The sequence below is a fragment of the Trachurus trachurus genome (assembly GCF_905171665.1).
Source record: "Trachurus trachurus genome assembly, chromosome: 8".
NCBI lineage: Eukaryota > Metazoa > Chordata > Actinopteri > Carangiformes > Carangidae > Trachurus > Trachurus trachurus.
The window spans coordinates 31,127,605-31,244,976 of record NC_139905.1 but is presented as its reverse complement, the minus strand read 5'-3'; the positions used below and the strand labels follow the sequence as shown (position 1 = coordinate 31,244,976).

General features: G+C 41.8%; 1 protein-coding gene across 2 annotated transcripts; it reads left to right on the top strand.

The window, feature by feature from the left end:
• Nucleotides 1–12,903: 12,903 nt before the first annotated feature.
• Nucleotides 12,904–82,705, top strand: igf2bp1 (insulin-like growth factor 2 mRNA binding protein 1; the record flags this gene model as incomplete). 2 transcript variants are annotated; one of them, XM_083978080.1, is made up of 15 exons in its annotated part: nucleotides 12,904–13,078; nucleotides 14,310–14,370; nucleotides 57,142–57,190; nucleotides 64,757–64,808; nucleotides 66,998–67,061; nucleotides 68,418–68,705; nucleotides 71,742–71,876; nucleotides 71,969–72,091; nucleotides 74,589–74,724; nucleotides 74,819–74,941; nucleotides 78,139–78,255; nucleotides 79,594–79,668; nucleotides 79,801–79,932; nucleotides 80,028–80,141; nucleotides 82,477–82,705. In XM_083978080.1, the coding sequence occupies 15 exons, from the start codon at nucleotides 12,904–12,906 to the stop codon at nucleotides 82,630–82,632; spliced, it is 1,800 nt and encodes a 599-aa protein (XP_083834206.1). In that variant the 3' UTR covers nucleotides 82,633–82,705. The 2 variants fall into 2 exon arrangements, with proteins under 2 accessions (XP_083834206.1, XP_083834207.1); XM_083978081.1 differs by lacking the exons at nucleotides 68,418–68,705; nucleotides 71,742–71,876.
• Between the last annotated feature and the right edge of the window lie 34,667 nt (nucleotides 82,706–117,372).

The window sequence follows — 117,372 nt, the reverse complement described above, 5'->3', positions numbered from 1 at the left end:
ATGTAGTTTTCATCATTTAATGTTAGATTGGACCAATGGTTGCAATGCATTTTCCTAAATATATTTGATTACCTGTTCATGCAAACAACATGAATTATAGGCAGCCTAATAACATTACAGCATCGGGTGTTCCTGGTGGTGGTGTGTGTATGTGCGTGTACAGTAGGTAGGCCTACATGTGTGTAGAGTTATGTCCGCTGTCCACAGTGACGGGACAGGTCCAGAGGTGACCTGTGGGGCTCAGCAGTGTCCGCCTCTCTGGCCTTTAACAGGTTAAACCAGAAGGAGGATTCCTCCACACTCAGGCTCATGACGTGTTCTTCATACCACACTTAAGTTTGTGGGACTTCCTGTGGACACGCGCGCACACACACAAGTCCTGAGTGTGTGGGGGCCCCACGAGGAAATAGAAAGTCAGGCTGCTGTTATTGTGTTGTAGATGTTGTGTTTATTGAGAGCTTTGAAGAAGCAGAGACACACACTGGTCCACAGCTGCTGCTGCTGCTTCTTCCTTATTAATATTGAGGAGAAATTGTTGCGTTCCCCGCGTGTGTCCCGGAAGTCACCACTTGTCCTCAACTACATCCCTCAATTCTTACCTGTAGCCATATCTCAATGCACTGTGCGCGTGAGGCGAGAGCGCGCATTAAAAATCAAACTCCCCGAAGAAATTGAATGAACCGGCGCGCGCACTTTTGTCGGACCGATTGAACACTTTGAAGTAAACGGCCGCGCGACCAAACGGTGCGGGTCACGGTGAATTAAAATCCTCTAGGCGGTGGTCCGGTCGTCTGTTCGGTACCGACGCCGGTTATCGCTGAAAAATCATTTGTGTTTTCGATGCCTCGGCGCCGGTGTGGGAGCGCGTGAGGGCCTCGGTGGAGCAGGCTCCGGTGTCAGAGCGCCTCGAGACCGGCTGCACGCGCAGACCCGCGGCAAAGATCAAAAATGATTTGTGACGCAACTGACGTGAGCGAGGAGCAGGTTAATTTGCAGCAGCTGTGTCAGTGGAGCTGTCAACCGGAAACGTTATATTTGGGCAAATAAAGAAAAGCCTGCGCGTCGCTTCTCGGTAACACTAACGAATTACACTGAACGGTTTAATATTGAAACGAATTATTAGTTATTTTTCACGTCATTAGTTTTGATAAAATAACTTTATAATTTAAGAAATTAAAGCTTAATGGTTATCGTTTAATTTTCAACTATTTCTGTCATAAGAAGTCAACAAAAAGTCTAAATCTGGGTTAATTTATAAGATATTTCCTTGAAAAAATTGTTGCTGCTTTGTCAACAAGTGAATATTATGTTTCTCCGGCCGGGTGTGACAGACTGTCTCGCCTCAGCAGGCCGCCTGGACGAAGGCCCCGGTCCCCTCCTGCAGGCCCGGGTGTAGTCCCGGGTCTCGGCCGCTGGGTGGCGGTAGTGGCTCAGACTAGAGCAGAGGAGGAGCGCTCCGTTTAATTAAGCGAAGCCCAGCCACAAGAAACTCCTGTGACATTGTAGCCACTCTAACAGTTAAACTGCGTTTAAAAAGTAACATTTCAACCCTTAATGACCTTGTGAAAAAATGTACCAGTAGAAAGCGGCTGAAGTGGATGCTGAACGTTGTTAAATAACCGCAGGATATTTGTCTAAATGTCCCAGACTAATTGCAGAGTAGGTTAGCCTATATGGTGGGCTGTTCGTTCATCGCTTCTTATAGATAAACAGTAGTTTTTAAAGGTTTCGTTCCTCTCCTCTTTTCTTGTAGGCTAACCTACGTTCTCACTTTGTTTTCTTTCTCACGCGTTGAAACTAGCTACTACGTCGCAGTTCATCCATCCTGTGAAACCTTAACATAGCTAATGTAGGCTAAACTCAAGAAGCATTAAAACTAACATCTCTGGGGTTTGCAAATGTTAAACCTTGAGCTTTTTGTTTGGATAGTTGTGAACTAGTTTTCTCGGTTAACCCGGTGATTTTTCCCAGCGCGTGTCTCTGACAGATATGAATGCTCACTCTGAGCAACACCATTTGTGCACATTTTTCCTCTTGTGCTCATGGAGTTTGTTTTTGTGTGTTTCTCTCCTGTTAGAGGAAACCTCCTCCCCCGCCCCGCGCTCCATTTTGTGAGCTGCGCGAGCCCAGCACCAGGTCCTGTCGGTCGCCACATGAAGGGGCTTCAGAGGACACATGAAGGCTTCAGTCTGGATTGAGCGGTGAGTCCGATTCTCAAATGGTTAAACTCTCTCAAATCGTGTGTGTGTGTGTGTGTTTTTTTTAATTCGTTCATCCAATCGAAAGCAGCGGTGAGGGGAATCGGGCCGGGTTTTTTTTTTAATGTGCAGGATGCAGCGGAGGCTCCGGATCCTCGCTGCAGGAGATGGATTCAAAATGTGGAGAGCAACAGTAGAAACGGAGCCTGAACGTGCAGCAGCAGCTCACCACTCCTGCTCCAGGCCTATTTACATTTACTCTATAGAAGCACACATTACAGCTTTATAGAAAACTTATTTAGGCTACTGTAAAACAAAAACAAAAATCACATTTATGTCATTTCAAAAAGCTCATGTGAGTTTTTCAAAAAGAAAAAAACAAACAGATCTAATGGTAATAATTTACCTGTAGGCCAGGTGTTATCATTAATTATCACTGGAGCATCACAAAGCTTTTTATGTTGCGTCTAAACTATTTTTTAAGGCCAAACATTGTTGTTTTTGTCCTGTAGTGAAACACAATAACATCCTGAAGGGAAACTTCAGATTTAATTTGACTCTTCAGGTAATTGAGGTCTTGTTTGGTCACAAATTATTTAGATTTTTGTTTGTTTGTTTCCTGTCTGAGTTAAATGTCCTCTTCTTCAGTGTGAGAGCTTTCCAGAGCAGAGGAAGCCTCCTCAGTAGAACCAACTGTCCTCTTCTATGACATGAGCCACTTGTTGTTCACATGACTCCTTTATCTGTGGAGTGACGGCACATCCTGTTTCTGTGATGTCAGCACAGGAAGTGAGACCAGGTGTTTATTTCTACCTGGATTAAGACCTTCTCAGGATTAAACCTAAATTCTAAATTTCTAAAAGCAGATCCTGCATTTAGACTCTTTTATTCCGTTTTCTTCCTGTTTTATTCAATGAAATCAGTTTTCATCAGATAGAAATGTTTGCTTCTCTTCATCCCTGGCATCTTTGGAGCTGGAAATTAAACCAAAATGAAAGCCATCGAATGCTGCATCCTTTTTTACAAATAAAGAGCTGTCTTTCTTCCTCTGATGTAAACCTGCAGAGGAAATGGTGAACGTCACAGCTGCAGAGGTGCAGAGGCCTGAGGAGGAAAAAACCTATAGGGAAAGAAAGAGTACAGAAGTATAGAAAAAGTTTACAGTTTCCTCTGAGCCAGTTTCAGCTCACGTTCACTGCAGCTTCAAACAGTGGAGGTGGGGAATAGATTTCAAGTCTGGCAATGAAACTGAAAATAGAAATGAATTTTCAAACCTGAATAAGAATGTTTTTTTGTACAATCTTAAGAATAAAAGTTAATTTTTTTTAGATTTTCTTTTTGGACAAAACTATCCTAACTCAATATTCTCTTACTAGATTTTCCAGGAACAAGTAATAGAGAAGCTCAGTGTGATTTTGTTGAAGCTTTCAGTCACTTCATCGGATTGAAATTAAATGTGTACAAGCAAAGTTCACACTATTCACATGTTTTTGTACATTAATGTGCACAGAGGTTGGTACAGATGAAATGTAAAACATCTGAACACAGGCTGTTTTAACATTTACTGATCTTTGTAAATCTCTGCTGTGCATGTTTATGGACTAAATGATTTTGTGACTTCACAAGTGTGGTAGCCAACTGCATCACAGGACACAAATGACAGTTTGTTAGAGAAGTTAAAATTAAGAATTTAAAAGAAGAGAATTTAACTTGAGTTGTAAAAATATATCTCAAACCAAGTATGTTTTTAATCCTTAAAATACAGGTGTGAGTGACAGGCCTGTTTATTCAGATGAATGACCTGATGAAGAGGACATTTACTGTTTTTCGTTTCAAAATAAACTTTGTGAAAATGTTTTTTGCTGTAGACTGAGGCTCCTGAAAGAGAATTGGTTTTTTTTTCAGCTAAAGTAAACACTTTAAAAATAAAGATAAAATTCTTAAATACAAAGAAGAAGAAAAACAATCACTTTTTGCACAAAATATGACACAGTCAAACAACCACATCAGCTAATCCCTAAACTTATAGTATCTCCACTCTGAACAGATCATTATGGCTGTCTTCCTGCTCCATCCAGGTTTTATTTCTTAATCAGATGATTTTTTTCATTCTGGTTTGAGTTTGGTTATGATGATGAAAAATAGATGATGTAGTCATGTGGAGTTTTTACTTTATAGCACAGTAGAATGACACTGAATGAAGCATGTGGCTTCTTTTGGACTCACTTCTCTTTTATCATCTGAGCTGTTGTTGCACTGACACTGGTCTGCAGTCTGTGGTTGTTCCACTCACAGATTCTTGCTGTCTAAAATCATTCATGCAGATAGATTTGTATTTTTCTGGTGGTGAGGGTGGAAAGATGTACTTAGCCCTTTTTGTAACCTAATGAAAATGTGAAACCTAAAAAAACAAATAGTTTTATTTTCTAGATGTGTTTTTATTATAGTTTTCAGGTTGAACAAGTCAGTATAGACTGATGACCCACTGAAATTACAGTATCCCACTTAAATATGTTTTTCCAGTTTTTATTTTCACATTTTGTGAATTAACTAGCCACACGTAAAATAGTGAAACTGAGGAACATGTTAGTTAATTAGTTTGTCATAATAATGTCATATTCCTATTATTCCTGCCCTGTGTAGATCGATCTGCACATTACTCAGCTTTTTCGTGAGCTCTTGAACACATCACATGGTGCTGAGCTCCATGTGTTTGAAAGTGAACAGAAACAAGTCGCTGGTTCAAATGAATTAATTCTTGATTTGCAAATATGAAACAGTCTCACCTCAAAGTCCGCTTAGTAGCTGCTCCGGAGTTTTTTTTAAAAAAAAATTTAAATTGTTTTTATCATATCTCATATTCCTTCTCAGCAGACACACAGTTGTCATTAAAATGTGAATGTTCAGATCTCCAGTGTTTCTTTCAGCTACTTCTCGTTGCCTCCGCTCCAGACTGGTGAAGACTGTGTCATGTGATCAAAAGCTCCAGAACAGCAGCGTAAAAGAGCCTGAAGTATGATTGATGATGAGCTCAAATGTAGTTCTGTTTTTAAATGAAACAGATTTGTCTACATATTTATTTCCAGTAATGATTTATTGACAGTCATGTGCGTAATCAAATTCTCACTTCCTCTTCCAAGAAGAAATCTGTCCCTAGTGTTTCTTGGTGTTTCTAATGTGCACCAGACACTATTATGTGCTACACTTGAAAACTATTACCGTATCAAACCCTGTCTGTCCACAAACATCTCTACATCTCCATTCTTCAGATTGTGGGTTGACCAGCAGGTCAAACCACTTAATGTCCCAGACTGGAAACAGCACCAGCAGCCAGCATCACCCAGCCAGAGGTGAAAGCAGCTGCTCAGGCTGAAGTCATGTTAGAGAGCAGAGCCAGGGGGAGAAATAATGGGGAGACGAGGTTAAAAAAGAAAAAAAAAAGGACAGGAAAGACATCCAGACACTAACAATCTGTGTGCACAGTGGTGGTGGATCTCATTAGTCCAGAAACAGACATCCTGTCCCTGTTGTCGTTGCAGTAAATATGCATGAAGAGCATTTGAATACACGCAGTCGACACGAGCGAACTACTGACAGGAAGACGCTCGACGCGTGACCAACTGACATGCAACTGACTGCTCTGTGAACATCTGACAGCGTGAAAAAGAGGATCTAAGAAGGAGAGACAGCAGAACCAAGAAGTGTGTGTGTGTGCTGAGTGTAATCAGCTGGATTCACATTAGAGAAATGATCAGAAGACAGAGTTGTGGATGAATACAGGTGTGTGAAAACACATCTGTCCACTAAACATCACAGAGCCCAGTGTAAAAGCAGATCTCTCTCTCACACAGCAGTAAACTTATTTCCTTTAAGTCCTGAACGTACAGCGGACAGATCTCATTATTTGTTTTTTGAACGAGGGCTTTTTCTTTTTCTTTTTCTTTTCTTCCTTCAGGCTGAGCCTCATCATTACAGTACGGGCCGCTTTAATGAGGACTCTTCCTCTCCGTCTTGTTTTTGTTTCCGCAGGAAGGCGGCGGCGTCGTTACCTGCAGCTCCTGGAGGAGGAAAACGCTGAGGGAGAAAATCACAGTTTGGTCAAGGTGGTTGAAGCAACAAGAGAGAGAGTGTGTGTGGATGTAAAGGCCCTTTGACGCTCTGAGAAGGTCACTGTGCACTTTGATGACAGACGCCTCTCCTCCTGCTTCTGTCTCCCTGTGAGTCAAAGAAGACTGCAGTCATTCCTGAGGGAGAGGGAGAGGGAGAGGGAGAGACAGAGAGCTGCTGTCAGTCATGTTCCTGACCAGCTGATTCTCCAGGTATTTTCACCTGGGAATTCTCTGACCAGTGTCATCTCTTTCTGTTGTGTATGTATCCCTGCTTTTCTTCCCCCCTGCTGTCCATTCACCTGACTCCACCTTATTGATATCTATTTGTTGACAAGCTGTTGTGACTTTCTGTATCTTCCCTTTTTTTCACTCTTTTCTGGGATGTGGAAATGAAATTGAATTGTGTTATTAAGTGTTTTTAATCGACAATAAATCCTACAGAAAAACCAAAAACACTAGTTAGTGTTACTGCTCAGTGTCTGTGGCCGTCGACTCCTACTGATGATAAATCTTTGGAAATCTTAATACGGAGCTGAATAAATTAATTCCCCCTAAAACAGCTGGGCATTGTAGTTTTTTATCAAACATACAGAAGCAGAGAGTACGTCTGCCAGGGACTATTTTCTGCAGCGGATTAATCCACATTTGATGCTCTAGTGGGTATTTGGGGCAGCAGGACATTGTGTGCGTGTATGGTAAAGACTAAAAAATAAACTACTATCTGCGTGTTGACGGTGAAGAAGAAACATGTCGCCGGGGGCAACAGCCTGGCTATGTCTTTTTTAAAATAGTTTTGGATAATAATTGCCCTCTATATGGTAATAAGATGGATAGGATGTATTCATCAGTGGTTTGGGCCTTTTCATGGGATTTGTTGACCGTTAGAAAAACAGAGAACATTCCCAGACTTCTATGTTACAGCCAGTATGAAGGAAACTGGTGAGAATGAGAGTTCATGTTCAACTCGGACGTCACAGAGAGATGAGATCGGCCTTTGAGTTTTCTTAAAAACTGATTCTTCTAATCTTTCACTTATAAGCTGCACATAACTGGAATGCTTCGCATGTCTTCTGAGCTTACACTACATTTCCCTGAGGGCTCAGCTCTCTGGGTGAAATGAACATGTGACTTGAATATGCTGCTGAACAGCCACTCTGGAGAGTAACGGCCATCAGTGAACATACAGTGTCCATGAGTGTGGCAGGTAAACAGACACAGAGACGCTGCTTCTCTCTGTCACAAGTTTTAGAACAAGAGATGGAAAAATAATAGAACATAAATGACTTGTAGCTGAATATGTCACTGTTGACAGCTCTGTGTTGTTAACCTTTATCCCCGCAGCTCACCCCACACTTCATCCACATGTAGCCTACTTTTTATTTTTTATTTATTTTTTTACTATTAAACAATGTCTAGAGTCATGCGGGAAACATCTGTCTTTTGAAGAAATGCCCCGAGACCTCTTTATATTCAAGAGACAAAGTCGTCCTCGTCGCCATAGTGATTATGATGAGAGCGAAGCAGGAAGTCAGGTGGAGCTGTTGGGCTGTGCAGAGGGAGGAGGTCAGGATGGACACACTGCTCTGGACCATTCTATAACTTTAACCCAGTTTGTTAGCGTAACCATGACGACAAAGCTCCTCCTCCCTCACCAAAAAGTAGTTATTCTAGTTTTTTACCATGAACCTAGCCAACATGTTTCTCTGGCTAAACTGTCATGTTATGGAAGGCTACTTTTGACTCACTTGTTTTATTATAGACTAGAAATAAAAAAGCTACAGAACAATATAGAGAATATTTTTATTAAGGCCACGCGCTGCAACATTGAAGATATTAATGCATAAACATACATCAGTCTACACAGACAGTACTTTAACTTTATATTGACATTGATACTTTTGTGGTTTCACTTTAGTAAAATTCAGAGAGTAGGAGTTTTAGCTGTAAAGGGTAATTCTCACATTTATGCGAGTAGGCCTAACTTCTCCACTGCTGGACTGAGAGACAGCTCCATTTCTCCAGCAGTGGCAAAGACTCTGTGTTACCTCCTGACACAACAGCAGAAGGAAACATGACAGTTGACGAAGCCAACATGACCAGATGAGGAGCGCACAAACAAAACAAGACCCGGCAGAAGAAACGCTCCACATCAGCCTCCTTCTGCATCAGTTTGTCTCCTCCTTCTGCATTCCCACCCAATTCACCCTGTTTCTCCACAGCCTTTGACCTCCGCCTACCCACCCCTCCCCCAACACACACACACACACACACACATACACACACACACACACAAGGGAAGACTGTTGACAGGGTCTTGTGATGCCATTGATGGCAGTGTTTAGGAAGCGCATGAGTAGGAAAAAAAAACTAATTTCCTGACTTTTCTTCCTCCTAGGTATGTAAAGGAGGAATTTGTGTCATTTACTCAAGTTATACGTCAGGCTGAATTCCAAGGTTCCAGTTTGTAGCCTACTTCATTTGAAAATGTGTATTTTGGGTTATTTTATAATCACATTTACATCACATCTCTTTATAATCTTTCTATAACTTGAGATTATCTAGTCAAGATTAAATATTATCTCAAAGACTGATACAGTATTATAGATTGAACCAGCTAACATCATAAAACATTAAATACACTGTGTGTGTAATATACATGGAATCTCTGGGTTCTGACAGTTAGCTGTACGAAACGTCAGACATCTGACAACAATAACTTTGGCTCCGTGAAATAGTGATAGAATTAACAAAATAAATGATTTTTTGATTAAAAAAAAAAAAAATTCCATTCAAATCAGCTCTCAACCTCCCTACAGCGTCCCCACTCAGCCAGTACACATTTATGAATAAAATCAAAACACAACATTTATTAATTGTGATTATTTTAGCTACATGACACTTTTAGGGCTGATGCACCTGTTGCAGTTTGGATTTTCTGACCGTTTACTGTCAAACCCACGCCACCTGAGACAGACAGACAGAGGTTTCACATTAAAAGGACGCTGACAGGTTTTACCCGGAAGTGGCTGCAGGTGTTGTTCATGAAAGATTCAGCGAGAAACTCCTGAAATCAACAGAGGAGCAGGATGCCTAACATTTTTCAGATTTCAAGATTTCAAGAAACCTGTTTCACAATTTTGATGTATGACCTGTTATTTATAAGATTCTCTCTAATCCTACTAGCCTTGATAAATACATTCACACAGGTGGAGGAGCAATGAGAACTGTGTTTATTAAAGGTAACCGGTGCAGTGGTGGTGGTGCTGAGGGGACGCAAGCAAATATTCATATTATTTATCACTTTGACTTGTTTGTGAAATCTTGAAATGTATAAAATAAATAATATTCATCTGGTTATTGTTCATAATGTATGTCCACAACAAACAGAGATCATTTCCCACTACTTTTTTTAAAAAACTTAATGCTCTTTTTTAATGTCACTTATGCACTATGCAAGTATGAGAGCAGTTGTCTCGATGTACACACACACACACACACACACACACACACACACACACACACACTTGGCCAATAAAGCTGATTCAAATAATTCAACACTGTGTGACTAAGGGTTTCCTTGTGATATCAAAACACTGTGAACTGTTTGTATTATTGTTTTAAGTTTTAACAAAATGCAACAGACATAATCTTTCATCTTTGCTCGCCGTTCAATGGAAAGCCTTAAAAATATGTTGCATCATTATGTGGTTATTTGACCCCTGGAAGCCTCGGCCTGTGACCCCTGCTGCTCCCTGCAACCAGCACTGTGTGTGTTTCACAGGGGGGAAGAGAGGGGGTTTGAGGTGGGGGGGTAAGAGAAGTTCAAGCCATCTCAGGACAAAGAAAAAAAAAGAGGGGTGGGGGGCGGGGTCACTTGTATGTTCTCAGAGCAGTGGGGCAGAAGAGACAGGAAGAAAGGGTGGAGAGGGTGAAGTGAATGTGGAGCAGCTTCAGAGACATGAACGGTCTGAAGGTGACTGTTTATCTGCTCCACCATTAAACCACCATGATACATGAACTGATCTGGAGGCTGTGATTGCTGCACAGTTGCACTTTGTGTTGTCATTTTTTGCTTCATACAGTACAACACACTGCTTAATCCATTAACACTTGTGTTTTGGATATGATAATTAGATTTATTAAAATAAAAATTAACATGTTGTAGGCTATGGTTGACCCCCCCCCCCCCTGCTATATCCTAAACAGGCCATACCAGGATGTTTTTAACAGACAAAAACAGATATATTCTCATAGATGGAAATTATCACAAATAAACAAATCTACTTAAATAGGCACTGGGACATAAAAATTCAGAAAATTTAATCTAATGCCTTCGCAGGCTGGTAACGGCCACAGTCGCGGATTTCTTCCTGTACGCCGTGTATTCATAATACATGCTGTAGCTCGTGAGCGTCAACCATGTTGAGGTAACAGCTCCAGTTCAACCACATCGAGGGGTTTGGATCCATTTTGTGCACAGGAGCCATTTTCTAACAAAGCGAGCGCACACGCTTCCCCCCCGGGCCCTGAAGGCAACAGTAGCACGGCCACAAAGTCTCCAACAGCCGCTCACATGGAGGGACGAGGTCTTTAAAAAAACTCAAATCCAGACTTGCGAAATGTAAAACAGGAGAGTGTGAGATATGCACACACTGGACGCATTGAGCGCCAACGTGAACCACAGCCAAACTCTGTGAATGTGTGTGTGTGTGTGTGTGTGTGTGTTGGGGGGTGGGGGGGGGGGGGGAAGGCAGGCCCTGTGCACCAGTCACTGCCTCCATTTTGAGAAGTCTTCTTCCACGCAGAGGGGCGCGCGCCTGTGTGTGTGTGTGTGTGTGTGTGTGTGTGTGTGTGTGTGTGTGTGTGCTGCTGTAGCCCAGCGACTGCGCCACACTGTTATTTCCTCTGCGCCTCTCACACAGAAATATGATAAAATGGACGAGGCGCAGGCAGCTAACGCGCCTGCTGCCTGTGCTCAGTGTTGTGAAGTTGGGAGGATATTCTACCTCTGACACCGCCTGTTGGAAGCCGTGACCTTTGCTGAGCAGCTACTACCTCCGTGGTTGTTTAAAAGTGTGTTAAAAGCAGAGGGGCGGTGCAGTTTTAACGTCAAGTATCAACTACAGACATCCCCGCCCGCCTAGCTTGTTGTAGCAGCCCAGCTGAGAGCTGTAGTTACACTGTAGCGCCGCCATATCTGATACCTTGTTGCTCATAATGGGGCTCTGGGCGTGGGCAACATTGTATCAAAGTTAGTGACGGCTTCCAGGTCGCAGTGGTTCCTTTGCGGCCCCTGGTGCAGAGAAAAAGGGCTCTGGAGCTGTTGCTCTGCCGCCTCACACAGCCAGAGGTTCACCATAGGTCATTTATGTAACACTCATGACAACTAACTTCTTCCCCCCACTTATCATATTCATCCAGAGGGCGGGAACAGTTGAGAGGTGCGGGTGCTAGGCCACAGAATTAGCAGGCGGTGCCTTGTTATTTAAATGGGAAGCATTTCTGGCCGCCCAGGCCTCAGGCTATTCAACACAGTACTAAGTGAGTAAAGGCAATAAAGACAAGTGTACGCCGGGAGATTGTCCGCTTTTAGCTTTTTTTTTTTTGCCTCCATTAGCTAGCCTATGTGTAGTGAAGGAAGCCCTAGTCTCTGTATATAGCCTAATCTCCGCCCGCACGAGCAGAAACGTATTAAGCGTGTGGTATACGTCATGTTGCATAAAAGCCCCAGCACGGCGCACAAACTACGCCGTGCACGAGTACAGTACAAGGAGAGGCGCGAGCGCAGAGTTAGGGGGTTTCATCTCAGTGTGCCTACGCACGCGCGCACATTTACACACATACACACACACGCACGCGCGCTCATCTGGTGAATACCCTAGGATAAGATGGGGACCCCCCTCCCCTTCCTCCTGTCTCTAACCTACTCCAAATAGACCACGTGGTTTCCTCTTTGCAAACAAAAAAAAAAAAAAAAAAAAACGTGAATTGGAGTCGGTGAAGGGGCGGCGTCACCCCTCCGCCGGCAGCAGGCGGATCGCTGAAAGAGGGAAGGATAGAAAACTAGAGAGAGAGAGAGAGGCGGAGAGAGAGGAAAACATTTCTCCCGACTTGATCCCGCCATAGTTTTTCCCACTCTTCCACCATAGACCCATCATCAAATCCACCCAGTACAACCCACCTCCTCCACAGTGCGGTAGAAAGGCTATAGGCTGCTGCTTTTATTCGTCTGTTGGGGCCGGCTGCAAGTCAAGGGATTTCATTTCTTCTCCTGCTCCACTTATTCAACTGGATTTACAGCTAAATTCAACACCATCTGTTTTTACACTTTTGAAATCTCATTTTCTTTTTTAGTTTGCGGCGAGACTAAAATATTTTTCGCGTTTTCTACTCTTTTTTCTTTTCTTTTCTTTATTTTTTACATAGTTTTGCGACATAGCGTGATTTCCACTTTCAGTTAGTGTAGCAAGTGTGACAATATCTTGTTGCGCTATTAGCAAAATCAGGAGAGAAACTTTTTTTTTTGCTGGTTTAATTTTTCAGTTACTCCAGTGTTTGTCTTTTTCGGATTTGGACTTGGAAAAACAATTTCCACCATGCACAAGCTGTACATTGGGAATCTAGGCGACAGCGTGACTGCCGAGGACTTAGGAAAAACCTTTGACGACCACAAGATCCCATACTCCGGACAGTTTCTAATGAAAACCGGCTATGCGTTTGTGGATTGTCCGGATGATCAGTGGGCCATGAAGGCAATCGAGACGTTTTCTGGTGAGTTAACCCGGACCACTGACCGCCAAAGACCCCCCCCTTCCACCTTTAGTGTCATTCATTCTACACAGCGGTAGACCCCGGCTACAGCCCCGGCTTGCATGCACACCTTCAGCGGCGTGCCCCAGTTTCACTCCCCGTCCACCTCCGACGATTGTCGGCTGCATAGATGAACATGTCGGTTCACAATAAATTCACATAATATATCCTACATATTTTTTACTGAGGCTATCTCAGTGAGTCGTGGTGTGTGGAGAGCTTACACACCCATGGGAGCCATTCAACTTTTGCAAGGGGGAGGGACACACGTAGTGTAAACGTAAAGCTATACAGTAAGTCCGTGGAGAGGGTGAAGCACTACTCCACGATATTGCCATTTAACGAATTGGCTTTTATTTAATTTATTGACATCCCAATCCGGGCTCCTGTGCTCTCCCTGTAGCCGTGCATGTGAGTGGCATTTAGATGTGTTGCACGCCTTACCCTGGGCTGACTTACTCTGCTGTGATATAGAATGAAGCCTCGCTGGCTCTCCTGGCTCTCCTCCCCCTTTAAGCCGACTATCCACTATGACAAAGATAGAAAAATATCTTACCCGGTGCACTCATCAAAACAGGCCTCGCGCCGCCACGAATCTAGATTTGTAACCGACGAGCAGCACCAGTGTTGTTCCAGCCCTGGTCCGCCCTGTGCCTTTGTAGTTTATTTCTTATGGTTTCCTACATATGTAACGTGAGGAGGCAAGGTCGCCATGCCAGTCAGCTCCCCTCTGCTTCTTCTACATGAAACCTCACGAACATGAGCACCCAACCCCCTTCCTCCTCCTCCCCACGGCACATGGATTTAAAATATGGGTTAAAAAAAAATCACACAGCAGAAGCCATAGGGTGAATTTAATCTTCGTAAAGTTGCAGTGTTGTATCTGTGTGGGGGTGAGCAGCCCCATTGTGTGACACAAAGTGACGAGCTGAGACAATTCACTTGTTCCATGACTCTGAAGTCAAGGCTCGGGCCCTTTGAGCCTGTGTGTGTATCCTGTCTCTGGGCCACGCTGTGGGGCTTTGTGCTTTAACAAGCTGCAGGTCTACCAAAGTTAGCAGTAAAGGGGGGGTCCTCCACTTTAGCCACATACACCAGAAACACAGCCCCATGCCCTCCTCACAGGCCCACAGCGGCTAGTAAACAGTTAGCATGTAGCCACAGTGTGTTCTCAACCCGCTTTCTCTTCCAGGTAAAGTGGAGCTTCATGGGAAATGCATTGAGGTCGAGCACTCCGTCCCCAAGAAGCAAAGGTACTAAACAGTGCTCAGCACTATCTCACCCCTCCCCCTCCTCTCCTCTCCTCTCCCACCCCCCTCTCTCATGTGTTGCATCACCTTGTCCAGGCCTTTTTTTTTTTTAATGGAGCCCCACTGAACAACCACCATTTCACTCATTCATCTGTTATAAGGGGTTCACGGTGAAACCGTGCCCCCATGTTGTGTCCCCCCTCCGCTCTCCTCGCTGGGAGCCCATGAAGGCCGTGCTGCTCGGCGCTGTGGCGGCCGCTTGTGCTCGTGTTTGTGTTTGGTGTGACTGTTGGAGCCTCAACTTTTGTCGGCCATTGCTGTGGAAGTGAACTGTGACAGCTTTTTAGCTTAGCTGCCCGCCGTGCCGTGCAGCCCGGTGTTAGTTGAGGCTTGTCTTCATCTTCAGACGCTGGTTCTGGTTGAGTTGGTTGCAGGCTGCTGGAGCTCCTGCTACTACATGATATATTCCCCTGCTAACTCATCACATGTGAGGCTACAGCCTCGTACTACTGAAGCCTGAAGCCTGAAGCCTGTGCATGGCTGTAGGTCCACCATGTCAACTACAGCTACACGACAGCGTTTTTAGAAACACTGTGGCAAATTCACACTTGACTCATTCTCTCTGTTCTGTTTCTGTTTCATTGTTGCATTTGGTGAAAAAAAAAATCACTTTGGATGCTTTATGTAGGCTACGTAGCCTACGTAGCTGTTCCATAGGCTACGTTGGTGTTTATGTTTACACTTCAATAATGTGTGGCTACTTATGTAGCTTTTTTTAAAATAATAATTTGTTAGGACGGGTTGACGTTAAATTCAGGCTCATAACGTGATCTTTTTTGTCTTAATTAAAATATCCCCGCTGTTGTATAAACGTTGAAGTCCACGTGATTTGATTGAGCCTTAATTATTAAAAATTGCTGGATACTTTTTGCAACAATCACCATTAAATCTGGGTGAATTCTTGACAAAACTCAGTAGTGTATTTTGTATTTTCACAGGAATTAATTGTATTATTTCCACTTTTAGTATTTGACTTTTTTCTAAGCAGCTGTGGAATTAAAATGGAATAAATATTTGTCTAGTCAGACAGCATCATTGTTAGGCATTTTAATGGAAATAATATACCTGTAGCTCAGATTGTTTTTTTTTAAGAAATTCCCTCGGTGCAGGGGATAAACTGAGCTCCATTGTAAATCAGCTGCTCTGTGTTAATAGCCAGACTTGACCTGCTTTTAACAGTATCATGGAATTCGCCTATAGACCATCTTTCATGGCTGTAACCTTTGGCACAGATACGAGGTGAGCAGTGAGCACAGCTCTCCATGTTCTGCTGTTTGGCCACATGTGTGCTTATATATGTGTGTGTGTGTGTGTGTGTGTGTAGGCTATTGTCAAAATGGCCAGTGGACAAAGATTCAATCCTGTTGGTTCACTGTTTGCTTTAAATAAATTCTAACATTATGTGTAACCAGCATGCATGTGTTATTGTAAGTGAATGGGGGTAAATGTGTGAATTAGAGCTGGTTTGGACCACCTGCTCTACGGCAGATATGTTGCAACATAGCTGTGGTGCAAAAAAAAAAAAAAAAACACACCAGTGTGGTCTTTCTGGAGCTGTATGGCGTTTGGCAATGGAGGCTGGATCTCACAATTATTGTCAAACTGCAGAAGCAGGTCACTGGTCATGCTTAAAGGAACCAACATGGCAGCAGGCTGTAATTTCTCATAATCTCTCAGCAGGTCAGTACATGATTCTGATGGTGCTGTGTGTTGTGTGTTCACCACTAGTGTCCCAGACTCTTTTTATCCCCCCACCCACCCACCCAGCCACCCCTGTGATAACCTTGAAGAGCCGTAATGATAAAGGTGATTTGTGAGATGGGGGGGCCACCATGGGCGAGTCAAGGCCTTCAGTGGCTCCACCACACGTGGTGCCTTCCACGCAAAAAGAGGAGTCACTCCACGTCAGGCAGTGAGGGTAAAATGGCTGAAGCTCTGAATGAAGCAGGAACACTGCACAGGCAGCTGTTTTTTTTTTTTTTTTTTCTCTCTTCTGACTGGGTCTCCTCTGCGCCCAGCTCAGCCCTGTTAGCAGCACAGCTAGCACACTTCAAATGCTGTTAATGTTCAAAAAGTCTCCCAGTTTAAACCCCATAGTGCAGCAGCATGCCGCAGCATGCTGTGGAAAAACAATTTTTGTAAGCCTCATTTTTATTTTAAAATGGCCGCTCATACATCCAGCCTAACGATTAGCCAAATTATGTCCCAAAAATTATTGTTTAAATATTTATATTAAACATCTGCTCAACTACTGTACCCATACGTGACTGTGTGATGCCTGAGTGAACACAAACTCACTGCATTGCTTGGTAAATGTTTCAAATCCCCCAGCTGGGACACAAGAGCAGCGCTGTGTTTGTTGATGAACACTAATTTGAGCAAACTGGCTACTTTTTTTTTTTTTTTTTGCTTTTACACTAATAAACTAAATGGGTGAAATAATTCTTCTAAAAGCTCCTGTTTCATTTCTTTTCTTATTTTTTACATCTGGCCCCATGCAGCCTCATCAGCTCCTGAGTCTATATGTTCAAGTTAGCATGTGTGTTTCCCGTTAGTGCTGCTGGGCGTTTGGTTGGCTAGTGTGTGTGTGTGTGTGTGTGTGTGTGTGCAGTTGATTCTGACATGGGAGGAGGTGTGTATTTGTGAGGGAGGGGCCGGTGTTCAGAGGCAACTGAACCCTTTATTTAAGGGACGGGTTTGGGGGGTGGTGGGGGGGGGGGTAAAGGGGCAGTTCTAAGGTTCCACTCCTTCTTTCTGTCCTATAAGCGGTTGGTGTTTGATGCCTTCTAGGCTGCAGGGGGCGCTGTCCATAGCTACCCCCTGACCCACCCCACACCCACACCATGCTACGGCGGTATATGCTATGTGTGTGTGTAAAAAAAAAAAAAAGAAAAGAAAAATGGCTGCTGTAATATGGAGATGGAAGGGTTTAAGATTTCACAGACAGTCATAATATTCTCCATTAGGCTGAGGGAAATGTGTGTCAGGCTGCAGGGGCTTGTGGGAGGTCAGCAGGAGAGGGGGAAGAGCTTGGGGGGGGGGGGGGGGGTCTGAATGGTGTGAGTGGTGGGGGAATGCTTACACAGAGAGCAAGCCAAAACGTACAGAATTCCCATAGTGAGGGATCGTCAAGTGTGAAACCAACCAAAACACATTTTTAGGATTAAAAAAAAAAAGGAGCAAAAAAAATTCTTTAAATGTGACAGTCGTGTGGATCCAGTCTTCAAAAAACAGAGTTGGTTGCTGCAGTCAGGCACGTTGAATTTATTTCCATTTGCTCAGAGGTTTGTTAGCAGCTGTATCCACCAGGATGGTATATAGGCTAATCTTTAATTTTAATGTAACAAAACAAACATTAACAGAAAGTTAGAAAAATTGTATATTTAACAGAGTGTTTACGTCATAATCAGTGTATTTAAATTAATTAAAAAAAAAAAGATGGACCTTGCCTTTAAAGTAAAATAAAAGTGAGCCAGTTGTTTCCATTATTTTTACACTGACTGTGACTCTGAGATAAATCATCAGCGTGTGACTTCAGGGCTCCACACATTTTGCCCCTCAAAATTAGAGACGGTGCAAGTGAATTTTTCATCTACCGGCGCATGTGCAAGCAGTACATTGGTTTTTGTTTTGTGTTTTTTAACACTACTGAAACATAGAATGGAAGAGACCGGAAGAATCTGGACCCTGTCATTACAGGTGTCAGGTCAATGTGTGTGAGGATCATGAATGAAAAGGAAATCTGAATATTTGGGATTTATACAGTGTGCACCCTGAAAATTTTCTGTTTGAGCTCCTAAAAAATCAGTTAGTGGGGCCACTGTGCTCCTAAAAAAAAGAAAAAAAAAAGGAAAGTTAGTCTGGAGCCCTGGACTTTAGTTGGGACAGATCCCGAGTCCATGAGGATCCATGGAAGCTGCTGCTGCTGTCATAGAATAGACAAACTTTATTGTCTGTTTCTCACAGAGCATCAAGATAGACACTCTTGATGTTAAACTGAGGTAGAAAACACAGCAGACTGCATGTTAATGAAGACTGTGAGGGAAGCTCCAGTCACATGATCTCTCCGTCACGGCCGTGTGTACCTGAGCACCAGCCAACCTCCAGGTGTGTTACCCCCCCTTCCCTCCGGCTGCGCTCCAATAAAACACTGATCTCTCTGTATCTCATTGATTGGCTCGTAAACACAGCAGTCTCAGCTGCACACACACACACACACACACACACACACACACACACACACACACACACACACACACACACACACACACACACACACACACACACACACACACACACACCCTCTCCACACACACCCCTCTTGATTTATTAGCTGGAAGTTTGGCTGCAGCCAGAGTTGGTGTTGTCTTTATTTTGGGTGTCATCGTCTGGGTTAGTTCCTGGATTCTAACTCAACACCTTTTTTTTTTTTTTTTGACGTGAGTGGACAGATGTGAGGTGTTGGAACCTCTGGATGGAAATTGCAATGATTCAAATGGATTGATCTAAAAACACACACATTTTCTTCCAGATTGAAACAAAAAACAAACATGCATTTGATTTGTCGAGGCAGTTTTTGCTCACCTTCAAAATCGGGGAAAAAATTGCATTGGTGTCTAAAATTGTTGGTCTGGCCTCAGACAAAAACTTGTGTTGTTGGACTAAGCAAACACAAAGTAAATGGAAGGTGTTTGAGCTGAATACCACCACTCTCACTCTGTGTGTGTGTGTGTGTGTGTGTGTGTGTGTGTGTTTGTGTGTGAGAGAGAATTCAAAACCCCAAAAACCACAATCACTTCTGGTCCTTCTCATCCCATTCCACTCCCCTATATATTTCCTGGAAGTTCCCAGTGTTTTCCTTTACACAGGAAGTATGGGGTGTGTGTGATGTGTGGATTAAAGGCTGCTGGGTTTCCTGTTCTCCCAGCATTCGCCCATCAATCAAAGATCAATTGTCATCCTCTCGGTCCTCCCTCCATCATTCCCGGTCACAAAGTTTCCAAATAATATCAGTTGTGAAATGAAGTTGAAATATATTATTATTATTATTGCTTCGTCCTTCGTGTCCAGTGAAGTTTGATCAAAGTTTACTGACAGACTGGGAAATAAGTTAAAACGGAGCGGTTCAGATCTACATTAAATGACTTCAGAATCCAATATATATTTATTTTTAGTATCAGCCACAGCACATTGAGGGTGAAACATTCAAACGTCACAACAAACAGCTGATTCTTCAAATTCAGGGTACGTTTGATTTTTTTCCCACGTATGGACTTGGATCCATTTGGATTTGACAGAAACTGAGATCTTAAAATAAAAAAATAAAAAGGAGAAAGCTAGTTAGTGAAGCTGACCGAACTAAAAAGCGTGTTTCAGTGGAGTGGGTCATAGCTCAGATAGAAAGCCTTGTTTTCAACTGGAAAAGCCGCTCATATGACAAATAAACAAGAGCAGTTAAATTCATTATGAAGACTCCAGTGGTTTTCAGTGGGTTTACGAGCTCAGAGCACAGTGTGGATATGAACCATAATCAGGTCATTAGGGGAAGAAGAGAGAAGGAGAGAAAACAACAAATGAAAGAAAGAAAGAAAAGTCACAGAAGAAAAAGAAATGAATGAATGAAAGATATAGATTCCATTTGAGACACTTGAAACCAGTCATTACACATCACATAACATGATAGTATATATCGGTATATAGTAATAATAATCTGAACAGCTGGAAGGTGCAGCAGCAGACGTGTAAACCAGGCGAGCTGTTGCTCACAATGGTCCAAAGTGATTGTGGAGAATGTCCCTTTACACCAGGGGTTAATATCTCTGTCCTCTCTCTGTGGAGACACGTTGCCAACAGATAGAAATATTTCTCTGTTATATTAATAGATTTACTTTTACCTGTATAACTCCATTTGTGTGGTGACTGTTGTTGGTGCAGCCAGTTTGAACAGTTCACACCCATCTCATCTCACTTTATTTATTATAACATTTTCAAACCAACTTGATTTGGATTCTGTGCTGCAGTATTGGATATTATATATTATACTGAGCCTGTTCTCACCACAAACCTGTCAATCAGCTTTTATCTGGTTCACACGTTTCCTTCTGCTCTTTCAAGGCAGAGTTGGAATACAAACCAATTTGATTGATTATTAGATTTAAAATGTTCTATCTTTAAAATTTCATTGGCATCAGTTTTTATACATGAGTTGATTGAGCCATCGGGAAAATGTGAAACATTTAATTAACCGCAATGAAACAGCTTTTTTTTTTTTTTGTTTAAGAATGTCCAGGAGTTCTGAACTGAATATAGCCTGGCTAATTGTTTGATAAATGAATATTAGCATCACATACTTAATACATAGATGTACATTTTGTATTAACTGTTCCCTTACAATCTCCATATGAGCGAGGACAGGGCAGGACGGGACAGGAGAGGAATATTTTTTCTCTGTGTAATGCAGCCATTTCAGACACACACACACTCACACACACGCATGCATGGTATCTCCGTTACACTTGATATAGCCTAGTGTCACTAACCTGCTTAGTTAAGTAAAACAGCCACGGACTCTATTGTCAGTTATTCAGCCATGTAAAGATGTGTTTGCTCAGACTGTGTAATGTGGTTTATTTAGAGATGATGACTGTGTGTAAAAGCAACAGGTAAACACACTGTTAATGCACAGTCAGTCGGCCATGTTGGCTCATGTTTAGTCCTTCATATTCACCCCGAGCTGCTCCAGACTAATGCTGCGTTCGGAACAACTCGGAAGTCGGGGAAAAAAACGAGCTCCGAGTTGTAAAAAAATGAATTGAACGGCAACGTGGAACTCGGAAATTACAGGTCGGAAACTCGGGTATCATTTCAGAGCTCCGACTTTCCGACTTGACGTCACGACAGCATCAAAACATGGCAGCCCTCGTCTTAAACAGTTAGAATTTAAACATTTTAACTTATTTGTTGAGGTTTTATTGCATATTTTTTTGTGTATTATTGCAGTATATTAAGCTGTGATTGTTGTATTGTGGTCCTCGTATGTAATGGAAAAAATGTTATCAAGGATATGACGTTATATGTGCACCCATCTGCACCGTCTCCTCTGCTCTTCATTTGCCTCCAAAACAAACATCATTTACTGCTGCATATATTTTTCGTATTCAGCTATGAGCCACAATATGCCAAACTTCCTTCGGGTGTCCATGTTTTTTCTCTTCCGAGTTCCTGCAGTGAACGCGATGATGTCGGAAGTGGGAATTCCAAACCTCTGAGTTGTTTTGAACGCAGCATAAAGCCGGTGTGGGCTCAGTACGTTGCTCAGGGGAACTCCGGCAGAGCGGCGGCTCCAATCAGCCGCACCCCCACACTAATGAAAGTGAAGATGTTATAACAACAACAAAAAACAAGAAAAGAAGTGGTGGGAGCCTCCGTCTGCGTGGTCTGATGACATCAGCGTGTCTGAGCTCCAGTTTCACTGCTCACACTGTGTCTGTCGCTGCTCTTCCGGCACAGGAAGTGTCCGACTTTCAGAAAGAGAATTCCAGTCCTTTTCTTCCACTGTAATGTGCAAAGTCAGCAAGTTCAGACATATATAAGTGTCCTTTCATTTAATGGAACTGGTCAGAAGACATGTTGTAAGAATTCACCTTTTTTTCCCTTCTTTTTTTTTTGATGATTTCAATGTGGAATTCCTCTTTTCAGTTTCACTCCACATTACATCACACAGCTCAGAGCTCACATTTTGTCTTCTTCATTCCCACACGGTTCAGTTTGTAGTTTGAAGATTTGACGGATTTTGCAACAATGACCTCTATTCTATTCTTTTCTATTCTATTCTATTCTATTCTATTCTATTCTATTCTATTCTATTCTACTCTACTCTACTCTGTTCTATTCTATTCTATTCTATTCTATTCTATTCTACTCTGTTCTGTTCTGTTCTACTCTACTCTACTCTGTTCTATTCTATTCTATTCTACTCTACTCTACTCTACTCTACTCTACTCTACTCTACTCTACTCTACTCTACTCTACTCTACTCTACTCTTCTCTACTCTTTTCTTTTCTTTTCTATTCTATTCTACTCTACTCTATCCTATTCTATTCTCAAGCTGGAGCAGTGTCCCTCATTCCTTTTGCATAATGTAAAATGTTGCAACTTTAAATGCACTTAAAATACATCATGCATCTGAGGAACTCTGTGTGTGTGTGTGTGTCGTTGGGGCTTTCACACAGCAGCACACAGAGAGAGAGAGAGAGGCATGGAAAGGAGAGGCACACCACGGCTCGTCTTCCCCTCCTCTCATGGCCAGAGAGGAGGAGGAGGAGGAGGAAGAGGAGGAGGGGACGGTGGGCGGAGGGAGCAAGGGGGGTGCGACCAATCGTCTGGCAGCAGCACCTGCAAGCTGCAAGGAAAAAAAAAAAAGTCAATAGGTCCTCCCTCCATCCCTCCCTCCCTCCCTCCCTCCCCACTTCCCTCGCCCACACGCATGCTCTGACTTTATCCTCCCCTCTCCCTCTCTCTCTCTCTCTCTCTCTGTTCATGCCTTCACTGTCTTTTTTTTTTCTCTCCCTGTCTCTGGTACAGTATGTTCATTTCTCTCTCTCTTTCTCTTTCTCTCTCTCTCTCCCTCTCCGTTGTTTTCTCTTTCTCTCTCTGTCTCTCTCTGTTGGCGCGTTGCCATTTTCTCTGCACCGTTCCAGCCTCTTTGAGAGAGAGAAAGAGAGAGAGCGAGTGTGAGCAGCAGCAGCAGCAGAATTAAAGGCAGACAGACACATGAAGAGATCCAGCGAGAGAGGGACACAGAGAGAGAGAGAGAGATAGAAGATGCATGTGTTTTAAATTTGACTTAAGCTGAGCTGCATTTCTCAGGCGTCTCGGACAGAAAAAGATTTTGGACATAGCTGAGCTGTAATTTGATTAGACGGCCTGCTGAGCTGTAATCGGGAACGTTTATTACATTCTGCTTTCTTAGGAATCACAAAGAGGAGAGTCGGAGAGTTGACGGGGGGGTCGTCGTGGAGATGGCACACCTCTCCGTCTGTCTGACCCCTCACCTTTTCTATCAGACGTCAGAGGTTTCACACTTGAGGTGTAATAAACACATAAAAAGTTAGGTATAATATGAAGAGTTCATTTGCAAAAGCAGATAACTCTGCTTTTTAGATAAAATTCTAGAATCTTCATTTTTTATTTTTTATTTCCATAAGGTGATCAGTCAAACCAAAGTTGAGTGACTTTGAGATGTAACAAAACAGACATATCTCAAAAAAATAAAGTTTTATTGAAAACAACACTATGCAAAGAATAATTACAAAGCCTCAGCTCATTTTTTTCAAAATGGCACTTCATATACATTGTCACTGTTTGATCATAATCAGATGGTCAATAATAGGAGCAGATCTGTTATGAAATATTTATATTTTTTCTATTTGAAGTTATTATCAAGTTATTTAAGTGTAGCCATGTATAAATGGATTCCTCCATAGACAATAAATCTACACTTTGCAATACAACAATAACTTATTGTAGGTTATTTATATATATTTTATTGCTCTTGTTTTTAGGTATTTCTTCTGACTGGGGTTTTATTAATGAATGGAACACACCGCCTTGAAGCATGTGTGTGAATTTTTCTTTCATATGTGTCTGACTGTTGTCCATTTTTATCACTGTGTGTGTGTGTGTGTGTGTGTGTTTCCCCTCCGGAGACGTTATCTCATGTAAAATAGTGTCTTTGTGCTTATTGTTCTGCTTCACACCCACCAGACCGATATGAAACGTTGTGCAGTTGAGTCATTAGTGTGTTCAGTCTCACATGAGTTTCCTGATAAGCTGCAGTATCTGTCTCTCAATCGGTGTGAGTGAGATGTGTGTGTGTGTTCTGAGGGAAAGAACCCTGGCGGTGCCGTCGTCACGGTGATCTGGACTCGGGGTTTAGATAAAAAAAAAAACACAGTTTTTAACACAACTCCTTTGGCGGTCATGAAGTTTGAGAGAAGTGGGCGTTTGCCAGGGAGGGAGAGCCAACTGAAAAGATGCTATCATGTTGCATCATGGGCAATGAAGGATTCAGTGGTTTTTTTTGGAGCCTCTATCCACACGAAAATGTTTTTTTTTTCTACACAGAGTTTTTATATTCCCGTCCACGCAAGTTTAAAATATTTATGTCCACGCACGAATACGCATAAACGCTGTCGTAGAACGTGTTATAAACCCGCTGACCAATCAGACAGCTGGAAAATACCATCTTCTACATTGACCATTTCTTCCACAACTGTTTGTAAACAAAGTGGTAACAAAGTGGCGAGAGAGAGGAAATAGTAAACTGGTTACTATAGTAACCTAACACATAGCTGCGGTGCGGCGTGGCAAATCTAGAACCTCCCTGGTATCATAATATCTGTTTATCTTGTCCACACGTCAAAATAAATACGACGTTTTAAAAAATATTCACTGTGGCTTTTTTAAGTTTTTAAAAATCTCTGTTTTAAGCCGTTTTCAATACATTTGCGTGTACGGAGTGGACCAGCCCAAAAAGCTGCGTTTATCAAAAAAACTTTTTTTCGTGTGGATAGGGCCTTTAAGTCTAGACACGAAGGCCCAGTCCCGCTGTCCACCCTCATATCCACCAGGTCTCTCTAAGACGCAGGGTCCTTTACTGCTAACTCTGCCTGAGGACATTACCCACAGTCCATAGAGTTGTGACATGAAACAACAACCACCATAAAACACTACAAGCTGAATGTGAGTGTAGGCATAGAGTCATGTGTCCTAATGATGAAGATAAACTCCAGACAGACATGATAAAGCCAGTGAGGTGATAGGTCAGTGTTCCAGCAGGTGGTCTGCTCTCTGAGGCTCCTGCGTGGTGAGATGCTACTGAGGCACTTTGGGATTTTGGCCTAAAGCCTCTTTCCCATACATGGTGCCAGCTTGACTCCACTCTACTGTCTTTGTTTGGTTTTCCATCAGACGAAGGTTGTGGATGATACCTGCTCCTTTTTTCTCCGTATCTCCTCTGTAGCTGAGCTGAGCTGACGTAAAAACACTCAGAAAATCGTCAGAATCCTGCGCATGAGCAGTGGAACAAGTCAACAGGTCGCCAGACTAAAACTTTCTGACCTGTTTTTGGGTAACACTTTATAATAAGTACACACTATTAAGCATTAGTTAAAGGGACAACCCAGCGTTTCTTTACTTTCGGTTTCGTGGCGAGTCATGAGAATAACGCCGCCGAATCACCGTTTATGGTGGGAACTACGACGGTATGTGATCGTCTTCCAACCTCTGACTTTAACTCTTGATGAATGAAAACATGAGTCTGTCTTGCGCCGGTCAAAGAATTTCACGGTGCGCGGAGGCTCATAAATGTAGTGTGAAAACACTTCGCTTTTCCAAAACTCCTCGTTGTCCCTACAGTGGTATGCAAAAGTTTGGGAACCCCTGGTCAAAATGTCTGTTTATGTGAACAGTTCATCAAGTGGAGGATGAAATGATCTCCAAAAGACATAAAGTCAAACAGAAAACCACTCCTTTTCAATATTTTAATCAATATCAGTGTATTATTTTAGTTTTCTAGTTTTAGAGTGTAAAAGGGAAACAAAGCCGCAGCCTGCAGAAGAATGGGAACCCAGGAGACTTGATCTCTTAATTGTCCAAGGTATCAGATAAGATATTTACTATTTACACACTGTGGTACTGACTATGCAGCGGGCCCAGACCTTTGCTGCCCGACCTCCTCCTTTTGTGTCATTTTGAAAATGACGAACATGAAAACAAACATCCCCAAAAAAAATGCAAATAATGTTTTTAAAATGTAAATCTGTAACTTTCTGCCTTTTGGAAATCATTGCTGAACTGTTCACACTAACAGACATTTTGGACCAGGGGCGCTTTAACATTTTACATTTTCATGCCACTGTATGTGTTGGGATGCAGAAGGCTTCACGTTACCTACCGTCTGTAGAAGAACCGCGTTGTAGAACAAACCCTCTGCTGCTCAGATCTTCACTCTTCTCTTTCACCGCTCTCTTGTGAGTTCACCAACTTTACTGAGGTGCAAAACTAAAATCAAAGTCTTAAAGCAGGGAAGGACAGCTGGCCCATGGCAGTGGAAATGCAGATATTTAATACAATATTTTTTTTTCTTTTTTAGTTTAATTTAGTTGTTTTTTTTTTCTTTTGGAATAAAATGTAAATAAAGAAGATGAGAGGATGTTGGTATAAGCAGCAAAGAAAAGTGCATAAAAGCCATCAGACTGATAGAAGAACATGATGACTCAGATATCCTATAGAGGAGATACATGGAGCCTTATGTAGGTGAAGGGGTAAATGAGTCCTGTCTCTTTAAGAAGGACCCCCCCCCCCATCCCCCCTCCCCCCTCTCTCTCTCTCCTCCGCCCCATCTTTCTGATTGTTTCTTCTCTGTGGTTCAAACCATCTGTCCCCCCTCTCTCTCTCTCCCTCTCTCTCTCTCCATCTCTAACTCTCCCTCTGTGTCTCTTGCTCTTTTTTTTCTCCCTCCCTCCCTCTCCCTCTCTCTGTCCGTCTTGTGTGCTTTCTCTCACTAAAAATAAATTGGGCACGTACACACACACACACACACATACACATGCACACATATAAGTGCATGCACGTCGCCACAGCAGCACATACGTGAGACACGATGACCAGTGAGGATAGATCAAGAAATAAAAATAGAAAGAAAGGAGCGAGGGAGGGAGGGGGGGGGGTCGCTGGTGGGAGGGGGGTTGGGGCCCAGGGGTCGGGTATGCTGGGGCCTCTTATGCATATGTGTGTGTGTGTGTGTGTTGTAGAGAGATTGTCTGCATGTACATGAGAGAGAATGTCAACCAGTGTGAGTGTTTCATACCTGTGAAATGAATCCTCCCTCTCAAGCTTCTTGTTTCGGTTTTTTTTTTTTTTTTTTTCCTACCTCGCTCAAGTCGAGACCAAAAACGTTGTCCCAGTTTGAAACACTCTGCACTTGTGCGGGAGCAGGAGTCATATGATTCAGGAGCTGATTCCTCAGGAGTTTGTGTTGTTGTTGCAGATCAAACAGCAGATACACACACACACACACACACACACACACACACACACACACACACACACACACACACACACACACACACACACACACACACACACACACACACACACACACACACACACACACACACACACACACACACACACACACACACATCACTCACTGGAGCTTTCACAATAAAACCTCCACACACAGATAGCAACACTTACTATACTATAACGTGGCAGAAATGACAGCAAGTCGCCTTTTTCCAGATAGAAATTGAACAGTTACTTCCGGGTCTTGTAAAGATTTTTCATGGAAAATTGAAATCACTTTAAAAATCCGGTGTATTATTACAGGAGATTTGAAGTAAAAGTAAAACAACTGTAGCGTTTCTATAGCAGCATGAGGTTGATTTTAATTACACTACACTAAATACACCATTTTCTGTTTTCCCCCCAATCAACAATCATTTTAAAAGAGACAAAAACAACTTCATTTTTCTTTAATATTATTATTTACATGTCATTTCTTTGTACCAGTTCCATTAAAACTGTTATTTGAGTCCATGTTGTTTTTAACATGAGCCTGTAATTGTAAATATATTGTGCTAATCAGTTCAGAATAATTATTTGCTCTAACAATTTCTCAACCTCAAGTACTGAATCTTCTTGTTTAATAATTCCACCTAATTGTTTAGAACAGTGGCCTAAGTGGGTTTGAACCTGAAAGCTTCACATTACATGAAACAAAACCACAACCACATTAAATCATAATAATTTGATCTAATAAAGAAAAGAAAAAAAGAGAGAAAAAGAAAAATCCTATTTGATACATGGACTTTGGTGCCGGGGCTGGTTTCATATATTATTTACAAAACTGAGCTTTTAATGGAATAACCGGCTGAGTAAGTTGGTTTGGAAAACTCTTCATATTAAAACACTTTTAGATAAATAAAACCATTTTATAAAAGAAGAAACTAAATTAAATACTTGGGTTTCCAAGCTGTTTGCACAAAACCTCAGGTTAAGGACAGAAATACAGACTGACTGGTTGTTGTTGCTGTGTTATTGAATGTTCAGTCTCAAACTGCCCATTCTGCTTCAGCTCTAAATGAATACACAACAATAGCATCAATTTCTCAGGGTTGTGAACACAATTTCTATCTGAAGAGGTTCAGCTTAAAGCTCTGTATCTTGTGCACACCGGAGCCTTTTCTATTATGGTGCCGTCTCCATTTGACTCTTCATTACACAACACATTCAAAAGTGGCTTTTACAGTGTTAAAAAAATCCTAAAAACATAACATGTCAATGTGATTAGTAATAAATCCAGTTTTCTCTTCGTGGTTGTATGAAGTCGCTGAGCAGCAGTAACATATGAACATTCAGTGTCGTACACCTGCACATTTCAATGCAAACTAATATGATCCTGCCACCAGTAGTTGTTGTACTCAACTGTATCATACTGAACTGGTGGGACAAAGTCCAGCAGGCCTACACACTTCACACACTTCTACCTTTCCCCTCTGCAATATTGAATTTTAACACAAACTGAAACTTTCCTGCCATTCAATTTTCTAAACTTTTATGGTAGAGTTGTTTTATCACGTTGTATTGGATTGCACAGGTGGACCAATCAAACGTTCTGTTGTGGTTGGGTCACTAAGTAAATAACAACCAAACAAGTTGGGAGTTTTAGCATATAGAAAATTGTAATGAAAGTCAATGAAATTCTGGCTTCCCACAGATGAACCTTTAGAAAATCTGATTTTTTTGTGATCTAAGTTTTTGCTCTACAGCCTTTCAGTAAATGTAAATTGTTTTTGCATAATTACTGCATGCACAAGATGACAAAGACACAATCCCTCACTGGCTTCCCACCCGTTCACATGGTGGTAAATGTTTAGAAATTGTAATGAAAGTCTATAACCAAGGATCAGCTATAAAAACAGACCATACTTCAGTGTTTGATGTTTATTTAGTATAATGCAATAAGGAGATTCAATAGAATACAATAGTTAGTGTGCATAAGGCCACAACAGGAGCAAAGAGGGAAATGAGCAGGGACGCATCAGGCCAGAGTATAAACCAATAGTGTATCAGTTAGAGAGATGAAGCCGTTTGGTTGGTCGGTTGGTTGGGTGGAGGGGCGGGACTGTTAGAAAACCTGATGCTCTCATTGGCTGGTGAAAACATTTCAAAACGTGCTCCCAGCCTCTTTGCAGGAAGCTGAAGGAAATGCTCATTTTAAACAGAGTTCTGTAGCAGCGTCAGTAACAGCACGGGAGGAAAATGTAGGTGTAGATGTAGCTGTCAGACTGCAGCCACGGCTCGCCTCTCTGTTGGAACAAGTTTCAGCTGAAGATTTTCCTTTTTTTTTCGTTCACTGGAATCTGTTGAAACGGAAGAAAAAACAGAACTGAACAATTCAGATCATTTTAGAGCAGGATATAATTACTTCTGTTAAAAAAACGTGTATTTGTGCTACTGCAATGAAATGTGCGCTACTGCACAAATAAAAGCAGTATTTTTTCCCCCAATGGTGTGAATGTGAAGAGACCCTGGCCCCGTCAACACAGCAGCAGCTATCAGGGCCGTTGCTATGAATTCTGGGCCCCCTGCAAGAATACTAAAGTGGGCCCCTGCCCCCTGACTTTTCCACTTTTTTTCTTAGACTACCTATGTATTATCATTTTTTATTTATCCTACTTTGTTTTGATGCTAATGCAGCATTATTATGAGTATTAGTCAGGGTCTTATGCAGAATAATTCAGTCATACAAAGATTAGACTACTGGGGTTTTTTGTGGGCCCTACTGGGCGCTGGGCCCCTAGAATTATCATCACCTTTCTCCCCTATACTACGGCCCTGGCAGCTATTGAAGTTAAAGTTAAGATATGGACAAACAGTGATGTGAAGAAACCTAAGAGAGAAGCTGAAAAATGAGTTTTAATTATGACAAACGGATCCATTCCAAGCTTCAAAACGAATAAAATATTAAAAAGTGGAACTAAGGTTAACTTTTATAACATTCACAGAACAACAGTGGATTTTTAGAGAATCTTACGTCTAATTAGAAAGGACAGACATTAGGAGTGTGTTTCCTTTTTGTTGGTGGGAACATGGATGTAGGTGTGTTGTGTTGTGTTGTGTTGTGCTTTAAAGTGGAATCAGAGTTGGAGGCGTTTCTTCTTTATTTACAGCTCACAGCCACAGTTTGATTATTTACTGCTGCAAATCAAAGAGTTGCTGTGTTGATGGAAGTCAGACCAACCTGGAATGGTCACAGACGTCCCCTCTCTTCCTCCTCCTCCTCCTCCTCTTCTTCCTCCTCCTCTTCTCTTAACAGCTGGACGTTTCATTGTTTGTTTTCCTCGCAGCCCTCTCCATCCCCTGCTTTTTTGTCTTTCATTCTCTTTAAAGACCATTCCCTCTTCCTCCATCAGACCCCCACAACTCCTCTTCTGTGGGCCTATGAGGCCTCGATGTGTGTGTGTGTGTGTGTGTGTGTGTGTGTTGGGGGGGCTAAATTCTTGACATTTTTTCAACAGTAATGAGAAAGAAACTGGAGATTAAGGAGCCTATAGTGCATCCAGCTTGTGATTGACCGGGAGGCATCCCACTCTGGGCTCTGATTGGCTGAGAGGAAATTTCTATACTTGCTCTTTCACATATAGAACTTCCTGTGCCGCCCTCTTCCTGGTTCCTTCTCCGTGTGTATTTATATGTGTGTGTCTGTGTGAGTGTGTGTGTGTGTGTGCGTCTAAGCCGCGAACCAGTGTGTATCTGTTTGACCCAGTTTGTCTCGGTTTATTTTTCCACCTCTGTCTCCATCTCTCTGGTTTCCTGAAGACGTTTAAGTTTCGTCTCTCCGCCGCCCGATCAACAAGAAACGCTCGGCGCTGGTTTACACACAAACAAAACAAAAACAAGATGAAAACAAAGTCTTGAAGAGAAAGAGAGAGATTCTTCCACTGCGGTGAAACAATGTCAAGCAGAAGCTGTGGAAGTGGAATTTAATTCTCAAGTCTCAAAAACAATGAACGGACCTTTAGTTTGCTCTGTCACGTTTTATTCCAACACTGTAGGATCAAACAACACTTCCCATGACTAAAGGTGGATTCATGTCTTCTCATTTCCCTCCATGTTGTTTCAATCTGCTCAAGCTGCTAAAGTTGATTCTTATTTTTCTAACAATGTAGCAAAAAATCCTTTATCCTGTCACTTTTCAACATTTCTTTACCTTCACTTATAATGTACATTCTCACCGCACTAGACACAGTAATAATCTTACTCTATATTTACCCTTCACCCGCACATCACACCATCAGTTTAATATGACTTAATATATACATACATATCCCACATCCTCACTTTGTCTCTTCATTAGTTTAATTAATGAATTTTTTGTACCTTATCTCTATTGTTTCTATTTGTTACCGAATCACTTTGCACTTTATCTCTTTATTTTTTTCTCATTTCTGTTCATTTTGCTCATATAACATTGATTATGTATGCACTTTATCTCTTTTTTTTTCTATGTTTATTTGTTAGCCATAGAAACTTGTCTTTCTGTAATTTGTTATAGGGGTGGAACTTATGTACAAGCCAACCGGCTTCGTTCCCTCCTTGCACTATTTAAATTTGTAGTACTAAATAAATAAACTTCAAACTTCAAACTTTAATATTAGCAGGAGAGAAGGACAATGAATTGTGGATATTAATCAGTCACAATAAAAGCAAAACTAATTGTATTGTAAAAAAGACACACATAAAAGAGCCAATTATGATAAAGCATTCAAATTCGCTTTCCAGACTTAAATATAGTTTAAAGCATCAAAAATGCTGTTGATGGTCCATTGCAGCATTAGAATGATAAACAGCCTCTCACCTGTATCTAACAGATGAAGAGAGGAACGATCCAACAGTCACAACCAGGCATCCTGACTTCCAGACTCACATCCAGGAATGTCGAATGTCGAATGTCGCTCCAACAGCAGAAATCTCTCTAGTCCTTTTCTCATTAATGATCCGAGTCGCTAATGTACCTTTCTTCAGACCTTCAGTGCTTATTAAACACATGCATTTTAATCACAGGCTTTTCTGTTGTGGCAACATCTGCAGACAGTTTTTTTTGCCACTGGACAGAACGCTCCCCTCTGAGCCACACGGGGAAACCTACAGCTTCTTCACAGGATTAGTAATACTCGTACTGACAAGTGAACTACAGTGTAAAATCAGTGGAGTGTGCCTTTATTATATTATCCTTAGTATTTTTCTTTTTCTCTACGAGCGCAGAGGAACTGACCAGTTGTTTCACTTTAACCTTTCAGGTAAAATCCAGGACAAGAGTCCAACAGTCAGGCAGGATTACTGCAGTACTGTATGTACTGCTGCCGTGGAATATACCTAGTACTGCTGTGGTGTAGTATACGTACTGTTGTGGTGGGGTACTACGAAGTACGATGTAGTACTGCTGTGGTGTAGTACATGTACTGCTGTGGTGTAGTACGTGTACTGCTTACATGTACTGCTGTGGTGTAGTACTTCTCTTTCTATTTATTTATTGTATAATTAACTGTTTCCTTATTTAACTGTGTTTGTAATGAAATACACTGTAAAAACTCTACATCTTTCCAGGAATATTTGTCTTATTTCTAGTCAAAACTAAACTCTTTCCACTTAGAATACGACTCATCACCTAAAAATCAACTTGTTTTTAGATCATTTTCACTTGTTTCAAACTAATTTTCACTTGAAATAAGTAGAAAAATCTGCCAGTGAAAGCAAGTTTTTTGTGCTTGTAATAAGAAAGAAAAACTTGCTCCACTATCAGATTTTTCTACTTATTTCAAGTGAAAATCTGCTTGAAAGAAGTAGAAAGTGTCTAAAAACAAGCTACTTTTTATGTGATGAGTCTTATTTTAAGTATAATGATATTTGTTTTGACTAGAAATACGACAAATATTCTTGGTAAGACTTTGAGTTTTTGCAGTGTATGTATCTCTTTCATGGTGAGCTGAAGACAATTTTCCACGATGGTGGACAATAAAGTTGTATTGTATTGTATTGTATGTGCTGCTGTGGTGTAGAGTGGTTGGTGAAACAGTTTGTCCTCCTGTCAGTAGCAGTGAGGTGATGATGAGCCAAACAAACTCTTCTCATCAAGAAATCAAGTGTCAGTAGCAGAACACTGACCCACGGTGACCAGGCCTCTGTCCACTCTGTTTTGTTACTTTTGAAGCCTGAAAAAAAAATCCCTTTTGAAGGATGAGTGTGACTACAGAGCTCCTGCAGGACATAAAGACCTCTATTCATTTTATTTTATTAAAGATATGCAGCTTCTTCCATTTTTTTCCTCCTTTGTCACATGTTGTGGTCTTGTCTTCCCTCACTGCAACACTGCAAATGAGACACACACTGCAGGATTACATGTGTTTTTAAAAATACATTTAATGATTTTTTCTACATATTCTAATACCTCCTTCTGTTGAGAATATTATCTACAAATAAACAGCCACCAAAATGATTTGCTTTTATTGCCTCAGTTGTCAAAACTACAGTCAAAATAGCAGACAGTCCTATCATATAAAGGAGCAGTGTGGCTGTTTCCACCTGGGTTCTGATGCCTTCCAGTTCTGCTAGAAACTCTTCCTACCATGTGGTTGACATTATGAATGGGTGTATTTTAATCCCAACCAACATCATTTCCTAAACCCTCGTGTTGCCTAAACAACCAAACCGAGACCATTAAGCCTTCAAAGGAGTCGAACCCCCGATCCTCTGCTTACTATCTCATCTCATGTCAGAAACCTTTATGTGACAGTTGTGTTTAATGAGTGTCTGACGGCGGCAGACGCACAGACCAGGTCCCAAATGCTGTTTATTTATTTCTGCTGTTGTGTTGATTGGATCTTTTTGGAAATAGATTATTTAACCATTTCAGTTTTTTTTTTAAATCATAATAAAATATGTTTTTTAATCAGCCCCTAAAATGTCCACAAAGCCCATTGTCTCCTGAAGCTGGGAGCTTTTTGTCCTTTAATAGTGTGTTTGTGGTTGGATCCACATGTTAAAGTGCTCTTGAACTCCACATCGCTCTCAGTGTGTGTGTGTGTGTGTTGTACATGTGGGTCTCTTCTGACTGAGGCGTCTGCAGGATGAATGCTTTGACAGACTGGTTTTGCTCTATATTTAGACGCAGAATGAGGCGTTTTTAACCCAAAATGGAGTAATGGCGAGGCCCGCTCGGTCTCCAGCGTGGAGGATAGTGCTTTTAGATGAGTCAGTGAGTCTGTCTGTCTGTCTGTGCCAACATGTCTGTCTGTCTGTCTGTCTGTCCGCCCCGTGCCTCATCTCTAGCATGTTTCCACTGCTCCGTCAGCATTAGCACAAGGTTTATCAGCTTAAGATTTACATGAAGGAAGAAGGGGGGGCCAAACCTGAGAGACCGCATGCATTTATTTGATTTAGAATGAAGAGGAATTCTGCCGCAAGGTGGAACGGTAAACTCTAAGAAAACATCGTTTACACCTGTAGGTTTGTTCCAGGTTATCTATCTAGAATTTAGAATTTTACCCAGGGGGGAAAGCAAAAAAAAAAAAAGACACGGAGCGTTGTAAAAGGTTTGAGACCAGAAATGATATGTAGGAACTTCAAGGATTAAAACCTGGGTAGACAACCCGGTCAACTAGCTGCTGGAAAGCTACAGAAGCCAAAACCCCTTTCTTGGGTCATTTTGCTGGCGAAATGATGTAAATGCAAATATTTAGGTACTACAATGGCATAAATAGTCATACAACTATAGAATTTGGCAGAGAGTATCTTGACACATAGGGGGAGGCATGAAAAAAAGATTCTGGGGTTTGTCGCAACTTGATTTTAAGATATCACCCTCAACATCCCAAAAAAGACCAAAAAAAGTACTGTTCACCTGACAAATTCTCATGAAAACTATTATTTTTCAGCACTTTATGGTGAATATCTATGCTTAACATGTATATAGAAAACTTCCTTAATTCATAAGCTTCCATTTGAGTCCAAGATAGCCTTTCTACTAGCTACTGGAAAGCTACAGGCTGTCTCCAAACAATGCAACACCTATTGTGAAAAACTACATGTTAACTGACATGATCAGAAACCATTCTATTTCTGGTCTCCCCAAAGTCCGTTGGCCACAGCAAGTGGGGCTTTGGAGATATAAAGGCTATCTTGGACTCAAATGGAAGCTTATGAATTAAGGAAGTTTTCTATATTCCAGCAGCTAGTTGACCGGGTTGTCCACCCAGGTTTTAATCCTTGAAGTTCCTACATATCATTTCTGGTGTCAAACCTTTTACAACGCTCCATGTCTGTTTTCCAAAAAAACTGTGATTTTGCCCCCTGGGTATTTAAAGATCCCGGTGGAAGATGGTGAAGGGAACTTATAATGATGGCGCTCCGTACTTTCTGGAGCCAGCGTTTAGAAATAAAAGACGGGAAGAAGAGAAGCAGGAAGAGGAATGAACTGGACGGATCAATTCACCACAGGTGCAGGAAGTGGATCAGATCACAGGGCGACGATCGGCCCACAGATATTTAAACGACGCGGATGTATGAACATGATATGATGCATGGATCCCCACCATCTCTAAAAATGCAAACAATATAACGACACGTCTTCTTCCTCCTTCGGTTTGCCAAATAATACGTCTATGCTCCACAGCTGCTCTCTGATCAGCTTAAGCTCTGTTTAAACACAGTCAGATTCTCTATTTAGTTCATCTCATTTACATATTCATCATTTCTCCGAGATGTTGCGAGAGAAAATCTACATAAACACACTTTAGTGCTGGTATACTCTCATTAAATTGTGCCACACACATTTATATATATATATAAAAAAACAAAGTAATAATCAAACCCACAGTAGCCACGGTAACTTGACTTTATGATGTCAAACCTCGATGACATCATCATCCAGTTGTTGTGTAGCAGGTGTGATTGTTTGGGACACACATGAACGTCCACAGTTAATTTGCAGCTGAGTCTTCCCTTTTTTTTAAGATTTGAAAGATCTGGCGCCATGACAACCATATGCAAGCTCTTTGATGCCGATTGGCTTAATAATTAGTTATTACGCTTCTTCTACAGCAGCTGAACCCTCACTCTGACCTGTGTGCGGATGGTGCACATCGCTGTTGCACACATATATTAAAGGGATATTTCAACATTTTGGCAAACTGGCCCATTGCCATAATCCCAATAGTCTTAGCAGTAGGTTCGTTACCTTTAATTTTCGGTGCAAGCTATTTTTCGATAGGTGGGGCAGAGATACGAGCTGCTCAACTAACGCTATGAGGCTAATGGTATTTCCGACTTTCCCTCATCAAACTCATCAAATACACAATCCAACAACTCCAAAACGTCTATGAGACTCTGTATGAGAGTCATAGACAAGTTGTAACCTGCACATTCGCCACGCTGTGAAATAATAACGTATAATTATGTAACATTATGACACAGGAAGCAAATACTCGGAACTACTTGCGCTTTTGAAATCATTCCGCCCAGCAGTCGTGTCTGGGATCGTGTTCTGGTTACACATTAGCCTTGAACACAACTCTGTCTTGTAGGCCTAATGTTCTGTTATTATCCCATAGCGTGTTTTTCATTTTTTTTTTGAACATGTTTTCACTCGAGGGACAGCACAGTCTGGGGGGTGTAGTCAGGATTTCATTTCACTGCTTGTTGTAAGTGTACACTTTAACTATGCATGTGACAAATAAAGAATCTTGATCTTGAATCTTGAATGTACAGGTCACAACTTGTCCATCAGAGCGTTTTGGAGTTGTTGGATTGTGTATTTGATGAGTTTGATGAGGGAAACCAAGAAATCCCATAATGAGCCTCTGTAGCATTAGCTGAGCAGCTCGCGTCTCTGCCCCGCCGATCAAAAAACAGCTTGCACTGAAAATGAAAGGTAACGGACCTACTGCTATGACTATAGGGATTATGGCAAATTTGCCAAAATGTTGAAATATCCCTTTAACACAGTGGTATTTATTTCCATGCATGGTTGTTGGGGGACAGTGTGAGGAGAGGGAGCAGCGGCTGCCACATGTAGCATGTTGCAGATGGAGACAGGAGGCCTCAAGCTGCTTCTTGAAAACGCTAGACGTGCACGGCCATGTTTTTTTTTTTTTTTTTTCTTCTTTTTCCACAGTGTAAACGGCCGGTGTCATGGTGAAGCTCGTATCGGTGTTAGCCACTTTTACTCTTTAGCTTATTGTTTGCTCTGTCAACTTTCCCCCCTCCACTCTCTCTCTCTCTCTCTCTGCTCTCGCTCTCCTCCTACAACTGGGATTCTCAAAGAGTTAAAATGGAGGCTCTGCCTGCTGGTCACATGTCTGACACACTGGCATGTGCTACGACACACACACACACACACACACACACACACACGCTCGCACACTTGCGCATACATGCAGGCATGCATGAGCTGCAGAGGAAGGAAGCAAGAGGGATAGGGAGCGGAGGAGGAGGAGGAGGAGGAGGAGAAGAAGAAGAAGTAGGGGGGAGAGACGGAGAGAAAGAAAGGAGTCCCCTCCCCCCAAGCGCAGCAGCAGTGTGTTCTATCCCCCACCCCCACCCGGAGTGGGTGTGTGCAAGCAGTGGGTGTGCCGTATCACAGCCACTGCACTGGCTCACGTGGTGTGGACCAGCCAGTGTGTGTGTGTGTGTGTGTGTGTGTGTGTGTGTGTGTGTGTGTGTGTGTGTGTGTGTGGAGCTGTACATTGTGATGTTGGGTGGGAGCCGTGGAGAAAAGGCTGAAGTGAAGCTCTGCAGCGGCTTCTGACCGCTGGAGGAAAACAAACACACAAGAGCATCCACACAGTCTGACTGACACAGATACACTGGGTTTAATAGTGTTGAATAATAATAATAATAATAATAATAAAGCTAAAGGAAAAAAGAAACTGATCAAATCAGATTAGATCCTAACAAAGACGCAAAATGCACATTTTAAATGACTGTGATAATTTAAAGAAAGAAGTAGGCTTGGAACTCGTGTTTATTTTCTATTCAGTTCGATATATAACAGTAAAACGATCCACTGTGTTTGCTGGACTCTATTGTTCCTTTACTCACTGTTTTATTCCTGCTGAAATGAATAAATAAAATCAGTTTCATGCACATTTGGACTTTTTACGGCTGAAACCCAGGCAGAAAGTCCATCTGTTAAGCCTGGTTTTACATTAAATGCCACAAACACAATTTTAAATTCAGTATGAACATTATATAAACTCATTATATAAATGTCTTTTACTAACTGTTCCTGTATTTAGACGTTTGAGTGACAGTTTGTGTTCAGTCAGAGGGAGAGGGAGTCTTGAAGAGGGAAGTTGGACACATGGACGTAGCAGAGGCCAGAAGTGATTTAATATACAACTGAACTGCCTCTGCAAATAGTTAGTTAGTTCATGTATTTTGCAACTTGCTGACATGTTCAACTATACAACATGTTTGTTGTGACAAAATGTCTGATCTCACAGAACAAAAAAATGTACTTGTGATTCAAATATTATTTAAGATGTGGACATGAAGTGACTTCAGACATGATTAAAAAATAAATTATTCTACATTTGACTAAACAAATGTAATTTTTCTAACCTTTAGTGTTTTTGTTGTCTAAACTTAGAGCCGTGGACTTGTCTCTCCTACTAGTGCTCTTATTTTTGAAATATTCAAAATCAGCATATTCTATAATCTGTAATCTTTGGCTCATCAGGTGAGCTGGTTTGATTTCAGTAACTTTTAGATCTTTGTGTTTTTTTCCCCCACAAATTCTGGTATTCAAAAGTATGTTGATGTATGAAACGCATGAAAGGGTTACATACTGTATATTTGACTTTTATTCTTTTACAAAAAGGGAACTGCAAATTGGTAATCGGTGCACTAAAGAAAAGACGAAGGAGGTAAAAAGAGTTGAAGCTGATTTGTTGGTTCTTCTCTGCAACAACTGTTGTGTGATCATATAAACCATGGCATAGTGTATTTGTTGGGGCAACTGGTTGTACTTGGGGCCACAGAGATGCTCCATGGTGTGGCTTAAACAATGAGAGGAGAAATGTAGTTAGTTGTAGTTAAAGTGTTATTATGTTGTTGCGTGCTGCTATACATGATCATGTTATTGCCATGATTATTCTCCTCCGTACAGCTACTTATAGCAGTAGTAGTGTAGCAGGATTTATGTCAGTGTGTTGCAGCGTTCCATCCCAGTGTCCACAGGGTTAATGAACTATAGAAGACGTCCCTTCAAATTAAAACGTCCAGTTGTTTATTGATCCTTCCTGTGGATGAGTTTGTCCAGGAGCTGCTGTGTGGAGCCAGAGGAGCAGAGCCACACTGACTCAGTCGGCCCTCTGCTGTTCAAAGCTGCAAACAAGGAAATGAAATCCAAGGAGGCTATAGTGTGTGTGTGTGTGTGTGTGCGTGCGTGTGCAGTGTGTAGAGACGCTCCTTTCCTTACTGCTTCTCCTATAGGCTGCCGCTGGTCCCGCCCTGCTCTGTGCTGATTCAAAACAAAGTGAAGGCTGACATCACTTATACGCACACACACATACACAGCACACGCGCGCGCACACACACACACACACACACACTTGCGTCATTTAGACGGAGCAGGAACTCCCTCCATCCCTCCTATCTTCCTCCTCTCTCCCCCATTTTGTTTTTGAAAAGGGGAGCACAGAGCCCGGGCCCCTGTTCACTTTACATTCACTCAGTCCAAGAGGTAAAGCTCCACAATGTGTATCACAGAGAGGAGAGCCACCAGCAGCTTTTACTGCTTTATTATTGAAAAATGATGTGTTTCCATTACAAAGTGAAGAACCTGTTCTGTCTTCAAACTTCTGAATAATCCCTCATTTACATTTAATTTATACTTTTCATCTCTTTTACAATAAAGCATGCACACATGCTGAAAAAAAAGCACAAGAGTATTATTTTTCAACCATCAAGAAACATAAATAACCTTCAAAGAAATAAATAAGTTAGATCATTGCAAATCGGTTAATTAATTAAGATTGTTTTATATTTGTACATTTTTTTCCTAAGCAGAATGTCAGGTCTAATAACTGGACAGTTGAGTTTGAGGGAGTATTGAAATGTTGGTTTTCTGATTAATCTTATTTTAATTGGCTTGATCACAGTAACATGGTGACAGTTTTATTTCTCTTGAAACCAGCAGTTAACAGTGCATGTGAAGGTTTAAATGACTGGGCCTGAGTCGAACCTGTGTTGATGAGCATTTAAAAAAATATAACTGCAGAATAGTGTCTGATTTTAAATGCATCATAGACATAAATCCGCTTACCCCCCACATTTCTCCTTTGTTTTCAGTACCAACATGTGGAATAAAGTAAAAAAAAAAAAAAAGAGATGCTTATTTTATGGATTAAAATTTAAGATATTTATCTTTTAGAAATAGTGGCATAAAGTACAGCCAGAGCCAGTTACTTTCAGTAAAAAGGTCATGTTATTGTTTCTTCTTAACACCTAAAAAAAATCATATTGAATGAAAGTTTTGTTTTTCTTAGCAATTTTCATTCAAGAAAAAAACACTCATCAGAATTTCATTTTGATAAGTTTCATGCTCCTCGGCCAAAAATTCCTGTAATGTATCATGTAAGGGCACGTGAGTTATGTTAAAATAAAAATATCTAACAAACAAAATCATTCTTACACCTCAGCAGTTTAATTTCCTCGGCCATTTAAACCTGTCACCATTTGTGTAACTTTTCATTAAAACAATTTTATCTTACTATTTTCTATGGCAACCATCACAAGTCGGTACAAATGTTTTCTCAGTGATGACGTCTTAATCAGTAGTTTGTGTGCTGACAGTAGTGAAGGGCACTGTCATCAAACTGTTTCATCCTGTCATTTCAGTCTATGGCCTTAACTTGGTTTTTATACAATCTTCAAGTTCTCACTTTGTTTAAAAAAAAAAAATGTTTCTACTGCAGGAGAAATGTTCATTCTTTTCCCCATATCAATTAACACGAGGCCAATATCTTGTAAATATACCACAAGAACGGAAATGTGCTGCATCTTCATTTGCAAAATGTTGCCTATTCAGTGAAATATGAATGAAAATCTCTCAGGCCTCTAATATCCTTCAGGAATAAAGCAATTTATTTCCCCCCTGAACGTGTTAATCACTTGGTAAATATGTGGTGTAGGGAAAATAATCTTGATTTTTCATGTAGATGTAAACATTGTCCTTGATGATCCTGTAGTTTCTTCCAGCAGGGAGTGGCCTGCTGCATTAATGTTTGACCTCACTGTCTAAGTTGTTTTAATTAAAAGAAGTAAAGGGTTGAGACTTATTTCAAGGACAAACGATTGAAAAGGTTAGAAACAAGCTGCACAATAATACTGCTATTAAGCCTAAGTTATAAATATGGAACATAAACGACTGTTGTCTCTCCGGTAAAAGCCTCAGCCGCCATACGGCACTACCCCTGGTGCTTCTTCACTCGACTTTATATAGGTCTGTAGACCATATAGCCTATATATTATTACTTCAAGTCTATAAGATATAAAGACGGATAATTAGCCTTTAAATCTGACTTCAGGTTATGACGTGAAGTTGTATTTGTCTCTCATTCCCCCTCAGCCAACTGGTTTCAGTTTTCTGCCACATCAAATTAGAGACAAGAGCAGTCTGTTCCTACAGAGCAGCCTCGGGTTCACTTCGGGGGCTCGTTGTTTCCATGTTTTTGTTCATATCTGAACCTTTTTCTTCTTATTTATTTATTTTTTTACTCCGCAACCTTTACCTGCCGAATGCGGGAAGTGGCGCGGGGATTTAACCGGTGCTCCCGTCGCTTACAGCAAACGGAGAGTCCGAGAGCCGAAAGCACGGAGAGACAGAAAATCTTGTTTCTTCCCTCCTCGCTGCCCATACTACAAAACCCAAACCCCCATGATGTATTTCAGGCGTGAGCACTCATGGCATACATTCTATAGTATCCCCTCCTCCCCTCTTTCTGCCGCTCTCTCTCCTTCCCTCCCTCCTCCCTCCTCCCTCCCTGGCTGCGCGGTCAGCCCCTCCCTTCCCTCGCGCCGCTGTAGTAACTCCCGAGTAGTTTTTACGCACTTCATGAATGGAAGGGCGCGCGCGTGCTCCTCTGCTCTCCTCCTCCTCCACGCGGGCAGCGCGCGGGGAGAGAGGAAGGCAGAAGGCGCGCGCCCGCCCGCTGCAAAGATAAACGGAGATATATACTTTTTTTCTCTCTTTCAAAGTTGCAATGCAGGCGATGTGAGCCTCCATGTTTCACATAGAGATGCAGTTGAAAGCATTTCTAGTTGTCTTGTAGTACATTGCTGATTTGGAAGTAACGCGCGTGCCTGTGCACGCTCACGAAGGGAGGTGTGTCCCCGCGTGCATGTTAGCTACACTTTTTCTCTGGAGTTGATACAGTAGCAAAACCATTGTAGCCACTTCACCCAATTGTATCCTGCAGCCATTAACAACAATTCTCTACATCCGCCGAGTTATCTACGTGTGTGTCGGTCCAGTCCAGGCGGGCATAGGTGGATGAAGCCGACCCCCTGCTGAACACGTATGGTGGCAGCTGTGAGCTAAAACAGATGGTTCAGATGAAGGCATTATTGTGTTGTTGCACTATAGGCTCTGAGTGAGGCGGCCGGAGCCCAACACGCCGCCTGCATGATCCTATGTTCATGTAATGGCGCATGTGGACCTCCTCCTATGTGCTACGTTCTGGTGAATTCTCTGCTGTCATGTGACTGCATATTCATTGTAGTAAATGGGCGTTGCCTGGTCAAGATGGCCGCGTACTGGCTCACACATGTATCTACGTAGCCTATTTGTGTGTGTGTGTGTGTGTGTGTGTGTGTGTGTGTGTGTGTGTGTGTGTGTGTGTGTGTGTGTGGAAGCGGAGTGAAGGAGGGGGAGAAAAGTGGTGTTTTACTGAACCAGGAGATTTGGCTTTGTCCCTACATGTGGTTCATGCGTGGATCAGTATGGAAACAGCACATATGGAAATATAGGCTAGCCTATAGGAAATAATGAGATGTGTCGTTAACACTGTCTTCTCCTCCGCCTCTCGATCAGTCACACTACAGACAATACGAGTCGAGATAAATTACAGACCAATTCAGACAAAAAGGAGCTCGTAAAGTAACCGACGGCCTCCGCTCCTAACCTGTACCCTTCTTATTTATACTTCCATCATGTTCTGGTCCAGTTTCTTATCATTTCATAACGCTGTTGCTTTGTTTTGAAGGTAATTATTTGTTGAAAGTGCCGAGAACGAGGTCCGTCCATCGTTGTGGACTCGTCTGTCAATATATCAACTACTTAAGCCTGCAGGAGCTGTTCGGTTACACAACACGGACTTTACGCAAGTTCCGTCTATAAATGAGAACCATGGCTTCATTACAGCGCCTTCCTGTAGGCTCCCAGCCCCCCTCCCCCTCCCCGCCCTGCAGTGTGTCCATAACATGAAGTGGTGGCTATAGGCATCACAAAATGGCGAACAAAGAGGGAGGGGGAGGCTGAGGGAAGAGCATGTAAAGGTGTTGAGCATCTCACCAACAAGCCCCTATCCGGTTATAGGCTTACGAGGAATTAGTCTGACGGTATTAAACAAAACGTAATTTAATTCGTCTTTTATTTTACGCGTGGTGATATTAAGAAGTCCTGTGAGCACACAGGCCTCCGCTGCCATGGTCTTCTCTACTTTACACCGCTCCGCTGCGTCTCTCGTGATAATAACGTAGGAGAATGAATTAATCACGAGGTGAATGCGTGAAAAGGCTTTACAGTATTTAAAAAAAAATGAAGAAAAAAAACAACCTCGTTGTAATTATGTAATTACATAAGCGTCGGTTGAGTCAGTTGCACCTTCTCAAAATGGAGACCCTCGCCTCTCCAAAATGGAGGACCGACCGTCGCACCAGCTGCAGGCGGGGTCAGAGTGTTGAACACAGGCTGAACTTTGACCCATACCGCTGCACCCCCTCCTCCTTTTCCCTAAATGAATTCCAGAACTGAGGCCTCCCTCTCTCTGCAACATGTCGCCCACTCCTATGTTAAATTGTAACTCCACTCATTCCGCCGTCTCCTTTGTACAGCAGCGGGTTACGTTATTATTATTATTTTTAAAAAATAAGTCCGATTTTTTCTTTTCTTTTCACTGCGTATAAAGCCTGTGTGTGTCGGCTTCCTGTACAGTTTTATTTTACGTTACGCAAGCGTATGCAAACACAGGCAGTAGGCCTATTCATCCGTGTTATATCATGTAATCAACAATATTTCTCCCAAGCCGCCACGGCTCGTTAGGCAGCCTGTTCTCCCGACGTGACAGTGGGAGCTCCAGTCCTGAGGATCATTATTAGGAAATATAGCATAAAATAACAGGCTATACTGGAAATCATCATAGACAGTTAAACATGATATGGTTTTCCTTAAAATGATTTTTTTTATTTTCTGCTTTTGAAGCCAAAGAGGATAAAGAAATTAATTGAAAATGTATTTAAATGTGTATTTGTATAGTCTACCTATTTATAGTATATGCATATAAAATAAAGAACTGTTAAGGGAAGGTTAAGCAGGAATAAGCGCGGGCACACACACACACACACACACACACACACACACACACACACACACACACACACACACACACACACACACACACACACACACACACACACACACAGACAGAGACAGGCCTACAAGTATTTTATACAGCAGTGCCTTAGTGTGCACTATGATGCTCAGAAATACTTTGCAATATTAAAAGGGACAGGCCTAATAAGAAAGGCTGACATTGTTTTGACAAAAGAAAGTTATTACTGTTGGTGAATAGGCTACATAAAAATATGATTCCATGTAGGCTATATCAGAACTTCTCGGGCCCCTCCCACCTCTGACAGGCTCTTTTGGTTTAGTCCACTGCTGATAGTCAGGTAGTTCCTCTCTTGGAGTAAACTTTAAAGCTTATGTCAAATGTATAAGTTGGCCTCAGAAGAGACACAGTTCTTGTAAACAAAAAGCTAAGCAGTGTGTCTGGCTGGCTGACATGAACATTTAACTAATTTAATATTAGATAATATAGGCTACAGGCTAAATGATTTTTTTGTTTTTCTGCACTACCATAAAGTTGTCTGTGGTATACTACAACACATTCTAAATGATTATCACCATAACAGTCTTTTGAAACACACTTAAACGACAATTTAATGTGAATCTCCATATTAAGTTTGAAGACTTTCTCCATAAGCTGTCTGTATGGATTGTGTCTTTTAGGTTTTTAATGTCTTTATTTTGCAGCGTATTATATCTCTGACGGCAAATATAACGTTTAAAAATGATGAAACTCAAAGAGCAATCCTCTCTGGGTGTAAAGGGCAGCAGAGCAGAGCAGAGCAGAGCAGGGTCACTTTCTACCTGTGTTTAAGATTTTCTATTCCCAAAACTCCCAGTCAAAGTGCCACACTGTCACAGACACAGTGGAGAGAGCAAGAGCAGGCTGTGGTTTTTAGGATTGCAAAAGCTTTCTTGTTCAAAACACATTAGTGATTACCTTGATAATCGCTACCGATGCATGGGCTTCCACTGGTTTATGAGCTATTTGTACAGGCGTGGCAGTGGATTATTAAACAGGCACTGAGACAGCACCTGCCTCTGCTGAGACCACAGGGCCACGGACCTGATTCTGTGGACCGGCGGGTCAGTGTGGAGTTATTGGGATGATCTTTTCCCATGTAAATGTGGGTCAATCAGCGAGCAGTAGCTGTGATAGGGCAGCTCTCCCTGTCTGAGAAAAGACATCCCAAATGGCAGGAAATGGTGCCACCCATACGGGTTGCAAGGAGGTGTGAAATGAGCACTCCTCCTCATTTACCCTGTAAAAACACACTCGCTCTCTCTCTCACTCTTATGCATTTACACATATTTACAGCTGACTGCTGCCACACACACTCCCCTCCAATGACTGATGTACAAGTAGCTCCTCTCAGCTTACCCACAATTCAGTCTTTCCTGCAGCACCATTAACTCCTCCTTCCTTCCTTACTCCTCTCTCTCTTCCTGTCTTCTTTCTTACCCCCAGTTCCACCACCTCTCTCTCTCTCTCTCTCTCTCCTGCCTCCTTTTGTCTGTGCTGCTGTGTATTTAAAACTGTCGTGTAATGAGATCATCTTTGATTTGTGGTGCTCACAAACAGACAGCTTCATAGTTGGTTAAATTAAGGGGTCACTGATGAAGATATAATAGCTCATGTAATGATGAAGTTAACTACGTTTATAAATGAGCCTTTGATAGACATGATATTATTGTGTTGTTTAAAAATATATATATATATATACAGTGGGGAAAATAAGTATTTGATCCCCTGCTGATTTTGGAGGTTTGCTCCCCCACAAAGAATTGGATGGTCTATAGTTTGTATGGAAAGTTTATTTTAACAAAGACAGAATATCAACAAAAACAATCCATAAATAATATTATCATATAAAGGTTATGAATTAATTTACATTTGATCGAGTGAAATAAATCAGCAGGGGATCAAATACTTATTTCCACCACTGTATATATGACAAAACACCTGAGCAATACGGTACTACAAGCTTTGATTCACATTCTGTCTTCTCCTGATCACGTGCTCTGCAGGTGGTTGTAAGAAACTGTGCATCTCGCCTCAAGAATACAGAAGGTGCAGAGCCTCCCACTGCACACTTCTCCTAGATACCATTTTATGTGCAGAAAATGGCGCTTGCGTGGTTTTTGTGCGTTCGCATCATTTATGCATCTGCTGACAGGAAAGGGACGGGAGGGAAGAGGAGCAAGGGAGCAGGAGAGGTGGAAGGAAGACAAGAGAATAAGAAGAGGCAACAAAGAGAGAGTAGAAGTTACAAAGTGCCGTCTCCCTATGAAGAAAATTAGATTTTTGGTAATTCCCAAAATTATTTGCACTGGTCTTTTAGAATTTAAGATGGACCCTTTCAAACTGTGTGTCAATATAAATGTTGGCCTTGTTGAGGCAAAAGAAATTTCAGATTAAATACTGTTACTACTCAGGAGGGGGTGCAGCATGGTTTCTGTTTCCTTTGTACTTTCAAATAAACAGGTGGATCAATAAGAATAAACCAGTCTGCCTTTCTGGTGATTCAATAATCAATTGATTATTGAGTTAATAATCATAGCAATTATTATCTCAAGGAACTTTACAGAGTGAAATCAACAGAGTGAAATCAACAAAGAGAAATCCAACAGTTTCCACAATGAGTAGTCACAGGGAGAAATGTATTGTGGAAGGTATAGTGGAGAACCACTGTGTACAGGAAGTGTTTTACACATTATTGTATTCAGGCTCTTTCAATAGATGCTGATAGTAGTGGATTTTGTAATTGTGTGATATAGATAATTAGAGGGAGCAATAAGAGGAAAGGACAACAAATGCATCTTGGGAGTTCTCCAGCAGCCTTGGCCTACGGCTGCATAACTAGGACATGGTTAGGGACTGACCTTAGCTAGCCCTATAGGTTTTACCAAAGAGGACAGTGGTAAGCCTCATGTTAAATGTAGAGAGGGTGACTGTCTTGCGATAACAGACTGAAAGGTAACAAACGTGTGAATGAGTTTTTCCAGCATCCCTTTGAGACATGCTGTTTCTAATTTTCACAAGATTTGATGGCAGAGTAGGCCTTGGTTTATATGTGAGGCAAAGAACAGTACAACATGAGGCCAATGTAATGGATAAATCCAGAGTAACTATATCATTAGATGTTTTTCAGAGGTGTTTTAGGCCAAGTACCATAAATTCAGTTTTGTCTGATTGAACAAATTGAAAAACACTAGACAACCAAGCTTTATAATGGCATAGATTTTGACCACATAGCTAGACTCATCTGGCTTCATAGGTGCGTACAGTATCGGCCCCAGCGCAAAACCCAGTGGAACTCCATGACTAACTTTTGTGTGCATTGGGGAGTTATTGTTGACATGAACTAACAGGAGAATATCCAGTAAACCCAATTTAATCCCATTACCATGTTCCAGTATTTGTAATATGATCTTGTGATCATATCAATTGCAGCACTAAAATCTAGCACGATAAATGAGAGGAGTCCATTGTCTGAGGCAACGACAGCATTGTTGGTAACTTAAAGGGATAGTTCACCCAAAATTCAAATTTCACTCATTATCTACTCACCCTCATGTCAACTAAGAGCTGTGAGAATTTTCAGAGTCCTCCGTCCCTTCTCTGAGTTACGGGGGGGTCCGCGCAGCAGTATTTGTCCATATAATGGTTGTCAATGGATACCAACTTTCTTGGTCCAAAAAGACACACCAAAAAACATCCAAATACCTCCATGCTGCTCGTCTGTAATGTCCCTCTTGTATTGAAGCCCCGACATGAGAAATTGTTCCGAAAAAAATTAAATAAGTCTATATTTTAAGCTTGTTTGTAGCGGAAGCTCCCAGTGTCTCAGCTCACTGCTTCGGAACAATTTCTGACATTACAAGAAGGACATTACAGACGAGCAGCATGGAGGTATTGGATGTTTTTTGGTGTGTCTTTTTGGACGAAGAAAGTTGGTATCCATTGACAACCATTATATGGACAAATACTGCTGTGCGGAGCCCCCCGTAACTCAGAGAAGGTACGGAGGACTCTGAAAATTCTCACAGCTCTTAGTCGACATGAGGGTGAGTAGATAATGCGTGAAATTTGAATTTTGGGTGAACTATCCCTTTAAACCAGAGCTGTTAGCTTGGTTGGCTTAGCAGAGTTATTAGATATTTGGACAAGGTGAAATTCCACTAGACTGGCACAAGACCACTTACGTCCAGCTTTCATGACGTCTGCTTTAAAACATATATTTCTGATTTGTACCGTGGCTCCAGGGGCAACAGTGTTGAGTGTTGAGGTGAGGATCATCAACTTGTATAGGTGTACAGTTGAGATGGCTGTCCTCCATTGTAACATTACAATGGAATTTGTTAGCATAGATAGACTGTGATCTACTGTGATGGATTTTTTTTCTTGCCAAACTGCTCGTTTGGCCTGTCTCAGAAGCTTCCGCTTACACTTTTCTCTACTTGACCCCGTCTTTGCCCCATTATTCATTCATGCAGTATCTAATTTACCTGCTGCAATGGCTGTCGTGTAGCGGCCCAGAAGTGGCTAGGATGATGGTTATTGAAACGGTCAAAGGGTGGCATGATAAAGGTAATTAGTTGATCCAAAGACATGGGATTAGATGATAGGATTTGGGCTGGTAAGGAGGTTAATATGCATCCTCAATGATGGTGTTTGGCTGGTCCTCACCATTAGAAATAAAAAATTCATCTGAGTTTTCATGCTGTCCAGATAGCTCTTATAAAATATTAAGCCCCTGCACTTCCATGCTCCCTCAGCTTGCAGCCAGTGTTTGCCTCGTACTTGGGGACATTTGAGAGCACTGAGTGTGTAGTAAAGTTTTTGTAATGGTAGCAGGTAATGGATATATAGTGGACACCACTGACTCTAAATGTATTTCATAATGAGCAGTAGTTACAGATGGGACCAGCGCACTAAATAGCCCGGTCATGAGATGAGAGAGCTTCTTTGTATTGAATCGTTTGATAATTTAGATCATCTCAAAGATCAAGTTTTTGGTGTCTACACGAAAACGCAGATGTGGTTTTGAGATTTTTCCACTCTGGGACCCGTTTCCAAAAAAATACCGTTTTCACCCCTTCAAATGCTGTTTCTGTCTGGATGAAATGCCGAAGCGATAAGGATTCACTGAAACCCGTATCCGTGTGGACGGGCTCTGAGCTGGGCTAACTCTGTAATTCATGATGAAATAGCTTTACATGCCAAGAAAAATGTTGTTTTTCATTCAAATTAAACATAAAAGCAGTCTTTTTTGCTAACCATGGCACTAATGCTTTAGTATGACTCAGAACAAGAAAGTGAGTTAAAGGGATAGTAGCATTTCTTTTAAAGTGGGGTTGTATGATCTACAAATAGCCCCTAAGTACTTTCATTGCAGTAGAAGACTCTCTACACTCCTCCCGTTAGCAACGCCAGCCCATAGCCCTGCCCAGAGATTTACAACATACATTGTTGTGAATGGACCCAAAGAAACAGCCTATTTTCGTGGCCTAAAAGAGGTTTTACCTGTATGTTGTAAATCTCTGGGCAGGGCTATGGGCTGGTGTTGCTAACGGGAGGAGTGCAGAGAGTCTTCTACTGCAATTAAAATACTTAGGGGCTATTTGTAGATCATACAACCCCACTTAAAAAAAATGCTACTATCCCTTTAACTGAAGTGGCCTAATTCAGAAGTGATGGCTGGGAAGGGGCTAGCTGGTTAGCATGCTAACGAAAAGAGGCAATAGAAAGCATAAAGATAGAAAGCATCTGGGGAAAGAAGTTTGATGAAGAATTCACAATGTTTCTTCTAAACTGGTGAGTCGATAACACTTAATGCCAACGCTGGCGACATAGCAATTAGCAGTTTCCCCTTTATCTCTGAGAAATAGTCACTGCTACAAATCAAAACAGCTCTGTTGTGTGTTTGCGCTCGTTCATTTCGGAGAACAGGACTGCGGTTTCCATTTCTAATCCTCACAACAGATCTCTAAACATTGTCAGTGTTGTTTAGCAAGGCTCTTGTGATACCCGCCAGAGTTGTATTACATTACTCATGTGGTCGCTTGCGCCACTCACCACCTTCAAATGTGGCCTAAATGATCAGATTTTGTGTTGGAAGGTATTGACACAAACATTTTTCTATTTATCCGTCCTTACTGATTATGTCATAAACACGCCTCCACTTGAACTGAGAGAGATCTATGATCATTCACAGAGGACCAGGCCTTAAAGCGTGCTGCGTTCTTTCACCTTGTTTATTGAGTCTGTTATGCTCATTCGTTAAGTGCGGTGCAAAAAACACTGTGGGTTCCCACTTTACTTGTTGGTGAAGTCACTTGGGAGCCCTGGTGCGAACGCTGCAGTGAAACTGTGGATGAAAGGCTTGACGATATATTGATGAGTGCTTGTGTAGCAGTCAGCTGGAACCATATGTGCTTCCTTTTCCTGGGAGAGTTTGTCCAGTGTAAGAAAATCAGGTCCAGTCACATTCAGTACGTTTACATGACACTTGAAAAAAACGAAATATTGCCTTAATCCGACTATAACTGGACAACTGAAGTGCATGTAAACACCTTAGTCCGACTGAAGTTGTAGTTCTCCAACTCCGGTTAAGACACCCAGATAATGCGATTGGAATTCGATTTTCTCCGTCATGTATACACCTTAGTAGGGGTGCACCGATTATTCGGTAACCGAATATATTCGGCCGAATATTGCAAAAAAAGCAACATTCGGCCTTCGGTGGAATGAGCGCAAAGCAAGGCCGAATATAAAAAAAAAAAAAAAAGTCTGATAAATACGCGATTGCGCGACGATGGAAACGGCAGCTTAAACCCCATGGAGCTTTATTAGTAGGTGACTCCTACTGCTGGAAAAACAACAGCAACAAGAGCAGTGGGGGGAAGCTGCACAGCGACCGCGCGCACTGTTGCACGTCGCTCCAAGAGCCCGGTGCCGGTGCGTCCTGTCTGCAGCGGAGACACGGCCACTGAGAGGACTGAGTGAGGGGACCGTTCCTGTAGGAACGCGCCGTTTAATTAATCATTTAAAAACCAAACAACAACATGCTGAGTAGGCTACGAAAGGGAGAGACGGCTGCAGCAGTTAAAACCAAAGTTCCTCGTCCCAGCAGCATGTCGCCCACTCTGTCCGTGGCCGATGTCTTTTAAAACAGAGTTTTGCAACCTTGGGGTCGGGACCCCATGTGGGGTCGCCTGAAATTCAAATGAGGTCGCCTGAAATGTCTAGCAGCCTAATTGATGAATTAAAAAAAATCTGACCAAGAAAGGTTAGGAACCACTGTTTTAAAAGACACTTGGGTTTTTTTGATGAGCAACGGCAACTGGAATATTCAAAAACTGTCAGAATAGTCAATAAACATTTACTTTCTTTGAAAATTAAGTTAAAAAATATATTTTATTTAAAAACTTTATAACCACTTTCAGTATTCGGTATTATTCGGTTATTCGGCCAAGCGTTTTGATTTTATTCGGTATTCGGCTTCGGCCAAAAAAATGCCATTCGGTGCACCCCTACACCTTAGTCGGACTGAAGCTGGACAATGCATGTGCGCATGCTCCACAACAGTAGAGACGGCACAAAGAGGAGCAGAGAAGCCGCCCGAACCCGGCAGAGTAAAGAAAAAAACCCAACGTCACTGCCGATTCAATGCATTTCACACAGCGCGACCAGCAAGAGTGTTTTATTTTTTTTTAAAAAGGAGGGAGAGGGAGTGGTAAAAAGAAAGTCTGTATCATATTCTCAGCGCGAATCCGGCCCAGACTGACGCGTCTGGTCGGGAACTGCAGTTGAGAATTTATTATTAAGCTTATAAGTTGTTTATATTCAGTTTTTTATGAGGTGACAGAAAAGTCAACAGGACAGGGGGCGTATTAACCTGCTGAAACGACAGGTGACGCCGCATGAGGGGGCGGACCCCGTCAGTTATTAGATTTTCTCAGTTGCATGTATATTGAGACAAGGACAGAAGTCCGACTTGACGCCAAAATCAAATTTTGAGCATAGCTCGATTAAGCTCTGCGTGTAAACGCGTGTAAGTAACTCAATAAACTTGTGCTCCACCACATGTCGTCACATCAATATAAACTCATATTTACCTGTTAACATGTGAAAATAGAGGTGATGACCTGTGTTTTCACATGGGCCATCTGGGTTGTAAATACTGGTCTTAAGAAGTTGTCAGTCAAACCCTTTAAACATAACTTCTTTTTGGCACTGAGGATTTCCATTGGGAGCCATAAGGCACTTCCAACTCACAAGATAGTCAAACACATTATCCTGGATTTCATAGTCATAACTCAGCAAAGACTTAAAATGACTGTATGTGTGTGAGTGGCATCATGCCCATGTTACTGTGTAGATTATTGTGTGAATGTCTGACTCTCAGCACTGCAGCTATAACCATACCGTAACACACATGCACAATTCCCCAGAAACTTCCCTGCATAACACCGAGTGGATGAATGTAGATGTTTATAGGACGGGCGGTAAATCACAGCTAGCAGTTTCCACTGCTTTACTGTGCATTCATGGTGAGCAACATGATCAATAAAGTCACTAGAGGTCCTGAGTGCTGAGTGAATAGAAAAACTCAGTGTTTTATTGTCATTAGTTTTCACCACTCCAGGTTTAACTGGCATCTTTAGCCATGTTGATTCAAGCTTGTGTTGAATCCTCAGTTTTTACATTGGGGTTGATACAATAAAAGGCAACAGTGGAACCCAACAGTCAAATATATAAAAAGCGTTTTTTTTTGTGTTTAAGTTGAAGTTGACACTATTATGCATACATGGTTTTGTAGGACTTTGTTGATTTGTTTCAGATTTAATACCTTACTTTGAACAAATGAACAATTTTTTTGCAAGTTGTTGGCCGACCAAGCCCAACCCAAAATTGGTCGTAGGCTACTTTCTGTGATTTGAACACAACACTCACTTTTGAAAAGTTACAAAAGTTGTTGAATGAAGTCACCGCAGTTGAAAAGATGACTGATACTGAATATTTCTGAAGGCTGTGGCTTCTTTTCCGATAGAAGTTCAGATTGAGGCTCATCATTTGTGTTTACATGGTCCAGCTCTGTGTTGAATGAACACCGACTCATGGGTGGGGACAAGGTATTTTTTTTAAGGGGACGGTTCTTGTATGCAGCCGTCGGGAAAGTATTCGTGAAGCTCTTTGTAGACCACCAGGAAGGAGAAGAGTGGAGCCAGAACCATCTAATGTGGCTTCACTACAACGTACAAGGAATGGATAAGAAAATGATGCTGATAGAGTTTTACTCTTTTAAGATCATACTGATGGAGTGTGAATGGGTTTGTCCTCCTGTTATTGAGCTTGATGAAAGGGTAGTAGCAGGCTGCACCACCCTCAGACCCACAGACACACCACATTGTGCTTCTGGGGCCACCTCCGTCTGGTCTGAAGACCTCCGACCCTTGGCCTCTGACCTCCTCTAGAAGCAAAACCTTTCCCTCCCTTTTGCTCCTCTTCTCCACCTCCTCCTCCTCCTTGAGGACCACACTCCTTTTTCATTCTCTTGGCTTCTTTTCTTTCTCTTTCGTCCTTTTTCTCTGGCCCCCTTTGTCCTGCTGGAGGCCGGAGCCTGAGCGTGGATTTAACGCCTTCACAGCTGAGGGAACCTCAACAGCTCCACTTTTTTAAACGTTCTATCTCGACTTCAGACGTTTTCAAGCTTCATTGACGACATGTTTCCATCTTTGCATATCAACAAGCAGTCATGGATGAGGTGTTTTGTCGTTCCGGTGGCGCAAATTAATTTAGAATTAAACATATCAATAAATGTTATGCACTGCCAATGCTATTCAGTTATGCTGTTTTATGGTAGACGCCTGACGCTGAAGGCATTGTGTTGAGTGCGGAGTGATCTCTTGGAAACAAAAGATGTAGAATCATCATTTTAAAGGGTTTATATGAGGTTCGGTGCTAACGACGCAGACCACCCGCATGAAGGTAGAAGTCAGGAGATATTCACAATAAAACCGAGGAACAGATGAGTGAACGGGCGTATAAGTAAATGTGAAGCGTGTTGTTTTGTTGTCCGTCCTCCCGCCCCATCAGCCGTATTTCCCCACCCATTCCTAACCTGTTGCCATGGTTTCAGCCAATGGGGGTAGTCTGTGGGGTTGGCTGGCGGCGACGACAAGGGTCAAACAAGTTCGCTGATGGCTGGATGGGGGTTGGGATGCGTGTTGTGTGGTGTGGGGGTGACGTTGGAGAGGATAATGGGGACTTGATGTGTTGATAAGGTAGAACTCTGTGCACTGGGGTCATGGAGGGGTTTTTTTTTTGGTGGGAGGTGTGGGGAAGGGGGGCGTTTTTATGTGTGTTTGTCAGGTTGGGGGGGTGGAGTTAGCGATATAGCTCAGCATTGATTGAGGATCAAAGGGCTTTTCCATTTTTTTTTGGATTGGGGGGGTGGGTGGTGGGTCAGGTATTCTGGATACACAAAAGACTATTCATCTGAGCTGGAGCCTCCTGGGGGTTTTGGGTGGGGTTTAGTTGGCGAGGTGGAGATGGGGGGTTGGTGGTTGCTGGTTAGGGTTTTGGGGCCATTGATCCTGGTTTGGGTGGGTCGGATAAGGAGCGGTAGAGATGGTAAAGGCTGGTAAAGATGGGACACTCTACTGTTTCACATGAACCACATTGGGATTTTCTGGAATGCTGTTCACCATATAAACAGCTTCAGTAAGGAAACCAAAGGTTGAGCACCAATTCAACATGGCACAAAAACAGTCCTATACTGGATTGGGTTTCCTTTGGTTGCAACTTTTGGTCATGACGGAAGCAATATGATAGGATATGCGCCGTTTTCATAAGACTACTCAGAAAATAACCAATCAAAAGCACCAACATGCAGTAAATGTGTGTATATATTCAACTTAATTCATCAAAAGAACCATTTCCAGTCAGTTTCTTCAGCCTTTACTTTGTCAGAGTCAATGAAGTGTGGGAGCTCTGGAGCGATCACAAGAAGAGGCTTCTTTGTGTTCCTTGTAGTATTATTGGATGCTGGAGGGTAAGGAGGCTCCTCACTCTGGTTGTTTATCTGCAACAGTGAAGCAGCTGAGGTTAAAGGGATAGTTCACCCAAAATTGAAATTTCACTCATTATCTACTCACCCTCATGTGGACTAAGGGTTAGGGTTATTTCAAGCTTGTTTGTAGCGGAAGCTCGTCAAATTTGGACGAACCAGGGTCTGTCCTCTTCCCAGTTTGTCCAAATTTGACAAACTGGGAAGAGGAGCTTCGAAAAGCTTCCGCTACAAAACAAGCTTGAAATATAGACTTTTTTTGGGGGGGGGGGGGGGGGACAATTTCGCATTGCGGGGCTTCAATACAAGACGGACATTGCATACGAGCAGCATGGAGGTATTTGGATGTTTTTTGGTGTGTCTTTTATCAGATGATGAGTGAAATTTCAATTTTGGGTGAACTATCTATCCATTTAAGACTCGACTGGCCAAACATCCATGTTATAATAACAACGGCAAGAATATACAACACACACACACACACACACACACACACACACACACACACACACACACACACACACACACACACACACACACACACACACACACACACACACACTTGTAGAGTGTGTTTACTGGTAAACAACCACTCCAGACTGTGTCTGTGCGGTTGAACAAAACAACGTCTCACCACCAGATTTACCAACCCTATAAAGACCAGATACGCTCGTCCATGACCTGGCTCTTTAATTCTATCCACACACAGTTGACCACATTTGCCACTCAACTGTTTTTAGGAAAAATCTAGCAGTGTAGCTGAGGACTGATTGGGGACTGTGTTGTGTGATGGATGAAGTGGTGGATCAGTTCAGTTTGATGCTCTTTCCTTTTCCTTTCACTCTCTCCTCCCCAAACCCCTTCACTTTGCATGTTTCTTCTTCGTTGTTATAAGAACTTTCATTCTTTTTAACGTCTCGTCTCTTGTTCTCTCTCCTCAGGACCAGGAAACTGCAGATCAGAAACATCCCACCTCACCTACAGTGGGAGGTAGGTTCATCATCCTTTTCTCTTGCTTGGTTAATTCACGCAGTCTGTTACTGTGACTTCACACTGCTCCAATTACCACCACCCACCACCTCTTCTCTTCTTGTTCTGTGAAATCTGAATAGTTTCACATCCTGGGCGCTCACTCCGGAGCTCTAGTATTGTCATGTTGGTGTCGGGCCGCCCAATCAGGAGAGATCTCTTCTAATTGGCTGATCCACATCTTTTTATTGTTTTATTTATTTTTTATAATAATAATAATAATACATTTTATTTCTAACGCACTTTATATTTAACAAAAAATCTCAAAGTGCTACAACAGCAACCAAAAAAAGAGAAATAGGTTAAAACAAGATTTAAAAGCAGTTATCATGAGAAAAACTCAGTTTATTATACTCAGTGAAACCAGATCCTGAAAGTTTGGAGGCGTGTCCAGGTGGGCGGGGCTTGGGTCATGGCTGAGTCTGTGACATCATAAAGTTAGGGAAGTTGTGATGGCTCATTTTAAAGCCGTTTTCCCACTAAAATTAGCGGGTCGACGCGGGTTTTTTAAACGCGGGTCGACCCGCTAACAATCGGCATTTGGCCCCTTTCCCATTGACCAAAATGAGCCGAGTCTGACCCCCCGCTGAGGGATCAAACAGAGCATAAACCAGTCGCCCCGCTCTCATCCGCGGTGCAAGAGACACACACAGTCCTGCCACAGCCGCCCGCCGCGGAGTGTCCGTCCGCCGAGGCAGACTCTCTGGCTGGCTGACCTGGAGCACCAGGACCGCGGAGGACAGAGAGTCTGCTGCGGCCGGATGACGGACGTCCGCGGCACAACACGTCAGTTAAACAGACTGTCGCTTCTTTTCTTTTCTTTTTTTCTATCGTTTTTGGTCAGTGTTCTCTGATGTTTTGATCCCAGTCTCGGATGAGAGCAGAGCGGAGCAGAGCTTTGTTTTGGTGCGTGATATGAGACGCGTAAATTAGCGGGTTGACGCGGGTCTGGCGTTCCCACTGCAAGCTGTTCGGAGCCGAGCCGATTAAAGACGATTTTAACCCGCGTCGACGCGGGTCGACTCGGCTCAGTGCGCCTTTCCCACTGCCACCAAAAGCCGATTGTTAGCGGGTTTAAACGGGTTTTTTGGCCAGTGGGAAAGGGGTATGAGGCTCAGTTTCTGACTGCATCATTTCTCTGTGGACTGAGGCTGTGACACGTTCACTGTCGATTGCAAATCTGATCTATAATCAATAAATACATGGACCTCTACCTTTAGACTGTTTGGGACCTTGCTGGAAAGGAAATTAGAGTGTGGAAATGTTTTTTTTTTTTTTCCTGTTGCTGCAGTTGTGAACAGTGTAGACAGTGAACAGATCTGAGATCAGCCAGTTGAGTTGAAATACAGAGCCAAATGAGTGATGGGCAACAACAGAACAGCTTTGTGGAACCAATGAGCTCAGACATCAGACGTCTAAGTCATGATCAAGTCTTTGCGCTGAAATGTTTCTGCCAGAGTTCAGCAGCAGCAGCAGCAGCAGCAGCAGCAGCAGCAGCGCTATCAGAGCAACAGTCAAAAATCTGAATTGTGCAAAGAAGTGATAACCACGGCCCGGCATCAGTAGACAGTATTTCTTTAGTTGTAGATGAAGAGGCAATATGCTCAACATCATCTTGATGCTCTGGATAGATTTAAGAGCTGCTTCCTCCTGCTTCCAGACCAGCACAGGCTGCTGAGTGGAAAGAGAGGAAGATGAAGAAGAAGAACCCTTTATTATCCAAGTGTGATTTTACACACACACACACACACACACACAGTAAATAGACATCGGTGTTTAATCCATCTGTCAGTGGAGCAGTGAGCACACACACACCTGGTGCAGCGTGCAGCTATAAGGCACAGTAAGGGGGCCAGCTGCCTTGCCAAAGGGTTCTACAGCCGTGCATAGTTGAGGGAGGGGCACGGTAAATACAGAATGCAGCATTTAAAGTGTAAGGAGAAGAGTGGTAAAGGTTTTCATCGGTCTACACCAGGCATGGGCATATGCGGCCCGGTGGGCTTTTTAATCCAGCCCGGTCAATACTGGTACAAAGTTTTTCCAACTATAGCAAAGACCACAAACTTTAATGCAGTGACCTACAACACTGCTCCCACTGAAACTGAATGTAAGTTTTCTTGGACTCTTAGGTCATGGCTTTTACATATGAGTTCACACAAACACTATCCATCCATCTGGTACTGGCCCAGTCTGGCAATTCATTTTTTTAATTTAAATTTTAAAATAAATTTTTTTTTTAAGTATATATTTTTTGTCCATTTTGCCTTTAAAGGGACAACGAGGAGTTTGTATTTGGTTATAAAAGAGTCTCATATTAATGTGGATGAATCTACGTTACCCACACTGGTTAATGGCTCCATTTTCAATTAATATATCGTTTTGTCTCTATCGTTATTTTGTCATTATTATTTAGTGGTCGACTCTCCCAGCATTTCCTACTTTCAGTTTCCCGGACGCTGCCCGGCGGGTCATGGGAATAACACCGCCAAATCTCCGTTTATGGTCGGAACTACGACGGTATCTGATCGTCTTCCAACCTCCGACTTTCATTCTTGATCAATGAAAACATTCTTGGCAAATGTTTTCCCTTTTGTCCGTCTTGCGCCATCCAAGAATTTCACCGTGCGTGCGGAGGCTCATGGGAAATGTAGTGTGAAAACACTTTGCTTTCCAAAACTCCTCATTGTCCCTTTAAAGGGGGGAAACTACAGGTGAAAAGGGTCAAAGTTTGAACTAACAGATATCACCATGAAACCTCCCAAGTTTATCACTTACATTAAGATAAATATTTTTTGTATTTACAGGTTTTGTCAAATTGTATGTTTAAATATGTAAATGAGGCAATAATGACACAAGCGCTAATTTGCATACATTTCTAGAACCAAAATCTGAACAATGGATAAAGAAAGCCCCTTTCAAAATTCTTGTTTTATTTAGTTTGACATATTAGAGTCAGAAGTTTTAACTTTATCTGGTCCCTATACCATCTAAAGTCCCTGACTCATGCAGCAGTGACCTCTCTCTTACCCCCCAGCACCGTTACAGGAAGGAAACTGTTTCTCCACCTAGAAAACACACTTTGAATCCTGCTGCAGCAGTTGTGTCTCACATTGTTCTACCTGCAGCTCTTTCCCTCCTCACATCCCCATGCATCAGAGGAACTAGAGAAGCAACAAACTAAGATGCTCCTCTGATAACTTCATTTGAATGCAGTGAATATGAGACAAAACACAATATAACAGAGCCATCATATCCTATCATAACATTAAAACAGATTTGATTTCAAAAAAGGGTTTTATTGTTTTGAATGTGTGTGTATTTTTCTTTTCTTTTTTTGCCATGAAGCTGTGGCGGGAAATTTTTTAATTTTAATTTTAATTAATTTATTTAAAAAAGACAATGTACATTAATAACATCAGTTGTTTTCTCTTTTTAAGGAAGAGAAAAGAGGAAGCCCAACGTAAATGTACCGGGATTAGCAAGTAGCTAATTTTCACCTGCAGTCTTCTGGCAGTTTACATAAGGAAAATTTCATAACAATTAGACAGACACATGTATAACAGGACAGACATAAAATCAGACACAATATTGACAGGTGAAATAAGAAAGACAGTACAATAAGAACTCGACAGAGCAAAACACAGAGATCAGAGGTACAAAGAAGTTCTAACAAACATTCAAGACAGGCAACAAGAACAAGAACCTGACATACAAGACAGAGCACAGACACAGAGAGGTAGAATAAAGTGCTATAGTGGCCAGGCTTTACACTGTAAAGTACATTAAGTGCAGTAGAACAATTAAAATTAGAAGTGAGTGCAATTTTGACTGCTTTTCAGACAGTTTTTTAAATGTGTTTTGAATGTGGTGTATGTATGACATTCCTCGAATTGTTAGTGGTAAGCTGTTCCAAATATGACTGCCTTTGACTGACAGTAGCCTACTGACTGACTAAAAGAATCATTCCATTTCAAATCATCCACATTAATGTGAGACTTTTTTATTGTCGCAGAATTTTTCGTTCTGCCGCTGGAGAAACTCCTCGTTGTCCCTTTAACATTATACAATGATGAACAAAAAAGGACATTTACGTACACACATACAAGTAAAAATTTCAAGTAAAATTAAAACATTGAGAAATTAAAAACATTGAGGATACACCTATACATACATGATGAGGAGCGTTCACCACCATGTCCATTAGATGCGTCTTTTTACACCAACTAATATTATCTGTCAAAATTATAAAAACTATAAACTCTATAAAAACTAATTCATTGAGAAGTTTAACTCCCACTCCCTGGCTAAATAAGATTTGAAGGTAAATAAAAATGAGAAAAGGTGACATCCATGTCCTCTGGTGGACTGTCCCCACCAGCCTGAGACACGTGACTGTCCTGTAGGCCCAACAAGCTCCACATCCACACATGGAGCTGTTCACTCATCACCCACTCTTTTACAAGTTTGTAGTGTGTTGTATGACGATCCTGACGAAGGCCTCGGGCTGAATGTGTTGGTCTGCTTCACTTGTTCTTCTGTAATAATAATAATTATGTTTTATTTTATTGTAAGCTACTTTTAGGAGTGTAGGACACAGATCTTTTAACACTGCTTCAAACCGAGCAGCTTCTGGGTTTTAATGTAATTGCCCTTTAAAATTAAATTGAAGTTAATTAGGAGCAGACCTTTGTGGGTGTGTTTTTTTTGGCAGCCACAAGTTAATATGTAAAAACTTAATTGAAAGAACATTTTAAAAATGATTCTGGACTAATTGTTTCTCAGCAGGACTGCAGGAGCAAACAGGTTCCTGGAAAAACACACAAAGTATTTTAAAAAATACTTTTATTTTCTATTTTTCTATTTAACTTCAGAAGGAAAAACAGAGCAGAAAGTTGCAGCTGGTGTCAGATCTGTCCTCTGTTAACTGACCTTCCTCTCAGCCAAGTTCACTTCATTGTATTCTGTTTATTCATCAAACATCATTGAATGTAGTGAAGGCTTGTGGGTCAGTAGGCCCTGTGTGTGTGTGTAGCGTTATTGTTTTTGTGAGGGTGTGGCACAAGGCCTGGCTTCTCTGGCAGCAATTGCCAGGGGAGTGTGACTGTGACTGTGCATGTGTGCGTGTGTGTGTGTGCCTGTGTGCCTGTGTGTGTGTGTGTGTGTGTGTGTGTGTGTGTGTGTGTGTGTGTGTGTGTGTGTGTGTGTGTGTGTGTGCGCCATTTCAATATCTGGTGGATCGTCCCTTTTAGTTTGATGTGTGCGCTGCTGTGACGCTACAGAGCGAGTCCACACGAGGGCAGCATCTCTCCACAGGCCGACTCACACAGACCAGTTATTAAATCATTACTAATAATAATAATGATGATAAGAATAATAGAACAAAATGACAGAGTGAGACCAGTTACTGCATTTTTTCCCCATTACATCTTCTTCTAATATGTTTCATTTACAACAGTTAAATGTCATTTCTCAGCTGTTTTACCTAACTAGTCTTGTTTCCTGCATGTTTTTGTTCTTGCTGATTATTTTTTGGCATATTTTATTATTTCTAATTCTATCTAATTCTGTTGCTTGCTTGCATCTGAACTAGGGCTAGTAATACACAAAAACAAAAAGAAAAAACACATTTTATTGTGGTTATTTTTGTAGTTGTTAGGATAGAGCCAATACTTTCACATGCAGTGGTTATTTATATTTAATCTTCAACAGAAAAAAAGGATGATGTCATTTTTGTTGGGAAGGGGCCTGTCTGTGGTAGGCCTCTGCAGTGTAACACGCATCTCTGTTACACTGACACATATTATATGTGATATTGTGATTTCTACTACTGAGCGGAAATCAAATGCAAATGTTGATGTTCATTTCATAAGTAGACTACACAGCATTTGGCAGCAGGAGCTTTTACCATTTATTGTGTTTCAATTCAATTCACTTCAGTTTAATTCAATTCAATTCAATTCAACTTTATTTATCCCAGAGGATAATTCAGTTCGGTTCATAAACACATTGGTTCCAGCATGTACAGGAGGTTTCAGTCTCACAACTCGTAGATACGTACTGCACCAAGTTAAAAGTCCAGTCCCACAACAGAACAGCACAGATGATAGAAACACTACTTAGAACGACTAAATAATAAATAACTAAAATTAGGGGAAGAGTCAGGAGAATCAAGATAAGTATTGTCATGTTTATACATTTCAGAAAACAGCCTGTTAACCTGGGCCTGTGTTCAAACGCTATGCTGAAGTTTGAATTGTTAGTTTCAGAATTAGAAATATTAATTATATCACGAGAAAAATGAACTTAATTTTGCACAATAACATCACTGAATAAAATAAGCTATAGATCATCTCTGATTGGCTGCTCTTATCATGTGATCGACTCCCTCACAGTTCACTTGATCAACTCAGAGTCTCAGAGCTGAAGGTGATCCTGCAGCTTCAACACTTTCACACAACTTCCTGCAGTTGGACACAAACTATTTGGATCCGGAGTCAGTGGACTGAACCATGTGCCACTTCCACAGGGGGGGAGGGAGGAGGCCTGAGATGCTTCACAACAGTTTTTAAAAATTCTTTGAATTTTTGTTTGTTCAATAACAATACTTAAAACGTAAATGTAATTAAATTGAATTTAAGTTCAATTTAATTTAATTAAAATGTAATTAAAACTATATGAAACTAAAAGGTTTCTTGCCTCTGATAAGTTAAGTTCCACTAAACCTCTGTCACTGCCATCCAATCATCTAAAAGTCATTTTAAAGGTGTTCAGAAATGTCCGTTCGTCCTATTTGTCGCGCCGAGTTTCCACGAGTTGCTGCACGAGTTTACCCGAGTAAGGAAAACAAATTTGATTGGTCGTTATCAAGCGGGCAGGATATTCAATGTTTGGGGTGAGACCGAGCTCAGTGTGTGTGTGTGTGTGTGTCTCAGACATTTGATTGACGGATCCAATATCAGTGGCTGATGAATCGTTTACAGGCTGACGTATAATCCGTGCGCCTGCATTATCCAATACGGAAAAAAACTACCACACTTTCATCCTGGATTTAATCAAAAATAGAATTTTGCACAAAGTTTGGCCTACATCGTCTGATAGATGAGTTATTACACTAATGTTAAGACCCACAGTGGGCTCAAATTCAATTTTCTTTTCTGTACAGCTTTAAAGCTTTTAAAATCTTCTTTCCTTCTGGCTGCTCAATTCTTCTGAGCAGACTCATTTGTCTCAGGAGTTTTCAGCCAATGTTTCACTGAAGTCTGTCAGATTATTGGATTGAACATGCATATTTGTTTTTACACTGTTGTATAGGCCTATTCTGCATTTAATTTCTTTTTACAGGATTAAACTCATATCATTTTGTATGAATTCACTGACATTATAAAATGGGGACAGAAAAATGTGAACTAAACTGTGGAAAGTGTGCACATTCTCGTTCGCTCATGAATCATCCTAGTATATTCTACATGTAAGTTTTCCTATGTCACTTGAACTAACCATGTCTGTTGTTCCCTGTGTGTGTTCCAGGTGCTGGATGGTCTGTTGGCTCAGTGTGGGACTGTAGAGAACTGTGAACAAGGTAAGACCTGTCTCATCTCTCCTCTAGACACACACCACTCTCTAGCAAACTGAACAGATAGATGACACACATCAACCTCCCTTAGAGCTGTTGTATATGTGACTAGAGGCACTTTGCTGCCCCCTAGTGGCTGGAGCCTGTAACTGCTACACACTCGCAGATAATTGTTAAAGGGATAGTAGTATTTTTTTTTAAAAGTGGGGTTGTATGATCTACAAATAGCCCCTAAGTACTTTAATTGCAGTAGAAGACTCTCTGCACTCCTCCCGTTAGCAACGCCAGCCCATAGCCCTGCCCAGAGATTTACAACATACAGTGTTGTGAACAGACCCAAAGAAACGGCCTATTTTCACGGTCTAAAAGAGGTTTTACCTGAAAAAAAAATACACAGTTCCATTGTTCGCTATAATATAATTTTTTCCAGCCCTTCAAAGTGCAGGAAAAACACAGTTTTTATTTGGACCTAACCAACTGCTGATCAGCGGGCACTAACCCTGGGCGGAGGGATACGTGAGTTGGTTAGGTCCAAATAAAAACTGCGTTTTTCTCAGGTAAAACCTCTTTTAGGCCGCGAAAATAGGCCGTTTCTTTGGGTCTGTTCACAACACTGTATGTTGTAAATCTCTGGGCAGGGCTATGGGCTGGCGTTGCTAACGGGAGGAGTGCAGAGAGTCTTCTACTGCAATTAAAGTACTTAGGGGCTATTTGTAGATCATACAACCCCACTTTTAAAAAATGCTACTATCCCTTTAATTTCCTCACTTTTTAACAAGTCAGTTGTGCAGCGTTTCCATTAGACCAGCAGTCTGTCCATCTAAACTACACTATAGTGTAGTAATATAGTGTAGTAGAAACAATTAACAGCAGTTTGATTAGACAGTGACAGGACTGCTGAGCAGATGACATCACATACAGATGGATTTCCTCCTCAGAATGTGACCATGTGACTCATTAAAACACCAACCAATTAAGATTTGTCCTCCAAATGCATGTTGTCCATCCAGCGCTCCACTCTGTTTATCAGCATGAGAGAAGCAAAGAGAAGCAGCAAACCATGCAACACATCAGTGAGAAGCTGAAACCATAAGAAATGGTTTTTAATGATTTTACAAAATGAGTTAAATAAATGATTTCAGATCCAAAAGTATTTAGATGATTTGTTAATAATGTGGATTACACAGCCAAATAGATTCCAACAAAAAGAGCTGAGCATCCTGTGGCCTGATCAATCACTGTCTGTACTCTAATCTATTATTCAAGAAGATTGCTGTACCATACGACTATTAGTTATTATCATTAATGTTCTGTTATTATTGGATTTTAAATTAATTTTATTAATTGATGTATGTATTTATTATTCATTCATTTTCTAACTCAATCAGATTAATCAGATAAACCCGTTGTTTTAAGTAAGAATAGATTACAGGAATATTTATATACAGTTTATATGTGATAATATTCACTTTAATGTTATTATTATTATTTAATCTCCAATAGTGTCACATTTTGTTCGACTACTTCCTTTTCTAAGCAACAAATAACTGATCACAGTAAATAAAAATATATTTGTTGATTTTACTATTTGTTGAGTCAGATATTGTGGATCAGCATTCACACACACTGATTTTGTAATCCAACAACTATTTTCTGACATTACAATGTGACATATTCTCCTTAATTGTAAGGAACAAATTAAATCTTTTTTAATTGAAATTAAATTCTAAGATGCAGATCCTCCTGGTATGTAAAGATAAAGTGGAGGTCTGGGCCTTGATACCTGTGTGTGGGTAACGCAATACAATTAACTAAAATGTGAAATGGTTCAAACCATATAACATTTCTTAACGACAAAGGCTCTGACTCACAGTCGTATAGTTACACACTGATATCTGGATTTTACATGTTGCTTCCATTGCAGCAAACTGAATAACGGAGTGTGTGAATGTTTGACTAATTGATTTCTGCCAGTGACACAACAACAACATGTGTATCCAGCCAGTGTGTGGTTAACTTCATGACTTAGTAAACAAATCATTTCATTACTGCTGTTACTGCAGCTGTGGTCACCAGGTAAAACCAGGTTAGTCATAGTCTGTACTGACTCATTATTAACATCACATGTGTCTATATGTGTGTGTGTGTGTGTGTGTGTGTGTGTGTGTTTTACACATGTTCCTTGTGTCTCTCAGTGAACACCGACAGTGAGACTGCAGTGGTTAACGTCACATACGCATCGCGGGAGCACGCCAGGCAGTAAGTCCCTCCACTCTCACTCAAACAGTGTGTAAAGAGCTGGATTTGTAGATCAATGCTTTTTACAGTGTATATGGTGCCATGTTTTTTTTTTTAATTTTTAAAAAAATGTTTTTGTTTTATTTAACTGTTTAGATACTCATGAATATTTAAAGTTTCAACACAGGAGAGAGTGTGTGATCTGTACTCCGCTTGTGACACCTAGTGGCCAGTTAATGGAACTACAGTGTGAGAATGAGCCTGTCCAGTGACGTCCGTGCCGCACTATTAAAAATCAACCTCTTGTAAACGTTCTGCATTCAGATTTTACTCATTTTCTGAAGTATAAAAATGTTTTTTACATGATAAAAGTTATACATCAGGCAACATATCTTTCAGTCTTTGGATTACATACAGCTAATAACAACTATACACTGTTGGGTAATTTAAATAATGCATCTTAATGCATATTTCATCAACTGATTGTGTGATGTAAAATCCATTTGTCCTTCAAATGTAGTCCAGCAGGAACAGAACAAGTGGCTCAGAGTTGTCCTGTGGTGTAGTTATAATAAGGTATTATCCAGATGTGTGTCTCTAGTAAAGTATAAGTGTGTAAGCCGGTGCATATTCTCATTTGTCCAGGTCTTTGAAATATAAGTGTGTAAGTGCAGTCACAGAAAAAAGGACTAATCACATGAGAAAGCTGTCAAATAATAGTAATATTAAAACATGGGGTGCTTGGTGGTGGAGTGGTTAGAGAGCAGGTCCCATGTCAGCATATGTTTTAAGCGCTGATCACCAATTCGACTCCCGAACGAGACAATCTAGCGCATCTACACTGTAAAAAAAAAAAAAAAAAAAAAAACGCCCCAAAAATAACAACAAAAGAAAGAGAAGAAAAATATTTTAAAACATAACAAAACAATCATATACAAGTAGATTTGGTCTCTATTTAAAGGGACAACGAGGAGTTTTGGAAAAGCGAAGCGTTTTCACGCTACATTTATGAGCCTCCGCGCGCACCGTACATTTCTTTGACCGGCGCAAGACAGACTCATGTTTTCATTCATCAAAAATTAAAGTCAGAGGTTCAAAGAGGTTCACATACCATCGTAGTTCCCACCATAAACGGCGATTCTGCGGCGTTATTCTCATAACTCGCCACGAAGGAAACGCTGGTCGGCTCGACCAGCATTTCCGCCACCACTAATAATAACAAAATAACGATAGAGACAGAACGATATATTTAGCGAAAATGGGCCCATTAACAAGTGTGGGTAGCGGAGATTCATCCACATTAACGTGAGACTTTTTTATAACCGAATAGAAACTCCTCGTTGTCCCTTTAATGTGTGTGTAATGTCTCCCTGTCAGAGCCATCCAGAAGCTGAATGGATACCAGTTTGAGAACAACGCCCTGCGCGTCTCCTACATCCCAGACGAGCTCTCGGAGCAGGAGGGAGGTCAGCGGGGGCCCGACAACGGGCGTCGCCCCGGCTACGGGCCCCGCGGCCCCCGGGGAGGCTCCCCCAGCGGGATGCCCAACAAACCTCCGCATGCCGACATCCCTCTGAGGCTGCTGGTGCCCACGCAGTACGTCGGAGCCATCATCGGCAAGGAGGGGGCCACCATCCGGAACATCACCAAGCAGACGCAGAGCAAGTGAGTGTGCAGTTTATCTGTGTGTGTGTGTGTGTGTGTGTGTGTGTGTGTGTGTGTGTGTGTGTGTGTGAGAGAGAGAGAGTCCAGTGTACCTAGTTTGGGGCTGTTTAGTGGCAGTTTTGGTAAGCACCCAGAACCAGGGCCAGAGAGGATGCACCTTTCCATCAAAATAAAAGCACCAAGCTTATAAAAATGCGGTGAAGCTTCTGTAGCGGCTTTAAAGAGGTTATATTTATGTACCCGACAATTTACTTGAAGAACCTCTTCTAAAACAGACTTTTGTACGTCTATGCTTAAAGGGATAGTTCAACATTTTGGCAAATTGGCCCATTGCCATAATCCCTATAGTCATAGCAGTAGGTTCGTTACCTTTAATTGTCGGTGCAAGCTATTTTTAGAACGGCGGAGCAGAGCCGTGAGCTGCTCAGAGCTACGCTACGGAGGCTAATGGAATTTCTTGGTTTCCCTCATCAAACTCATCAAATACACAATCCAACAACTCCAAAACGCTCTGGTGGACAAGTTGTGACCTGCACATTCACCACGCTATGAGATAATAACACAACGTTACAAGACGGAGTTGTTTTAGAGGTAAATACAGAGACTGCTGCTGAAAAACTGCCCCCGACGGGAACGTGCATCAGCGGTTTTGCATGAATTTACCTAGAAAACAACTCCGGAACGAACCTACTCCTAAGACTAAAGGGATTATGGGGCCAATTTGCCAAAATGTTGAACTACCCCTTTAAATAAATAAAATGTTTCAAAAACCGGTGATGGAAATTGATGGTGTGCCAGAATTTAAAGTTTTATTTTGGTGAACACTTTGGTGAATTTGGTGAATTCCGGATCCGCTCTCTAGACTGGAACCAGAATCCAGACAAAACTCAGAGTGAACAGAAACCAGGCTGGTATGAAGAGCCATCACAATGAGCAGAGTAGAGCCAATGTGTTGCAGAGTGTGTCTCTGCCGCCATTATGTATGAACTACAACTTCCAATTTAGCGCAATAATCTCAGCATCATCGTTCTCAGCCACTGTTTGCTGATAGGGAGATGAAAATTGAGCGGAAGTGACTTTTTCTTTTCCTAAATGAATGGCTTGGGCTTTTATTGTTCTGCTATTTTATTATACTTTTATCATTTCTGCAACTTTGCACATGTATTGCCTGCCACATCTCTGTTTTTTTTATTTATTTTACTAAAACTCAAGTGTCTTTAGAAAACACCTGTCTTTTCACTGAGAGTCTGTTTCATGCATGTGCTCAGTAATCACAAAGAATCTCCCTGGAACAGTAAAAAACCAGCAGCGGTCCAGTTGGATTTCTCCTCCGGACCTCTGCACACATGAAGCTCTCATTTTTAAAAATGTGATGTACAGCACACACACAACAGATCTGAGCATGAGCGTGTTACCGAACGTGAGCGCGAGTGGTAACAGAAGGAGCGGCCGCGTCCCGGAAAGATGATGTCATTTGTTACCGAAACAGTGTCAGACTGAAAAACAGAAGCATTAGCGCTCGTGAGCTGGAACCAGAAGAGATTCTTATCTGGACAAGCTGCTGCTGCTGCTGCTTCAGTGACATGAGGTCAACCTCCACAGCTGGGCCACAGAGCACTTCACTGATGGATTATTTAACACAACTTGATCAGGCCTAAAATGATCACAACTGACAGGTGAAATGAATAACATTTCATCATCACCTGTTAGTGGGCTGGATATATCAAGCAGCAGGTGAACATGTTGTCCTCAAAGTTGATGAAACTGGACAGTGTAAGGATCTGATCCAGTTCTCCAAGGACGACTGGGTCTCTCATGTCTTGTGGGCTGTTCCCGGTCTGCAGTGGTCAGGATCTATCAGACCTGGTCCAAGGAAGGAACAGTGGTGAAGCGGCCACAGGCTCAGTGATACACGTGGGGAGAGAAGGCTGATACTGTTGCTCAGACTGCTGAACAAGTTCATGCTGCTTCTGATTAGAGCTGCAACAATTAATCGATTACCTGAACAACAATCGATTATTAAGATAATCCATCTAGTAACGTTCCATTATTATCTCATAGCGTGGTGAATGTGCAGGTCACAACTTGTCCACCAGAGTGTTGTGGAGTTGTTGGATTGTGTATTTGATGAGTTTGATGAGGGAAACTCCCATGAGCCTCTGTAGTGTAGCTCTGAGCAGCTCACGGCTCTGCTCCACCGTTCTAAAAATAGCTTGCACCAACAATTAAGGTAGCGAACCTACTGCTATGACTATAGGGATTATGGCAATGGGCCAATTTGCAAAAATGTTGAACTATCCCGTTAAATAATCAACAGATTAATCGATAATGAAATAAATCATTAGTTGCAGCCCTAGTTCTGATAGAAAACTGTCAGAATACACAGTTTGTTGTCTGTTAGGCCTGATCGGTGTGAAGTTCCCTGCTGCACATCTTGATTGTTGTATTTGTTCACCTCTTGTTCTTTTAAACATTAATGTTGAATGATCTGATGTGAAGCAGCTTGTTTGACTGGTGATTCTCTCATTAAAGGGATAGTTCACCCAAAATTTAAATTTCACTCATTATCTACTCCCCATCATGTGGACTAAGGGCTGGGAGAAGTTTCAGAGTCCTCCGTGGCTTCTCTGAGTTACAGGGGGTCTCGGCGTAGCAGTGCATGTCCATATGACGGTTGCAAATGGATACCAACTGTCTTCATAACAAAAAGACACACCAAAAAACATCCAAATACCTCCATGCTGCTCGTATGTAATGTCTGTCTTGTATTGAAGCCCCGAAATGCGAAATTGTCCCGAAAAAAATTAAATAAGTCTATTTTTCAAGCTTGTTTTGTAGCGGAAGCTTCTCGAAGCTCCTCTTCCCGGTTCGTCCAACCTTGAACCTTTACTGACCCTGAGCTGACCCAGAATCTGATCAGGCTTTGTGTTAGTTTGTCTTTTTTCTTAGAGACTGTATTTATTGGTTTACTTGGTGTGGATAGTACTTAATATTCCAGAATAATTAACATGTTGTCATGTTTTTCTGTCGCTGCAGGATCGACGTTCACCGTAAAGAGAACGCAGGTGCAGCTGAGAAGCCAATCAGCATCCACTCCACTCCTGAAGGCTGCTCGGCCGCATGCCGCATGATCCTGGACATCATGCACCAGGAGGCCAAGGACACCAAGACGTAGGTTACCACACAGGGATCATGGAACTATGGATCCTGTATGTGTGTGTGTGTGTGTGTGTGTGATGAACACTGGTGCTCTCTGGTTTCAGTGCTGATGAGGTTCCTCTGAAGATTCTGGCTCACAACAACTTTGTGGGACGTCTCATCGGGAAGGAGGGACGCAACCTGAAGAAAGTGGAGCAGGACACAGACACCAAGATCACCATCTCCCCGTAAGACACACACACACCTTTGCCAATGTCAATATTAGTAAAGAACAGGAGGAAAAAGCTCGCACACTGATCAAACATTTGTTTTGAGGAATTTGAATCTGTTTCTTTATTTTTATTTTATCACCATGGTTCCATTTTTTGTTGTTTTTGATGGACCATTAAATGTTTCCCTTCCTCCATCAATCTCTGGTGGACATTCCCATTTTTTATCAGTGTGTGAGCTTTTTCCTCCTGTTGTCTTAAATGTTTGTTGGCCTACGCACCTGGAAAGAGAGCGCAAACACCTTTTCTCCTTTTTTTTCTTACAGTAATATTATTAAAGAAAAAATCCGAAATAATAATATATCGGCCAATTGAATTTTTAAATTAAAGAAAAATAAATAAAATTAACATATAGCTGCTTTTGATCTCTTAAATGTAGTTCAAACACTTGCAAAGATATAAATTGAAGGGAGAACAGTTTACTATTTTCAAATACTTATATTATCCATAATTGTTGTGTGGTGCGAGCAGCTATGAACAACTCTAACATAACATCATTAGCTGTTCCAAAAAAAAAAAAAAATACACAGTGATGTACAAAAACACAGCAAAGCTCTGGGAAATAAAATAATCATACAAAGAACCAGTTTATTTATGAATAATGAATGTATTATTATGTGTAGAAGGTGGATAAGCAACGTTAGAAAAAGTCACTGGTAAAACATGAGTTGAAATGCGTCTCTCAAGTTTTCTTTCCTCCATCATTCTGAACCGCTCCACCCCCTCATCATCATTTCTAAGCTCAAGATTCAAGATTTAAAGTGTTTATTGTCATTTGCACAGTAGGAAACATGTTCCCCTGACAATTAAATGATTTCTTCTTTGTTGCCCACACGCAAATACCAGGAGATATAAAACTTTGTATAAACCAAGTAAAACCGAGTCCCAGCATTTTATTAGTTAAAATGTGAGTGTTAACATCGGCGCCAACTTTTGGCCAGTTAGTAATTATTCTCTAATGGCTATAATCATCTGATTATAGCCATTAGAGAATGGTCAGGCCCTAGTACACACACTGACACACACCGAACTCTCTGACTGTCAGCTTCAAAGACTAAACACCAGCTTGTCAGATACAGGTGCATCTCAATGAATTAGAATAACATGGAAAGAGTTCCTTTTATTTCAGTAGTTCAAATACAGTATATTATATAGATTTATATTTCCTTTAATTGAAATGGCGATGACTTACATTTAATGAAAACCCCAAATTCAGTAAATCAAAAAAAATGAGATCAACTCTAAACACGTGCAAAGGTTTCCTGAGCCTTTAAATGGTCTCTTGGTCTGGTTCAGTAGCTCCACTATCATGGAGAAGACTGTCACCTCCATCACATTCTACTTTATTCAGATGCACCTGTCGTTTGGTGGAGAGAGTAGAGCTGTTTTAGAGACTTTTTTTTTTTTTTTTTGCACATATAAAATAAAACAAAACATTTACTTATCTCTCTTACTAGTAAGAAAGATACGATAAAAGAAATGTGCAGGTGAGGTCTGAAACCTGAAAGGCTTATAACATGACCTCACCTTGATCTAACAAATAATTGAAGCACAGTAAAGAAATAATAATCACATACCTTGTGCAAGGTATAGAAATAACAACATTTTAAAAAAAGATAGGAAAAAAATGAAAAATACGGGGAAGATGTTGATAGTAAAAATAAAAGTAGTAGTAATGATAACACTAAATAAATAAACGAAAAGAGGTGAGAAAAAAAGCGAGACAAAAGAAGAGAACTGGTACAGATGAATTAAGTTCAAGTAAACACTAAAAAGGGAAAAGAAAAGAAAAACAAAAAAAACATGGGTCGCTAGGAAAGCAGAATTAAAAAGTCAAACCATGTTTTGATGTTCTGTTAATTTTAACAGTAGTTTCTTTTTAAATATTGCCAAGGAGGAGGAGCTGTCGGCTAATTGACTATGTTCATTCTATATCAGAATTCCTCTGTATTTGATGGCGTACTGCCCTCTGGTGGTATTACAACGGGGTCGGTGTAGGTGACCTGCTTGTCTTGTTGCGTGCGAGTGGAAATTTGAATTTATGCGAAAATATTGTTGAAATTGATTTGGTAATACGTGACTTTGGTGGATTGCTTTGTACATGAAGATACAGATTTGCAAGATATTAATATCAAATATGGTTGAGATTTTCAATTTGGCAAACAGTGGGGAGGATGGAGCACTGAAATTTGAGTTTGTGGCGGTTCTAACGAAGCGTTTCTGGAGTAGGTGGAGCTTATGGAGATTGGTAGGATAGGTGTTAGCCCAGACAAGATTGCAGTAGGTTAGATATGGATATATTCTGTAATATATATATATATATATATATATATATATATCTATTGAGGAATGAACAGGAAAATGGGTTTTCCTAAAATCCACTCTATAACACTAATCACTAAAACTCTGATCAGTTGTATGCATCTGTAATGACCTGTGTGGGATGTCTCCACAGGCTCCAGGACCTGACGCTGTACAACCCAGAGAGAACCATCACAGTGAAGGGCTCCATCGAGGCCTGCTGCCTGGCTGAGGTGGAGGTGATGAAGAAGGTCAGGGAGGCCTATGAGAACGACATCGCTGCTATGAATGTGAGTGTATTTGCATACACACACACATGCACACACACACACACAGAATGAACCCCCCATCTAGTCTCTATCTAACCTGCAGCCTTTTCCGCAGCAACAGACTCACCTGATCCCGGGGCTCAACCTGGGAGCTCTGGGTCTGTTCCCCTCCTCCTCCAACATGCCCCCACCTCCTCCTGGGAATTCCGGCAGTGGCGCCCCCTATGGCTGTTTTGGGGTAAGTCATTCTTGCTGTGTAATGTATACCAAATATGGACAATATGGATGGCAGTAGGAACGTGAGTATCGAACGTGAATCACATTGTTTGTTTAATATCATAAAAGTTGAAAAGTCGAAAATGTTTACTACGATACAGTAATATAATATTGATCTTTTTGGAAGCTCGCTTGGCCGACACATTTTGTTTAAGTTAAAGGGATAGTAGCATTTTTTTTAAAGTGGGGTTGTATGATCTACAAATAGCCCCTAAGTACTTTAATTGCAGTAGAAGACTCTCTGCACTCCTCCCGTTAGCAACGCCAGCCCATAGCCCATAGACCCAAAGAAACGGCCTATTTTCACGGCCTAAAAGAGGTTTTACCTTTACCCAAATAAAAACTGTGTTTTTCCTGCACTTTGAAGGGCTGGAAAAAATTATATTATAGTGAACAATGGAACTGTGTATTTTTTTTCAGGTAAAATCTCTTTTAGGCCACGAAAATAGGCCGTTTCTTTGGATCTGTTCACAACACTGTATGTTGTAAATCTCTGGGCAGGACTATGGGCTGGCGTTGCTAACGGGAGGAGTGCAGAGAGTCTTCTACTGCAATTAAAGTACTTAGGGGCTATTTGTAGATCATACAACCCCACTTAAAAAAAATGCTACTATCCCTTTAATGAAACCGAGATACTTTTAATACTGTGTGCTTAAATTAAACAGAAATAAAATTATAGGCTGTGTGTGTGGGCCAACGTGTTCATAAAATATAAAACGTCATACTTTTGTGGAAATGTTGACCCACACTGTCAGATACATTTTCGACAAAAACCTTTATGACATTAAACGAACAAGGTGATTCACGTTCGATATTCACGTTCCTACTGCCATCCATATTGTCCATATTTTGTATCTGTCATATCTGTATCCATTAGCAAACAAAACCAAAAGTAACCCCATGTGATAGAACATGTAAAAGCATTTTATTTCATTATAGGCTTTTAAAAAGAGTTCCAAGCTTCACAAACAATTAGATCTTGGCGTTTTATTTGGATGTTGCCCTGTCAAAAAACCATAGTGCAGGTCCAGACTGTGCAGTTGCAATTTTACAGTCAACCACTAGGTGGCATTAAGGGGTCTGACTGTGCAGGTCTCCGGGTCTGCAGCCAGATACTATTGGAGAGGACAGGTGTTGGTGCAAACCACCAGAGGGCAACATCTGCCTCTGTCATCAGGAGGCTTCTCAAACCACAGTGTGGTATTTATGTGTGGCCACCAGAGATTGTGGTGGTGGGCAGCTGTGGAGAGCCTGGCTGCTTTAGTTTAAACCTCCTGAGTGTGTGAGTCATCATGACAAAATGTGGTCCTGTCCTGGAGATCTGCTCTAGTGGAGTGTGTCTGTAGATGGGCTGGCACCACAAATATGTGGAAGTGAAAAAAGACTTTTAATAATTCACTTTAGTTCTATTCAGTTCAATTCAATTCAATTTGACTTTATTTATCAATTCAGTTTGCAGTTACCCAGTCCATAAACACATTCATTCATTCAAACACACTGCATTCAGTTTCACAGCTCCCATAGTTGTGCATTCAGTTCAAAGTCAATTTAAAGGGACAACGAGGAGTTTTGGAAAAGCGAAGCTTTTCACACTGCATTTATGAGTCTTTTTTTTTTTTATAATATATTTTTTTATTAATTTTCAACATCATAATAAAACAAGGCAAAAGGGATGACAAGTCTGCTGCATGGCACTGCAATGTACATATTCAACCATACCTCTCACCAATACACACACACACACACACACTTCACAGCACACCCAAAGGCACACATGCATACATACACCCAGACACCACACCACTCACACTATACATACATACAGACACACTCACGTAGTTACAAAACAAAACAAAACAAAAAAAAGGGAAGGGGGGGGGGGGGGGGGGGTGCATTTATGAGTCTTTGCGCGCACCGGCCAAGACAGACTCATGTTTTCATTCATCAAGAATTAAAGTCAGAGGTTGGAAGACGATCACATACCGTCGTAGTTCCGACCATAAACGGTGATTCGGCGGCGTTATTCTCATGACTCGCCACGAAACCGAAAGTAAAGAAATGCTGGTCGGCTCGACCAGCATTTCCACCACTAATAATAACAAAATAACCATAGAGACAAAACGATACATTTATCGCAATTGGGCCCATTAACAAGTGGTAACACTAACGTAGATTCATCCACATTAATATGAGACTTTTTTATTGTCGCGGAATGTTTCGTTCTGCTGCTGGAGAAACTCCTCGTTGTCCCTTTAAAAGTCTAGCCCCAGAACAGAACAGCATACATGATCATAATAAAAGCTGTGTACATAAATAATGATAATAAAAGCTGTGTACAATCCAGAAATTAAAGCAACAGTCAAGAGAATCATGATTTCATAGGCAAAGATACAAAATCAGACATCATAACCCTGTGATGACAGACAGCTGAGTGGAACCCTGGCTCAAGCTGACTTCTAGTTTTTCCTGAACAGTCATAACAAAGAGAAACAGATTTTCTCTAGCAGCAGACCTCTGTGTCCTCACATCGCTGACTGAAACTATTATCATTTTGTAGATCTCAGTTTGATTCTGAAACTCTGAACCACGCTGAATTTCAGACATGTAGCGGTGATGTCATCTCCAGACAGGAGGAATAATAGTGTTGAAACTCTGATGCCATTTAAAGAGTCACTATGTGTTAACTGTTTCTTAGAGCAACAGCAGTGAACGTTGTATTTTAGGTGGAATTTTCCCTTTCATGTCTCTGGTGTGGATACTTACCTGTGACTACTGACTGGACTCACTGACAGACTGTCAGACTAGGGCTGCAACTAACCATTATTTTCATTGTTTGGTTGATAAAATGTTAAAAATGTTGAAAAATGTCAATCAGTGTTTCCCAAACCACAAGATGACGTCTTCAAATGTCTTGTTTTGTCCACAAACCAAAGATATACTCAGTTTATTCCCATAAAGGAACAAAGAAACTAGAAATATTCACATTTAAGAAGCTGAAATTTTGACTTTTTTTTTCTTATAAAACTACCCAAACCGATTATTCGATTATCAAAATAGTTGATAATTCATTTAATAATCGATTATTGTGTAATAAATCAATGAATTGTTGCAGCTCTAATTCAGACTGTGTCATGAAGTCTTTGCTGTGTGTGTCTGCAGGCTCCAGAGCAGGAGACGGTCCACGTCTACATCCCAGCACAGGCGGTGGGAGCCATCATTGGAAAGAAGGGACAGCACATCAAACAGCTGAGCCGCTTCGCCGGGGCGTCCATCAAGGTCAGTGAGACGTTCACTCCACCAGTCCACTGGACGGTCTTCACTCTGTTTCCCGTCCATACATATAAAACAGCACAGACCCCTACCTGGAGGTGTAGATGAAATAACACTGCAGTATAATTAGGCCTGGATATGGAGCTGTGATGCATTCAGGGACTCACCAGATTAGTTGGAAAACTAATTTATGTTTGGAACATTTCCCATATTTAAAGCAGAGTTTTATAATCATGGAAATATAGACTATGGATCAGTGTGAGGATCGTCGTCAGGGATTTCGTTTTTTTGATTTGAGCCGGGCGTAGCACCAGGTATCATTTACCATGGTGATTTACCCTGGTAACAAGGGGAACCACCAAAGACTAAGTTAAACCTGAAGTTACCATGACAACCATAAATCCTGCTTCACAGCACAGAGCTCAGCCTGAATTATAATAATCCCTGCAGTCCATGTACCTTGGTTTCCATTTTGTCCTATGTGAATTATTTAATATATTAAGGCAAGGCAATTTATTTTGTATAGCCCGTTTTTACAAACAGTTTGTCTCAAAGGGCTTTACATCCCATCATAACAACATCCTCTGTCCTTAGACCCTCACATCCACTGAGGAAAAACTCCATAGAAAATCCTTTTAACAGGGATAATAGATTAAAGTAGATTAAAGATTAAAATTAAGATTATATGGTGTATGATGCTCCTCCACCGTTACATTGACAATGTCTGTTTATTCTTTTTTTTTTTAAAGATGTTATTCATATAAATCTTTCATAAATATATTTATAATATAATATGATATATTTTATATATAATATTCGGTAACACTTTACTTGAATAGGTATTCATAAGATTGACATAACACTGTCATAACCGTGACATAACAGCTGTCATAAACATCAATGAATACTTATGACAGCTGTCGTTAAGTGTCATTCGGTAAGTTATGTCACTTTTAATGCGAAGTTGACATTGTTTGAGATGTTTTTGTTTTGACAACTTGACATAAAGACAATTTAAACTGTCATAGCAGACCTAATTGCCAAACTTTAAAAATTATGTCAAGTTCTCATAACAAGGACATCTCAAACAATGTCAACTTTGCATCAAAAGTGACATAACTTACCGAATGACACTTAACGACAGCTGTCATAAGTATTCATTGATGTTTATGACAGCTGTTATGTCAATCTTATACCTTTTCAAGTAAAGTGTTACCTAATATTCATAAATATCTTTGATTAAATAATCAGACATAATGTAAGACAGCACTATAAACAAGTTTCCTTTTTTACCCATAATTCATGAAAGCATGGTGATAGAGCTGTCCGTGTGTCCTCTTCCAGATCGCCCCCGCTGAAACTCCAGACTCTAAAATGAGGATGGTGATTGTGACCGGCCCCCCTGAGGCTCAGTTTAAGGTAAACACCAACAAGGCGTTACTATCAGATCAGATGAAAGCTAATTACATGTGTTCTCAACCGAGACAGCAACCAAACTGATGCCGATCCTCTGTCCCCCCCCCCCGTCCCTCCCCCGTCCCTCCCCCGCAGGCTCAGGGCAGAATCTACGGCAAACTGAAGGAGGAGAACTTCTTTGGGCCAAAGGAGGAGGTCAAACTGGAAACTCACATCAAGATGGCCGCCGCCGCCGCAGGAAGGGTCATCGGGAAAGGAGGCAAGACGGTAAGTGACCCGAGGCTTTCCGGCTTCACGTTCCGACCGGTCGACGTGGTTACGGCTGCCTCCTCCTACAGTGATGATCGCCCCTCTGTCTCCAGGTGAACGAGCTGCAGAACCTGACGGCGGCTGAGGTGGTGGTCCCCAGGGAACAGACGCCCGATGAAAACGACCAGGTCATCGTCAAGATCAACGGACATTTCTACGCCAGCCAGGTAGCCTACTGCTCCTGCTCTGCTGCATCCTCCATTCCAAATCCACTTCAAAAATATTCATACTTTGTTTAGTTTTTTTTTGTAATACAGCAATGCTCCTGGTGTTAAAGGGATACGCCAACATTTTTTTTTTCGTGTCTTGCCTCACTCCCGAGTCCATGACAGGCAGATAGACACCATCCTTTCGACTGTGCGTGCAGTAACAAGGGAGATACGGGCAGAGCTGGCGCACCGCTAATTAGCTTAGCTCAAACACTGGAAGTGTATGGGTAGTGTTAGCCTGCCTCCTACCCGAGCCGAAATCAGTCAGAAGCTGATTTTATTTTAGCTCTAAACTCTGTAAATATATCACTTTATCAACATTTCAAACATTTTTAGGCGAGAAAGTAGCCGTTTAGATCAGCAGTGTGTCGTTAATTTGTCTAAATACCAGCTGTTTACAATTTTGTTCGGACGAATTCGGCGCTACTCAAGCTAGCCGTTGTGACCAATGCACTTCCGGTTACTTTCACAAAATAAAAAACCCGTTGCCCTTTACAAACAGAAAACCATGACGATAGAATGTGTGCTTTTACTTTGAAATAGGAAGCTAACCTACCCTCGATGTAGCTAGCTTGAACCAAAATAAAGCGTCTCTGCTTGAACCCTCCGTTTTGACCGATCTCGTCCCGTTACCGGCATTTGACCGCTCAAGATGCCTTACTGGAGAGTTTTGTCAGCTCTGAGACAAAGATCGGCCCGCCGGTTTCCGTTTAGAGTTGCTGAAGAGTTTCTCTGATGACTTTAGGTGGAGGCAGGCTAACATTACCTATACACTTCCAGCATTTGAGCTAAGCTAATTAGCGGTGCGCCAGCTCTGCCCGTATCTCCCTTGTTACTGCACGCAAAGTGGAAAGGATGGTGTCTATCTGCTTGTCATGGACTCGGGAGTGAGGCAAGACACGGAAAAAAAAATGTTGGCGTACCCCTTTAAACCTTTATCCAACAGGATATAAAACTATGTTAACTAGCAAGTCCTGTAGTTGTCGTCCTCAGCTTGATTCCTGTGTGGAACTTGGCAGCTCGTCCACATGTGGTGTAGAGGTGTAATGAATGATACATTGATCCAATGACCAACGAGTCAATGGCATCGATCCAAAATGAAAAAATCAATCAGACAGTGATTTGTTTGACGCACCTTTATCTTTTATTACAGTTTAATTTTATAGCATACAAAGACAATGCACACACACACACTATGGCAAGCGGATTTAACATTTAAAAGCTAAGTTTGACTATCCGGAATTAACATTGTAGATATCAACAACGTCTTTCTGACTAGTCGTGATTACATTTTGAATAGTTGGATTTTTTATTCAAGATATCAAAAAGAACATTTCAGATATCCGCAACTACATTCTTCCTATCCACAATTGTGATTTCAGATATCCACAACTACGTTCTTCCTTGGACAAATGACGTCACTTTTGCCATTCATGTGTATGGGGTTTGTCATTACAGATATCTACAATTCAGTTGCGGATATCCGCTATGTGAATTATGGATATCCGTAACTGAATTACGACTAGTACGAATTCCAGTTTGAGATAGCTACAACGTCATTTTGCGTAGTCAAAACTTAATTTAAGATATCCGGAAAGGGACATGTAGATATCTTTAATTGAGGTGAATTAAAGATATCTTGAACTGGAATTATGACTAGTCAGAATCAAATTGTAGATATCTCAAACTGGAATTAGTACTAGTCGTAATTCAGTTACAGATATCTGTAATTCACATTGCGGATATCTGTAACTGAATTGTAGATGTCTGTAATGACAAACCCCATACACATGAACGGCAAAAGTGGCGTCATTTGTCCTAGGAAGAATGTAGTTGTGGATATCTGAAATGACAATTGTGGATAAGAAAAATGTAGTTGCAGATATCTGAAATGTTCTTTTTGACTAGGCAAAACTGAATTACAGATATCTACAACACATATCCTGTCTGTGTTGTGTGTGTATGGCAAGCCATTTTAACATTTAAAAGCCAAAGACATTTGCCAGGAATTACAGACTACATAGTCAACATACTTTTCCCGAAGAGGGTTGACTTTCTACATAAAAAACTAAAATCCATATTCATATACTGGCTGTATTTACAAACATTCTTGAAGTCTATTTCTCACATTCAAATTTAGAAAATGAAATGAAATACATAAAACAAAATAAAGTAAATAGTACTCAATAAATAAATAAATAAATAGATAATACAACACTGAACGATATCTCTGCCGTTTCAACTCTGCATGTGTGCAGCAACAAACCACTGTGGTCTCTCCTCTGTCCTCCAGTTGGCCCAGAGGAAGATCCGGGACATCCTGACCCAGGTCAAACAGCCACAGAAAGGTGGGATGAACATGGGCCCCAGCCCTAACCCCCCAGGCTTTACAGAGATGGGCAGTCACACACAGCCTCTGAGTCCAGACCACCAGCCACGCAGGAAGTGAGGGTCCCCGCATCCTCCGACAAACGCCGTGGGGCAACCCCCCCTTTGCCTGACGGACAGACAAGACAGACAGACACACGAACGAACGGACGCGCAGACAGACGGACGGATACAGGAGAGCGACACACGGACCCAGCGATAGACAGGGAGAGATATAAAGAGGGAGGGAGTACGCCCGATAGCCAGAGAGAAAGATAGGTGTTTTTAGAGAAGGAGAGATGAATAAAATCAAAAAGATGAAATGAATAAAAAAAAATGAGAGGATTAAGATTAAAAAAGAAACTTGAGAACAGAGACCAGATGCCAGGCCAGAAGAGACACTGATTGAAGATGGAGGGATAAAGGAGAAGGGAGAGACGGAGAGAGGGAGGGAGTGGTGTCCTCCTAGTGTGCCTTGGTGGGGCTGCAGCCGGCGCCTCGTCTGTCCACACCTGAACAGATCCAGCGCCGGGCCGGTTTAAACAGCACGCGTGACATTATTCACCCCGTAAGGTGGCGCCTTACTGCTGTTGTTTACACCGGTCCACATGGGCTGAGATCTGTCCCAGAGGGGCCGGGGCCGAGGCCCGGGGCTCCCCTCAGACACACTAGCAGGGGCCCATCTGAACCCCTCTGCTGCCTCCTGCAGACCTCTCCAACCATCTACAGTCAGTCCTATATTTTAAGGGTGGTTTTTTTTAAACATAGAGATATATGTATAGAAATGTTTTATTCAGAGCTATTATTGATAATATGCAGTGAGGCGGAGCCGGGAGAGGGAGCAGGGGAAACTGCTGTAGAGGCCTCAGAGAGTTAGGGCACAGGGTCGGGCTCTAGCCCTACCCGTCCCTAACCACCTGAGCCAACGAGAGTCTGGAAGAGGGGCCGCAGATGTTAACACTGCTCTTTAAACGTCCTCTCTGGATAGCGGAGAGATTAGAAAAAAAAGAGGAATAAAAAAAGAAGAAGAAGAAAATATGAGGTTGTAAATATATAATCTTCATGTAAATGTTAAAAAATGCTGCGTCTGGCCGTCTTGCCTTTCTTTTTAAAGGGGGTCCTCCGTATATTTCCCAGCCCCTCGTCTATGAAATGTAGCATCATGTAGCCTACAGCAGGGCCCGGGGCTGGGAAGGCACTAGGCAAACCCCCACCCCCCTACCCCCCCACCCCACACATTCAGCTGTGTGGCGGAAGGCGCAGCAAGAGACAGTAAGGAGAGCTGAGGTCGCAGCTGGTCCTGCAGTTCTATTGCAGAGGCTCAGCTCACACATGTGAAAAACCTTTCTAGAAAACAACAGTATAAACAGCCAGCAGCTATGCTATAGCTGGCTAGCGACCCGCACCTTAAATGGCATATTTTATATATATTATATATATATGATATGTGAGTTAGCCCGGCCCCTCGGGTGAATGTATTGAAGGCAGGGAGTTGGGTGTAAGGTTTCGCTGCACCATGTATGAAAAAGTCCTGCAATGACAGACAGACAAGGTGTGTCTGAGACTTTCTGCTCATTGCCTTCTTCTAACGCTGGACACTCGCGGGCCAGTCTCAGACAGAAAGGCCGGCGCCGAGGCCGTCGCATTAAAGCCGTCTTTGGCCCCAGCAGGTCTGAGGCTGGCCTCGAGTGACAGAACCAAAAAGGCGAAGTCTTCCAATGCTCCTTGCCTTGAGCTCAGAGAAGGTAAAATCAGACCGAAGGGGAGCAGCTTCCTCGTTCTCTCTCCCAATCTGCCTAAGGCCTGTGGGCGGAGCCTCCAGACCCTGCCTGCGTATGATAATGAGGGGCGGGGTCTACACCTGGACACTCTCGCCATGATTAGAACAGATTAGAGAAGAAATGAAAAAGAAAAAAAACTACCTCAGGGTAAATTTACCTCAGTATTCCTAACTTTTTTTTTTTTTTTTTTTTCGCTTGCTGGTGTTTTATATAAGAAGAAAAAAAAAGGAAATAAGAGCTGATAGTCCTGAATATTCTTATTTTTTTAAGGAAAAAAGTATTTTTTTTTAGGTATTGTCTTGTTGCTTTGGTTGTTTTTTTTCTGTTTTTTTTTAAGTTTGTACTGTTGTTGTTTTTCTTTTTGTTTTCTTTTGGTGTGATGATGGTTGAATGAGCTCAGGAGAAAGAAGAGGCAGTGTTTTAGGTGGAAGCAGAAGGAGATGAAACGTTGTTAGGAAATGGTTGAGCACCATTTTGCCTTTTGTAGGTGAAAAAACAAAACAAACATGCCTTCTGTCTTCCTGAAGTGTGATTGGAGCAGCCAGGTGGCCAATAGGGAGTGGTATTAACTCAAGAGCGGGAAGGGGGGAATTTGGGAATGGGGGGGGGGGGGGGGGTCCTAAAGTGCACATGGTGACTGAACTTGCCACTGGGGAGGGGGGGGGGTCTCTTTTTTTTTACTGAGCTCACATCAACATGGGAGGGGGGGGGGGGGGGGGGGGGTGTTACTAATGATTTCCATCGTAGAGAACGACTGGTGGCACATTCAGACAACCTCATGTCGCGCTACGTCACTGTTGCCGCCCCCCCTCCCCCTCCAAGGACCCTCCTCTCTCTCCTGCCTTATTGTGACATCATCATGACGCTCTGAACATTACGATAGGGCTTTAAGTGTTCAGAAATAACAACAAAGAGGTGATTCACATGTGAAAGTGAGCTTTGAAGCCAAATTCCACCTTGATTTTTTATTTTATTTAAATTTTTTTTTTATTAACCCCTCTCACCTGGAGGTTGGCAACTTGTCAGATCAGAGTTGTGTTAAACGCAGCAGCAGCAGCAGCAGCAATGATCCATCTACAGCGTAACTGTCGATGGAAAGAGGAGAGGGCATTTTACCTTACACACCTCTACCTACCTACACACACACGCCTGAACTCGCTTCTCTGAATGTGAATATTTATAACCTGTGCACTGACCATGACACCTCAGATTGCTCCCTTTTGGCTTACATGTGTATGTATGTATGAGTGCGTGTGTGAAAGTGAATGCAGGTGTGTTTGTGTTCGCTGGTTTTTAAATGTTCATTTTTATTTTTATTTTTTTTGTCGGGAGGATGTGGTGAAACTTCTAAAAAAGCAGAAAAAAGTAGGACGAGAACCTATGGCCCTCCGTCTGCGAGCGAGCGGCGGCGGCGGCGGAGAAACACCCAAGAACCTTTTCAAAAAATGGGAGCAAAAAAAAAAAAAAAAGAGAAAAAAGCAAGAGAGTTTAAAAACAACAACAACTCAGCTGGATAATAGATTAAAACCTGTACATAAAAAAAAGATCACAATACTTTTGTATTTTTGGAGAAAAAAAAAAGCGTGAAAATGAGAACGGGAAAAGCCTTTGAGATAGGAAAGAGTGCGCCAAGCCAAGTCACTGAAGGACACTGCCAGATAACTGATCATCTTTTTATTGTCTTAACCTGCGCTCGGTGACATCCACCTGAACACACCGCCCTCCATCGGCTTCCCCAGCAGCTCCTCAGACAGGGACAAAGTCTATTGTATTGTGTCTATGCTTCCATTTTTGTCCAGAGGCGGTAACTTCACAGAGCAACACGACGCTTTTTGTCCTGTGCCAAGTTTCCACCTCTAATTCCAAACCATAGAGCTCTGTTCACAACCACCAAGACATTTTAGGATTCGTTATTCAGCCTGCAGCCATTTGGAAAATCGGTTTTGGGTTTAGGATTCATGTGTTTTTTGATTTTCTTTTTTTTGTTTTTCGACGATACAGCAAGCTTTATTTGGACGTGACATCTGGGGACGTACTGTTGCACTAATTGATGAGAAATAACGTTGACAACGTCAAAACTATATGGAAACGACCGAGAACCTCCTGTAACACCTGATGCAGTTCTTTAAGGAGAGAAAGGGTGGAGAGTGATGGGAGGAGGAGGAGGAGGAGGGTCAGACATCATGGGGATGGGACGTACTGAGAAACTTCTCCCTCCCATTTCTATCAATGGCTGAAATCCCCCCACCTGCTCTCCTTCTCCTCCTCCTCTCATCCCCCTGTACTCTAGGAAAGGAGTGAGATGTTTTATTTACTTTTACTACAAAAAAAAAAAAGATCATTTCATTTTTGGAGCGGGCAGGATCTTCAGGGTCCCTCGCCCTCTCTTGCGCTGGTCTCCACCGTGTTCGTTTCGCTCACTTCTGTTCAAAAGACCTTTTTCGAATTTCTTACTTTAACCACCTTTTTTTTCTTACTATCGTTCTGACTCTCTCAATTTTTTTTTTTGGAAATATGAAAAATAGTTGGATTTGATAATGTTTTGTTCTTTTTGTTGTTGAATGCACAAATAACAAAAAAAAAAGAAAAAAAAAAGCAGTTACTAAATATGATGAACTACTAACACGTGGTACATGACGGTAACTGTGCCAAACACACACACAGGAAAGGGGCTCAGTCCAAAATGCAGTGTGGAGCCATTCTGAGCAAATAACTTACTGAACTTAAGGTCTTAAGAATAACTTCAGAATGAAAGTTACTACATTCAAATGGTGGTTTGTCATCTTGGAACTGAACTCCTCATCTTGTTTTTTTTTTTTTTTTTTTTGTCTGTACAGTAGAGAGAGTAGAGAGAAAACATTGTAGGTCTCTGTGTCTCCACCGACACGGCGCCTGTTGCTGGCTCCGAGGCCTCGGTGCCCGGAGCTCCTCTGGGCCCCTGAGGTCCTTATACTGTCCTTTCTGTTCTCCCTCAAGTTGAGTGATGCGTTGCAGCAGCTAGTGGACAGAGTTTGGCAGTGTGAGGTGCCACAAAGTGTAAAAATGAAAAACAAAACAAAACAAAAAAAAAACTATATCATTGCCACTCACTAAAATCTAAGTGTCAATCTTTGATTTTGTCGTATCATACTTATTCCAAGACTTTTTATTACCCCATTTACTATCATTTGATTTATGATTCTTAATGTCACTGCTGCTGACTATTTTCTAAACCATATCATACATCACATACTATACGTGTGTGTGTATAAAGTGTCTCAGAACATACTATCACATTTAGATTTGTGGCAGTTTATCTGTTGGTTTCCATTTATTTCCCTATATGAAATAAGACCTGCTAGACTTAAAACAGGGATAGTAGAATTTTTTTAAAGTGGGGTTGTATTACCTACAAATAGCCTCTAAGTACTTTAATTGCAGTAGAAGACTCTCTGCACTCCTCCCGTTAGCAACGCCAGCCCATAGCCCTGCCCAGAGATTTACAACATACATTGTTGTGAATGGACCCAAAGAAACGGCCTATTTTTGCGGCCTAAAAGACGTAAAGGTAAAACCTCTTTTAGGCCGCGAAAATAGGCCGTTTCTTGGAGTGCAGAGAGTCTTCTACTGCAATTAAAGTACTTAGGGGCTATTTGTAGATCATACAACCCTACTTTTAAAAAATGCTACTATCCCTTTAAGATAATGGATCACAGCCAACATGGCTGTCCCAGCAGATATTCTCCTCTGGTGACTGGTGGGCTTATTACTACCTTTACATGCTCCACAGTCATCTGATCCATTGATGATATGAAGATATTATTCACAGCAGCTTTAAGTGACTGCAACAGCAGAGTAAGGAAATCCATGGAAAGTGGTGGAAAAGCCCATGAATCTAAAATATGACGGCATGCTTTAGAATATGATCAGCATCAGTGTAAAGTACACGCTGTGAATGGGCAAAAATGTAGGGAAGCTCAGAAGGGCCATTCTCTCCCCATTTTTTTTTTTTTAAATCCAAAACAGGAGAAATATTTTGAGAAAGTGATCTCAACAAAAATTATAAATAGATAATTATCCTGTGATGTTGATATAACGTGATAAAAGGAGTATGGCCTTTCTTGGTTTCCATTAAAAATCTCACCCGTATTGTCATTTTTATGTAAATTGGACTCTTGTAAATTCAGACTTTAGGGTCAAACTATCTTGCTCAGTTTCTTATGTGTGGCAGCAGAGCGCAGCTTTGCTTCGGAGACCTCACAGCATGTAGCTCAGCCCTGACAGACGACGGACGGAAAAAATAAACAGACACTCTCCAAGCTCTTGTGAAGACGTAGTTTGCCCACAAAACGGCGCAAACTCCTCCATGTCATGTCCCCCCTCCCCCCCATCCCTCAGCAGAAAGGGGCTCGAGGGACACGCTACCGAGACGAAACGAAAAAAACCTCTTGACACATAACTTGGAACGCTACCTCAGAACATAAGCAAACTCAGCTAGAAGATTGTTTCTTTTATTTTCTTTTATCGCAAAACAGACAAGAGCAAAACAGTCAGTCAGTCAGACGTGCAGACAGAAAGGACACAGTCTATGTTACACTCACAGTTTTTTTTTTCTTTTTCCATTCTTTAATTTATTTTTCGGTATTTTTGAAATTTTACTTCTACAGCTTAGAGATGGAACTGTAAAAAAAAAAAATACAAATAAATGAGTAAATTAAATAAAATGACAAAAAAGACAAAAAAACTAACAAAAACAAACAAATTAAAAAAAACCCAATATGGATACATCATGGTGCAGGGTGGCGAGGGCAGCTGGGACGAGGACTTTCTTCACGTGTCGGGGTGGGGGGTAGGGAGTTTTTTTCAGTAACCTGATTGGCCCACATGTTGGCCAATCGCAACGAGGCGTTAACAGTTTCTATTTTACAAATTCGCTGTTAAAAGCAGATTTGAGTCAGTAACCTCACTTTGCCGCAGTTTTTTTTGTTACTTTTTTTTGTTGTTTTTTTTTACCTGCCTCCGACTGCTAAAATTACCCACAATCCTCTTTCAGCTCCGTCCTGCAGCTCCACTTCCCATCCCTGTGAATTCACCTTCTGAATCAAAGGGCATGACACCTGTAACCATGTAGGCCTAATTGTTTTGTTGATCTACCTCTTAGGAAAAAAAAAAATAGGTAAATGGTAAATTTTTTTTTTTTTGAAAATGGACACAAAAATTTTAAAAAAGGAAAAAAAAATAAGTTGCTCGAAAGAAACATAGGTAAATGAATAACTGGGTAGCGGCATCTCCATATACTGTAGTGGATAGTCTATTAAAGGAAAAATCTTTTACTTCTTCCAAAGATGATTTTGTTTTCTTTCTCCATTCTTGTTTTTGAAAGGATTATGAAATGGAATAAATAAACCAAGAGGGGGAGACAAAAGCTTACATCTGTTTTTGATTTATTTTTTCTTTAAATAAAAAAACCCAACATAAATGAGATTTCTTTATCCAATTTGCATTTTCTTTACATGTCATTAAACTTACACTTTTTTTAATTTCAAAAATATACTTCATGTTTATTTTGGTTGACTTCTAATTTTTTCTCTTTTTTTATGACAGCAGATTGTATCTCTTGTGTTTGGGTGCATTTAGCATTTTCTTTCTCTCTGTGAAAAGCCTACAGTTAGAGCGCCCTGCGAGGACCTTCTACACTGATCGATGATCTATTTTCACTTCTGATGAGTTGTTTGAAAAAGCAAAAAGGACCTGTTGTTTTAGCTGACTGTGTTGCTGCAGGTGGATGGAGGGAGGCCCCATGACATCTGATCCAAACACACACTGACCCGATCCGGCTTCAAACCGAACATTAAATGTCTCCATGTGCTCCGACAGGGGGCCATGTTGAAACTCTTAATGCTCCATCTACTTAGATGTAATACGAGAGGATGGGTCTCCCTCCCTCCACCAGATGGCGCCTTTGGTCTTCACTGTATGTGGACTTTCACCCTCTGCCTGCCTGATTCCTTTAGTCCTCATCAACACTTGTTTTAAAACTCCTTGTAAACAAAACAGAGCATAGATATGAATGTGTTATTAAAAGATGAGAAAACGGACCTCCGACTCCTTCCCTTTTGTCTGCCGTTACTGCCCTTTTTAACTGATGCTTTCAGAATATACAAACCATAATGGAACAATTACCACTCATCACAGTAATTGATGGAGGAGCAGGAAACGCAGAGAGGAGAAAACTATAAATGATGCAAAATCAGCAGAGCTCAGGGAGATTTCCGCTTCTCTCCACCTGAGAAGGAACAGCGAACAGAACTGCTTCATTTAAATTCAGTTAATTACACAATAAAGAAGCATGTGGTAACCAGGTGCAGCTGTATTATCAGTTGCTGATTGCAGTTGGCTCTAAACTTAAAGGGATAGTTCAACATTTTGGCAACAACTGCCCCTGAATGGAAGGTACATCAGCTGTTTTGCATGAATTTACCTCGAAAACAACTCCGTCTCATAACGTTCCATTATTATCTCACAGCGTGGTGAATGTGCAGGCCACAACTTGTCCACCAGAGCGTTTTGGAGTTGTTGGATTGTGTATTTGATGAGTTTGATGAGGGAAACCAAGAAATCCCATTAGCCTCCGTAGCGTAGCTCTGAGCAGCTCACAGCTCTGCTCCGCCGTTCTAAAAACAGCTTGCACCGAACGAATCTACTGCTATGACTGTAGGGATTATGGCAATGGGCCAATTTGCCAAAATCCCACATCAATGTCGAACTAGCTCTTTAAGTTTGATGTCTCAGAACTCTCTGAGAATTTGACTGACTTACTTCGTCCTCTTTGACAATTGTTCTTTCCTTGTTCCCCCATTGTCTCGTTTTCTTTCGCTAAACTTACATTTAAAAATCAGTAGCACACCAGTGAGTCCTGTGCTGCTGACTCACTCAGAAAAAAACTAAAAAAAATATAGTGTAACTGTAAGTCACAGGCTGTTTCAGAAAGTGCTACCCATGTTTGTGTGTTCATATAGGCCTAGGTGTACATGTACCATTGTGATGGTGGGCCACTAAAGCTGGATGCATGACTTCTGTAAAGCCAGGGTACTAACAGCCTTAAAGGGCAATTCTGGGCAAATTCAACTCTGGGGTGTATTTTCCTAACATTTTAGGTTTAAAAGAAGGAATCCCCCGCATCGCCACGGCAGCGATGAATGGGAGTGGATGCAAGTTCCGCTGCTTAGGCTGTCCCTCAAAGCCGCAATGTTTTTCCACAGACAGCGTCAGATGGCGACTCAAACATGCACAGAGAAGTTTATTTACTTCAAGCAAGCCGACATGTTTGTAAAACTAGATCTAATTCAAAGTCTCCCGGAGTCTCACGCGAGACCCAAGTTGCCGTGCTTGGTGTGTTCACGTGCAGTCGGAAGCTACCGTTTGTGTCATAAACACAGGAATATCAACTTGACTTGCTTGAAGTAAATAAACTTCTCTGTGCATGTTTGAGTCGCCATCTGACGCTGTCTGTGGAAAAAAATTAAGCAGCGGAACTTCCATCCGCTCCCATTCATACGCTGCCGTGGCGATGCAGGGACAGACACAACCACCACAAAACAGGAGCAATTAAACTGAAAATCTTCAGATTCCTTCTTTTAGACCTAAAATGTTAGGAAAATACAGCCCCGAGTTGAATTTGCCCGGAATTGTCCTTTAAAATGGAGCTCAGTGACAAACTGTGTGTAATGATGCCAGTCCTACCACTAGGTGACACTATGTTTCAATGTTTTTATTGAATTTTGACATATTCACACAGAACAATATGAAAACACTTTTAAATTTTTCACAATTGTTAAAACACTTTTTTTTTTAGAATCCTATATCCTTATATCAGAATTGTAAACACAGAACTCTTTTCTCACTCTCACGAAAACTCTTGATTTCATTTTGCAAAACCAAACCATCAAAATAGTTTTATCTGTGCTCAAAACCGAACAATGTGTTCAGATCTTGCACTAATTGGTCAAAACAGAAACACTTCTGAGCAGTCGTTACACACCAAAACAAAACAAACACCAAAAAATGGAAAACACAGTGTTCAGGGCATGTAGCTCATGGAGAAATGTTTGCTGATCACATAGCACATGCAGTTTGTATCCCCAAAAGTAAAGAAAGAAAAAAAAAAGATTTCTCAAGTCTGTTGATTTAGCATTTACTCTGCTTTCATCCAACATAAACTATAGAAACAAGTACTGTGAGAAAAAAATCCATCCTGAAATTCGAAAATACAAATGAAAGTCTTCAGCCTTTAATGCAGTGTTTTTCAACCTTGGGGTCAGGACCCCACGTGGGGTCGCCTGGAATTCAAATGGGGTTACCTGAAATGTCTAGTAATTTATTCAAGTAGCCCACACTTGTAGTTTTCATCTCAGTCCACTAGAGGGCAGACTTGGGCTTTTATTCAGCTTTACTGAAATCTCAGGTCTCAGTGTGCTGCCTACACACAGCACTGACACACCAAGCTAAAACAAATACAGCAAGTTAAAGCAAACATCACTTTGATAATAATAAGTCATACTATTGACAGTTCAAATAAAAAAAGAGTAAAGTTCATGCAAACGAGTAGCCTATCAATTACTGTGATGTGTAGGCTATGTGTCAGTATGTGCTGTTTAGACTTACTGCCTTATTATTTGTATTTTGAAATGACAATCACTCTTTTCTTTAAATTAGGATGTGACCAATCCAGTAGCAGTCTGAGGTGGTGGGGTGGGGCTTAGCAGGGAGGTGTGTGTCTGCTGTGACGTTACGAAAGAGGAGAGACAAGCTATCACTACTGAGTGGGACAGGGTTGCCAGGTCTGTGAGGCAAAATCAGCTGCACAGCAATTCGAACTCAAAACATGTACATAAAAAAACATATATGTTGTTTTTAAAGTCCAACAGCACTGCTGTAAGTGCAACATGTACTATAAAGCACCGTAAACATTAAAGATGGGGCTTGCCATAGAAAAAATAGCTATGAATGATTTAATTGTCTTTTTCTGATAATTGTATGCCACTATTATTATATAAGCCTAAATATAGTGTAATACTACACATACACCTTATGATGATGATGATGAAGCTTTCATTTGTATGCGGGTGTGATTCGACTTCGAATACGTATTTATGAAAGCAATATTTGATTTTTGCTAATAAAAAGCCAAATAAGTTACAGACTGGGGCTTTAAGAAAATCCCCCTATTTATCGATGACATCACTCTTCTGAGGAGACATCACACCAGTGGCGGGAAATTCAACTGTGGTAAGCTTTATTATATTTTACCTCTTTAAAAATCGGATTTTGCAGTTTTATGAAGTAGGTGCAGTGTGGTTGATCATAACTACTACTCTACTACTCTGTTAAAGCTATATCAAAGAAATTGATCGAATTGAATAATTTCAAAAGGTTTTTGTGTAAAATTATAGATTTCTCATCAAGTAAAGTCAGCTATTATGCTAGCAAAGCCAGGCTGAGGGCTAACTTTAGCTCAAAAAGTCCACCCTGTTAGTGTCCACTGTGTTATCCTTATTCAAATAACATGGTGGACACCAACTTAACAGAGTGGACATACTGTATGCATTCTTGACTTATAAGATCTTTACAAGATTGAAGTAGGCCTACTAATTATGTATATTTTATATTATACATGAATATGAATCGGATAGCCTGTATATTAACTAAATGCAATGCATGCCTTTGTTTAGGAATGTCACTTACACTAAGCCCAGCTGAAACACAGCGGTGTTACAGAGCCAGAGACTGTGTCAGGAGGGGCTTTCAAGGTTAATTTAAATTGAAAATATGGTTGGTTAAAGTCTCTTGTCTTCTTTTAAATCATGTATTTCACACCAGAATGTAGCGGTTTTATTATTTGTTTTCGCTGTTTTAGGCAACGCCTTAAAGGTGAAAGCAGAGCAAGAAGTGGAAGGAGAAAGCTAAAATAGCAGATAGCATATTTGCAAGCCCAACTAGATAGAGAGAGAAAAAAGAAGGAAAAGTGGAAAAAAAGATACTCAAGAAGCAAGGCCAGCTCCTCATCCCCACGCACAATGCTAGGATGCTGCGAAATCAGCACGTCACTCCACATGTTTGCAAGACATTTACGTTCCACTCCTGCCTTAGTTGCAGATATTGCTCAGTCTTATAAAACCTCCAGAGGAGAGAGAGTGAAGCAACTGATCGCCAGAGTCACATGTGGTAAACTACTAAAAAAGTACAGACTGTGCAGTCTTTCGCTTGGAGTGCTCTTGGATTCTCCAAGAAGAGGGGGAAGTCCTTCGGGAATGCACAGCTGACCACTTTTCAAAGAAAGACAACTTGAAGAAAAGCAGAGAGTAGAGTGAGGATACATAGCCTACCTTCTTCCTCCGTGATGATGTCAGCCGCATGACAACTGGGCACAAGCAGACCATAACTGTGAGGAAGAGGAGGATGCGGAAACAACTGCTTACTGACACTATGAAGAATCTTCATAGGAGATTTACATAAGAAAACTCATATAGCATAGCATAACATATAGTCTGTTTTGTGCATGTCGGCCATTTTGGGTGGTTGATCCTACTGATGCTGATCAGGCCACATGCCAGTGCAAAACCCATAAGAACCTCCAGTTCATGGCTGACGCCCTTTATAGTCATGGCATTGTGGAGACCAAGAACCTGGAGGAGATGGCTGACCCAACCACAGGAATTAAAGCCTGTGCCTATGGTGACTGCAAAGAATGCCACCTCACCACTTACCCAACATTGAGAGCCGCCACAGGAGAAGCTGTCGAAGTGCTACAATGGTGTGCTGAAAGAACGGAGGAAGAAGGAAGGAAGGTCATAACTGTGAAGGAGATGGTGCAGAACACAGGAGCAGATCTAGTTGATGATTTCCAAGATCGTCTCTACAAATTCCGTAAGCACCTATTTAATATCAGATGGCAATACACTGCTTACAGACAACTGCACAAAAACCTCCAACTTCAGTGACTTCAGTGAGAATTACTCCTGCAAGTACCACAATGAGATCCAGACATGAGCCACCAGCGATCTGGACCCACCTAGATCCTGTCCTGAAGATGGTGAAGACCAGATATCCACTGGTGGAGACACTTCACTTCTACAGTGATGGCCCTGCCACACAATATAAACAAAAGGGCAACGTCTACCTCTTGTCTCCTGGGCCATTCAGGCATGGTTTCAAAGATTTGTCATGGAATTTCTTTGAGGCCAGCCATGGGAAAGGAGCTCCCGACAGAATCGGAGGGACACTGAAGCGGGCAGCTGACATGCTGGAACATGCCATTTTTGGTCCCGTACCTGGAAGTGGAGTTGTGACTTTGCAGATTTTTGCCTATTTCTGAGTGAGAAGTTGAGTTGTGACTTTAAGTGAGAAGTGGAAATGTCCCATTGGTTGGGTTTAGTAAAAAGACCAGGTAGAGGCTAGACAGGCCAGATAGATAGAGCAACAGCAGGGGACATAGGACCCTGACTGCATAATAATGTGTTCAGAGTTGTGCAAAAGGAATGACTGAGATCTGCAAATACTGTTTTACTAAGTGAAGATTGTTGATGCATGTGTGACAGTTGACAGGTCCTGTCACTATGCCTCCAATTGATCATGCGCCCTGGCTACTTGGCCAAAGGGATGTCCCTTTGGGTGACTGGTTAGTGCGCATGACTCTTACCCGGGAGGTCCGAAGCCCGCCCGGGCCCTCTTCACCTTGCCACACATGGTTTTGTCAAAAGGATGCTCGATTTAGTGAATGAGTTTAGACAATTGAGCCATTGATTCACAGAACGGGAATTAGTGTTTTAGCAATTCCGAAAAACTGTAAGAGGAGAGTGTGATGAACACTTTATGACAACCTTCATCCCTGGAGAAGTCCACACACCAAGCCTTTACATCTTTCCTCAACGCTGCTTGAAGGGGGCTGGAATCAAACACATGGAGGGTGGGCAGAGTTATGATCGACAGGCAGCCGGCGCTTTAATCTTCATATTAGAAGCTAAAGAGGACTGATGATACCTTCTCTCTCTCCTCCTCCCATACTTTTCTCCACTCCTTTGTCCTCCCCCATTTCCACACCTCCCCCGTGAACCTCACTCACTTCCTTACTGTCTCTCCCAACTCTCTCTGTACCTCCTTCTCTCTTCCAGTTTTTATCTTCCCCCACTCACTTTATCATTTGATTCTTCCCTCCTCATCATCTCTCATTTCCTCTGTCTGTTCTGTCCTCGGACGCAGTCGGGTTTTACCACAGTGACAAATGGACCTTGCACACCTTCCATGTATGTGTTTGTGTATGTTACTTGTGTTGCATGTGGGTTTGGATTTTTAGCAAAGCATTGGGTGTAAAATGAGGTGCTTCTTTGTTTGTGCATCTTTATCTATTTAGGCAGGCGGCATCTCTGTATGTGTGTGTGTGTGTGTGTGTGTGTGTGTGTTGGTGTGTGTGTGTGTGAGGGCAGTTACTCTGCGACAGTGACTGATGGCCAGCAGGGGTAAACGATGCAGAACCTTCTTTAATAGGAGACACAAAAGGTTGGTTAAAAATCCTGCCTAATGGAGAAATATGATACAGGACGGATGGTCAAGGAAGACGTAGACAGAGTAGAAGAAGTTGCGTAGAGACAGACATGAGGAAGGATGCAGAAAAGGTGGCCTGTAGATGAGAAGAGAAAGAAAGAAACAGATGAAGGGGAAGTGGAGGACACATTCTTGAATGAAACTCACTGATAACAGAACATCTTGAAAGAGTTGGTTCTTCATTGTTAATCGGATAATGTTGAAGGTTTTCCAAAGTTTGTTGGAGAAACTTGGTGTTGGACTTTGGCTGTTCAAGGCCCTGATTTACTAAGATCCCAGATAATGTAGTGTAAAAATGTATACTGTATATGTGCAATGGCTTGTATGTTGGAAAAGAACATAAAAAATGTGTAGATCATATTATGCTACTTTTTGTAAAATTGTGTGTACTATTTCATTTATAATCTTTTCTTAAACGTTCTACTCTTAATATTGTTTTAATATTTCTTAATGTTTGCCCCATTTCTGTTGCCCTTCAATGAACCTCTACCGTTAGTGTATTTATTACCTCTCAGTGAACTTCAAGGCTCCACTAAAAAATCCCTCACGGGGGGTTACATGCTGTCATTCCGACATCCCACCATTCCGACATGCCATCGCGCCCCCATTCCGACAAGGCTTTCAATAAGGAAATGTGCGTTACTGAACAGGTGATTCCCTCCTACTTATCTGGACTCTCTACTTCTGGACTCTCTCTATCTATCTGGCCTGTCTAGCCTCTACCTGGTCTTTGGTCTTTTTACTAAACCTAACCCACTCCTTTCATCATTGCCTAAGCCCAACCAAAATCTATGTAAACAGCCCCCCTGAACAGAGGGCTAGAGCAGTGGTGGAGCATAAGAACCCACAGCTCCCACTTTCAAGATCAGGTTGTCAGATAAGCCCTCGTGTCATAAATTGTGGGTAGAAGAACTAGCAGGGTTTCCATCTCATTGAGCTGAGCAAAGAGTTTTCACAAAGCTCCGAGCCATGACGCAGTGACAAGGCGGCATGAGCATGAAAGAGGCGTGTATGGGAGAGGAGCATCGTCAGAAAGACCTATGATCATGTCATCAACAGAGAGAGACCCCTCAGAGGTACAAATAGTAGAGATCATGATGAGATTAACGTACAAAATATGCCAAACAAGTCCAATAATTGATGTGAATAGGAGAAAGATGATTTTGCTGTCAAAAAAGGTACGGTAAAGAAGAATGAAATCAGTCGTGTCCTGGCCCCACAAGTCTGGAGTTGTGTTTCTCAGAGTGGTGGGACAGTTCACATACCGGACATGGTTCAAGTCCTCCAAATAAAATTTTGGCGCATCAGGGCTAATAGAATCCAGTTTATGAGACAAGTCAGTAATTAGCTGAGTAGCAGCATTGGGTTTGGGGTGGATGTACCAGCTTGCATTGACGTTTGGACATGGTCTTAGAACAGTTATTTCTTATCAGACTTGATAAATGTATTGAGAAACACAATCTTTTGAGTGATCAGTGAACATTCACCATTTAAAAGTCATACATTTTCACTCCAGTAGCAGAAACTGTTGCAGTAAAGTTAAAGCTACAGTTGTTATTTGCTGGAACTGTCTCTGATAGTAGTTGAAATGGGTAATTTAGGAAAAAAATCCAACTCCTCTGCTCTACCTACAGCCTGTAATCATATTTGCAGAAATCCAACACTGGTCCACCAGTCAGGTAGAGTGGACAGGAGGAGCTGCCTGTCAATCACCAATCACAGCTCGTACACATACTGCAGACAGGTACAGTAACCTATGGCGGCTGCAGAGCATCACTATCAATTTGTAAAATACAATGGCAGAGCAACCGAAAATATAAGACTGTCGATGACACTGTTGACGGCTGCCGAAAATGAGTAAGAAGAAGACTGTTGTTACAGTTAGCTAACTTGTGTGAGTGCGCTCCGGCTACCTCTTGTTTGGGGGGTTGGGGTTCGGAACAGCAGTGTGTCGGAATGGAGAGCTGTCCCCACTCGCAATATACGGCACACACAGCTTGTGTTTCAAGTAGACTTATTACTGACACACGGCGTCGTCAGAATTCTGTGGAGCGATCTGAGAAAAGACAGAAAATAAGGAGAGGGACAAGATCAGAGGTGTAGGACCACTCCAAGATGCGTTCACTGTAGCTCAAGTTTCATACCGGAACAGCGCGTCCTCAGTGATGCAGCAGTGAAACTGAAAGCATCCAGTCAAGTCCACTGAGCTGTTCCGACACAATGTGAGGCAATGTAACGCAATGTAAACATGAATTTAATGTGTTCGCTAATCGAGATAAACGTTGGTGAGAACGTACAGTGATTAGTTATCTGTAAGAACTGGTTAGGAACATTAGTTGATATTGACGCTGCGCCGTAAGGTAAACATGCGGGGCCATCCGTGGGTGTCGGGGGGTGGGGCTGTGACGGCGATGACAGAGGCGATAAAGTCTCTTGAAATATCAAACAGCTAATATACAGAAGTTATCATGACGTGAACCGTATGTTGCGGTAAAAACAAAAAAATAAGGATCCCCCACTGTATGCAGGGCCCCCCCGCCTCGCTGGTGCTGGTGGTGGTTATGATAAAAGATAAAAAGATGAAGATAAGATAAAAAGATGTCGATAACGATTAAGGAAACAAAATAAAACGCTGCTGCGTTCATTTAATTAGTCTTTTGTTGTAGTGATTTGGCCTAAAACACATAAAAAACATATTTTTAAAATTAAAATAAGTTAGATTTAAATGCGTCGTGGGCGAGGCACACCGCAATTTAGTCAGTTTGGGCTCTAGTTTCGTAGACCAGGCGCAGTCTAGGCGCAGTGAGCCGCGCCAATGTGTCCATGCGCATTTTGCAAGTTTCGCAAGCACTCCGCATTCCCACCTCCGTCCCTCCTACCGGCACAAGTGGGAAAGAAGGAGGAGAGAAGGTGTGGAGTGGGATTAACACAGCCAATTCAGATCTTCACCAATCAAATGTATATAATTTATATCAAATTTTATCCTTCGACATGGGCGAAGGAGACAGCGATGCCAGACAGCCAAACCTCTACCAGGAGGAAACAGGTGTTTTGGTCCTAGAGGTCCGAGCTCAGAGTGACAAAACAAGAAGGTTACTAATATCGTTAATCAGGTTTGCCCTATACAGTGAGAACTGTTGCCCCAGTGTAAAAAAACCCCAACAAAAACACACACACACACACACACACACACACACACACACACACACACACACACACACACACACACACACACACACACACACACACACACACACACACACCTTTTCCACCAATAAAGACACTCACATTTAGTAACCCATATTTAAACCCTGTGTAACAAAGATGAGAAGTGTACACTGATCACAACATGAACAAACAGCATGCGTAACAGGGATGAAATCAGAAGCATCTCAGCGTAAAGGACTCATTTCTTCTTTCTTTTTCTTTTCTGAGATGAGAGATGCTGAGTAGGCCGGGAAACTACACACCTCTCTCCATGCATTTGCACAGTACTGATGTGAGGGCCACAGGCCTGGAGTCTAGTGTCCTTAGCACGTGTCTTTTTGGGAAATTGGGATGGGTATTAAGGACTCCTTCCACTGGCTGGGAACACAACCAGAATCCAAAAGATGCTGAACCATCTGGTGATGACTGCATCCAACTGTGCAGCGCAGCACTTTGAGCACCCTGCCCCTGAGCCTGTCAGACACACAGACACTCAGAGCCATGTCAGGAGTCACTCTGGCAGAGTAGCGCCCCCACAAAAGACACAAAAGTGAGGACAGGGTGTTTGGGGATACACTTTGTTTTGTTTGTTTTTCATCAAATTCCTTTTTTCCCTCCAAATCCTGCAGTCTTTGCAAGTTCCTGCAATTTCATCACATAACAACCCACATATTCCATTGCATCTTTTTTTAGCCACACAAATCAAGGATATTTATCTGTGAAAATTGTAGTGTATTTTCTACCTCCTCTCACAAAAAACGATAGCCTATGTTTTGTTATGGAAGGGACTGCTTTATTGCTTTACTGCTTCCATTACCGGCTCACTGTTGAGTGCCACTCAGAATAGATTCTGATCACATACAGTATTTATCCAGACCCATGGGAAATATTAACCATTTGTGTTTCAGTGAATGTGTGCAAAATATGAAAAAAAGTTCAGTATTATGTCTTAAATGGGACAGACAGGTGGACAAATGGACAGTTAAAGCAGAAGTAAGCGATCTGGTCGTTTTGGCTAACTTCCTGTCAGCAGATGGAGTTAGCAGTCCCCGCCCTCGTCCCTACATCACCACATTCACGCGCAATCGCGCATCCCTTGGCTGCACACACAGAGAGGACCGCCATTTTATGCCGTTCTCTCTCCTCATTGGATAAAGGTTGTAGGATACAAGGAAAGTTTTCTCCTCGGCTTACAGCAGAGCAGAGTGACTGACAGACCCGTGTTTCAGACCAAACACTCTATAGAAGTGATTGCTGTCGGAAGATACAACTATTTAAGACTTATATTAACACAAATATTCCGCTTACTTCTGCTTTAACATGAAATCATCTCTGTTGCCCTCACAGAGATATAAAAACGTAGTTACAATATGACATACGAGCACTCTGCCACAAGCACTCTTACCATTTATTTGAGTAATGAACTTGGGGTAATTAATGTCTTATTATTTAATTATCCTACTAAAAACTGCTCAATAATCTATAATATTTTTTTTTTTTTCAAGAACAAGCTCCTCCTGATTTGTGTGTATAATCAACGGTGACTGATGGGTCTCTCTGACTCTGGATATATTTAAAGGGTAGATTTAAAAGAAAACATTTCCTTTTCTGTATGCGGGTGTGTGATTTTATGTGTGCATGCGTGTGCGTAGTGGGGGGTGGGAAGTGGTCAGAGGCTGTTAATGCTGCAAGCCACTGAATGAGACGGTGTGGGGAGTCGGTGAGTGGAGATAAAGCCCTCCTCATGTATCAGCCTGCTCACCTGTCTGCAGCCAGACCTCTGTAATGGATAGACATGAGCTGCAACCATCACTCATACTCACAGCCTTTCTCTGTGTGTATGAGAAAGAGGTAGAGGAAGAGAGAGAGAGAGAGAGAGAGAGAGAGACACACACACACACACACAGGGAGAGAGAGAGTCTTTGTGTAGTTGGGAATGATAGGTCTGCATGGGTGCATGACAGAGAAAGACAGAGACAGAGTGTGTGTCTGTGCATGTTTGTGTGTGTGTGTGTGTGTGTGTGTGTGTCTTTGGTTGTGTAACCAATGCATGTCACCTTGATTGACAATGACACTAGTTAAAGCGCACTGGTATTAACATGAATATATGTATATTTTGTGCCTACACAAAATGTAGACAGACCATCTTTGTTTGGAGCCAGATGCCCACATGTCCAACTGACTTGACCTCCACACAGGTCAAAGGTCAGCCTCCCAGCTGTTGTTCCTGTTGTGTGTGTGTGTGTGTAGAATGTGAAATAGAATTCTTGAAATTTCATTACAATCGTTACAATCGGATTATGGGAGTTGCAGGTCCTGTGTGCAAATGGTCAAACACAGGGCCACACACAGACAACAACTCCTACAGAGCAACATGTACACATGTGAGGGACACACACAGGCCTACAGTCTGTGTCTCCAGAGGGTCAGTTTGCCTCGGGGAAAAGGAATGACATCACCAGGATGGGGGATTAAGCCTTTCTTCAACAGGAAGTTAAACAGTGAAGCAGAAATCAGACTTTGGATTTTGTTTCATCCCATAATGTGTTTGATACCCATGACCAAAACAGTCATACATTCTGACTTTAGCTGTGTCCCAATTCAGGTCCTGCATCCTCTGGAGCAGTGGTTCTCAACTGGTGGGTCGGGACCCAAAAGTGGGTCGCGGACAGCTGGTCAAAAAAGTAAATAATATTTAATGCACATATGATGTTGGACATGTCTTTTATTTTTGAAAAATAACGTGAACACATGCAGTTGTAATGGTCCTCCTCAGTTTCTTATTATTTGCTCTGAATGCAAAGATATCAGTTTCTTATTAATGTGGCCTGAATGCAGTGAATCTTGTTTTGTGGGTCTTTATTTTGTGCAATTTGATATTTATTCACTTTTGTGAATACAGTATGCTCTGAATGCAGAGATGCATTAGAAGTCAAATATATCGTTTTGTTGGTCTCCATTTTGTGCAGTTTGATATTTTTGTATTCACTCCTATGCAGTTGTCATGGTCCTCCTCAGTTTCATTCATGTGCCCTGAAATGCACTTTGCTCAATAAAGAGCAAAATGAGTTTTTAAAGGCTTTTAAAAAAAAAAAAATCTTGGTTTGAATTCTATAAAAGTGGGTCGCGACTTAATGACCATGGGAAAATGTGGAGCCCAGAGTGAGACTAGTTGAGAACCCCTGCTCTGGAGGACCCAGCCTACTCGGTCTACGGAGGCAACGGCTTTGGAGGCACCGCAGCATCAACCGTGGGACGGTCTAGCCTTCGGAGCATTTCCTGATTGTGTCCGAACGAAATCAACATCCTAACATGCACATTTTAAAGTGGTGGCTTTTTACATGTTCCCACTGGACTCTCTCTACCTATCTGGACTCTATCTATCTGGCATGTCTAGCCTCTACCTGGTCTTTTTTTTACTAAACTTAAAGCAGAAGTAAGCAGAATATTTGTGTTAATATAAGTCTTAAATAGTTCTATCTTCCAACAGCAATCACTTCTATAGAGTGTTTGGTCTGAGGGTCTGTCAGTCTGCTCTGCTGTAAGCCGAGGAGAAAACTTTCCTTGTATCCTACAACCTTTATCCAATGAGGAGAGAGAACGGCATAAAGGGGCGGTCCTCTCTGTGTGTGCAGCCAAGGGATGCGCGTGAATGTGGTGACGTAGGGACGAGGGCGGGGACTGCTAACTCCATCGGCTGACAAGAAGTTAGCCAAAACCACCGGATTGCTTACTTCTGCTTTAACCAACTCTTTCTTCATTGCCTAAACCCAACCAATGGTGGGACCAAAGGGCTGTGGGAACATAGGGCCTAATTTTCAGTGACAACAAAAGTTAGAAATGTGGGAACATAGGGCTGTGGGAACATAGGAATGACCCCCTAACGGCTACTCAGCTCCACGTCTCGGGCTATGTGGCCAGCAGAGCCCTGCTCAGCGGGAGACCACGCCTCCAATCTGGCCGCAGAGCGGGGCTACCATGGCTACAGCGCAACGTTCTGATAGCTAGCATGCTAGGTGGCTAATAATGACGCAAAAGAATGCAAAGAAGCAAAGAATCTTGGGATATGGGAGGCCACAAAGGATAGGTGCAGTGTGTCCACTAGAACAGGCAAGAGAAGACCGGATTTGTCGGCCACATTTGGAGGAGCCTTTCAATTAGGTCAGGAATTAGGAGGCTGTGACGTAGTCAGCCTTCAAATGTGTCCTGCGAAGGATGCAGATGCTGAATTGGGACACAGCTTACGTAATTCCATAACCCCTGGGGAGAGGAGGGAACATATTGCCTGCTCATAGTTTTGATTTGACATCAAAACACACACTGCTGAACTACAACAATTCGCAGACGGCGGGAAATCTTCATATCAACCTGTTTTGAATATGACACCGTACGCTCGACTATGAAGCCTCAAACGTCCACGGACAGTGTGTGTGGAGTCCGCGCCACTCACAGTACGCGCACAGTACGGCCGACTATGGGCCGGATCTACTAAGGGTTTGCGCGTATAAAAACGTGTGCAAACTTGATTGCATGCGCAAACACATGCTGAAGCTGATCTACTAACCGGGTGCACCGAGGATTGCGTCTCTCAAACGGGTAAAATTGCATGTGCACTCCTCTCCTCTCCTCCCTCTCCAGTACCTGGCTGCTCAGCTCTGGGACTGGGACTGAGAGACGTCACCGCTGTCTTCACTCTGTCTGTGATCCCTCTGGTCAGGGCGTTTAGACCTGAGTGGACACCTGCTGCCCAACACTGATCACAGCAGCTCTTCCTCATTTGCCGAGGTTTTATGATAAACCACAATTTCTGTTGTTCTCTAATTGTTTTACTTATCATATAATCTCCCTTGTTTCTTCTGCTGCAGCTCTGCAATATGTTTATTTGTCCCTCTATTAATCCGTCGGATCGCAATTTAATTCTGCGTTTGTGTCCATCCAGCTCTCTGTCCACACTCTCCATGGCGGAAACGATTACCGCGCGCAAAACACTCATTCGTGTGTTGTCATTTAGCATATTACTCTTAGTAGATCACCTATTTTGCGTGAGCTAACCAAACACAAACAAAATTTTACTAGGAGCACTAGGCTTGGGCGATAGGACGAATGTATCGCCAATCGACCACCGGCTGAGTCCGTCACGGTTGATTTAATTTTTGGCGATTGTCTGGGCGATTTTTTTTGCATTTTATTTCGCCAAATTAATGGTCTGGCTCCACAGAATTCAACTCTAATTTACATGGAGCACAATTCAAAGCATGCGTAAATTGGATCTGGCAGCTATGTAATATGTATGTTATTCTTCACACTGATTTCCGACGAGTCTGAATTATTTTTAGAAGAGCGTTGGCTGTAATGTTTTATGATATTCAGTGTGCCCTTATTTTGAAATCCTTGTACCGGGGGTTACTGTTACTAAATAAAAGTAGCGAAGCTCCGGACAGAGTTGCGGTGATTGTATCCACGTTATGATACGTTATGAAAACACATGTGTCTATCACAACAACGGATTATCAAGCTGATTATCCATAGGAAAGGTAGGCTGCCGGTTCTCACGGCCCGGACTTCTGCCAATAGTTTTTTTTTTTTTTTTTGAGGGTGTGTGAGTGTGTGTGTGTGTGTGTGTGTGTGTGAATGTGCGCCGAGCGGACCCGTCTTATAGAGACACGCGTCTATGGGACAGGCTTTTATTTAATTTAGAACAAACCTTATGCTCAGCAAAGATGGAAAATATATAGTCTAATATAATAAAATGGTTCTGTTGTTTGGATACTTTGGATCCAGAGCAGCATTCATTTACAAGTCAGCACCAATTAAACTACTTTTAAATAGCCTAAACGTAAACATTTGATAACTCGGGTCAGGTCGGAGTCGGACCACAGGCTTCTTCTTTTTTTCTTTCTTCCTCACAGGAGAAATAAGGTGTGCGCTGCGCTGCGCTCACCTCGCTTCTCTCTGACGCGTCGGTGCTCTGGTTGTGACTGATCTGCTGCCTTGAATCCGCCCTTTATACGTGCGCGTTCACAGATTCACAGCAATTCTGTTGAAATTATTTATCTATCACCTGCGCTCTGCACACGTGTCATAACGGCCGAATATATCGCCAACCGCCAATTTAAAGGGGTACGGTGGCCGATTGGAATTTTTTTACCTATCGCCCAAGCCTAAGGAGCACGCAATTTAGCGCCCAATATCTGGGATCTTAGTAGATACAGATACAGTATGTGCCAGTTACACAATGCGATCCCATGAAGGAAGATCAGAGGACTAACATACTCAACAACGGTGCTGCTAAAAAAAAGAGAAAAGACGTGGGTCGCTGTGCTCTCCAGCCGGTTCAGCTGTCAGAGGAGCCTCTGCTGTCCTTTTCAGCCTGGTGTTTGGCTGCACTTTGTACAAGAACAGTTCAACATTGTGAGATCTAGCTGCTAATGCTGCTCAGCTGTAGAACCGTGTGTGTTTTATAACAGCAGAAAAAAACAAAAACAACTACGTCGATCATCCTCCGGGCACAAGCCGAGTCACAGACACTCAATAGAGCGTTTGAGCCAAGTTTGTCCGCTTTCGCGTACCGTATTCAAAGATGGCGATGCAACATGGCAGCCTGCGTTGGGTGCACCAGCCACCTGTATTTGTAAACAACTCATTCTAAGCTAGGAGACAACTTTAATTTGTACGCGATTGTGATTAGACTTAGGTAAATACGTTTTATGAAAGCAATATTTGATTTTTGCTAATAAAAAGCCAAATAAGTTACAAACTGTCCCTTTAACAGTTTTTTATTTAATGGATTTTTGGTCAAATGCCTAAAATGAAGTTTTTATCCAGTGACATTTAGAATATAGGGAATAAATACCACGGCCATCTTTTAAACTTGCACATAAAACAAAAAAGGCCAGTTACCAAACTGAAGCTAAATGAAACAACAGAGGTTGGACCAGTCCACCTTTACTGCCTGTGATGAAGAGCCCTTTGTTACCTGGAAATTGGTCTGGTCCTTGTACGTAAATATGACACCATAGCTTTTATGCATTTCTAACAATTAACTTATCAATGTACTTAAATAACAGAAAGTCACAGTCAGTTTATTTGCCATTTGCAGAAGGGAAACCACCCTGTAAAACGATTTTCAAGAGCTCACTTAGGACAATAGGAGAGTACAACATCGTTAAAAATCTTGAATAAAACAAGGTAAATAAATACAATACATAGAGACAGTGGAATAAAAAAGACAATTTGCCGCCATTGGATGAGCCGACAATCACCTGAAGAGTACAGGGTATGAAATACAATTTAAGGTACCTCACACTACAGGTGACGGTCATCAGACCAAGTACAGGAGTATAATTTAATATACATAAAAATTAAGGGCGCGATTTAAAGTTGTCAGTACTCGCACTTGAAGTATTAGCACTTAATTTGATTTTCATAAGACATTTTTGCACATTACATTTGCACATTTTGAGGGGATTATAATATGATATTTAACATGTGTTATCCATATCTATTGTCCTTTTTATACCATGAGAGCCATGTGTTTTTAATTGATGAAACACTGGACTAAGGAAATAAATATGAAACATGTCTTATCTTTTGCCATGTTCATATGCCAGTGCATTTAGCAAAGTTAATGTGAAGTGTATGTCCTCAAATGTCTCTTCATCTATTCCAGGGTGTATGGGAAAAATAGTTCTTGAGGGGACACAGCCTTTTCTAATAGTTTCAGGGATTAGAGGAGGTGTATTTTTTTTCATTCATAATCTGGCATAAATTCACTTTTACTGTACTTGTAGCGTTTCCCTGTTGAGAACAGACCAGACGTGTGAGGCACACATGTGCAATGAGAATTGTGTAGTTCACTAGCGCTTAAAGGGCAACTTAATTTTTTTTCAAACTGGGCCCTGTTTTCATATGTTTTTCTGTATACGTGAGTGATGGATAATACAGATGTTACTGGTTCAAAATTGCGGACTTCACGCGTGGTCCACGCGAGACGGCACAAGACTCAGGAATTTTTTTTCTTTGGCGAGACAAGAGGTTTTAATGAAAAGCCTCAATGTGCCAAAACAACCGCCAGGTGGCATCTGTGAGAACGGAGGACGACAGGCGGATGACTCAGTGATCTGTGCAGTAATCCACAGCTTAAACTCTAGGCTATTAAACTAGAACTAACTACTGTATACCCTGCCTAAATCACATAAACTATTGTAATATGATAAAGCCTGTCTTGCTTTATGACTTGATGATTATGTATCACAAATTATGAAGGATCATCTGCGCAAGGCAAAGATGATAGCATCAACAAAACACGTCGTAACACACGCGCCTGTATGGGACAGGCTTTTATTTAATTCAGCACTCACTTTAAGTTAAACACTTTTTAATTCATAAAAACTGCTCGGCAGCGAGAAACGGACGCGTTTCGGCAATCAGCCGTCCTCAGCGTTTTTTGACTTTGAATTTTTTTGGACTGGCACCCGATTCACCCGTTCATACCTTGAGTTGAGCACGCCAGGTTTGCTGATTTTATTTAATTCAGAACAAACCGCTTAGCAAAAATGGAAAATATAGTCTATAATAATTAATTGATCTGTTGTTTGGCCACTGTTTGAAAATAACCCGAATTATGAGCAAATAATCTGATCCAGAGCAGCAGTCATAATCAGACTTCTTCTAAATAAACCTAAACATTCATTCTTTTTTCTCTTCTTCTTCACAGGAGAAAATGAGGTGCGCTGCGCTCACGGACGCGTTGATGTTTTGTGATTTATCTGCTGCCTTGACTCTGCCCTTTAAATTGTGGTATATTGATGTGTTGATGAAAAGAAGATATCACCGCCGACACGTCTTCACTTGTATTTAAAAAGAAGTTTATTAACAAGTAGAAGAACAGTGTACAAAAAATGCCAAATCCTGAAGCATCCCTGGTGCCAAAGTGAGATCTTCCCTCAATGGCTCAACACCATGATCATATATACTTTCTAACTCCAAAACTCCACCTTCTCCCAACATAAGGATATAGCTTACCATAATAGGCATTTAGTGTTCAACATTGCATAACATGAACAATCCATGTATCTGTTTAACATACACAGTTCATGTCTTGCGTCTGTGGACATGAGACAGGATCTAGCCTATAGAGTTTTACGACCTTGCATTCATACTCCGGACGAGGCTAACATAAACTTAAGTAAGGCTCTCACAGGAAAAATGTGAACAACAGGAAAGATATTCTCCTAGGGTGCATTTCACAAGAGCCACTCATTATCTAATCTATTACTGTTAACTAAACACCTAATGCAACATCTTTATATATCTATAAATGTATGTGCGTCTTTCTCTCTTATAACATCTACCTTCGATTTGTTTACTTCTAAGCAAAACATATCCATGAAGCAGAGCACCAATTCACACTTTCCTTCAATTCTCAAAAAAAGGCACACATACAAAGAATAAACATTATACATGATGTTAAAGCTAAAATTACAGGTGAATAATACACTACAATAGCCTACATGTGCGTTCAGATTAACAATAAGACAAGCCATGGTTGAGTTTATTGAGTTAATAATCAGCATCTTAGTACCTCTGATCCGGAGCGATAGTGTTATGAAAATCGCTACAGTTGAACTGGTCTGGTTTTTAGCTGCTCAATCTCATTGTTTCAAAGAAAAGGGATTGATTTTTATAACGAAATGAAACGAAAACAATATTATATTGATAGCCTACATCAGTGGTTCTCCAACTTTTTTCGCCATTCCCCACTTTTAACAAGTGGGGATTTTCAAGCCCCACTCCCCCATCGCCCCAACAAAAATTACTTCAAATTTATTGAACTTACTAGCACCAAGTATATCAGTCATATTTCATGAGTCAAAATCAAAAACATGAAATAACACAAAGTTCAAAAAGAGAAAATAAAAGTGCAGATCAAAAACGAAAAGTAAAAGTAGGCTACAGTCAAATAATGAAACAGTGTTTCATTTGCAATCTGTGCAAAAAACAAAAACATGAACAAGTGAACTTTCCCTGCATTAGTGGCTGTTTTGCACTGCACATCCTTGGGGTTGCAGGCTTGAAACTGCCTCAAGTCATGCTCAATGTTGAGCTGAGGTGTGTGTGTGTGTGTGTGTGTGTGTGTGTGTGTGTGTGTGCGTGCGTGTGTGTTTTCATCTCTCTCGAGTCTGACATAAGCTATAAAATGCACACAAGTATGATCGAATTTGTCAATCGCTGTGTTTTATTTTGAAAAGTGCTTTATTTTGACAATTGACCGGATTCTCTCGTTGTTTCATGTGTGACTTCCTGCCAAGATTGACGCGATTGCTCGCGGCTCGCGCACAAAATTGACAAGATGCCGAACCGACTGCTGCAGGCCGCGAGTCGCTTCTGGTCTGAACACAACCGGTACTTGAGCACCGAAGGGAAGCGGTCTCTGTTCCGCGCTATTCGCGGTGCTTCGGCGTCCGGTGTGAACCCAGCAGCCTGCTACCAGAGCCAGTCTCTATTAGAAATTCTCTGCTGCTGCTGCTGCCTTGTTGTCCCGCTGCAAATGTTGGCCCGCTGCAATTAACATCCCGACGTCAATCATTGTTTTTGCACTTTAGTTCCAGGTTACATTTTCTCTCCCGGTCTCCTAATGCTTTTTAATAATTTCAGCTATTCATTATTACTTTGTTTGTGTGTGGCTGTTTTGTTTAGAGTGAATTATCTTTGTTGTCAATAGCATTTATAGTAAGATAGGCATGAAATTGAAAATTTCCTCCCGTTTGTCGCGCCCCACCTGTCATGTCTCCGTTCCCCACCAGTGGGGCGCGCCCCACACTTTGAGAAGCACTGGCCTACATTGTTGTAAAAAAAAAATCCAAAAGAAACGAAAATGAACTAAAGAAAATAACTTTCACACACACATTAAAACAGTGCGATTGGTTGAAAGCTGATAATTAGCCATGTGCTTATAAGCTGATTGGCCGAAACCAAGAACAAAGCCGCGTGAATGGCCAATCGCCATGTGTTAACGGCCGACATGTAAATCAGCTGTTTCGATGGGCGTTATATGAATAGAGATGTTAATGTGGTACTTTGCACATAGGCTACTTTCTGTAACTGGAAGAAAAACAGCCAGCTGGAAGAATGTGTTGCCTAAATCTTTTACTGTGTGGGAGATCTCCACCAACGTAGCCGGGGAGAAAGCAAGTGGGACCGTTCTGCCCAGTCTCTGAGCAGCGCACGTTTCACAGATAATATGACCTAACAACAGATGAATTCGTACATAAACAGGTCCTAAATTATGAAATGTCATAGTTTTGAAGTTTAGAGGCAAAACAGGTTTTATTGTCAGTAGTCGCTGCAGGGACGATTGATACAGCTGTTTCAAATGTCCCTCACGCCACCGTGCGTAGTGATTGTGGTCACACTGCGCGATCAATATCTGTATATAAATCACCAAATTAATAGCCTAACTGTTTTGCAATGAACAACAACCGATTTGAATGAACAACATGTATTTTTAATAAACACCACATATTTTTAATGTTCGTGTTTATGACGTGAATCAACAGATATTCAGCAAAGTGAGGGGAAAATGCCGAGGGAAAAATGACAATATGTTCAACTGTGTATCCATAAACATGACTTAGGGCAGGGAAATAAGTAAATTAAATGAAAATGCAGTTGTCCAACAACTCGTACAAAAGAAGAAAGGCGAGTTTAATCGAAATGCGGATCTTGACAATTGCGCACGGGACAAAAATATTTATTTGACCTATTTATATTGTGAGAAATTATGTGACATTTTGGCAATAACGAGTACACTAGTATGTTGTCCGATATGCTGCATAAAAACGAGAGTAATGTCAGTAGTTTCTGTTTAAAACATGCTGTTTCAACCGTCCCTCCTCTGTGTCTCAAACGACCCGCATAGGTGGGGCGTTTGAGACAAATGTCAACTTACGTTCAAAGTTATAAAACAGCGCGATCATCCAACATATGTGTTAAATTACACTTGTAACTAAGAAAATACACATGTGAGTTGTTGATCACATGATAAAAATGTTTGTGTACATAACGTCATCTTTGAAAAAGACGTTTAAATGAAAAGTGTATCAATCGACCCGGCTCTCCCCCAGACTATATTTTCCATTTTTGCTAAGCGGTTTGTTCTGAATTAAATAAAAGCCTGTCCCATACAGCCGCGTGTGTTACGCCGTGTTTTGTTGATGCTATCATCTTTGCCTTGCGCAGATGATCCTTCATAATTAAAAATAAAAAGTCCAGGCCGGCTGCATGGCTGACGGTGTCACCACTCTCATTATCACTGGCTGTTTGTGTTGTCTGTCAAAAAATGGATGAATTAAACCTATAGACTTTGTATCGGCCGCGTCTTCTATCGAGGGAAAGTTATTTATCCTATGTTTTATCGCCCAGCCCCAAAGTGACACAGACCCGTTCATTCACAAGAAATCATCCAGCTGCACTCTCAAACAAGGTGCGGAGTGAGAAATCTGCGGCACTACTGCACAGTAGGCTACTGTAGTTGGCTCATTTTAAAAACACATTTTGGAGATGACGAGACAGATGACCGAAAAAAGAGAGTGAGACGTGGGCTATAGTCTACTGTAGCTGCCGTCGTTACATTTTGTCATTGAAAAACGAGGCTACTATATTATTTACTGTCTGCAGCTAGTTCTCCTTTCATCCTCTTGTATTCTGTATCATGAACAGCGCCACTCCTAATCGCGGCTATCAGGCTGTCAGCATTGTCCCCAAAACGTCTGAGCAGTATTTAGTACGGTGCTGCCACCTAGAGGAAAACAGTTGTGGTGAAAAGTCACGCGATCACGCGATCCTGCAGTGCAGGAAAAACCCCGCAATTTTGAACCAGTAACATCTGTACAATTATTGAGGTGGCTCCAGTATTGAGCCGGGCAGGCAGCCTGCAGCCCAGCTAACAGTCTTCCACGGGGCAAGTGGCTCCCGTCAAAGTTCGCCCTATAAACATGCATTTTTTTCACACTGACAGGCTCAGATAGTTACAATGAGTGTACGACAACAAACTAGAAAGGAGAAATGAACGCATGTCTCTACCTTTAGCACGTCTCTTCTTCTTCTTCTGACTGGCAGTAGTCATCCCGGTCAAAGTGGTCACAGCAGACCCTGTGGTCGGCACGGCGACGGCGCAGTGCATCGGCAGGAGTGTCAGCATCTATATGTAGCACAGCTAACTGTTAGCCCTATCCTGTGAAAGCTGCGCCAAGAGCAGCCCAACATTTTGTTGTTACAATTTGTTAATTCTCTGGTCGTCTCTCTTCACCTCAGTCAGGTAACAGTATTCCCCACTGGTGTTTTGCCGCAAGTTATCGCAAGATTTCAGAACGAGATCTCTGGCGTGGTGAGATTTGGACACAGATCACAACAAACAGCGACCTCCAGCTAAACGTAGAGACATACGTTCATTTCTCCTTTCTGGTATGTTGTGGGACACTCATTGTAACTATCTGAGCCTGTCAGTGTAAAAAAAAATGCAGGTTTATAGGGCGAACTTTGACGGGAGCCACTTGCCCGGTTGAAGAGTGTTAGCTGGGCTGCAGGCTGCCTGCCCGGCTCAATACTGCAGCGACCTCAATGAAAGTATTATCCATCACCGAAGTTGCCCTTTAAATATACTGTGAAATCATGCGACGTGCAATAAAACCAGCACTGAGCACTTTAAAGGTAGAGTTGGAGATCCTGGAAAAATACACAAAGTCAAAAGTCCAAGCCCCTTCCTCAGACTTCTCTCTCTCTCTCTGAAGCCTCCAGAGCGCAGGAACACACAACACTTGGTCAACGTGTCACAGTGCGTTCACACCGGGCGCAAGGCAAATTTTTTGCGCGATAAGATTACATTCAAAGTCAATGTACAGATGCGAATTTGTGCCAGCGGCATGAATAACGCAAACGGCACGACGCGAATGAAGCGAACACGCAAAAGTCGCCTGTTTGTGCAAGTTCAAAATATTGAACTCAAGCAAAATATTTGCGTGAATGCCGCGAGTAAAAACAAATATTCCAGTGGGCAAACTCGAGCGAGGCGAATATTTTACTCGCGCCCGGTGTGATCAGCAGTGATATGACAGCATTGTCATACTGTCACGTGTCACTGCACAGCATCGCTAACTTTCCTTCAGCTTTTTCTCACGGCTCATTCATGTGAAAGAAAACACCTGACATCAAAATGAACCATCCAGCATCCAGCTCAGAGCTGCATGACCACCTACCAGACTTCAGTGTGGTACAGTACATTGGATGACTAGCGCTTTTCCACAGTAGTAACTCATTGAACACAATGATTGCGCATGCTATTAGTGCACGAAGAGTGGCACATGCAGAGGAGGGAGGGAGAAAGACGGCAGCTTGATTGACACATCACAATCCAATCTGGAACGTCACTTTGCTGGAAATGATGATTAAAATTATTCGTCAACAAAATTACCACTGGGGTGGAGTGTGGTACTTAGAAACCTGCATGCAGATGAATTTGAGTACGCAACTTTCCAGCTTTGTGTACCTGCAATGTTTCTGTACAAACGCTACACAGGGCTTTGTACATAAGGCCCCTGGTGAGTGCGGTCTCATCTTCAAACAATATTAACACATTATAGGAGAAGTTGTAGCAACAAGATGTCGAAAGAAATGCATATCCAGACTACAAACTGGAATATTATCATCACTCATTTATAGCTACAGCCATTTTGCATGTCATATACCTAAAGTCATTGCGGGAGCATGATGAATGTTTGTGGTGATGTCTATTCTACTGTGTGTGTGTGTGTGTGTGTGTGTGTGTGTGTGCAGCCAGCAGGAGTGGGGGAAAACAGCAGTAGCCACTACAGGGATACACAGTGGGCTTGTTCACTAAGAAAATAGATATCATTAGCCTCACCCTCCCACCCACCCACACACACACACACACACACACACACACACACACACACACACACACACACACACAAAATATATATCATTAGCTGGCTGTTTAGTATTCATACCCATCCGCTCTACACCTCTTGCACACACACGTCGAGGCAGAAATTAGCCAGCAGCACCTGACACTCCATCATGATGTCACTGCGCGATTTGGGTGTGTTGGTGTCATCTCTCTGTGTGTGTGTGTGTGTGTGTGTGTGTGTGTGTGTGTGTGTGTGTGTGTGTGTGTGTGCATGCGCGTGCGCGTGCTCTAGAGTATGTGTGTGCCAGAAGAGTAGTATTAGAGGCTCTGGGAGAAATAGAGAAAAAACCAGCCTCAGCCATTGGAGTTGTGGATCCTGCAGGGAGAAACATGCAAAGACAAAGAAAGAGAGGATTGATGGGCATTTACACAGAACATATCATATATAACATACTGCATATTTATAAGTTTCAAGACAAACTTCATTGAAAATTACGAGGAGTTTACAGCTGCTTTCAGACCTTTGAGGCTTTGAGCTGCATGGTACATGTGAACCAGCTGATGTGTATAGCAGGTTCACCATCTTAGTTTTAGCATGTCAGTGTGCTATGGTTTATTAGGATTGAGCTTAAAGGGATAGTTCAACATTTTGGCAAATTGGCCCATTGCCATAATCCCTATAGTCATAGCAGTAGGTTCGTTATCTTTATTTGTCGGTGTAAGCTATTTTTAGAACGGCGGAGCAGAGCCGTGAGCTGCTCAGAGCTGCGCTCTGAGCAGGAATTTCTTGGTTTCCCTCATCAAACTCATCAAATACAAAATCCCCAAACTCCAAAACGCTTTCGTGGACAAGTTGTGACCTGCACATTCACCACGCTATGAGATAATAATGGAACATTACGAAACTGAGCCATTTTCGAGGTAAATACAGGGTAAATACAGAGTCTGCTTGCTGAAAAACTGTCCCTGAACGCAACGCGCATCAGCGGTTTTGCATGAATTTACCTCTAAAACAACTCTGTCTCGTAACGTTCCATTATTATATCATAGCTTGTCCACGACAGCCTTTTGGAGTTGTTGGGTTGTGTATTTGATGAGTTTGATGAGGAAAACCAAGAAATTCCCTTAGCCTCCGTAGCGTAGCTCTGAGCAGCCTGCCGCTCCGCTCCTCCGTTCTAAAAATAGCTTGCACCGGCAATTAAAGGTAACGAACCTACTGCTATGACTATAGCGATTATGGCAATGGGCCAATTTGCCAAAATGTTGAACTATCCCTTTAACACAAAATCAGTAGAGCTGAGACTAACTGACATGTGTGAACATTCATCATGATCCAAAGTACTGGACAAGCCGTACTGTAAGTTGATCAAAGTCGTTGGCTGTCTTGCTGTAGATTCCAAGCTCTTTCTGATACATCAACCTGACATTGTGGCAACTGAAATAAAGTTAAGAGATGACATCAAGTTCTGGCAAATTCATCCTTTTGGGGTCACTAACTTGACTTCATCATTTCGTCAAACAATGATTTCAGTCCAGACTAAAATGGTAGCTCAGCAGTCACACTCCACCAGCATAGCTGAGCCTTCTGCTCTCTGGCAGACGCTTCATCTTTATTAAACTGTGTAAGTTCTTCTTCCCCTTAGTCTACACCCGCTTGATGGGAAAGCTTAATGAGAAGGTGTATGATGTAGCATCCAACAACACACATGGTATGCACTGAGATTTAAAGGGGAACTGTGCAAGTCTGATCTCTTTCCTGCTGTGTTGCTAACCCTCCTCCCAGCCACGTGCATTTGTTTTAACGAAGCTGACAAGAAAGCAATCCATGGAGCGGTGGATGATGCTATGTATCATATACAATGTTATGTTGTGTATATTTGTGTAGTCTTATCTGTCATAAACAAGAGATTACGGGTTACAGAGCGTCTTTGTGTTGTGGTGCCGCCGAGACGGTGCTGGCATTGTTTGTAAGTCAGAAAGATGGGGAGCTCGTTTTATGTCCCACACATCCAGGTTTCCTGCCTATATTTGGCTGTTCTATACTTGGCATATGTCTTCACAGAGTTGTGCCACTGGTTATTGCCAGGTCTGCCTCGCAAAAGAGCTCCAATCTCAATGGACAACCTGGTAAAATAAATGTTAAATAAAATAAACATTGTCTTCCAGGATGAACTAGTTGCGGCACGCACGTACCCTTTTAGTAATGTCCAATGACAGAGTATTTACCTATCATTTTGGAAAATAAATTAATAGATGTTTTCATGTACCCCCCTCCCCTTGTAATGTGCTTGTACCCCTGGTTAGGAGTCACTGTTGTAAAGGAAACAGT